At 50.5% G+C, this 127,814-nt stretch overlaps 1 protein-coding gene across 3 annotated transcripts; it reads right to left on the bottom strand.

Moving 5' to 3' along the window:
- Window positions 1–6,338: 6,338 nt before the first annotated feature.
- Window positions 6,339–124,498, bottom strand: AGPAT4 (1-acylglycerol-3-phosphate O-acyltransferase 4). 3 transcript variants are annotated; one of them, XM_032338544.1, is made up of 9 exons: window positions 124,241–124,498; window positions 89,750–90,014; window positions 33,454–33,623; window positions 19,479–19,640; window positions 18,854–19,007; window positions 15,443–15,545; window positions 13,014–13,089; window positions 8,199–8,397; window positions 6,339–6,928 (listed from the first exon to the last, which is right to left on the bottom strand). In XM_032338544.1, exons 2-9 carry the CDS (start codon window positions 89,925–89,927, stop codon window positions 6,834–6,836), a joined length of 1,137 nt encoding a protein of 378 aa, XP_032194435.1. In that variant the 5' UTR covers window positions 89,928–90,014; window positions 124,241–124,498; the 3' UTR covers window positions 6,339–6,833. The 3 variants fall into 3 exon arrangements, with proteins under 3 accessions (XP_032194435.1, XP_032194434.1, XP_032194436.1); XM_032338543.1 differs by having other exon boundaries at window positions 124,361–124,498; XM_032338545.1 differs by lacking the exon at window positions 124,241–124,498 and adding an exon at window positions 116,937–117,023.
- Window positions 124,499–127,814: the final 3,316 nt, after the last annotated feature.

Here is a 127,814-nt window from a genome sequence, read left to right as displayed (position 1 = left end):
TTCACAATTACATTTTTAAAAGATTGACCTTCCTAACCTCTTCTGAGAAGAAGCTTCTGAGAAGCTCCCAGCCTCACTCCTGACCCCTAGCAGCCACTTCAAGGCAAGGAATCTCTTGGGCATGACACGCTCACCCGCCCTCCAGGATACTAGATCCTCTCCAAGAGGTGAAGAATTGTGTAGACGCTGAGAATATGGTTAAGGTCTCTGTCCTTTCCAGGTGTGATGCGCACGGTCTTGGACACGTGCAGTTCAGTGATTGTCCGCGTAGCTGTGCAGCGGTGCTTTCTGGTCTGCCTGAGAGCATCCCGCCAGAGGGAAGCCCCGTTTTCATCTGCAGTCAGTTCCCACCCCTGCCCCTGGCCTCAGGCAACCCCTGAGCCACATCTGTCTCTCTAGATTCGGCTGTTCTGCACATTTCATCTAAGTAGAATTTTACCGTATGTGGTCTCTGCTCTCCGGCATCTTTCACGCCGCGCGGGGTTTCTGAGGTCTGTCCGCCTAGGAGCACGCGTCCTTATTGATTCTTTTGTGTTGCCCACCGCGCCGGCGTGCAGAGATGCTACGTATTTTATTTCTTCATTTCCTAGTTCTGTTTTTGTTTATGACTAATTGTGCTACTCTGATCATTCTTATGCAAGGCCTGCAGACAGACATTTCGTCTCTCTCGGGAGTGGGGCTTCTGGGTCACAGGGCAAATCCACGTTCAGTATTTTAAGAACCTGCCAAATGGTTTCCAGTGGCTGCGCAGTCCTGCATTCCCAGCAGCGCCATGTGAGGGCTCTTACCTTTGTGTGGTCGCCCCCGGGACGTACTTCTGCCTTTTTGATGACGGCCACCCTATGGGTAACGGTAGTTCTCTGTGGTTCTGGTCTGCCTTTCACGTGATGGTTAGCATCGTATCTTGTGTGTGTTGGCCATTCTTTTTTTGGTGAGATGTCTGTTCCAGTCTGTTACTCATCTTTTAATTGGGTTATTTGTCTTCTTATTGAATTATGAGAGACTTTTATATGTTTTGGGTACAAGTCCTTTACCAGAGATACGAGCTACAGCAGTTTTGTCTCTCAGTCTGTGTTTTGTCCTTTCACTTTCTTAAGGGTATCTCTCGAAGCACAGAAAGTTTTTAATTTTGAAGTCTTGCTTATTAACTTTTTCTTTACCGCATATGCTCTTGAGATCGTATCTAAGAAGTCATTACCAGACCCAAGGTCATGAAGATTTACACTTGGTTTCCTTATCAGCTCTTACATTTAGATTCATCGTCTATTTTTAGTTAACTTTTGTGTATGAGCTCAATAGGGTTCACTGTGCACTTCAAGTAACTCATTCCCTAATTTCAGCTGTGAACAAGACAAAAAAAATGTGAGTTGCTGCCCCAACCCCAACTGTCCCGGTCATCCACAGGCGGCTTTTGGAGCCTTTGCCTTTTTGCCTCAGATGCGCTTAGCTAGTGCATTATTGATGCTGGCCCACTCTGGCAGGGAATGGGGTTCTGCAGTTTTGTGATGTTATTTTGTAGAGACTTTTAAAAGTCTGCGCCACCCTGTGCTAGTTCATCAACCATGTCAGTCTTCTCCACCGCTTTCCTTCCTCCTCACTTGCAGACACAGAGATGGAATGGCACTCTGAAACTCCATTGGTGACTTTTCCTAATTCCCTGAAATGTTTGGGAACGATCTGGCTAAAGACTACAGACTTTAAGAAAGAGTGCAATTGGTGTCATTTAATTTACTTTTCAAATTCAAAGGGATCATTACTCAGGAATCCTAACTGTGTATTTGTACTGCTTTTTCCCTTAAAATTCAACTGAACAGAGATGCCAGAAATTTCAAAAATACCTAGTTCCTTCAACATGTAAGTCAAGACTATGCTTTTGTTTAAAAAAAAAAAAAAGGTAAAAATTATATGAGTCTTCCTCAGTGTAACACTTTACTCACATAGGCCTAGGAAATTTTTCTAGATACTGAAAAGATCTAGGGTGCTTAGTAAATGCTTTTCAAACAATTCAGAACCTTCCTATTAAAACAGGACAAGCTCTGCAGGGGCTGTGGACTGCCTGGTTTGGAACTGCTTATCCTTCCCTGGAAAAAAGCTTTGCTTTTGTCACGGCTAACTCTGGAACGTGGACGTACTGACCGTGTACAACGTTCTGACCAGCCGCCAACGTTCAGTGCTTCATTGCACTTGAGAAAGGGTCTTATTTGTACTTTAGGAAAGGGCATCAAGAGAAGACAGGGGCAGCCCAGTTACTAAAGCAGCCGAGTTGGTGCTCGGTACCCCCTGCCAGCCTCCCCCAGTGCCCGGTGCCCAGCCCTGCCCTGTGGCCACGCCAGTCAGAGGAGGAGACACTGACCACAGAGAAGTTTCTGATACTCTTCGCTGATGCAGTACCTGTCAGAGACAACGGCTGCGAATGGTTTAGCATGTCATGGTCGGGGGAAATGGAGTAAGTGCTTGGTCCTCCCCCATCCCCTTGAGTCCGCAGCGCCTCTGTGTGAGGACCGTGAGCCTTGACACATCGGAAGGGGTTGCTTTCGTGTATGTTGTGGGAACTCTGGAGGCAGGGCTGTGGGAGCGCGTTAGAGATTGGGATACTCGTTCGTGCCCGGGTGACAGGTCCGGCTCGGGGCCAACCCAGCCTTCCCCCGGGTGCCTCTCGGAGGACAGAGGGGCTGGCCCTGAACAGGGGCTTGCCCTTGGGTCTACCATGTTGATCAGGGAAGTGAGTTGAGTCTCATTCATCCTGGCCAAAAAAAAAAAAAAAATTGTATTAAAAACGTTTTCTGATGAAATCTCTGAAGACAGTTTTAGGAAATCACCTGACTCCGACGCGGCCAGCTGGGTATCTGCACAGCCACCAGATCTCTCTGCAGCCGGGAAAGAGTCCGCACATGAGGGACCTTCCGCAGCCGGCGTTCCCGAGGGACTCCCTGGCTAAGGCCGCACAGACTGTGAGTCGCCGGGGGAAGGGGCTGTTCCGCAGGCCGTCGTGTCAAGGCGGACTCCCTTGTCCGGAGAGCCGCCGACCCGTCTCCCCGTTTCACAAAGGCAGCAGCTGCCGACCGTGTCGCACAGGCGGAGAGAAAGGGCGGCCTCGTGTCACGGCGCTGAGCCCACGGGGAAGAGCCGGCCCTCGCCGCCCAACCTCGGCGTCCTTTCCCCGCCCAGGCAGCCCCCGTGTCTCGTTCCAGCTGGAGACTTTTGAGCCGTGTCGTTCAGGGGAAGAGCGTTTATGAGAACGAGAGTAGGACTGTGAACCCGCCGGTGCTGGGCTGTCCGACGTGGGCAGCGCCTGTCAGCGTCGCACTGGACTCCTCACGTCATTCTCCACGAGCAGAGTGTCAGCCCTGCTTCAGCGAAGGCCGAGACGTGCTTGCCGAAGGGGGAGGCACGGCCGCCTACCGGGGCGGCCTGCGGGCCCGTGAACCGAGACTCACCCTGCCCAGCCTGCCACAGCCGGCCGCAGACATGGGCCGCAGACACGGTCCCGGGCCCTGTGGTCTTTCCGACAGAAGCCACGCTCACGCGGCACCAATACTCCGCCCGTGCTGGCTTGGGAAACCGGCGGGCCCTGGGCTATTTGTTCCACGCTTGAGCCCAGCAGATACGTGGACGGTCTGCCCAGTGCTCTGGGGCAAGCTGGATGCAGCCTTGTTGAGCAGAGAACAGGTACCCTGCAGTATTTTCACGTTGGTCGGTGTTTACGAGTAAGTTCTAAAGCCTCTGTCAAGCCCAGTCTGTCCTGCACAGGGCCAGCCGGACCACAGTTTGGCTCCACCAGGAGGGAACCCAGAAGCCGACAGGGTCCCTTCTGGTGACGGGCACGCCGTCCCTTCCTTCGTCACCCTTCCCGGCTGGTTATGGTTGGATTTTACATCTGAATCACTGTTGATCAGGTCCACTTACAGGTCTGTTAGAAAAAGATGGATTGTTTAACTTTTAAACGCCAGCAGCTACTTGTACAGACTTTTGCATGCGTTTATGTAGAGAACAGAGCAGTCGAGAGATAACTGCAGTCCTACTGTGCGATCACAGGAGAAAGGTGGTGTTCTCTCGGGAAAAAAGTCGGCAACATGCGAGACCAACTGACAGAGCGCGTTAGTTGGTCCTCCGCGGTCACTCCTGCGCGCTCAGCAGTCACCGAATCGGTCTGCTTCCCCAGCTGCCAGCTGCATTTCAGATGCCTGGTGTTTTTAGTAAAGAAGTCACGCTGGGGGTTTGGTTTCCTGGAAGTGCCTCAGACATCCTGTATCAAAGCTGCAGGGAAGTCTGGAGAGTGGCCATCGCTGTCCAGAGTGCAAGAAAACTACTTTTCCCTGCTACGTTGGAGCTCAGAGCGGGCTCTGAGCAGGGCTGCCCCAAGCTACCATGAGATGACAGTGTGAGGACACGAAGCTCTCTGTCCATGACGCACTGCTAGGGACTAGCACTCACTACAGGTGGCTTAACCTCCGGGGGTTTTAACGCTCTGCGACCTGCGCCCACGTTCGGGGATCCAGGGCTGAGACTTTCTGGGGCACCATGCTCTCTGCCACTAGAGCAGCAGGGCAGAAGGAAAGCCAGCTCCCTGTGACTCCTAACAAAAGGCTTCTTCGTGGGAAGGCCAAGTAGCTGAGAAGATGACCGGATCTGTCCCCAGACTAGCACATTCTCCTGCTGCCCGAGGCCCGGGTGAAAAGGAGTGCAGAGGAGTTCTTTCCCAGGGCAGTACTTTGCTGGCCTTCCTCGGACCGGCCCCCCAGCGCCGGTCAGCGGCCTGCCTCTGCTCACATGTTCTGTTCGAGGGCGAAGGCAGTATACGTTACTAGAACTCACTCAGTCTGTTCATGGGGCGAGGACAGAAGAAGGACATGTTTTTGGACACCACAAGGTCATTTCTGAGCATTTTGCAAAGTAGAAGCACGGAGGCAGCTTTCTAATCTCTCCTCCCTTAGTGCTTTCGGATTCTTAACGTGTGTTTACATATATGGCCTCGTTTTCACCCTTCAAACAACCTAGGAGGCAGGTATGATCTCCCTCACTTATGGGGAAACTGGAACTCGAGGTAGGATGGCTCACCCAAGGTCGGGTGCCAGGAGGGGGTCACACAGCTGCGGGCAGGACTGACCCCTGACCGCCTTACGCAGCTCTGCTGTGGAGCTAGGAGTCCCCACGTAGAGCGGCCCCCACCGCCGGGTGCAGGTGGGCACGCGGGGACGTGAATACAGACATCTGAGCTGCGCCCGCAGCCTGACGCAGGGTGAGCAAATGCAGGGGCTCATCACCCTGCTCTCGAGGGGCTTGCAGATGTCAGCTCGGCTCTGGCCTCACGGGAACTCCCTTCTAAAGGGAGAATCTCAGCCCGAATGCATTTCTCTCTCTGTTTCTGCAGCTCCTGACAACGAGGGTGCTTCTCTTGGGCGCTCTCCTAACTCCTTGGCTCACCTAGTTCCGTTGTGCTTGGTAAACACTTGGTGAGTAAAGGAGTAAACCTTGAACAACAGGATTTGGAATAGATTATGCCCACCTTTTGGGTGGAACCGTCTCTCCCTTCTTCTGTGAGCGCAGCAAGCAAGAGCTCTCTTCCAGCCGTGTGCGGCTGTGCAAGGGCAGAGCCTTCTGCTTACCTTGTGCTCCGAAATCCCCACCTTTGTGAGCACCATCAGCGCGTGGCCTAGGAGGACAGTGTCCCATGGCTAAAGGCTCTTCGCCGGAGATGTCACCGCTGGTCCTGCACGTTGTGCATGTGGCCTCTGAGGACCGGCAGCAGTTCACGGAGGTTGTGCGTGTGGCTGTGACTCCAGAGAACGCCTGGCATGTCAAGGGGCAGCCCTCCCTCGTGGTGTGAGAGTCTGGGCTTCCGGAAGAAAAGCAGACGCCCAGGGGAGCCACGTACCCCAGTGTTTGCTGCAGTCGACCCTTGGCTCCTGCACGGTGTTTTCAAAAAGTGCTCCTGGACTGGTTTCTGCCTGCTGATGGAGATGAGCTGTGCACGTGAAGTCATTTCTCAAATGGCTGCCAGAGGCCCTTGCTCTGTTTTTCCGCTCAGCTTCTTCAGAATCGGGCCAGAGAGACTCCGTTGAAGGCAGATCGGAAAACCCAGGGCTGCCTCATGGCCTCTCACTGTGTCCCCCAGATGTCTCAGCTCGTCCCCCAGCACCTGCTGTCCCCTTTAACCACCTCCCTGCCTGGTTCCTGCACCTGTGTCGGTGGCCAGGAGGGCCCCCTCCAGCTGCCCCCTGCATGCTGAGTCCATCCCGCTACCCCCCAGGCAGTGCTGTTGGGTCATTGCCATCTGGAACCCCAGAACCACGGCAGAGCGTGGAGTGTGGGCACGGAGCAGTCTGTGGAAACACATAGCACAGGGAGCCAAACACTTTAATGGTTTTTTGGAGGCATAATTTAGTCATCTTACCTAAAGCGCCTTTTACTCTTTTGCAATCCAGTACAGAAAACTCAGCACCGAAGAATGAAGGAGAACCCTCCGTTCCCCGTCCCTGCCCTCCCCCTGTGCCTCACATCCCCTCTGAATGATGACAGAATAAGGCTCACACTCAGCCGCACACCATTCTCACTTATATATATCCTCTCCCTTACACTCACTCACCTACACTCACACACACACACCCACACACACACACACACACGCTCACACGAAAAGAAAATCAAAACCCACTAAAGCATTATGGGGGGACAAAAGATTTAAGAACATCTTCCTCCCCATCTGGCATTGAGACAAAACGCCCTGCCTTCCCAGCAGGGGCTCACCCCGCTTCGTCCCCGGGTCCCACTAAGGATGGCTGGCAGCGTCCACCAGTCCCCAAGGGCCCCTCCGGGCGCTAACGTGTCTGGGGTCAGTCGCTCCGTTTCTGCTTGCTGTCGATGTTGCCGTAGGCAGAGCCCTTGTCGATTTCGGTCACACCAATCATCCATCGAACCCCCATAGAAGCTGCGGAAATGGGAAGAAATGGGAAGCACAGAGGTTAGGAGGAGCCCACGGGGGACCCCAGAGTGATCTGCGGGAAGAATGCTGAGATGCCAGCTGTCTGCAGACCCCAAGCAGCAGCTGAGATCTTGCCGGCTAATTTGGGGCCCTGCATGATCCCACTGTAGTTCTCCTGGAGCACGGGTGTCGGACTAAGTGACATTAAAACAGAGTGAGGCTGTTCTGCTGGTGGGTTAATCTCTCCACGCATCAAGGATGCTAAGCCTCCAGGGCATCAAAGCTTACTGAATTCCTCTGCCATGCTGGCCTCCAAGACAAAGGATTCTTTTGCGAATGCAGGGCAGGAACTTACAAAACACCCTGCAGTGAAGCTGAGTAACTGACCAGGAGCATGGAGAGCGCAAGAGCCCAGACGTCTCCTTAGTGCTCGGCTCTGCTCTCGGGATAAGAATCAGCGCAGTGAATGGGGAAAGACCCCTGCCTTCAGGTGCGATCGGCCCAAACACAGAGCACGAAAGACCCTCCTGAGTCCTGAGTGCCCAGCGAAGCTGGACAGCAGGGCCGCGGTCACACGCTGCAGTCAGAGATGGCAGACTTGGTGAGCTCCTTCAGTGCACGGAGTACATCTGAGCCCCCTGAGGAGCCTGGCACCAAGCACGTATCACACATTCAGAAGGCGTACATGGCTGAGATGGGGCCATTCCAGCGGGGCTGGCAGTGGAATGGGCTGCTTCTCCCAGGGGGTCCTACCACGTTTGCCTCTGGCTGCCGCACCTCAAAGACCAGCGACAGCGTGCAGGGAACCCTGGGGCCATGAAGAAATCAGAGCAGTCTGAGACCCCTGGCCAATGAAGCCAGTATGGGTTCACGCAAAAGTGCTCCCAGGCCGCTCTATTTGATGTTGTTGCGTGTGGCAGCCAACTTCTAGAAGCACACGCTCTTCCCCAAGGGGCCGGCACCTGCTCTGAATGGCCAGGGCCCTTTGCCCGTTGCTGCTGGGCTCCAGGAAGGTTTTCCTGGGGAGGAGGAAGGAATGAGGACCGTGAGCAGTGCTGTCCGCAGAGCTCGCGTTCGGGGAGGGGCTCTGCGTGTGTTTGACCGTGAGGCCTGCAAGCTAGTTTTCCCGGTGCATCTGCAGGCTGTCCCTTCTGTTCCTAGGGGCTGCGACAGCTAGGGTGAGTTTAGCCCCCGTTCTGCCTCCAGCTGTAACCCCCCCCCATCAGATGCTCCTTTCGGCAGCATGGCTGGCGCGGGTCTCCTGCTCTTTACGCACCCACAAAGAAGACGAGGACGAAGCTGGCCAGGGTGACGGAGGACCCGCTGCTGATCATGTTGATGAGAAACCGGAAGAAAGGGTAGAGCAGGAGGGAGGCCCAGAACAACCAGTTGACGAGCGTCCAGGGCCGCCGGGGGGGCACCATGGCTGTCTCCGGGAAGGTGCCCGTCCTGTAGTACTCCTCCTGGAAGGCATCCTGCGGACAGAGAGGCGACTCTGAGGCACTTTGCTCACACATGACCCCGCGTTCGTGCAGGCCCTTCCCGAGGCACCGGGGCGGGGGGAGGCCATGTGAGCTGAGCAGAACCAGGGGCTCCATCACAGGCGCCTGATGAGCCTTCCCGATACCGAACTTGGCAGTCCCCTCCCCACAGTGACACGGCCCTGTCACTAGCCCTGGCGTGGCAGCTTGAGCTTCGGTGCCAGGCCAGCCCAGTTCCATCCTGGTCTGCTGCTCGGTGCTCCCCTGCCTCCAGTTGGGTGGCCGGCCTCTGAGGCCCAGCTCTGGTCGCCCAGATGCAGTACTGCCTGCTGCCCGCAACGGCCGGTGGAGAACGAATGGAGACACGGAGTCGGCCTTCAGTGAACGCCCACAGAACACGCTAGAACCCGGAGCCTCGGGCAGAGCCACGGGCTCACCTCTTGCACCTAAGCTACTGCCCAGCGGCTCTGTGCAGTACTGCCGAGACCCCCGTCCCGTCTCCTCTGCTGCCCGACCTGAGGCAGAATACAGGAGCCCCCTTGGCGGTGGGCTCCGGGGACACCCGCGCCTGCGATGACCACATGCGAGGTTTCATTCCTCGATGAGGTGCGGCAAGAGCCGAGCACGGACACGGCGGAGCTAACAAAATACCGTGACCGAGGGCGTGTGAGCGAGGCCCCCTTCCCAACGATGCGATGGAGGAGTGAGGGGAGGGGTCTCGGCGCCCCGAGGCTGCCTGTGACCTGATACCTGGACCGCCCGTGGCCGCAGCTAAGCCCACGGATGAGGGCACCATCGGTCCCCAAGTGTGTGTGTGTCTGTGTGTGTGTGTGTGTGTGTGTGAGACCGACGAACCTGCGGGAGTCTCAGGCGGGCACGGCGTGCACCAGGGACCCCCAAGGCCAGGCCTATGTACTGAGCACTGTCCAGCTGCTCTCGGGAGACCCCAGGCGCTGCTTGGCGGCCGTGGGAGAGACGGACACTGCGGGGCCAGGCGGCAGGCAACGGGGGCAGAGGGACCCATCCCCGGGCACCGTGTGGACACGAGGGCCAGCGACTGGCAGCCACGGGGAGTCTGCCCGCTTCTAAATAACAGCAACGGACTGAAATATCCTGACAGCATCCTGGGAGCTGGTGGCGTGCGTGCGGAGCAAGACCCGTCTCCGGGTCATGCGGGGCCCCCGTCGGAGCCTGCTGATGTCCCGGCTGTCCCCAGAGTTGAGTTTCCTGGAAAAGGAGCTTCTGTCTACCTGGAACTTACACCCAAGGTGCCGAACTCCCTTTAACACCCGAGAGCGATCTCGAAAATGCACCATACTTCCCCCTTCCCCCGGTCAGCAGGAACTGAGAAAGACGCGTTTTTCTCCACTGAGGGTCATTATTAAAATGAGTCCCAGAGCCTGTGGCCGAAGCAGACAACCTCAGGGGAAGCGACAATGACTTGTCCGAGGCCCAGAGCGAGGGCCCTAACTCTGTCGAGGCCTCCCGTTTTTACCTCCCTGCCATGAACCGGGGTGATTTTTCTCATCCCAGGCGGGGGCCGCAGGAGCCCGATAACTCGATGGCAGGGACGCTTTGGACTCCCGGATTCTCCATGCAGAAGCCTAATCTCCGTGGGCTGGGCTCGGAGGTGGGGCCTCTCACGAGGACGGAGCCCTCATGATTGGGGGTCGTGCCCTTGTCACAGGGACTTCAGGGAGCCCCCTTGCCCCGTCCACCACAGCAGCCCTGGTGGGGGCCCCCCTTCAGGCCCCTGATCGTCTGGCCTCTGGAGTGGTGAGAAGGAAATGCCCTCGGTATTGTGCCGAAGCCATCGCGAGCTTGGAAAACCCTTCGTTCTTGTGCTTGAAGAATGTCCTGCTGGCTGCGGCATCCCCCCCAGAGCAGCGCCCAGCCGTGGCCCCCGTGGGCCCCACACACCCACAAGATAGCTTGGCCACTGCTTCCTTCACCAGGTTTTCCGTGGGTACCATTAATGGCGAATTCCCCATCCCTTCGGCAGACTTCAGACTGCCCGCCGGAGGGGAAGTACGTAACTTGAATCGGGGATGAAATTCAGACTTGGTTCAAACCACGCGATGGGGTAACCGTGATGGCTCTGGGAAAAAGTGACGGGGGCACCGCCGTTGTCCCCAAGGGATCACACGAGGACATGGACGGTTTCCCACACCAACAGCCAGCAGCCGTCCCGGGTGCCGACAAGTCATCAACGTTGTGCCTTTTCCAGACGCTATGTTTGTTCTACTTCAACGTTGGCCCGGTTGTCGGAGCTGATGCCCTTCCTGTCTGAGACTGTCAAAATGGCCGTGGTCGATAGTGGATCTCTTTCTATGTCCCTGCCTGAACAGAATGAAACGTTGCTATGTCCCTGTTGGGGCGCCCAGCACCCCTCCTGCATTTTGCTGACACTTGTCCGTGGAAGCAACACCGGGGAATCAGTGCCTTGAAGTCCCCAGCTCAACGTCGGCAGAACCGTCTTCCCACACCATGCGTCTGAAAGACGCCGCCCTACCCAGAACTCCACTGTGGCAAGCGCGGTGGGGCCGCGGGATTTCCGGTACGTAAAGCCCCAGACCCATCGAGGCTCCTGAGGGGACAGGGCTGCCCCAGGAACAACAGGATGCTGGAGTTTCTTCCTGTCTATCCACAGTTCCTCTGGGAGGCACCGCTGCCCCTTCCCGGGAGCTGCTCCGGGGTGGTCCCTCCGGGGAAAAGGTCAGCCTCCCGGGTCTGCTCACAGACACAGCCCTCAGAAGCGAGACAGGGCCTGTCCTCCGGCACCTGGCTTTAGCTGCAAGCTGGGCAAACCACGTCATTCTCTGGGCCTCGGTTTCCCCCTCACTAGCATAAGGGCTCTGCCCCAGATGGTCGTTTCGGGAAGCCCTTCCAAGCTGAACCCTATCATTTTAGTGCGTACATAGTTTAGAGGGAAACCTCTGGGGAGATTTTATCAGGAAGAAATGCCTCTTCACTGAACGCCCGAGTGGTTCAGGTCACACGACGGACACACTCTCCCGCCTGAACCCAGCAGAGAACGGGCCCACGGAGAAGAACCTGCTTTGCTTTGGTAGGTTTGAGGCCCGCGTTTGTCAGATTTGTTCGTGGGCTTCTTTACGCAGCCTTTCCTTTCTGAGGCCTTAGTGCAATTTTCTGCTTGCTAATAGTGTGACATGTCGTATGCCGCCCAGACGATTAAACCAGAGAACGGCACAAGAGAAAATGCCGCCTCGTGCGTGAAACCAGAAGAAAATATATATCGTTTGCGCGTTTCCTCCAGACCCAGGCCTGCAGCAGCACAGAAGCTTCCTAACTGGGAACCTGGTTTAAAAGCAGCTGCCGTGCATTTCCAAGCCTGCAGGCCATGGGTCAGAGGCGGCCTCCTAGGAATACGCATTTCTAGGCCTCCTCAGACCTACGGGGTGAACCTGTGAGGCTGAGGGACCTGCATGGTCCCCTCTCGGTGACAGATGGGCGGTCCCTGTGTACTCATTGAAAGAGGAGCCTGGATGCCTGTCCCTACCTATCCCTGCAACCCATCTGGAAAAGGCCCCCCAATGGCCAGTTATTCGAATGGGCTTTTACAGGAACCATTGGAAAACCACCTCCTCGGGAGCACGGGAGCCACTTCCTGCTACAAGAGTGTCAGGATCTTGATCCCCCAAACCGAGCACAGTTGTGAGAAGTCTCTACTTCGTCCGATGGGGGGTCATCTGGAAGTCTCTGGGGCCAAGACACGTTCTCAAAGGAAGGATTAAAATGCTTCTCCGACTGGAGCAGACGCCCGTAGAGCTCTAGTGACGATCTTCTCTAGGGGAGTGGGGAGAGGCAGACCCCCTCGTCCATACCGATGGAATTCGGCAACAGGAAATCTGCATCCCACTCAACGTGCTCGATTCGAGGCCGGTTTGGCCTCAAAACATAGGATGAATCAGAAATAAGTCTCTGTGGGCAGAGATGCAGTCATAAAACGCCTTCCTCACTAGCTGGACACTGACCTTTTCTCCTTCCTGAGACGAAGCAGTGAGAGCCATAAGCATGTGAGCCCCTCTGCCCCTGCCCCTGCCCGTGCCGCTGAGGAGAGGAGCCAGTGGAGATAGGGCCCTGCTCAGAGGAAGGAAAGGTGGGGTGGGGACTGACCCCAGCCGAGGCGGAGTCTTGCAAGCCTCCGTCTTGCCTGTGTGGACGGTTTTGAGACCTTCCGTCTTGCCTGGGTTGGGGGGCGTTTGAGACCCTACAGGCAGCCACCTTGTAGGCCCAGCAGCCATCGGGATCATACACGTTTCCTGAAAAGAACCCTCCAGACCCCCAGAACCAGAGGCTACTTTTCCTACGTAGACACGGGCTGTTAGGGGGCCTCGCTTCCTTTTCTGTCCACTACACTCTCCTTTCTTGCCATGAAGCCCCCTTAAACCCATTTTGCTCTATTCTTTTCCCTGCTTGCCAAGCAGAGTGTCAGCCCCAGGGCAGTAACTAACCGGAGTGTGGGGTCTCACACGGACGGAGAAAGGCTCGTCGCCACTACCAGCTCCCAGAGGCCCCCATGGTGCACCCACGAAACAGGTCCTTGGATCCCGCAGAGCCTCCCCACCCCCCAACCTCGCTGCACTGACCTTCTCCTGGTAGAGCTTGTGGAGCCAGGCTGAACACTCGTCCTCGTCTTCTGGGACTTCTTCTAGAGGGATCCGCCTGCAAAGCAGAGAACAGCCAGCAGGGAGGAGACTGGTGCCAGACGCCCAACCAGGGCTTCAAAATAACAATACTTGGGGGGCGCCTGGGGGGCTCAGTGGGTTAAAGCCTCTGCCTTCGGTTCGGATCATGATCCCAGGGTGCTGGGATCGAGCCCCGCATCTGGGCTCTCTGCTCCTTGGGGAGCCTGCTTCCCCCTCTCTCTCCGCCTGCCTCTCTGCCTACTTGGGATCTGTCAAATAAATAAATAAAATCTTAAAAAACAAAAAACAAAAAACAAAAAACCAATACTTGACACCTCCGGGCTCTGTTTCAGGAGCCTAGGTCACGCGGGGGGGCGGGGGGCAATTCATTCGGCAGACGGGGAAATCCAGACCGTGGTGGGGAGCTCCGGACCCGGGTGCAGTGCGGATCTCTGAAGGGTCAGCCTGCCCCTTTGCTCACCTTTGCTTTCTGCTCACCAGAGGGGGGGGTGTGAGGGTGGCTCTAGGGCTGGGGGCCCAGCACTTGCCAACAGCCCCTCTGAGCAAGGGGGAGTCACTGGTTCCCTGTTCCTGTTCCCTGTTGCAGATCTAGTTGTGTGTGTCCGCCCGCGGGGTGCTGGCTTTCATGAGCTCTAGGCCTTTTTATTCACCCTGATGCTGTGCGCAGGAAATCCCGTGTCCCCCGTGACTGCCAGGGCCGGCTTCATGCCCGTCTCTGGCTCGGGACTACCTTAGCAACAAGGTCCATTTCTAGAACCTATCCATCACACCATGGCCTGTGGAGCGAATGTGGGATTCCATCTTGTAACAGACGCGGTATCGTATGGGGCTAAGTTTTCATACGATGAAGTATTAGCCCGTCAACTCCCACAGATCTCCCACAAACGCCCAACTCCTTCGCTCTTTTTGGCTCACTGGGGAAACCAGATCTCTAACTGTGTTTCTTGAAAAAGGATAGGGAGCCTGCCCACCCTTTATCTGGATGGTGGGTGTTTACAGCACTTTTGCTCTTTTCAAGAACTTCCTTGACAGTCCTGCCCTTCCCGTTTTCATGCTTTGCATTGAGGCAAAGCTCGAGAAAGCCTGTAGTGCTCTGCAAGGGAACCTGCACTGCGAGGAGAAGCCGTGAGGGCACCGGCTTCCGTGGCCCCCGTGCTGTGGCTTTGGCTCTTCACGCCCCATTCCTGTGTGTGCTCTGGGGAAGAAGTTACCGGAGAGGCGGCCCCGTGGGTACGAGACCTCCCACGCTCCAGGCTTCCCCCAGATACCTGGGGCCCAGCTGGCCGCTGAGTAGAGCTCCTGCCGGGTGTCTAAGTGCTCAGGGGGCAAAGCCTCCTCTACCTCTGGGAGAAGGCCTCCCTCGGGAAGGCTGGTTTTCCGGCGCTCAAGTGCCTTCAACTGCAGAGTAAGGCAGACTGCCGACCGCAGCTTCAGGACACAGGCATGATTAGGACACTTCTTTCCTATTCAAAAGGGGGGATTCGGGTCCTCTCCGGCTAGAAGGCTGTTTAATCCAGGCTGTCAGTCCACCGAAACCTCTCTCCAGCCCCATGGTGACGACCAGCCCCTGAATTGACATCGTCCTGTGTTGCACTTCAGTATCTGTGAAGTCTTTTGAAAAAATAATCAGAATGTTCTAGAACACTTGGCTGGTTCCCCAAGAGCAGCCATGTCAGATCATCTTTGTTAGCCTTCTGGGAAGACAACCTAGTGCACAGGAAACCAGTACCGTCCCTCAGCCCCGACGCGCGGGGTTTTATGCTCGAGTCCCCGCTGCGTTTGGCGGATGGCAGCATCTTTCGGTCGCTTCCCACTCGTCTCGATGGCATTGCAGAAGCCCAGGGTGAGGCCCGTTCTGTAAGCTGATGCAACGGGCCAAGAGAACGGGTGTGTCTAATACCATGGGAAGTCTTTGCAGTAATGGCTTGGGATATAACACAGAAGTAAGATACCGCTGAAACGCTCTCCATTTGTTCCTAGACCTCCCTATAAATTACACATGCTCTTGTCTGTGTACATCTGTATATCGTAGACACATCCTCCAAGAAGAGGGGTCAGTATAATCATCTCTTCATACTCAGTCTCAAAGTAACTATAAAATGCTGTCTTCTGTCTGTCCAACCTGAGCTCTGTGATGAGTATGAATTGGTCTGAGGGAATCAGAAATTAGAGGCTTCCCTGATTACTGACATGAGCGCTGTGTGTCTTGAGCTCCTAATATAAATACAGTCTGTGAAGTTCACTTCATGACAGATGACAGACAAGAAAACACTAAACAGACTTCCCTGGAAAGAGGTCTGTAGGCCATTTGTGATTTAATTACTTTGATGGGCTCTCTCTGTTTTGGAAAGGAAATGGAACCAACTTACCTGACATATAAATCGGCGTGATATTTCTTCCCATTTAGGACCCCCAACAGTGTTGGATTTTCATTATTTCTGAAATTGAGTGTACAGTCATATACAGCTGAAACTATAAAAAAATAAAACAAATACAAAGCAGTATATAGCGTGTGAACCCAATTTTGTTTCGCAGATACACATTGGAAAACAACAATGAGATGTGCTAACTGGCTATCTCAGGACGGTGGGGTGACGGGGTTCTGTCCTTTTTCATGCTTTTCTATACTGTCCAAATGCCCTACATTGAACACATATCACCTTTTGTAACCAGAAAAACACTGTAACTCAGTAACTGAGAAAAGAGTTATTACTGAGGTCGGAACAGCTTAAAGCAATCCTGCGGTGTCCCGTCTAGAAGTTCTCCAACAAGTACCGACATTTAGACAGAGTCAGACATGAGATCGGCCAGTCTAGAGCCTACTACCTGAGAATGTGTCTGAGTGGATGGTGGCATAAGCATTTTATAAGCAATTTCTCCCCCTAGAGAAGTAAGATAGCTACAAAATTAGAATAAGACGCTGGAGACATCTTAAGGACTTGAACCACAGTCCACGGAACCGGAGCTGAGAAGCAAAGCAGAACACGTGAGGTCAGTGCCTCTGCCCAAGGGTGAGCTGACCTGGTGGCCCGAGTTATGTCGGCGTGTCCCGCGGGGCCGCGGGGCCTGGCCCGGGCTCCAGTGCGCGGAGGGTGGGAGTGTGTGAATGACCATGAGGGGACAGAAGTACAGCGTGGACACAGGATGACAGGACGGGACAGTGGAAAGAGCACGAGTTAGGAAGTCAGCCTGGTGCCTGTGGGATCCTCCCTTGGACGTGCCGCTCAGCCGCCCTGAGCCCAGCTCCCCTGGAGAAGGGGACCCACGATGCCGTCCTTGCACGCCGGCTGAGCTGAGCTGGCAGGAGTCTGCGTGTCCCCCGGGGCCTGGCCCTCCGTGATAATAGATTATGAGCCCCATACTTCACGGAGAGCTCGGCCTACGGGTGGTTACTATTCACAGAGCGGGAGGGAAGGTGACAGCAGGGTCCTCTTGGTCTAGTTGGGGATATGAAGAACCAGATTCAAAAATCAGCCAGAAAACCACCATCCATTATCTTCAACCTGCTGCCTGGCCCTGGTGGGGTCTGCAGGAGGCCCACTGCCAGCTCGTTCGTCCTAGCTGAGGAGAGGCCGGGGTCTCCCTTGCTGGCTCGCAGGAATGCTGGGGGGTGGCTCCCAACCCCCGGCAAGCCAGACGACGGCCCCTTCCTCTCCTGGGACTGGAGGCTGGCTGTCTCCCGGTGGAGGCGGCGACACTCTCCACGGACAGAGTGGGGCTGCTGGAGAGCACCCTCGGTGTTCACCACGTTCTGTGGGCATTATAGGAAAAGGCACTTAGGCTGTATGCAGGTGGCCGTGGGGTCACAGGTCTGAGAGTAAGAAAGGGACATGGAGCTGATGCGGTTCAGTGGGTTTCCAACGCCTCCCTCCAGACTGGCTCTTACACAGGAGCCTGATGTACACTATGGAAGGGGCCTACTTGGTCAATCAAGGACGGGTTGGGGGGCAGCCACAAGGGGTCCCCAGACGACTGCCTAGCAACTAATGATTTGCACTATTTCCTCCTTTGCCAGAGGGGCAAGCTCAAGAGGGGAGATAAAATAGCCCATCGATAAATCCACCTGCCTGCAAAGCCCTTGAGGAGGGGAGCCAGAGCCCCCGCCTCTGAGCCCCAGACTCTGTGTCCTAGCCGAGCCACTCGGAACAAGCTCCTTAAATTCTCTCCAAGCCCCAACTTCCTCGTCTGTATACTGGAAATAAACAGTTTCCTTCATTAGATCTGGCCAGTACACTCTCGCCAGGCCCTATGGGGTGAGCTTGCGTTGGGGGAGAATGCGAAGTGCCCTTGGAGGACAGCTCTTTATTTCGGGGCAGGGGGACACAGCCTACCCTGCTGCCTGGACTGCTGCAGCCTCGGGCCAAGCTCAGCCAGGGCCCGAAGCCAATGGGAAAAGCCGGACCCAGTAGCTGGGCACCCCCAGCAGGGCGCGCAGGTGAGGCGAGCAGGCTCCGTGGGGGCTCCGACCCACAGCCCACATCTGACCGTTACAGGCCAGGCCTCAGGCTGGGTCCTCTGCCCGTTTTCTCACTGAACCCTCCCTGCAGCTCTTACAAGCGTCCGAGGTGGTGCGCCCAGGGTCCTGCAGCCCGCGGAGTGGGGAGCCAGCTCGGACCTGCTGGGCGGTGCAGGATGCAAGCGGCTGGAGGAGGGACAGGCGACAGGCGACCTCCCCCCGGGTTGCTGGGACCACAGGGAGCTCAGTGACCGGCAGGTTCTATCTTTGGGGTGAATCCAGAGGGTGCATCCGGGGCTCCGCAGACAGACAGCTGGGAGGCCGAGCGGAGGGAGCGAGCGGCCTCACTGCCGCAAGCCCCGGCGAGGGGTGTGCGCGGGTGCGGAGGACTAGCAGGGTGATGTCTGGGCAGGAGACAACCGGGTCAGCTCCGGGATGGTGGGGCGGGGCTGGGCTGTGGACCGCGGGCGGGAGGGCGGGGCGGGGGTGTCTCGGCGCACCTGCCCTGCTACCCAGCAGCTTCACGGCCACGGGGGTGGATTTGCACGTGGTCGCCCAGCCGGACAGCGCCGCAGGAGACCCCTCGCCCGCCACTCCGATCCCTTGGCTCACAAGAGGGAGAGGAGACCTGGGGGCCCGAAGACAGACGACCGTGCGCAAAGAGAGGCTGCTTGACCATCCCGGGACTCCCGCCAAGGTGGCGCCTGGCCCAGCGGGGGGTGGGGGGGGATATGACATGGGGACACCCGTGTGACCTCGGAGCTGCCTCCAACCCAAGGCCCGCCGCCCTGCCGGCCTCGCCTCGCAGGGTCAGAGGAGGAGGGGCAAAGCAGGTGCGGCCAGAGGGAAGAGCCCGCTTTCTGACTCTCTCCCAGGGTGACTCGGGGTCAGCCGGCGCAGATGGTAAGGTCATAGAGTTCGTCAGCTGGAGGCAGCCGGTGCCAAGAGATGGGCAAGAAATGCCAGACAAAGCAAAAGGACGCCAAAACCCTGGGCTAACGAGGTGTGGGGTCAGGCTGAACCCATGCCCCGGTGAAGAGGGACCTAGGGATTCCCCAAGGTCACCACAGCCTTGCAGTTCCAGTGCTGAGCAGTAGAGGGCAGTGTTTGCTCAGCGTGCTTGGGTGGGGGGTGTGTGCCCCGGAGAGAGTGTGTGAGCCAGAGACAGAGACAGACAGAGAGAGCAGGCAGCAGCCTGGATCCTGGCTAGCCATCCTCCATCCCCCGTCTAGCTACCGGCCACCATCATGGGGACGCGCTGCCCGAGGTGCTGGGGTTGGGGCTCCTCGCTGCGGGGGGCGGGGGACACCGGCATCTTCCTTACCTACATTTCTCAAACTCCTCACGGTGATGGCGAAGCCTTTGGTGCGAGGCAGCAGGTGGTACTTGAGGCTGGGCAGTCCCTTGGCTTGGGCCACCTGCATGCTGATCTGGTGCTTCTTCTCCGTGAACCGAGTGCCCTCACAGTGAATCAGGAACTGGAAGGAACAGCGCAAAGGTCACGCACGGCCCTCGGTCCCCGCCGCGGCCCTGGGTCACGCTCCGTCCATCGTCCACCCCAGTCACACGCGGTCCCACGGAGCCCTTATGGCCAGAGCAGGGCTGGGCCCCGCAGCTACGGCCGCCCCCGACCTCGGGGTGGGGCCTGGAGGCTGGGCCTCCTCCTACAGGAGCTGACCGTGGAGGATGGTAGAGGAGTGCGTGCGGCTGTGCGTGAGCAGGACAAGAGCCTCTGAGTGTGAGTGTGACAGGAGCATCCTGAGTGCGTGTGCAACAAGCGTGTTCTGAGGACTGTTTCTGCCCCCGTTAGTTCAAAGAGCCGGACGGGGTAGCGTGGGACGGTGCGGCGGGCCAGCCGGGCAGGTCACAGGACGGGTGTGGGGCCCGCCCGGCTGCTCACGCGGGACTGCTTCGGGGCCGGGGGCGTGGCTGCTCGGGGTGTGACGTACAAAATACTTCTCGGGGTAATCCCGGAGGTGCAGCAAGCTCTGTGAGACGGTCTTGCGGTCCTGCTCCCACTTGCGCGTGCAGAAGACCATCTCCGTGAAGTACCACATCCAGCCTATGATCGGGACGTAGGCCAGCTCCTTCTTGGCCAGGACTTTGGAGCCCTGAAACAGAGATGGGGGCCCACGGTGATTCATGGAGATGTTACTAGAAAAAGAGCAGCGGACATGCTGTCCAGAGGCCTAGCGGGATGGTTCCAGAGCACAGGGAAGCAAGAAGCCACTGACCCTGGAGCCTCTGCCCCGTCAACCAGAGGCCAAGGTTGTGCGAAGTCTGCACAGCGGGGGGGAGGGGAGAGGGCCTTTGTGGGGGGGGTGGGGCGGGTAGGCATCGGGGCGGCGTTGGGAACAACTAAGGACACTGAAGGATCTCAGAGATGCTCAGGTCATTTTCCAAGCCGGTCTGGCAGTTTTAACACCGAACCCTCTCCGGCCCTCAGTCCTCGGCCACACCGGATCCCGCCGGCCGGGCGGACATCATTCTCCTTTTACAGACTAGCGAATGGGGTCTGGAGGGTTCTCTGGGTCGTGGCGCTGCAAAATGGGGGAGCCTGGTTGAGCTGAGGCCCCCAGATCATGGTGGGGGGGTCTCCACCAGGAGCCTCCCTGACTCATCTCCAAGGCTGGCAGTGGGGCTGGGACGTCCACCTGAGACTGCCGAGGCTGACTCACGATGCAAGGACCTGGCCCACCCACAGGCTGGCCCCTGGGGCTGCTTGGCGCAGGCCGCCACCCAGCTGGGCCAGGCTTCACGGTCTGCACCGGCCTGGAGGAGTCCAGGGATCGGGGTGTCGGGGGGTGGGGCGCAGTGGGGAGACAGAAAAACCGCTTTTCATCTAGTGGGTTGGGTTCTATATTTTTCACCCTTAATTTTGGAATTGGCCAAGATACTCTCTGAGATGACTGTCCTTGATCGACGGCACAGGCGACAGGGGCAGTGATCTGGACGGTCAGGCAGGCTTAGCGGTGCTCTTGGTGACAACTGTCTAGTTTTGCCCTGAACCTAGGAGGCCTGTCACGTCCGCAACCACGACGCAGCTGCAGCTCGGTGAAGAGCGATGGGCCGTAGCCGCCCACCCACCTGCGCAGGCTGGGGAAGCCATGAACAGCCGCTCGCTCCCTCTACGTTACAAACCCAACAGTAAACCTCTTCCCCCGTGGCGGGAAAGACAGCTTTCAGTTAGTGTCTCCGAGTCTGGATGGGTTTTGTTTTTGTTAGTCCCACAGACCCAACATGCAAGTCCTCTCGCGAAGAGAACCAAGCCGTCAAAGCCGGGGTCTGCCCCCAGAGGACCTCGAGGCCAGTCCCCAAGGGTCCGAGAACTCACTGGCGGTACCGGTGCGGGGAGGGCTTCCTGTGTGCCAGGCACGGGCGATGCACGTATATAAATCCTATTCCATTTGATATCCAAAGGCATAGACACCCCCCCCCCCATTTTATAGAAAATCAAACCGAAGCTCAGAGACATTCATTAACTTGCCCGGAACCACAGAGCCGACAGCTGGGGAAGCAGAGACTTTAGGCCACAAGGCCTGCCGCAGGGCACAGTCTGTGAGAAACGTTCTGCCCACCAAAGCGCGGGGCCAGACACGCAGAGCCGCCTACCCCACAGCCACTGTCCCCTCCTCTTTCGCTTACAACCTCAGTTCTGTTCCAAAGGCAACATGTTCAGGCTGTGGGTGTGACCATGAGGGACGTCACCTCAGCCTGGTGTCCCCCGGGCCCCTTAGCTGAGTGTGGGCCTCTGACCCAGTGCTCCTGAGGTGGCTCAGGGCTCTGCTACGGTGCAGGTGTTCTGGGGCTTCTGGGAAGACTTTGCTCTGTGACAGAAAGAGAGACGGCCAGGAGGCCCGGCCATTTTTTCTGTCATGAACATGGTGGCGGAGTGTGTCACGGCTTTGACATCACATGGTGACCCTGGGATAACAGGCTAGAAATGCCGAGGCCATTGGAGCTGCTGCGCCAACCCAGGATGCGTCTGGCTACAGCCCGGCGATGGGTCGAATGGCTTCATGGCCAAACCATGGGGTTTCTGCACATCTTGAGCGGACGAGGGCCTGTGACAGAGATCAGTCACTTCACGGGTAAAAATCTCTCCTACAGTTGGCTTTTTCCTTCTCAACATGCAGTTACTTTAAATCCTAAAAGCATGAACTAATTATCCTGACCGGTGCTTTCTTGCGCTATAAATGAGAAGGAAGTGCCTGTCACTCAGAGCACAAAACCAAACTGCCTTGGGAATCCCCAGTCTGCCCAGAGGAGCATTTAAAAGCCGATCAGCGTGTGTCCACTGCCAGGTTTCAGGTCGTGGGAGGCCCCGGAGGCCTTCCCTCGCCCCCTCCTCTTGTCGGCGGGGATGTTCTCAGGCTCTCTGCTTCCACACCTCCATGAACTCCCTACTCTCGGCCTGTGAGATGAAAACAAGATAGAAAATCCTCACCGGTGAACTAAACTTACCTCCTTGGCTGGTTAGGACTGTGTACAAAAATTACATATTCCTGAACTCGTTCCAAAAATACTTTGCAATGACATGAAGGGATTCTAAAAGATGATCTGTTCTATAACCAAGAAGGAAATCAGATCCTGTAAGGTCACAGCCACGGGTCTAGGAAGGTGAGTAGCCCCGTGTGGTCCATCCTAGCTGTCTGGTGGGGAAAGCACTCTCAGGGGGTATTTCCTATTAATGGAACAATCCCACCAGCCCCCAGTGGGTCTTAGCGGTTAGTCTTTGATAACTCACTGCTAAGAGGAAATGGAACTTTGACAGTGATGTGGGATCTATGTGTAGACCAAAAGAGATGAGCTCGGAGCCTACATGTCCATCGCTGTTGAACTGTGTGGGAGAGAGCACTGCAGATCACCCAAGCGCCCCACAGTAGAAGAGCTCACTGAGTTATGTACAGTCTGAATGACAGACTGTATGCACAGTGCATATGCGATATTACAGAGCGGTTACTGTGCCCTGTGAGCCAAAGCAGCTTCCCCACCTGTTTTTATAAATAAAGTTTCATTGGAACACAACCCCACTCTCTCTTGCGTACCCACTGCCCATGGCTGCTTTCACGGCGCAACAGCTGAGTCGAACAGTTGTGACAGAGGCAATATGGCCCACCAAGCCGAAAATATTCACTACCCTACTGGTTACAAAGTTTGTTAACCTTTGATTTAGAGCCACCAAAATTTATTTCCAACGAATATTTAATCACTGGGGAAAATGCTTATTATATAATACTAAATTTTTAAAAGTTCTGGAATCAAAGCTCAGTCTAGAGTCTGATTATGACTACAGGAAAACAGGAAAATAACAGTAGCTATAGGTGAGCAGTCAAATCAGAAGGGATTTTTTTGTTGTTTTATTAGATTTTCCTGTTTTTTATCATCAAAATGTTTTGCAGTGTTCCTCTAACAATGCCCTTTTAAGAAGTGGTTGACATCAGCACATTTCAACCATTTGCTTCTGGAACATAAGTGAGACTAGATCAAAATAGCCCATTCGACGATGATCAAAAGGAACAGAGGAGATATTTCTGTTTCTATGTTGAATTAATACATCTTTCAACCTTAAAGTTTGGGATGTTCTCATTAGGCCTAACCCTTGATGTCAACTATGGTTATTTGTTTTAAGATATATTTTAAAATATTAAGGTAGAAACTTTTGCCTTTCAAATCAAAGGTCATTTATTTGATCTCCTTCCCTCAGCAGGGATAACAGGATTTGGAAAGCTTTGGAATCAGTCCTTACTTTGATCAGGCTCTACCATGGCCCAGCTGTGTGACTTTGGTCCAGAGACTTAACCTTCCTGGGCCTCAATTTTCCACAGCTGTATTATGAGGAAAGGAATACTTACCTCAAAGAGTTGCTTGAAGATTTAATAACATATGGAAACGTATACAAAGGTGTTGAGTTGAGGACCTGACAACAGGTGTTCGATGTATAGCTGTTATTACCACCACAGAGTAAGAACAGAGGCTAAACGTCCCTCTCAATTCAACTCATTTCCTAACCTATGCTTTAGCATATGGTAGCAATCTGCAGGAATTCCAGCACTGCCTGATAGCGGTGTGCTGAGAGAGTCACAGGGGTTCCCTCATTTAAGACCAAGAGACTAGAAACTTACTACTCCAATATGCTTACATTCCTCCAGGAAATATGCCATCGATAGCATGACCATCCCAGGCTAAGCAAAGGTTTCTATGTGTGGACGGTAATGCCTTCAGGAAATAATGTATAAAAACAATTATCAGTTTCATTTATTCTGGATTTCTTTTGAGGGTAGATCTGAGAGGATTTACTGGGAAGATTTGTTTTCATTAGTCCCACAGACCCAAAATGCAAATTCTGGATTTATTCTGAGGGTAGATCTGAGAGAGTTTGATTTACCACAGGCCCATCTAGACATTAGCACGTCTGGAAAATAAAAAATGTTCATAGGAAATACAGCTTCCTCTGAGGAATCCACAACAGCAAGAGCTTGGCCATTTCTGGTAGTTGAAGGGCATCACTGACATGATTCACATTAGTCTGTGTGTGTGGTGTGTTTGTGAGAGAGGGAGTGGGTGTGTATAAGAGATTGTGTGAGAGAACGAGTATGTGTGGGTGAGAGGGGTGTGTGTATGAGAGAGATTGTGAGAAAGAGTGAGTGTGTGTGAGAGACTGTGCGAGAGAGTATGTGGGAGAGAGTGTGTATAAGTAGGTGTGTGAGAGAGAGACTATGTGTTTGTAGAGCATGTGTGAGTGCTTATGTGAGAGAGTGTGTGTGTGAGGGAGAGTATGTGTGTGTGAGAGACTGTGGAGAGGGTGTGTGTGAGAGAGTATGTGTGAAAGAGATTGTGTGTGTGGAGAGAGAGACTATGTGAGAGTGTGTGTGAGATAGTGTGTGGGGGGGAGTGTGTATGTGTGAGACTGTGTGTGTAGAAAGACCATGTGTGTAGAGAGACTGCGTGTGTATAGAGACACTGTGTGTGTGAGAGTGAGTATGTGTGTGTGAGAGAGAGAGAGGGGGAGAGCAGTCTTACACAGCTGCCCAGTCAATCTAGCTGAGTAGCCCATAAGTGCAGTTGGGACCACCCAGTTGCTCAGGGAAACAGCAAACCCTGTGACCCCTCCGACACCCCATGAACCTCTTCAACGCCTCCAGCCAACTGGTCAACCCCTGTGCAGAGACCACGTGGTGCTAGAAAGAACTGTTCTGAAGATGCATTGAGATCCAGTAATTCCGACCCTGAGATGATGTGGCTCTCGCCTCACTTGTGTCAGCTCCACAGCCTCCGTGATGAAAAATGAGCAGAACTGGGACTTTCTAGTTAAGGTTTTTCTCTAATAGGCCCCCTGCCAGCTACTAAGATGAAAATGTTTAGCGTTAATGCTGAGTTCGTAGGACGGTTGGAGCTGGTAGGGCATCCTGCGCAGCCACCTTTGCGTGACGCTCCCGCCTCCTCTGACCGCTCCGGAGGTGCCGGCAGAAAACACAGTTAGGGACTAACATTCACCAGTAGGATGGTCCCTGGTCAACATGCTACTGGCACAAATACCTCCTTCTGGCTTCCGAACACCTGGCCATTCCTGAAGGTTTATTGGTACGGTCACAGTGCATCATTTGGATTCACCCAAGGTCATTGATTTCTACTAAATATAAAATGCCTGCATGGGGTCTTTTCGTGGCACTTGGAAAGCAGATTAAAACATCCATATTTAACCCTTTGAATTTTTCTCCCCCATGAGCTGGGCCCCATCACTGCAGAGGACTAGCCAGTCAGCCAACAGTTCAGCCTGTTTTTTGATGTGTGACATGCGAACTTTAACCTCAAAACTGTTCTGCCCGTGCAACAAGTGTTTGTTAAATACCTCCTTTGTGCCAGGCCCTGGTTCGGGTGGGGACGCCACGATGAAGGTGAATATTCATAGCCTTGGGATGCTCAACGTCTAGCGGGAGGAGAGAAACAGAAAGCTACCAATGCCGTGTTACTTCTGCCCCTGAAACCTGTAAGCTGTTGAACAGACATGGTCTGTGGCCAAGGAGGTGGATCCAAGTCTGGAAAAGACGGGGCCGGAGTGTGTCTCTGAAGTGGAGTCCCTCACCACAGTAAAAGGCAGGGGTAAGACGGAGCTCAGAATCACGAGCCATGTGTGCGCACGCCATCTGTGCCCACGAGAGTAACATACAGGTGGCCTAATTCTGCTTGCGTCACTCTCTCACTGTCTGTCTCCCTTCTCTGATGCCCAAAAAGAAAATGCTGGGGACCTTATGCTCCCAGAAAAACCTCCAGAGTATCAGAAAACAAAACGAGCGCGGTGCCACAATTAGTCATGGCCACAGGGGAAATGCTTAAGACAAGCATGAAACAAAACCACTCTCCGAGGAGTCATCTCTCTCCGCCTGGGAACGAACGTGGACCATTTATCGAGGTGGAGCAGAGCCCTCCCAGCTCCCCGGCCCTGATCGCCACTTCCCCCACCCAAGTCTCCATCCCCTGACCAAACCCAAACACCTCTTAATTTGCCTGGTGTGCAGATCTGGAGTGGGGAAAGGGCATCTGGGGACAAAGGAAACTCTTAAACATTGGGACCTTGTCACACTTGACTCTGCTCAGCACGGTCAGAGCTCCTGATAAAACAGATGAGAAAGGAGGCAATGTCCACTTCCCCCTTCCTGAGCACAGATCCTGGCGTCCCCTTCCCAACTTCTGTCCGAATGGCCAGCCTGAGTCCTTCCCGGGGTGACCTTAGGCCTGGGCAGAGGGAGAGACAGAGCAGAAGGAATTCCAGGGGCGGAGCTGGGAGACCAGGGCCCTGCAAGGGCAGAAGGTAACAGAGCTACTGCCAGCACCTTGTGGCCAGCGGGTGTTTGCTAAGCAGTGGAAGGAAGCCCAGGGAGACAGGGAAATGGGAGCGCCCTGGGCATGTTAGCAGATGGGTTGTGACAAAGAGGGAGCAGTTACTGGGGACCCTGCGGAGTCAGAGCTGGTTCCAGGCTCTGAAGGTCTGCTGCGGCCTGCAGGGAGAGTAGGGAGGAAGCCCGATGCTGTTGCTGCTTTAAGCAAGTCTGGATTTACAATCCTTTGGTGTAATCCAACCCTGGCTTGTTAAAGACATTGCCAGAAGATCCTGCTTCGTGAAAAAGACCAGGGCGCCTGGGCAGCTTCGTCAGTTAAGCGTCCAGCTCCTGATTTCAGCTCAGGTTGGGAACTCACGGTCCTGGGACGGAGCCCCACACTGGGAGGGAGTCTGATGGTTCCTTTCCCTCTGCTCCTTCTTGCACACGCGCTCTCTCAAATAAATAAATAAAAGCTTACAAAAAATTAAAAACACCTTGGTGTGTCTAACTCAGCACTACACTTTAAAACTAGGGCGGACACCAGCATCTCCAGGGATCTGTTCGGTTACGAACTCAGGACGCCGCTGTACTTCCATTGAGCTACTGACCCCTTTCCTCGGCCGGTGCTGCACCTGGCTGCCGGGTCTGTAAGGCGTCTCACGCCCTCACCCTTCTCTCGGCTTCCTTATCGGCCTCACGCCAGGTCCCAGCACACCTGGTGGGTGACTACTTGGCGGCCCACAGTGGCGTCCCCGCCCACTCTCAGTGCAGTGGGTGGTGCCCGAGTGCAATACAGATGCTGCTGGTTAAGCCACGGAGGGTGGGGTGGGGACCAGGTTTCCACGCACTCATAGGATCCTGGCATCGAGGGTGAGGCAAACCCACCGTAATGGAGCCGAGTAACCAGAGCCGCAGGTGTATGTGATGGAAAAGAAAACATAAGACATTTCCCCACATCTAGGAGTGCCTGGGGGCTCAGTTCATTAAGCATCTGCCTTCTGCTCAGGTTGTGAGCCCAGGGTGATGGGATCGAGCCCCACATCAGGGCTCCCTGCCCGGCGGGGAGTCTGCTTCTCCCTCTGCCTCTGCCCCTCCCACTCCCCATGCTTGCTCTCTCTCTCTCTCAAATAAGTAAATAAAATCTTTAAAAAGGAAAAACACGTCTCCACATCTAAAAACTTCCCATCTCTCTGTGGCCAACAGGAACTTGACAAACGCGTGAAGGAACGGCGACAGAACGAGCGTAAGCTCACTTTGCTTTGCATAAGAAGGATGTTGGATGTCAGCCGCGCGGGCATCTAGCTGCGGGGAAATGGTTAAATCCCGTTTCGTAAAACCTTTGCTCTCTCTTCGGTCTTCCGCACTTTGTCCTCTTTTTCACTGCAAGAAAGGACTCAGGGAAGGGGAGCTCATGAGGTCAAGGAAACCAAGCACTATTGCACACCTACTTGTGCAAGGCACCTGAGCTAGGATCATATTCATTAAACAAGGACATATATGCAGTAAGCCCTGTCTATTCACTAAGCCCTACAACAGCGCAATGGGAATTATTAACTGAGGTTCAGAAAAGTCAGATAACCTCCCCAAGGTCACACAATGCAGGAGCCAGGGTTCAAGTCCACATCTGTGGGACGCTAAGACATTGTGCACAGTTTTTTGCCTACACATCTCTCCCTCCCCTGCCACCCTCAGGAGAGAATTGTTCTGGAGTGAGCAGAGGGGAAAAGAAAAGAATTGCTCTCGATATCTGAGCCGGAACGCAGTTTCATCTTTCAGACTGTCTGCTTTTCTGCTAAGTTTTACGTGTTCGGAAAACAAGACAAAGGAAACCCACTGTTTGGGAGGATGTTAAAACTGGCGGAAGTTTATAGGAAATCACATTCGTGTAGCCTTTCTAAACAATTCTGCGTTGACATTTTTCCTGGGAAAAACCTTTAGGGAGAAAAGCGATCCTTCCACAATCAAACTTGAAGAAATGCTGGTTTTTGGAAACGCATCACCTTTCACAGAAAGCATCATATTTAACGTCAAGGACCGGAAGCGTCTTGGCAAAATTAACTCGGAACCCCAGCGGCTGGGGTTCTGTTCTAGTTTCAGCTCCTGGGAGCTTTTCTGGGGTGTTAGGGTATCTGCAGGTCATTTTACCGAGAAGCCAGGAGAGTTCGGCAAAACAGCAGCAGCCCACACCCCTCAGTAAGTCTGAAACCAGCCCACAGGGACCTTGCGCGGGGGCCAGTGAAGTGAGCGGGACCGCTAACGTGCATGCTTGGCCGGGCCCAGAGCGGAGGAGCCCGTCCGTGCGGCCCAGGAACATGGCGCCCGCCTGCTTGCTCAGGATGGGCCATGCCACCCACGGTCTCCCCACCTCCGTCCGCTGCCTCGTAATCATCCCTTCACATCAGTCTTCCACTGATTCTAATAGCATGCCCTCAAGGACTTGTTCCAATGTTATCACCTTCTGGAAGTTTCCTGTGTCCCTGGCGGCCAAAAGTCCATGGGCTCCTAAGCACCAGAACAGGACACCAGTTGTGAAACTATCGAACTTCCTCCCCACAGTTTGGTAAACAGAGCTGCCCCCAACACCAAAACTTGCCCCCGCCATCTTCCACCTTTACCACAGTGACCCCAGCTCGTCCCGCAGCCCTCCAGGCCCTCCTCACCTAACAAAGAGGGGGGCACTGGGAATGACGGGGCCCCCAGAATGGTGCTGGTCTGTGGTTAAGTATGCTGGTGTCGCTGGTAAGCAGAGTCAACCCAATGTCATTGCTCCCTCCAACCCCGTGTCCTGTGACAGGCGCTCATGTCTCTTCTTCACTTCTCCTCGGATATTAGAAAGTCACTGAAGGCAAGGACTGTATTTTCACACCCATCTTTGTATCTTACAGTGCCTCGCAGTGTTTTCTACAGAAAACACACACACACACGCACACACACACACACACACACACACTCAGGGCTCTGGCAACAAACACAGGGATGGGTGTGGAGGCAGGTGGCCGGCCCGGTAAGCCTTCTGAGGAGACCACCACCCTGGCCGGCAGCACGAGGGTGACCTCAGGAGGGACCCTTGCCAGGACCCGCCGCGGAGCTCCCAGACTCCACAACCTGCGGTAAGACCCGCTGCCTTCGGCGGCTCTGTTTGGTGGCTTGTCACGCTGCCATAGATGTAACATATCCGGCCTCTTGAACGATCTGAAGAGAAATATTGCAAGGGGCCTCCAGGTCGACCTCCGGGCCACACCGCCCTCACCCGCCGGTGACCACTGACCGTAGGGGCCGCTGTGTGCCAAGCGCCCACCGGGGGCCAGTGCCGCTGGAGGACCCCACAAACGCGATCGTGGGGAGCCTACTGTAAGCCGCAACCGCAGTGAAGCGACGCAGATGTGTTTCATCTACCGCGGTACACCGACACACTAGAAGCTTCGGAAACCCCAAGGCTCAGCACCGCACACCACAGTTTGTGAGAAACGGACTCTCAACTGTCCGCAGGCCGTGCTCCTCCCCAGGGAGGAAAGAGTCGGCGTGTTCTGTGAAGCTCACAGCCAGAGCCTTTGGCGCCGGGGCCAGGAAAGCCAGTTCCGAGGAGAACCAGGGCCTCTGGGAATGACCGTGTGGGGCCTCAGATGCTTATAAAATTTCTAAAGACCTTTTTCTCCTTTTTAAGAAAATCCTATCATTTTTCCCCTTAAAAGCAATTTCATATTACCCCGTTCTCGAGAATTTTGGCAAAATTTCACTTGTTTCAATTTAAACTTACTTCCTCTTGGGCTGTTAGGTGTGTGGGCAGAAACTGCCCCGTGAGGAACCTTCTCCCCTGAGAAGCAAGCTCCCCAGAGTCCAGAAAGATCTCAATGTCATGCACTATTTTTAAAAAGGGATCAATCAGGTGCCTTTTCTTAGAAGGTGATTTAAGACCAAGGGTACCGCTGAACGACGACTACAACAAGCTGCTGTTCCGTGTCCTCCTAAGAGCGGCGGGAATCAACGGGCCACCTTGGAAAGGGCCAGAGCAGCTCACCCGGCATCATGGCCCGTCACTGGACCGCGGCTGCTTCAGCAGCGTGCAGGCATGGAAACTGTTCCCTGCCACGGGGACAGGGCATTCCCCTGGCAGGAGGGTCTGGCAGCTTTCCCCTGACTTGGCCCAGCCCCTGACCCAGAAAGAGGTCATCGATGACTCCCTGGTCCCGTACGGGCAGCCTCTCCTTGGCCAGCGTGGAGTGTCCTCAGAATGTGTAGCTACCGCTCGGCCTGGTGCACGGAGCTTGGCAGAAAGGGGAAGGTGGCCGCCTCCTGCCCCTGTCTAGACCCTCCCTCCAGTCCTGGCGGGGACTCCCGGGCTCCAAGAAGCACATTAGCAAGAACCCAGAAAACCAGAAGCCCCACGGGGTAGGGTTCCCCAGGGGAACACCTGTCACCCCCATCTGAGGCTTCAACCTGTCTACCTCACAGCCTGGTGCTCTCCTAAACCTCCAAACTTCTAGAACAGTCTCAGACGACAGTGCTCACACCCCTCCACCGGCAAACCTGGCTGCTCAGTTTTCAATAGTAAGAAAGGCAGCCCGGTGACTGTGTTGTTCACTTACGGAATCACAGAAGGGAAACGTCTCTGTGCTGTTGGCGGTATGGCTGTCCCACTAACCACCATGTGGCCCTCCACAGTCTCAGCGCTGTGCTCAAGCTGTGACTCCATCAAGGACTCCAAAGTCTATGACCTGAGACCCTAAGTGACATGGAGGTAGAGTTCCCGCTCCCTGAAAGCATCTCCATCTCTGGGCCTGTGTCCCCTCTCCTGGCCTGGGACCTTCTCTCAGACCTGGGTCCCCTCTCCTGGCCTGGGTCCCCTCTCCTGGTCTGCGACCCTCTCTCAGACCTGGGTCCCCTCTCCTAGCCTGGGTCCCCTCTCCACGTTACTCCTCCCTGAGCATAAGGCAAGAGGGCACCCTTTCCATCTTTTTGTGCCTGTCTCCCCAAGGCCGCGGGCATCTGTGAGCCGCTGCTCCGCCTTCACTCTGTTAGTTCCTGCCAGGTCCTTCCCTGACCCAGCGAGGGTACCGACAGCTCCCACTCCTCTGAACGAGCCTGTGACGACCACAGGCCAGGAGGCAACTGGAAGCCTGGTCCTTGTCCCAGGTGGCCCTGGTCATTTTCGGATGTAAAGGCCCCCGGGCCCCTGAGGCTCCCACAGTTTTTCCTCCTGACCCCCCCTGGGGTAAGAAGCAGAGCTCTGAAATCAGACTTACTCGTTACTATCCTGGAACCAGTGCTTTAGGAGTTTATTGATGAAGTGTAAACAGTAATAACGTGACAAGAATTAGGAATGGGGTAAACGCAGCGAACGGCGCCCAGCTCGTGGTCATCGAGCTGCCAAGGCAACGTGGACAGGCCGGTGCCTGCAGGTCCAGTACGCCTGCTGTGCCCCAGCCTCCTGCCCTGGGCCGGGTGCGCGTTCACACTCGGAGCCCGGGCACCTCTCAAAGCCACGTGGGCAGCCCGGGAAACACCACCCGTCGCTCAAGCACCCAGGGAGAACCAGGGCTGTGGGACACCAGCACGCCGGGAAGTCCAGCTCTAAGGCAGGAGAACCGACGAGCTGGCAGTCAGGCTGCAAAGCCGCGAGGTGCCCAGTCACAGTCACCCGCATCCACGGTGGGGTTCGGGTAGTGACATTTTAGGGGGATGTCTCCTCTGGCACAGAATAAAACCACAAAACTCTACTTGAGCTCTCTGCCCAGGGTCTCTAAAATGGAGAAAGGCAGATGCTAGAATGTTCCATCTTGTTCCTGAAAATACACGTAGCGCGCACGCGCACACAGACACCGAGTTGGAACTGGGAGAATAAATAGGAAACAAAGAACGCTGTCGGCAGGAGGGCCCGTTGCTTTCCTAGAGATCCTTCCAGGGATTCAGCCACAGGCCGTGCAGCTTTCTAGAAGTCTCAAGGCAGCAACAGTGATGGAACTCACTGCTTCCGTTTTTTGAAAAACGGCTAAAGACCTCCCCCTGGCCTTTTGATAGTTTAACGGCATCATAAGGACTATCCTTGGTCCCAGAGATGTGAAGGGGACTCGGTTCTAAGCACGTTTTCTTCTCTCTCCTTTTGCCCCCAATTTAAAAGTGCATCAGTGTTTAAAAGCCGATACGAAATGTGCCCCAAGCTACATGTCCTCCTTCACCAAGGGTCTCCTTGGCCGAGTCAAAGGGGCCCCCCATGGGGACTGAGCCCACGGAGCCTCCCCTCCGGGTCAGACCCGGGACTCCGTCACCCCAGCTCCTCTGCGGGTCTTCTACCTCCTCCACTCTGAACACCCGACGTGTCCCACCTGCTCTGCCAAAAACAACGTGACGTGAGCAGACACCACGGCTGTCCGCAGGGGTGGCTCCCCGTGCAAAACATGAACCCCAAGTTCAGGTGCAAACTGTCCCCACCCCACAGTGTAAGCCCCATTGCAAGAGCTCCCCACTGAGACAGCTTCGGTTTGGCTATCTGATCCAGGTGTGACCAGGACACACCTCGACGTTTCCGAGGTGACAAAAGTCCGCTAAGGGAGCCTAGTCCCAAAGGCATGCAAGAAGTCCAACTAGTTGGAGGACACAGAATTTCATATTTATTCTGAATTCTGCCATTGAAACTCTGTGGCTTGGGGGTTCCACGTTCTTAAGCCCACACAGAGGGAAAGGCAGGGGTGAGCACTGTCCCTTAGCAGAGATGAAGGACACGGAGTGGCCTCGAACCATGAATCCAGTCCAAACCCACGTCTACCGTGGGACCTCGAGCAGATGGTTTAAACCCTCTATAATTGGATTTTTTAAAAAAGGGGATCTATATAGCATCTATTCATAAAGGTCTCTGCAAGGAGTCAATAAACAAATTGCGTGTAACTGTATCTAGCACGTGATAATCGCCGAATCAGTATCATTATTGCTCATTAGAAGACGTTCATCTTGATTCCAAGCGGGAATGCAAAGCAATTGGTGAAGAGCATTCCGTCAGGTAGAAACCGCGAATGCCTCTGTGATCCTGAATGATGGAGAGCAAAAAGGCAAGTCATAGCGGTGAACAGGGGAAATGCGCGAGGGGGGAAACGGGAATCCGACTTACCCCTAACACCCCAAAGCGTTCGGCCAGGCTCCAACCACAGAGAAAGTCAATCTCAAACTTGTGGTTCAGAACCACGATGGCATTTTCCTTTCCATACTTGGGGTAGGCCTGGGGGTCTGTGTGGATGACGCACTCCGTGCCCGACCACCACTCCAGCAACATCACCAGCTCTGGAACAAACCACAACAACAGACAAACGTTTATTTCGCGCATGCGTGGTGAGCAAGGCTCGGTTCTGCGGGGCGGGGCTGGAGTCAGGTTCTCCCCTCCCGGCTGGGGCAGAAAGCAACTTGTAAGGGTCAAGGTCTGCATCACTGCCGCCCAGGCCCCCATCCTTGACATGGTTTAGAAGCAGAAGCGGAATGAGAAAGACTCCCCTGCAGGATCCAAGGAAGGAGAGGAAGCTTGGAGAAGCCAAACGACTTGCATTCCTTGATTAAGTGCCTTGGGGAGAAGTCAGTGAGGAAACCCGACGTCATCAGGAACGCAGGCCCTCGTGTTTACCGCGCTCTGAGAGGCAGCATGAGGTGATGCCCAGAATTCTGAAGATCCTGGGAAATGACTAATCAGGATACTTACAAACTCCATCAGAGAACTGAATACCTCATTTCTCTCTCCTGTTCATGAGGCTCGTGTGCACCCCAAATAATGAAGACCCAGGGTGTGGGGAAGTGAGGCTCCATTAGAGCCGTTACACTGCGGGCCTGAGTGAAACTTAAAAGACTCTGTGTAGGAACTTGGAAAACAGCTTCCTGCAGGCGATAAGGACCCGCTGGACTTCATTCTTCAGGGAGGGCTTGTAGTCCTGGTGACCCCTTCCCAGCCTGGTTGCTTCAGGAAATGCCTATCTATATGGTACAAATTGCCCAGAGAAAGAGTTGTACATTGGGTAAAAACTGTTATCTACGTAGAAGCTTTAAGGAGAATTTGGAAAGCTGAAGGTGTTCAACAGGGGGATGGGTGGGTGTGAGTTCTCTGCCAAGTCCGTAGCCCTGTTGATCCCCGGTTAGTGGGGTACACATTTAGCAGGGGACTCACTCACCCCCCACCCCGTCCACACATGCGCACACACGCACACACATGCACAGGCACACACACGCACAGGCACACACACGCAGACAAGCAGGTGCAATCCTGACTCCAGGCAAACCTATGTTTTAAAACCTTTCTCCTTGAGGTTGGAGACAGATGCTTTCTAACAGGTGCACTAGAACTCTCTAGAAGGCATCACGGGCTAGTTTCTAGGCAGTGCGAATCTTTAGAATGAGTCACTTCACGGGTTCTGCAAGGATTCAGGCAGAGGACACAGTGGGGGCAGAACACACAAAGCTCAGAGGAAAGTCCCAGCAAGTCAGCCACTCGGGATCCAGCATCATCATTCAAAACGAACCAACATCCTCCCCTTACTGGACCATAAAGTAAGTGTCTGCGTATTCCTCGGAGAAAACGCCAAGTCTGCAGTCAGTTGTCCACCAGGTGGTGACATCAGTGGGACCTCATGTGGCAAGTCCGGGAAGGAGAAGGTAGGTGCATGGGGGGAGGGGGCGGGGGGGGGGCAGGCAGCAGCGCTGGCCAGGACTAAGGGGCAATTTGTTACCACCTGGTAGAAGGACGCTAATATTGCTGCACTGATTTCCTCTAAGAGACAGGATAGGCTGGACCAATCTACTCCAGGATAGCCACAGAGCACTGATAAACCCCAAAAGCAGAACACGGAAGTCTGCCAGGTAAGGGTGGCCATCCCTGTGAATCACATCCCACTGTCGTTCTGCAAGTAGCTCCCGGATGCCTCTCTGGGCCCCGCCGCTCCCCACCAGCGGCGAGGCGGGGGCGATGAACACCGGCCGCAGCACCATCCCCGGGACCTCAAGCAGCTTGTGACCCAGTGTGAGAGCAGCTCCCCGACGATGAAGCACAGCCCTGGGTGCAAGGACTGCATCGTCCGGTTCTTCTGACGCTGGCCTGAGTCTAGAGCCCAGCACGGCGCCGGTGTATCGATGCTCGTAACGAACCCCAGTGACCCACTGTGTGCAAGCACCATGCCAGGTGGAGGTGTGGCCTGGATGCCTACCCTCCTGGAGCCGACCGCCTGGGGGTTGGGGGGGCAGTTTTCCATTCACAAGGCGGTGGGGCAGGGAAGGAAAGACTTGTTCACAGGACGGGGGGCTGCTGAATGTCCTATTCATGCATATGGGGGTCAGACACACCAGGCTCCGATCCTGGGGCGTCCCACTCACCACTGGCTCATTTCTCAATGTCCCCTAAGCCTCCCTCTCCTTGTCTGCAAAACAGGGATATGAAAAGCATTTAGACTTTCTGCCAAGCTGAGGTTATTAAATCAGATGACGCCGCCGTCAAGGCAGCCAGCATAATGCTGCACATAGTAGGGGATCGGTAAGTGGCCAGCCTTCTATTACCAGGATACGCAAGGCTTGAAACCATGAAAGGCGAGAGGGAAGGGGTGGGGGGAGGAGAGCCAGCCGGAGCCGGACCGAGGGAGAGACGGAGGGAGAACGTTCCAGCGGCTTCTGGACTGGAGTGGGGAGCGATGGTTTATGGCTTCATAATGAAGGCAACGGGAAGCCACTGGAGCATTTTTAAATAGGCACACAGCAGCATCTCATTTGCATTTTGAAAAGCTCGCTCTGGCTGAAGTGGGAACAGACTGAAGAGCCGGGCAGAAGCAGGGCGGGTGGGTGCCGGGGCCCAGGGATGGTGCTGAGGCCCCCCAGCTAACAGCGGAGAAATCGGTTCTCAGGGCACTATTAGCTGTATAACTAAGCACTAAACCTCACCGGGAAGAAGACTTTTCTTTCCTTTGACCAAAGGCTTTCAATTTCTTTGTTATTCACAATAAATACATTTATAGAGTCACATTGTGAAAGAATGTGAACATCCCAGATATATAGAGGAAAAGGTGAAATTCCCTTTGATGGCTTTGTGACGTGTCCATTAGGTTAGGCTGGACTACATTTCCCAGACTCCTTTTTGGTCTGTTTGTTTGTTTCCAGTTGGGGGGGGGGCACGAGGGACAATCCTGGGAGGTCTGACAGGTGGAAGGAAAGTGTAAGTCACTCACGTTGCTGCTGATTGGCTGATTCACCTCCTCAACTCAAAGAGGCAGCCGAGGGGGGCCCTGCAATGTGCCCTCCCCCTCCTAACACCCCCCTCCTGCAGCTTCCCTGACTCCTGGGCCAGGTGTGTGTCTGCTGGCCCATGCAGGGCCCTCATGCCATCAACACCAGATGCAATGACAACTGACCTGGGATTCAGTCTGTCCTCGTAGGGCTACAGACGGTGCTTGGGGTTCCAACCTCTTGATCTCCCCATCTTACATCCATCACACCTTCCCGCCTGCCTTCCCCGGGCCTTCAGGAGGCTCCAACATGAGCTGCAGAGACCACACCCCCACCTGCCCACGCAGCCTGGCCAGCCCTGTGGTTGAACAAGGACCAGTCCCTGCAACCTGTCGCTGCACAGGCGGCCACGGAGCTCCCAGCATTTCCGCCTCCCATGGAACCCTGATGAGGCACGTCCTCCCCCCTGCCCCCAACCTGCTCCCTTGTCCAGCGTTAACCATTAGAAAGAGTCTGGAAGGAAGCCTCCTAGTCCTGCTCCTAGGCATTTACACAAAGATACACACACACACACACACACACACACACACACACACGCACTCATGTGTTTCCCACCCACAAATGGGTTCATACTTTATCGACCTTTGTAAAAATATACATACAGTGATTTTCTCCAAATGGTATATTCTGGATCTTTCCCTGCTGACACATATTCATGGTGATGTTAGCAAATACTGGCTGCGCTCCAGCCGTGTGCTGGGGACGGCTCCAAGGGCTTTGCACGTCATATTGTGTGAAATCCTCACGTTAACCCTCTGAGGCTGGGAGGCACTATTATTATCCCCATTTTAATATATGTTCAATATATGAAACTGTTGTTTTGGGTTTTTTTTTTTTTTTTTGCTTTTTTGTTCTTTTTAGGTCAAAAAGAGCCAGAATGACAGCATCCTAAAGAGTAACACATGGGCTGCAATGCTGTTCGTGCGGCGGACATAGATGATTTATTTGGCCATTCTACCACTGATAAGGATTTCCCCCTTGCTTTTATACTGTTATAAACACTGCGATAAACACCCTTGAAAATGCACATTTTAGACAAAAATATCTGTGAAAGTATTTCTCCAGCACAGATATACACAAAAAGTAGAATTATGGATTGAAGAGTACACATATTTAAAAATTGTACAGGTATTTCCAGATCACCCTCTGAAAAGATCTACCGATCTGCGCTTGAACCAACAGAGCAGGAGAGGGTGTGTGTGCTGCCGCCTGGACCGATACTAAGCTCCTTGCAGGCTGGGGCCACGCGTGTCCTTCGATAACTATTCCCCGTGGATTAGGCAGTAATGCCAATGACCTTGTGACATCCTGCAGGCAGCACCGGGTCTCCTCCTTTCGAATCCCCGGCACCCTGGTCCCAACACCCAACATGGTAGATACAGAGAAAGCTTTTATCTTTAGTTGAATGACTTCCCCGCTGATGTTTTCATTGGATGTTCTTATATAGGGAATGACACACGACTTATAAATACCACCATGAATTAAGGTTTTCTTTACCCTGTGGTATGGCTGCTCCCATTTTCCTAGCTGAAGGGCACCTGCGTGGTAAGGCTGGTCCCATGTGAGGGGGGACATCTGTCATTTGAGTGAGATGCACCCCGCACCATGGCGCCCGGGCTCGGGGCAGGCAAGGCACCCCTGGTCCTCACGCACGGGGTTCTGGGGGGGTCTGCCAGTGGCAGCGTCGACAGCCCACCTTGCCTGCTCCCACCACCTGCCCAGGGTGGCAGCAGATCCTGGGAGGGCTCCAACCCTCTCCCTCCTCATCTCCTTGCACTCAGGAACCTCCGACTCAACTGAGGAAGTTGCCAAAGGGCACCGTGCAGACGATTCTGATCAGGACTTTGGGCAGGTGATTGTCGCCAAGAACGCCCGTGAGGAAGCAGCGTCCTTCCCTTGTGGTTCGGGGGAAAATCGCTTGCCAGCCGCCGTGGATTGCACACGTCTCAGCTGGCATTACGATGCTGGGAGTCAATGACAAACACTACCAGAGCAAACAGGAGAGAAGCGAAATAAGGTCTTTGCCCCCAAAGCATTTACCATCTCGTCTGTGTACCCAAACCAACCCTCGTGAAGCAACCAGGAAAAAGCAATAGGAGCTCTGAGCTAACAAGAACGGGGGCCAGTCGTTGAGCAGTTAATTAAAAGATGGTACAGCTAGGAATGAAAACAATGCACCCGAGCAAAACGCAAGCAGAAGCAGGGGGGCGGGGGGCTCCTTCTGACAGCGGCCGACAAGGGCCCGGAGGCTAACATGAGGGGTTTCTCCGTGAGCTGGCGACGTTCGCGGGGGCTCCCCAGGCCCGGCTCAGACCACCGTGGTGTGTCAGTCCTACCTGGGCTATTAGGGTGAGCGAGTGCAGGGTCTCTTGGTGGACACGGCCCCTCAGGGTCCTGCCCCTCATGTCCCCAAGCACGGAGAGGACATTCTGTCCGGGCCCTGGAACCCCAGACTGTAGGAAGCCACAAGGAGACGGGAGAGCTGAGGCCCCTGCCCAGGAAGACCGCTCAGGAGAGGCTGGGATTTGACTCTTCAGATCAGGTGCTGTCAGGTTAAGAAAACATGCAGACCTCCAGGTTCCCAGGCCTGGCCCTACTGTGTGCGGTGACTGTTTGGTGAGCCAAGGAGCCTGTCATCGTGAGGCTGAGTTGCCGTTGGGGAACTAATGGCCATGAGACAGAAAAGGCAAAGAACGGCAGAAAATTCTGGAGTGTGAAGAAGCCATGCTTGCCCCTCAGGGATGTCCTCATTACCGAGAGCATCCGGGGGATGCCTCCCATTTCTCCTTGATCAGACTGTTCCTGCCCTCCGAGAAAGCGAGTGGTGACTGGTCCACATAGGATGGATGACGGTTGCAAGGGCGTCATGCACAGACAAGGCATCCCCACCTGGCATCCTCAGACCCTGGAGTCCCCCTCACCTGCTCGCTGGTTGGGCACACGTGGCTACAGGTTAGAATCGGCCTTCACTGGTGGCAATGAAAAAACTTTGGTCCCTGACCTCAGAAGGGACCCGGGAGGTGCCCTTCCTTCTTCTTCTCTGCCTCTCTCCCAGCCAAGAGTCCTTTCCATTCTGACCTGCAAATCCCTTTATCCAGGGCCACTGCCTCAGGTTAGAGACGTGGCGGGCTTTTTGCAGGCCTCTGCAGTGGCCCAGACGCCATGGCGACAGCGGGCTCTGCACTCCTGGGGCCTCTGGTGGCTCTGCAGTGGCCCAGCCAGGAGCCCCCACTGGGCCCGGAGCCCCCTCAGCTTCCTCACCTCGCTGGCCGAGTGGGGCGACACCCAGGAGTTCAGTCACTTCCGGACTCACATTCTGTCCGGGTCCTCGAGAACATTCCCATATCACCATGGTCACAGACAGGGCTGCCCCAGCCCTCAAGCCCTTTTACTTTGACCTCAGAATAGATCTAGATGGAAAGATACGTTATTTGTTTAAAGATGGGGGAGATGCACGGGACACAGGAGAAAGGGAGGCATCCCCCTCACAGCGTGAAACCCTGTTTCTAAAGCTAGGAGAGGGCGCCTGGGTGGCTCCGTTGGTTGAGCGTCTGCCTTCATGATCCCTTGAGCGCCCGCTTCGGGATGCTTGCTCAGCGGGGAGCTTGTTTCTCCCTCTGACTGCTGCTCCCCCTGCTTGTGTGCGCTCTCTCTCTCTCTCTCTCTCTCTCTCTCTCTCTGTGTCAAATCAATAGGTGGCATCTTAAAAACAAAACAAAAAACCAAAAAACAGTAGGCAGGGAAGCTGGTTTCCTCCGGTCCCCAGCGGGGACCTTATCAGTACCTTATCGCTAAAACTGGTTTCCGAACGCTCGTCCCTCCCTTCCCCTCCCCTCCAGTCCCCGCATCACAGACACCTGACTTTTCCCCTCCTTCCCCCCCCCAGCCTCCGCGTGCGCGTTTCTTCCCGGCAGGAGGGCAAGGGACGCCCCATTCTCTGGTCCTCCAGGGATGCCAAGTGAGCCAGCAGGGCCTTCGGGGCAGTCACAAACTCTCCACAGACAGGATTAACCACCAAGCTTTCTACAATACGATGCAGCACTTTTTGATATTTTTTTTTTTTTTTTAAAGATTTTATTTATTTATTTGACAGAGAGAAATCACAAGTAGATGGAGAGGCAGGCAGAGAGAGAGAGAGGGAAGCAGGCTCCCTGCTGAGCAGAGAGCCCGATGCGGGACTCGATCCCAGGACCCTGAGATCATGACCTGAGCCGAAGGCAGCGGCTTAACCCACTGAGCCACCCAGGTGCCCCACTTTTTGATATTTTTGCCCCATTTAAAAACTTTCAGATCACCCAGTTCTGCGGGCTTCATTTTTCCTGTAGTGACTCCCTGCGGGCTCAGCCAGCCCGGAATTCTACACCGGGGGCCACACCCGGCTCGGCCCCTGGTGCCGACTCCGCCTGGGGGAGGGGTGTGTGGTGCGGAAAGTGACCTGCGCTGCCCACGCCCAATCTGTGGCCTTGATTTCTGGGGCCCGCGAGACGACCAGAGCTGGGTGGACGGCTGTAGGGGTACTGGGTCTGGAGCGCAGAGTTGTTTCTGTTGTCTCTGTTCAGCTTATTCACGGATCGGAAGCGAGAAGTGCACGGACGAGAGGGCGAGTGAGGAGGAGGCAGAGGCACCCGTGTGGCTGCTTATAAGAACGGGGAAGAGGAGGAAATGGGGGGTCTGGGAGGGGACATGCTCCTTTTCACCTGTCCTGCACCTCTCACCTGGGGGACATCCGTCAAGTCACAGGCACCCACCCGGCACTCTCTAGGCCCTGGGCAAAAACTGGAATAAAAATATGAAACCAAATAATTCGGGGAGCTGAGAAAACAGGAAGGTCTGGTCTCAGCTGCGGATCCCGGGGGGTCTTGCCACAGGCACGGAGCAGACACACGCTATAAAAAGGAACAGACTTAAGTGACCGAACGCACCTTTCATGTTACGGGGCCTGAGGCCGAGGCTGGGATTTCTGATCTGAGACCAGATCTAGGTACTGGTCCCCGTCTGTCCACCTCCAGACCCTACTGGGCAGCTACCTACTCCCCACGCCCCACTCACCGTGTCCCCAACCAACTGCAGATGTGGCTGGAGCCGGTTCCTCCTGCTTCACACTTCTTTCTTCCCCACTTCCTGTCTTCCCACCACTTCTTTTTTTTTTAATTTATTATTTATTTTCAGCATAACAGTATTCATTATTTTTGCACCACACCCAGTGCTCCATGCAATCCATGCCCTCTCTAATACCCACCACCTGGTACCCCGACCTCCCACCCCCCGCCCCTTCAAAACCCTCAGATTGTTTTTCAGAGTCCATAGTCTCTCATGGTTCACCTCCCCTTCCAATTTCCCTCAACTCCCTTCTCCTCTCCATCTCCCCTTGTCCTCCATGCTATTTGTTATGCTCCACAAATAAGTGAAACCATATGATAATTGACTCTCTCTGCTTGACTTATTTCACTCAGCATAATCTCTTCCAGTCCCGTCCATGTTGCTACCAAAGTTGGGTATTCATCCTTTCTGATGGAGGCAGAATACTCCATAGTGTATATGGACCACATCTTCCTTATCCATTCGTCCGTTGAAGGGCATCTTGGTTCTTTCCACAGTTTGGTGACTGTGGCCATTGCTGCTATAAACATTGGGGTACAGATGGCCCTTCTTTTCACTACAAATGTATCTCTGGGGTAAATACCCAGGAGTGCAATGGCAGGGTCATAGGGAAGCTCTATTTTTAATTTCTTGAGGAATCTCCACACTGTTCTCCAAAGAGGCTGCACCAACTTGCATTCCCACCAACAGTGGAAGAGGGTTCCCCTTTCTCCACATCCTCTCCAACACATGTTGTTTCCTGTCTTATTGATTTTGGCCATTCTAACTGGTGTAAGGTGGTATCTCAATGTAGTTTTAATTTGAATCTCCCTGAGGGCTAGTGATGATGAACATTTTTTCATGTGTCTTCTTATCCAGCCTTCCAAGGCTCAGCACAGGTCCCCATTTCCAAGAAATCTCAGATCCCAGGCCACAGACCCGGGTCTTCCAAACTTCCTGATGCTAAGTGCGCTCCACTCATTGGGGCACCTGCTTGGACGTCCTTCTATCTGCACCATTTCCAGGGAGTGTGCCACCATGTGCCTTCCTGCCACAGGCAGCTCTGGGGGCTCCCCGCAGGCCACACCAGACAGGGAGCCTGGTGTGCTCGCTCCGCTTCAGTCCACAACCTGGGGGCATTCCAGCTTTCCCCACTTCCACGCCCAGACCATCGGAGGATGCTGAAGCAAGACGCCCATACGCAGACACACAGTACACCTGTTAACGTTCATGGAAAACAATGTCTATAAAGGCTCTGCAGAATGGGGGAGGAGGAGGGAAAGGTTGGGGAGCCAGGCCGCAGGGCTCTGATGGAAACTCATCTGTTCGGAGAAAGCATCGTGCAAAGCCATCTCTCATCCCTGTGCCCCTCCCGGCCCCCATGAAGTGCCTGTTTCTAGGCAGGCTTTGCCCTTAGCGGGGTACAGAGGGAATGGACTTGAAGCTCAAATTGTAAAAAGGTAACTTTCCCCTGAAGCCTTGAGCACGTGGCATCAAGGGGCCACGAAAACAGATGCCTGAAGGAGGCAGGGCGAGGGTTGGGGGGCTGCCGCCCCTGCCTTCCCCATCATACACACATCCTTCCAAATGAAGGCAAGGGGAATTGGGCAGCAGATTTTGAGCCAGGGGTGGGCGGGGAACAGGCAGTAAAGCGCTCCAAGACTTTAAAGTATGAACAATGGAGTGATAATGTCAGGGGTGGAAAATCAGCTTTCTACCAAGCGGAGTCAGGCTCTGCTTCCAACTGGGTCCATCTTTCAGCAAGTCCAAACGTCAAGAAATATGACCATCTCGAGTGAGGAATATAAAAGCCAGGAGAAGCCCTATGCTTGCCACCCCCAATCAAAACCTTCAGGGGGAGGAGAGGGGAAGGAAGGGTCTAGACCCCAAGTCCCACTGCTCCACTCTGATGCCCTGATGCCTGGCTCCTTGAAACTCCCTTTGGGTGAGCTGCTCAGAGATTCCTGAGCTGAGGCACTGGTGTCACCTGATTCCCCAGTCCTGGAAATGTGACTGACCGTACTTATCCAGTCTTCAAATCCCGAGCCCACTGGGTGCCCAGAACAGTTGGAGGTGCTTGAATGGGGCAGGGAGCAAGCAAATTCCAGCAGGAGAGACAAACACGCAGGTACAGAAACATTTAACCTGGAAGATGGCTGTCAGGCCTGTCGGCAGCAGGAGGGCAAGGGGGCCAGAGGGGGCGGGAAGCCGATCTCTCAGGAGGGCTCCGAGGAGGACTTTCGGGCTGTCACAGCAGTTTAGCGCCATCATGCTGTGATGGAACTACATATGGCCTGTGCCAGACAAGGGCTGCTTTTGTACATGGGGATGTTTCCAGTGCCTGGGACTAGGAACACACTTAAGAGGTGACTGGCAGCCTCAGAGGGAATAATGTCAGCGGGTTCAGGTTGGGGACCAGGGACAGCGAGTGGGCTGTGTGATTAGCCAGGGAGAGGGTAGAGAGTGTGGGCACTTGGAGGGTGAGTTGGGTCTGGCAGGTGGAACAGACAGGGCGTGCGGTAGGCTGGATGGGTACCGGGGAAGAGAAGGTTAGGGAGAGATTCTAAGGCTCCTGCCCTGAGCGGCTGGTCTGGACCTCCGGGGGAGAGAGCGGAGAAACACAGGTCAGGGAGGGAGGGGCCGGTGGTGGGGACACAGGGGCTGGGGTTGGGACACCTCAGTCAAGCGAGGGGTCCTGCAGTCCTGGCTAGGACTGGTGTAGTGGTAACAGGGCTATCCTACCCTGGCCTTCGGGCCTCCCCCTGGCAGGGCACACCCTTGGGGCGCTCCGTCGTCATTCCCTGCCCCAACTCTTCTCTCCCAAACCTGCCTGTCATCCCCTTCAAACGCTTTCCCACTCAGTCACCAGAGGAGGTTCCGACCCCTTCCAGGTGCTGGGCAAGATGAGAAATCGAACTTCGGCAGGTTGGGAAGCAGCGTTAGCTCGGGTTCAGCACCCATCATTAGCAACCAGTTTGGTTCTCTAAAAACCACGCTCCGCTGTGAGGAGGCCCGCGGCCCGCAGTGACGAACGGCGCTGCTGCGGGGACTCCTCTTGGAGAACCACCGAGTCCGATCTATCCAGCATTCACGTCTAACCCCAGGCTCCCGTGGAGGGAGGGAGGAGCCGGTGAAACCGCACCCTGTGAGCCCTCACGCAGCCAGAATGCGGGACCTTCCGCGGGACAGAGGCAAGAAGGGGGAAAAAGAAAAAAAGAAAAAAGAAAAAGACATAACAAGGGGGAGGACCCTATTTAAATCCTGACTTGAACACTCCAAATGTTAAAAACAAGACAGCTGGGAAATCACTGGAGAAATCTGAATCTGGATGGTATCGCACGATGCCGAGGTATTAATTTTGCCAGTGGGGATAATGCTGAGTTTGTTTTACAGTGTCCTTATTCTTTAGAAAACACACCTTGTGGTAATTCGGAGTGGCATTTCAGGACACACCATGTCCGGGATTCTCCTGAAAAACCACAGCCTCTAAGACGAAATACTTACAGTCACATCGAGGTGCCGTGAATCTGGGGTTTCCTCCCGTTCCTCTCTACCCATGTTTATTTCTGTGTTCTGTCATTTTTAAAAAAGCGAAAGGAAACACGTTCCCTCTCCCACACAAGCATACGTGGAGGAGGCAATGAGTGCAGGGTCAAGGGCGTTCCCCAAACCACGCTAGTCCCGCCTCAAGCGTTCACTGCCACTTCTCTCGAGGCAGCGAGGAGAAAGAAACAAACATCTTAGCGAGACATCCACGTGTGAGATGCAGAGTAAGCCCGCAAGTGGATTTCCATTTTCTCATTGTAATTTCGGAGAGGGAAGAAAAGTAAAATACAAGCTGAGAATGCTTTGCACTGCAACTCCGTTCTATTAAGCGACTTAAAGGAAGGTCTAATGTTCTCTGAGTGAAAGCCTCCATCTCTCCCCCTTTGCTCCCGCTATGGAGTAGAAACGAGCTCTCATAATATGCTGCTCCTCCCCTGTCCATGCGGTCACCTCGTCAAGTCCAGGCCACAGACGCTGGGCCCCCAAGCCTCACCCTGTCCCGCAGAGTGACTCTTGGGAGCTTCAGTCCCCCATCTCACTCTCCTGATGTCTAAAGTGGGGACAATGGCACCACTAGCTTGTGGTGACGCTCCTGTGTCCGTGCTTGGTAAATAAAAGCCAGGTGACTGCTTGGTGATTTATTGGCTGTGGACCATGTTTCTGACCTTGATTGAGTGACTCCGTACTTGCTAAGTGTTTTTTCTGCCAGGTCGCCATAAGTCATGGGGAGGAACGGGCAGAAATCTTCCAAATTCTCTTACTGAAGGGAGGTCAGTAACACCCAGGCGAAATGGGGATTTACCAACACTTTTCGAAGGGTCTGGCTGACAGCCAACTCTTAAGGGAAAAGACCCTTACCCCTCTGCTTCCTCCAACCCCTCACACTCTGACCCCTCCCTGTTTCTCTGATTCAAGCCCTAGTGCCCTGCAAGAGCAGACCAAATCCCCGTGACCCCAAATTCTGAAGCGCCCTTGACTCATGAAGGGGTCTCTGTGTCTTCTGCTTCGTGACGGCAAGTTCATGGGCTTCTGGTCTCTTCTGCCTCCTTGAGCTACGACCAAAATGGGCTATTTATGTTTCCAGAGGTTTCTGGAAGCTTAGACTTCTACTACCTGTTCCTAAGGTCTCCATCACAATGGTTCTCCCAGAATTATTTCCTAAGTTGTTTTAAGGAAAGAAGGCTTTCATAAAACCAAAAACTTTGAAGGCTGTGGTCATACTGAAGTGTTTACCTACCCATACACACAAAGATGTTTTACCCTCGTTAAGCCTCAGGACCAGATGTTCTCCTTGAAAACAAGGGGCCTTTCCCTCTAACCTTGAATGGAAGTCACAATTCATAAGCTGGGTGTACACTATGTGCGCGTGGGCAAAACCCACATTCCACACTGAGTTTCTGCCAAAGAACCAGGAAATAAGGCACAAGATGGCATTCTCCGCATAGACCTATAAGACAAATGTTAACGACAGTGCAGAGATGAACAGAAGTCACCTTAAAGAGAACAAAGGGTCTTCTGGCCAACACGCAGACCCCAGCTTCAGGTAAAGAAATGGACACAGCTGCAGAAAGAGTGAATCAACCAGAAGGCATGCTGGTCACGCAGAAGCCAGGCCTGCCCACGGGGCTGATACCCCCCTACCATTGCATAACCATTGAGTCCCTTTGCTGAGATGGCAGATGTACCCATCTGCCTCCTGAATGTGATCTGAATTCCAGTGTACATCAGCCTTCAGGGCAAAAACGTCTTGATCAGCAAACGTGAGCATTCACTTCATCTTACTGTCTCCACTAAGAAATAGACTATGAGCTGCATTCTTATTTTCATACATAAGTGTAGCATAAGATGGCTTAATATTAGTTCATTGGAGCCTGATTAAAATAATAATAAATCAAATGTCATAGCCTGAAACGCTGAGGATCAGACTCTGGAATGTGGTAAGTCTTCCACGTACAACCAGCCTAGGGGGAGGTCCATCCCTCCTCCTGCTATCTCTAGGGCTCCTCTGCAAACAAACATTTATTTGTGGCAGGAATTTTAACCTACGGCGCACTCATGGGTCATCGGGTCAACCCACGACATCCTCCCTGCCATCCACTGTCATCGCCCTGGTCCCCAGCCCTACCGCACCTGTGTCTGCTGCTATCCAACCTCTTTTCCATTCTCAGTGGTGCCCTGTCTCTTCCGATGGCCTTCTATCTGGTTTGTCTGCCTCCAGCGTCACAGTCTCCTCTCGTCCAGTCTGTGCCCAATGCCCGCTTAACCATGTCAACACGCTTGTTGGGTCCCCCCCATCCACAGAGGCGGTGAGACTCCTTAGCTGGGTCCTACTGCTTAGCCTACCCTGGCTCTTCCTCTTCATCCTACCACACACCTTGAGCTAAAGTCAAGTTCCTGGAACCACCTAGAACTCTTTACCTACCCCCAAGGTCTGGCCTCTTCCTCAAGCTCATCTCTTGGCCCAAAAGCCCTTCCTTTCCATGGCACGTCAAAAGCTTCTCTGTTGACCGGGCCTCAGCTCAAAGGAGATCTACCTGGGAAGTTTCTCTTGATGCCCCCCAGCCCCTTCCATTACAAGTAACTTGTCTCTTCCAAATTCCCCGGTTTAGAGACTCGGTTCTGCAGTACACTGAAGTCCCACAGACCTGCCTTGAAATCTCATTCCATGGCTCTCCAGCTTTGTAACATCTGCCTCTTACTCAACCTCTCTGGCTTTCAGATTTCTCTGTGAAAAAGGAATGATATACTGTCAGTCGAAAATTGCAGTGAACATTAAGTAAGACGAATGTTTGCAAAAGAACCTCCAGGTAGTCGTGGTGATGGTCAGCTCGATTCTCTTCTTTCTCACGTTCCGGAGGCTTCCCTGGTAGGTATTCACCCCCCCAGAGAGCACATGTTCCCTTCCCAAATGGGCAAGGGTGGAGCCTTGCCCATTTGGTTGCTTTGCTGCCTGAAGCACACAGAACAGGGCTTGTGCAGACAAATATTTGTCACACCGGGGTAAGGTGTGAGTTTCAGGTAAGAGGAAACTCACGAAGATCCAGATTATGTCAAAAAATCAGTGGAGGGTGGTAGGGTCCTCTAGCCCAGAACATTTTTTTTTTTTAAAGTAACATTAAGAAATTGCTAATCACATTAAGAGCATTTAAAGCGAATTTTAGAATCTACTTAAGATAAATTCCTGCTCTTAAGTTCATCTATTTGCTGCCTCCACTCACCGGCCCTCACTGAGATATAATCAGGCCTATTTTCATAACTCCGATTCATCATCCACAGAAAAATACATAAATCGTAATTTTGAAAAGGATACAAAAAAATTAAGATGCTAAAATATACACAATTCTCAAAATAATTCGTAGGGCCATATGAGGAAGAAACCATTCTGGAATTGTTTTTTAAAACACCTTCTTTTGGGGCACCTGGCTGGCTCCGTGGGAGGGGCATGCGACTCTTGATCTTGGGGTATTGAGTTTGAGCCCCACTTTCGGTGCAGAGATTAAACAAAACAAAAACAAAAACAAAAACCTTTCTTTGCATGAGACATTCCTCTCAGCCTAGGAGGCCACAGGGTACTTAACTTTGCCTTTCCTAGTACAGGACCAACTACAGTAGGGCAAACTTTAATTATCGAGAATAACGTATAAATTGGGTATTCTTCTCTCAAAAGGGATAAATGAGGCTAACAGTTACTTCGGAATCTGTCCTAACATCAGCCGTTTCAAGTGAAACATCTCACCGTGTTTTCAACAAGGTAAGTCTGTCCCTGTTAAGTTGTCGGACAGAACACAAAGTGCCCAGCGCAACTGAATTTCAGATAAACTACAAGTTATTTTTCGGCATAAGTAGGTCTCATGTAATAGTAAAGCAAAGATACACTTCTAGTCAGGTATGAGCCATGAATATCTGGGGCGTACTCATGTGAGAAAATTCTGTGTTGTTTATCTGAAATTCAAATTTCACTGGGCAGCCTGAATTTTTGTTTGCGAAATCTGACAGTCTGAGTCCTTACCACCGTCGCCATGGCAACGAGCACTGAGGAGGGTCTGGGAAGGCAGCTCTGGATGGACTAGAAGTTGTCAGGGCTGACCGGCCTCCAGGGTCCCACAGGCTCTCGTGAACCTCACCTCGTGGGACCCCGACAGCCATCTGGGAGATGGGCCCGACTCCCTCATCTACAGATGACGAGACAGAAGGGAGACAGGGCTCCCCAAGTTCATGACTCTGGGGGAGCAGGAGTCCTGCTGCCACCGGGGATTCCCGGCAGTTGGTGGCAGCGTTTTCTCACCTGTCTGGCCTCATGAATATGCAGAACACGTGTTTCGGAGAATCTTAGCAGTTGTTAAATAATAAATTTGTGCTTCAATTATATCCCAATATTTCAAAGGTCCCTGAGAAATCATTTTACTGGGGTTTGGTTGAGCTTTACCTAATCAAGGTTTGAAGCCAGTGAGTGGGCACAACGACCCCTTACTGAGCCCTAATTGCCCAACAGCCCTGGGAACATCAAGGCCAAGTAGTAAGAGGCTTCGCCATCTGTGAGCGTCCCCCGTGACCCCCAGCAGCTCGGCTGTGACGGCTGATTGGTGCAGCCGCCAGAGCGCAAGGCCAAGTGAGGCAGGGGCTCCAGCATCCTGGACTCAGGAGAACGGAGATGAGGTAACCCCAGCCCAGGCTGACTTGGGGGGTGGTGTGTGGGGACTGGGGGGACAGAGGAAGGACATGAGGGACGGCGCAGGCGGTAAGAGGGCAGCCAAGGAAGGAGGGAGCAGGGGAGCGCGCGCGCGGGTGCGGCAGTGAGCTGGGCTTGGCACATACTCGACCTTGTTACCCAGCCCCAGGCCACCTGCCAGGGTTAGTATCCGCCGCAGGGTGCGGAGACTGAGGCTCCCATCTGTAACCTGCCCGGGGTCTCTGTTTTGTTCACTTCCAGGACCAAGGCCGGGGGGCTGGTGGGCACAGCCTGGGGCTCCCTCCCTCGGCTCCTCCCGCCCACAAGCCCCTGCCCACCCATTCCATGTCCCCTCAGCAGAGGCCTAATGGCAACCTTGGCACTGGCCTCCAGAGTCTCATACGCGGGCAGGCCTGGGCTCTGTGTCCCATTTTGTCATTTGATCCGTGCTGAGATGCGTGTTTGCCCTCATCGTAGCACGTCTGGGAACAGCGCCTGGAAACAGGCAGCAGGGCGGGGGGAGGGTGCACAGTGGAACACAGGGGAGTTAGGGCAGTGGAACTGTTGTGTATGAGAGTGTCTTGTACACACTAATGCGAGATGCTAATGGTCGGGGAACTCTGTGTGTGGTGTGTGTGCGTGTGTGTGGCAGGTGGCATGGGGTTACATAGGAGCTAACTGTACTTTCTGTTTTCCCATAAACCTAAACCACTCTTAAAACATTAAAAAATTTGGGGGCGCCTGGGTGGCTCAGTGGGTTAAAGCCTCTGCCTTCGGGTCAGGTCATGATCTCAGGGTCCCGGGATCGAGTCCCGCATCGGGCTCTCTGCCCAGCAGGGAGCCTGCTTCCCCTCCTCTCTCTGCCTGACTCTCTGCCTACCTGTGATCTGTCTGTCAAATAAATAAATAAATAAATATCTTTTTTAAAAAATTAAAAAATTTTAAAAAGGGCAGGGTGTATTGATCCTTTTCTATTTCTTGTGTAAAAGAATGTTCTGGAAGACACATAAGCTACCGTTTGTGTTTCTGCCCTTGGCATGTTCTCTCCTGCCTTTCAGCTGGTGTCAGTCCTGGACGGCCCATCCACAGAGTCACTGAGACACTTTGCCAGGAAGAAAGCAAACTGAGGCGCTGTCAGACGCCTGGTCTTACGGTGCTGACCAGGACGGCAGAAGGAATCCCACGCCACTCCAAACACCTCAAATCTCACTGCAGTTGTGGGGGCGAGAAGGGAAGATCAGCAGCTGCCAAGCCCTAGTAGGTCCAGCAGGAAAAGGAATGGGATCAACACGACCTGAAATACCCATCTCTAGGGGAAAGGCAGGCAGAAAGAAAGCCATTATTAGGAGAGTCCATGGCATTGGCTCTTGAGCCATAATTTGATCTGTTTTATCCAACAGACTCTAATCTAAGGCTGTAATGGTAGTCAAGGCTTGTTCTTTGTTCTTGACAAATATATTCAGAGGCAAACAGTCTTTCCAATCTAGATTCCCCACAAATAGAACTCAGTTAGACGCGCTGCTACTCTTGGGTTCAAAACTCCCCCGCATCACTACCTTGATTTCTGAATCCTTGAAGGACACATAACATTAACAAGGCTAATGCCTGGTTTCCAGGTATCATAGCGTATTGACTAAGTGCTCGTTTTGGGCTATGCATAGCGACAATGTTTACAAACATTATCCTATTGAAAGAGGCAGTTATAGTAGACCCTTTTTACATATGAGAACACCAAAGTGTAGAGGACTTGAGTAGACAGCTAAGGTCACAGAGCCAGACTCAACCTAGGCCCAGTGGACCCAAACCCCACACTCTTAACCACTTTGCTGTATGCAAATTAAGGGGAAGAAATAGGTAGAACAGTAGAAATTTGGTACTTAGGAACTGAACAAAACTGGGACAATTATACCATCACAGTATAAACTCGAGTGTAGAGAAGCAAGACTCTGATCAAGGGGGCCAAGCCTCCAGACCACAGAAGTTAGGATGCCAAGTGGCAGAGAGAGAAGGCGAAAAACATCTCAGGTACGCGTGGAGAGGTTTTCCACTCCCAGCAGCTCTGAAGGCTGGTGAAACTAGAGCCAGACAAGATTATAGATGTCTATATACATTTCCCACCTGTCACAGTCCTGGAGACATCAATTGAGTCATTAGGGTAAGGACACAGTCAAGGTTAAATTGCATTTGGCTTTTGCCGACTGACGTTTAAAATATCAATAACCGAGATTTCGTCCGATACAGGTTACATGAGGTGACAGATTGCATCTGCGTCATCCCAGAGGGTAAAGATGTTGTTGCAGAAGAGAGTTTCAGTTAATGTGGACACAGTTAGGCCCCAAGGAGGTTACTGTTCCCTCAGTAAGTTCAAACTCTGGAGTTAGCACAGACTGGGCTGGAGCACTGACTCGACCTCTTCTAGGGGATGGCTTTGGCAAGCCTTTTCTTCAGTCTTGAAGGCAGAAATGGTGCTTCCACCTTGAGGCCCAAAGCCTACGCCATTGGGACCAGAGCTGTACCGTGTATGGGGTGGCACACTGCTCTCCTTCCCGGACTTCTAGTGACCATCCTGTTTTATGCACTCTGCTGGCCCCACGTTTCCAAGGTGACTTTCTTCTCTCTCCTTTCTCACCTTCAAAGTTACCAGAACTCTCTTGGCTCCTTTCTTCCTTTAGATGTTGCCTGGTATGTCCTGCTACCTTGACAGCATTTTGCTACTTTGAAGAAGATTTTCAAAAATACTTTTTTTTTTTTTAAAGATTTTATTTATTTATTTGACAGAGAGAAATCACAAGTAGATGGAGAGGCAGGCAGAGAGAGAGAGAGAGAGGGAAGCAGGCTCCCTGCTGAGCAGAGAGCCCGATGCGGGACTCGATCCCAGGACCCTGAGATCATGACCTGAGCCGAAGGCAGCTGCTTAACCCACTGAGCCACCCAGGCGCCCCACAAAAATACTTTTTATTCAGTGTTTTTAGTTGGTTTTAATTTTTAGTTTTATTTTTCATTTTAGTTTAATCTTTATTCTCACAGAGCAAGAGTGGGCAAAGTAACCTTAGCAGCCATATTGAAAACGGGTCTGTTCCCTTCAAGGTGGTTCAAGGTCTCCATATGTAAAATGGGGTTAATAATTGGTGTCTATAGCTGTGCCATCCAGTGTTTTATATGGTAACATTTTGAAATGATCATTTGAATGTATTATGGTAATAAAATATATTATTAAAATGAATTTCACTGTTTCTTTTAGTTTTTCAATGTGGCTACCAGAGAATTAAAGACTGCATATGTGGTTCTCATTATACTTCTAACGGACAGCACTAATCTGAAAGATAAAGTTAGAGCTCCTTAGCGTGTTATAAAGAACCTACATGAGTGGTTCCCATGTCCTAGATCAGCCTCACTCCCAAACTTTTTCACCATTCCTGTGTGTGTGTGTGTGTATGTGAGAGAGAGAGAGAGAGAGAGAGAGTTCTCCACAAGACTATTATTATTTGAGGAAAGAAACATTTTTTCATCTTTAAGTCATCAGACTTGGTGCCTATTACAGAGTAAAGGTCCAGTGAACATTTGAGGAAGGAATGAATGAAAGACCTTCCACGGTAAGTGATCTGATACTCTCGCCTTTCAGATGGGAGCCTCTCTTCACTTCTGGTTTCTCTACGCAAACTCCCGCCCTCCTAAAACCTGTTTACTCACCTGACCTAGGAGAAGTGCGGTAATCCCTGACCGGTGAGTTTAGGGAGGTTAAGCAGGAATTCTTGACTTGGCTCTACACTCCCCCCTCAAGTGAGCATTCCAACACTCTCTGGGCACTGCTGTCTTTGATCTTAGGAGGCTGCCCTGGGCCAGCACTGCCTGCCCAATTCTGGGACTCGGTCAGCGGGCCCATTTGGATTTTACAAAGCTATAGCTTCCAACAGGCTCCATCAGGGACATAGGAAACATTCTGGCTACCATCCTCTCCATGTCTTTGCTCAAGTTCTCAAATTATTCAGGAAAAGAACTGAGAAGGATACTATGTATTGGGGCCTCTTGGAGATCTCAACATTATCTATGTCCAAAATGACCTAAATTCTTTTCTTCACAAGAATAAAATATAGTTTAATTTGACCATGCTGGAAACATTTGGAATTTGAAGCAAACTTCCCATTTAACTCCAAATCAAGTTGAAGAGTAACTCAGGATGAGAAGCTGGCTACTGTTTTCAGGGTAGGATTCTAGCTCTTTCCAGTGGCCGTCTTCCCCCTGAAAGGGGAAAAAGTCATTATCCAGAGACGACAAGCATCCCAGGACAACAACTGGGCTGGACAGCAAATTGGAACAGACACTTTCCAAACAAACATTCATTGTGGTATGTCCCGCAATGAATACATAGTCATTCCTACTTCTAGAGCCATCTAGAATTACAGGGATTTCATGATCGTTAGAATTAGTATCTCGTCCAGTAACCCGTCATCTTTAAAAGGCCAAAGGAGGTTTGTAGACGCACTTGACGTCAGTTCCCTCAGTATATTCCTGGTCTATGCAGCGGAAACATACTTGCTAGAACCGCATGAAGTAGTTAGAGACCCAGAGGAAGACAAGAAACGCTGGGATATCTAATGTATCCGGCTGTGCCATGCCTCGGTTGTCTTTGACTGTTGTGAATGAGCAGTAATTCTAGGAAAGCCACCCTCTATCTCTCAGATCTGAAACTTCACATGCGTAGAAACTTTAGACCTAGGGAGGGTCACCACTCCCGACAGGCTCATTCAACACTTGCGATCGCCCCCAACTGCCTTCTCATGGCAGGTGCAGTGGGCAGTGAGCGGGTCAAGTCTCTCCCATCAGGCATCAAGGCAAGTCTTGAATGTGATGCTGCTCAAGGTTGAGTCCAATCGCATTTACCCCAAAGCATTTTGATCATGGTAAGGCTCTGCCCACTCTTGCATGGGGACCCGGGCACCCCTCCCTCTCTTAAAAGGTTTCATAATTCCTACGCTGCGACATGTCCTAATAACCAAGACTGCCTCCAGGTATCAGAGTTTTAGGACTAGCACAGCTTAACTGGTCTCAAGGAAACCACAGTCACAGAACAGAAGGAAAGTCCTGACTTCCTTCCTGAATGATTGCGTTCACCATCTTCAAACACTCTCTTTCGAGGAGATGGAGAAATGCACCAGGGAGGGCATGGTCAGGTTCACTGTGGACACCAAGAGGGGCATGGTCAGGTTCACTGTGGACACCGAGAGGGGCATGGTAAGGTACACTGTGGACACCGAGCACTGAATATTTAAAGCAACATTAAGAAAAATCCAGGAGCTGCTGCATCTGGGAGGTTGGAGGGAAATCGGGAGAAGTAAGAGAAGGGAAAGTCTGAAAAGGTGGAAGAAAAGGGTCTGTGCCAAGTGTAGCAGGAAAACACATCACATGTCACACAGTGATTGTGTGGGGGACACCGGCTCTGAGCAGCTGGACTTGGGGTGCAGGACCCGCGTCCCCAGGCAGGTCTGAAGCAGCCGGGGTAGAGCAGAATACCAGAGCAGAGCGTCAGAGTTCAACTTCATGTGTGAAATCCTAGAAGCCAGGAGAGGAGACACTGGAAAGGTGACGGGCAGGGAGAGTTCCACCGGGACACAGTCCCTGGGCAACATTGGAGGGGCACTCCCCGGGCGGCCAGCCGGGCTCCAGGCCCTCGGAAATTCCTCCGTGAACAAGAAAAACAAATAACCGTCCTCTTAGAGCTTGTCCAGCGGGGAGGAAACACTGCGGGAGCAGGAGTGGTGTGCACAGTCCGGGAAAATACGGTAGGCAGAGGGGGTGGGGCGGAGGGCAGCAGCGAGTGGCCAGGGGAGGCATCAGGAGGCATCGGGACGTAGCCGGGGAAGGGTCTACCGCAGAGTGGGCCAAAAAGGCGAATATTGCCGGGGTCGGGGTGGGGTTTGAAGGGGGCGGGGGGTGCCCGATGCGTCCAGGTCCCAGCAGGAGGGCACAGAGCCCGGAGCACAAGGTGTGCGACGGGAGCGGCAGGAGGCGAGTCAGCGGACGCGGGCCGGGCCGGGCCCGCCTCGGAAACCACAAGAACTCTGCGTCTTATTGTAAATGAAATGGGAAGCCCCTGGAGGGTTTCAGCCCAGGAAGGACTTAAGCGGACATGATTTTAAAGACGGTGTGAGGTTGGGAAGGAGGAAATGGAGAGGTTGAGCTTTGGAGAAGAAAATGACTCCGTGTTTCTTCAAATGGAAGAGACAAAGAGCCAAAGTTGGGGCGGGGCGGTGCGGGGTTGTCTGTGGGACGCAGCCCTCTGGGCAGTCCTGGCACACGGCCGGCCTGTGTGGTCACGAGCCTCTTCCAGAAAAGCTAATCACTGGGCCCACATGTGCAGACTTTACCTACACCCAAAAGCACGTTCCCATACTCTGCTCCATGGAACCCCAATTCAGTAACACTAGGGGGTGACATTAACCAACGTTTGGGGAGATGAGTCATTCGGGAAAAAATGAGACACATCGGTGTCTTCACCACAGCCTTGTCAGGACAGCACACTTACTGTGCTGATGAGACCTTTCAGAGAGGGCTCTCGGCACCCAACTCCTGTCCATGCTCGAGAGGGCTGCAAAGGAACACGTGTTCCCGGGCATCATGAGTAATTCCTGATGAAGGTAAGTACACCTGCTAATCTCGATTTCCTCATGTTTTATTCCATGTAATCTTGGTAAAAATTCCCAAGGTCTAAACCCGGTTGCCCTCTCTGGAAAAATCCCTCAGAGCACCAGGCCTGCTCCCTCCTGCCGCGGGGGGCCGGCCTGAGGAGGGGGTCCGGACCTTGACTGGCACCTGCTCCTGTTTTTATCTCGAAACCAGATCTGGAGTTTCCCTGCTCCTCTTAACTGAGAGGGGTCATCTTGCTGAAGCTCCTGGAAAGACAGGGCGAGTGGAGGGGGCAGGGCAAGGAGAGTCTGATGACCCGGCTCTTCCTCCCGGTGGAGGGTCCCGGCAGAAGGCGCCCGCCAGATGGTTAAAGCCTGCAGGCATCAAGTTCTGGGAATACAGTGACTTTCCTGGGCTCACCGTCATCAATATTCATTAGTGATTGACTGAAATCTGGTCCTAGCCTCACTGTCAACAAGTGAACAACCCGGCAGGGTTCACTGAAATTCAGGCGAGGGCCTTGTTCCCTCCATTTTAATGTTTTCTCTGTCCGGGGGAGGATGTCTTCTCCACTTCTGTTTTTACTGTTGCTCTTGCTGAGGGAAGAGTTTGTGTTCCTTATTCTTCATTTTAAAGGCGGCTCAGTTAGTTGACAGTCCGACCCTTGATTTGGGCTCAGGTCATGATCTCTGGGTTGTGGGATCGAGCCTCGCTTAGGGCCCCTTGCTCAGCATGGAGTCTGCTCAAGAACTTGGGACAGCCCCTAGAACACTGACTCCCTCTTGCTTTCTCCCTCTCCTTTGGCAGAGTGTGTGTGTGTTAACAGGAGAAATGAGCCAGAGCTCCTAGACGTCTTCAAAGGAATAGGGATGACACAGCTTGTTAAGGGAAAGATAACTTGTAGTGTCCAAGAGTCTACATTCTGAACTCCAGAAGATTCTCAGACTCAGATATTCCAGAATTACAGCTAACATTAATTCATGCTCTGCAGTCCTGAAAGTTGTTTTTGAAATCCACAGGGCAGTAGGCCTCGGGAACAGATTGTCTACATTTTCAACATGGTTCACTGGCTTAGTACAGAACATCTGGACATGGCAAGCCTAACAATGCAGGTTTTAAAAAGATTCCAGTTTGGTAATTGCAGAGAAATTACAAAAAAACATTAATTGGTGTCTCTTCTGCATAAATAACACGTTACAAGACTAGGCATCAGACTTGCAGAAACACATCAGGCCCTTTCTATCGGACGGCAAACAGCTTCAGCAGGCATTCGGCTGCATTTCCTCCACGCGTCTTCTTGGCATGCCCAGCCCTCCGGTGGTTCTCGCCCTGCTCGGGGCACAGGGCTGCAGAGGTCAAAGTGAAGGCCCGTAGCCCCACGCAGACACCGTGTCTTGAGGTTCTAGCCGTGGTTGTTGCGAGAGCAGGTTTATGTGTTCACTTGTCCTTGGCTGTACCCAGTTCTGGAATCAAACCCTCCTCTAAAGTTAGGTGCTTCTGTGGAGGTTCTTTGTTGATGTGGACACTGATGATTTCTTTTCAAGGGAACCTGACTGGTACAGCTGAACACAGTGGCCCCTTACTGACTGGCCAAGAGCAGCGGAGGGACGGCCATGCTCGTCACCACCGCGGCAGAAACTGCTTGGGGTTAGGCCCCCCGGCACCATGCGAATTCTTGCATGAAGAATTTATGCCTCTTGGCCTCCGAGAACACCAGCTTGCCCCTTCAAATCTTGGAGAGCCACCAGCCTTGAACACTGGCCGAGTGATACGGGGATGGAGAAAAAGGCAAACACAAAGAGTGTTTCTGGGAAACCCAACCTTGAACTGGGATGAATCTAGGCATAAGGGGAGGAAGAGGAAGGAAGGGAGGGCGGAGGGAAGGAGAGAGAGAGAGAGAAGGAACAAGAGAGACAAGGAGAGAAAGAACAAAAGAAAGCAAGATCGGAAGGAGAAGACAATCAATCTTCAGCTCGAATTAGAACCTGGCAAGGAGACTGTGGAACTGTGCTTCATTTCCATGAGAAAATCGCAGTCGAATAATGCTACTAATATTAGAGTTAACTAAATTTACCACTCCTATAGAAGATATTCAATAAGTATTATTAAATTTTTAATTAAGCTCTGTATACTAAGCACTATAGTAAAGCTTTTACAGGCCAGTAAAGAATGGGGTGGCTGGCTGATCCAGAGAGTCGTATCTTCAATAAGATGCCATCTCATCCCCCAAATAACTGTAGTAAAATCCTAATTATCTGAGAAGACTTGCATTCTCTTCCTCTCTTCCCATCTCTGCCCAGTGTCTTATCACACCGGGACTGGACAAGGACAGAAAAGAAAATGTGTGTCTTTAAGCATATGTCACAGTGCAGCATAATCTCATTCTTTGATTGCTCAAGAATACTCTGAATTTATCTGTGCCTCTCGTCCTCCTCAGGAATCACGTTTATTACGCTGACTGAGTATACAAGAGGTCGCACCTTTCCGAGCAAGGGATCAGGGACAAATTCTTCCAAAAAACACAAGAGGAAGGAACTCCTCCAAAATCATTTTATGAGGCCAGCATTACTCTGATAGCAAAACCAGACAAGGATGTTGCATGGAAAAAAAATTATAGACCAATATCCCTGATAAATAGATGTAAAAATTCTCAACAAAATATTAGCAAACCAATTCAGTGATACATTAAAAGGATCATACACCATGAATTGAGTGGGATTTACTTCAGGGATGCAAGCTTGGTCCAACATTACCAAATCAATCAATGCGATACACCACATTAACAAAATGAAATATAAAAATCATATGATCATCTCAGTAGATGCAAAAAAAAAAAAAAAAAAGCACCTGACGTAATTCAGTATCTATTTATGATTAAAAACTCTCAAGAAAGTAGGCATAAAAGGAAAAGAGCTCAACAAAATAAAGGCCATATATGACAAGCCTATCGCTAACATTATACTCGATGCTGAGAAGCTAAAAGCTTTCCTCTGAGATCAGGAACAAGACACTCTCACCACTTTTATTCAATAGTGTTGGAAGTGCTAGACAGAGTAATTAGGTAAGAATTAAAAAGGATCCAATTGGAATGGAAGAAGTAAAATTGTCAGTATTTGCAGGTGACATGATATTATATTTAAAAAACCCTAAAGACTCCATCAAAAAACTGTTAGAACTAATAAACGAATTCGGTAAAGTTAAGACTACAAAATCAATACACAACTCTGATGCATTTCCTTATACTAATATTGAACTATCAGAAAGAGAAATTATGAAAATCTTAGTTACAATTGTATCAAAAAGAATTAAAAAACCTAGGAATAAATTTAACCAAGGAAGTGGGAAACTTGTATATTGAAAACTATAAGACAATAATGAAAGAAATTGAAGAAGACACATATAAATAGAAAGCTATTCCATGTTCATGGATTGGAAGAATTAATATTGTTAAAAATGTCCATACTACGCCCAACCAATCTACAGAGTCAATGAATCCCTACCAAAATTCCAATGACATTTTCTTCACAGAACTAGAACAAACGATCCTAAAATGTGTGTGGAGCCACAAAAGACCCTAAATAGCCAAAGAAATCTTGAAAAAGAAGAACAAAGGATCATGTTCCCTTTTTCAAACTATATCACAAAGCTATAATAATTACAACAGTATAGGACTGGCAAACAGACATAGGTCAGCAGAGCAGAACAGACAGAGCCCAGAAGTAAACCCACACAGATACAGTCAATTAATCCAGGACAAAGGAGCCAAGACTACACAATGTGGGAAAGGGCAGTCTCTTCAGTAAATAGTATTGGGAAAACTGGGCAGCCAGATGCAAAAAGTGAAACTGGACCATTTTCTTACACAACACATAAATTACTCAGTATGGATTAAAGACTTTTGAAAGTGAGACCTGAAATCTGTACCCCAATGTTCATAGCAGCAATGTGCATGGTTGCCAAACTGTGGAAAGAACCAAGATGCCCTTCAGGGGACGAATGGATAAGGAAGATGTGGTCCATATACACTATGGAGTATTATGCCTCCATCAGAAAGGATGAATACCCAACTTTTGTAGCAACATGGACAGGACTGGAAGAGATGATGCTGAGTGAAATAAGTCAAGCAGAGACAGTCAATTATCATATGGTTTCACTTACTTGTGGAGCATAACAAATATCATGGAGGACATTGAGAGAAGGAGAGGAGAAGGGATTTGGGGGAAATCGGTGTGGGGGGGAGACAAACCATGAGAGACTGTGGACTCTGAGAAACAAACTGAGTGTTTTGGAAGGGAGGGGGGGTAAGGGGGGTGGTGAGCCTGGTGGTGGGTATTAAGAAGGGCACGTACTGCATGGAGCACTGCGTGTGGTGCATAAACAATGAATCCTGGAACACTGAAGAGAAATTTTTAAAAATGTAAAAAAAAAAAAATCCTAGAGGAAAACATAGGTGTAAGCTTCTTGACATTGGTTTTGGCAATGATACTTTGACACCAAAAGTGAAAAAAACAACAAAAGCATAAACAACCAAGCAGGACTACATCAAACTAAAAAGCTTCTGCCCAGCAAAGGAAACCATCAATAAAATGAAAAGGCAGCCCATCGACTGAGAGACAGTATTTCAATAAATAATTTATATATCTGATAGGGTCTATCTAAATATACAAAGAACTCCTGCATCTCAAGAGCAAAAGAAGCAAACAAAATCTGACTTAAAAATGGGCAGAAGAGGGTGCCTGGGTGGCTCAGCTGGCTGAGCAACAGCCTTCCCACAATTCATGATCCTGGAGTCCCAGGATCGAATCCCGCATTGGGCTCCCTGCTTGGTGGGGAAACTGCTTCTCCCTCAGACCCTCCCCCCTCTCATGCTCATTCTCTCTCTCTCAAATAAATAAATAAAATCTAAAAAAAATAATAAAAAATAAATAAAAATGGGCAGAAGATCTGAATAGACATTTTCCCAAAAAAGACGTACAGAGGACTGACGGGGACATGAAATGATGCTCTCCATCATTCATCATCGGGAAGCTGCAAATCAAAACCGCGGGGAGCTACCACCTCACACCTGTTAGAATGGCTACTTTCAAAAAGACTAGATGTAGCAGGTGTTGGCGAGGATGGGGAGAAAAGGAAATTCTTGGGCGCTGTTGGTGGGAATGTAAATTGGTGCCGCCAACTTGGGAAAACAGTATGGAGGATCCTCAAAAAATTGAAAATAGACCTACCGTATGATCTAGCAATTTCACTTCTGGGTATTTACCCAAAAGAAAAGGAAAGCACTATATGTACACTCATGTCCAGTGCAGCATTATTTACAGTAGCCAAGACAGGGAAACAACCTAAGTGTCCATTAATAGGTGAATGGGTGAAGAAGACGTGAGGTGTGTGTATGTATATATTTTTTATAATTTACATATATTTACGGTAGATATTGTAAATATACATATATTTACATATTTACAATACAATCACATATGCATATTTACAATACATACTGTAAAATATTACTCGCCAATAGCAGAGCACGAACTCTTACATTTGCAACAACACAGATGGACCTCAAGGTCATATGCTAAGTGAACTAAGACAGAGAAAGGCAAATATCATGTAGAATCTAAAAATAAATAAATATAAGCTCATAAGTACAGAGAACAGACTGGTGGTGGCCAGAAGTGGAGGGTCAGAAGTAGGAAAAACAGGTGAACGGTTTGAGTTTGCTTGTTTTTTAGTTTAAATATCCTGAATTTTAAAAATGAGTAAAAGAAGAAGAAGAAGAGTCCGGGACAAACAAATGACATGTGTGAATTCCAAGGGGGATCCATCTGTTCCCGGACTGTTTGGTGCGTGGCCATCCCGTGGCTCTTCTCTCCGAGAAGGCCATTCCGTTCGGCCACCCTTTCTGATTCATCCAGATTCATCCACATGGAGATCACTGACCGCCTTGCTGGAGAATAACGAGTCCCTGTCACAGCTGGGATGACACATCCAGCCCGCAGACTGGTGAGCCCAAGGTGAGACAACCTCCCAAAAGCAGAGACCCGAGAGCGGCAGCGCCCTGCAGAACCTGTCCCCTGCCGCCTGCCGCCTGCCGCCAGGGGACCGGCTGGGCGGAGGAAGTCATCAGACACAGAGCAGCGACACAAAGGAAACCTTGTCCCACGATCAGCCCGGCCTCCTCCACACTATTGATCCTCCAGGTCTTCCTGGAGAAAATCAGCCGCCGGAGACGTGGGTCCTGGGGGCATTTCAAGGCAGACTTAATTCGACGCCTAATCAGATAAGGCGAAGGTTAGGAAGTCATTAAGGAAAAATGACATTTTGCCTTGGGACTAGATTAATGAGCGCTGCGGTCCTAAGGGAGATGTCAAAGTACCAAAAGAAGAGGAAATTACAGAAACTAATTTCCTTTTTTTTTTAAAGTTTTATTTTTATTCAAAGAGGACCTCAGGTTAAAAATAGAACATAGAAGTAAGAAAGTCGTATGTCACCACCAGGCAACATGGTTTTCTGTTCCTTTTATGAGTCCCTGGTTCCCCAGGCTGCTGTCTCTATCTCCCCTGCCATGAGTTCTTCCTATGAGGTGCCGGGGGCCCTGCAGCGGGGACCCCACGTCTGTCCCCTGCAGGGGGGCTTCTCAAACTTTCACAGGCCATTGGTACCATCTACAGGTGGTGACCTGACCTCGAGTCTTAGGTCTAGGGCACGGGCAGGCTTGGAGCTGCCCTTCTACCAACTCCAGGGGAGAGTGATGCTAAGGCTGACTGGGGGAGACGGGTGGGGAAACACTGCACCCCAACTAAGCCCAGGTCCTGGTCTGCCCCTTAGAATATATTAGCTCTCTTCAGTCTCCGAGTGGTCCATGAGGAAGGCCCCATCTGACAGACAATTAGTTAGACTTGGGTCACTGTCCCCCATAACTCTTCCCCTATTTCCATTGTTCCTCGGTGGTATATCCAGGTTCCTATGCCTTAGCCTGCTGTTCCCAGCCTGAGCCTTTGAAGACTCAGCCCATATGCTTCCTCCACCAGGAAGCCTTCCTGGTCCAGCAAGCCTAGACAAGGTGGCTCTCCTATAAACACCCAAACATACTCACTCCTCTAGATGCACTGGTTATCTACTGTTTGGGAACAAGTGTACCTCCAAACCGAATGGCTCGGAACAAGAAACATTAATTACGTCCTACAGCTTCTGGAGTCAGGAATCTAGGGCTGACAAGACTGAGGGATTTGGGCTTGGAGTCTCTGGGGAGGTTGGAGACAAGATGTCAGCTGTGGCTTGACTAGGGCCGAAGGAAATGGCTGCTCACGCGTCTGACAGCAGCAGTCGTCCCGATTCCTTTCACGGGCCTGTCTCAGGACAGCTTGCATGTCCTCAAGATACGGTGTCTGGCCTCCCCGGAATGGGAGTGGGAGTTGGGGTGGGGGTGGGAGGGGGTTGGTGGGAGTTGGGGGAGAGGGAGAAATGGAAAGAGGGTACTGGCAGAAGATATACTTTTTTTAGGACTTCAAAGTCACAGAACATCATTTCCACCACTCTGTTTGCTAGAAGAGAGTCACTAAGACCAGCCCACACTGGAGAGTTGAAAATTGAGTTCTACTTCCTACAGAAAGGATTGTCAAAGACATATTACTAGCCTGCAACCAGTTGAGTTTTCCACAGAGAGCTGTACCAATGTCTCCTATGCCCCATGCTCTTCTAGTGCGGGGTCATTCCACCACTGAGAGGGAGAGTCAAATCCCCCCGGCCCCCAGTTCTGAGAGGGCTGCTAGCGTGCCTGTGCCCAACAGAATGTGGTGGAAGTCAGGGAGGACTCTCAAGGCTGGGTCATAAAAGGCAGAGCACCTTGTTCCCTGGGAGCTACGACACACATTCTGGAGCCTTGAATGACCAGCTCAGAAATCCTACCACCTTGAGGCTGCTTTGCCACAAGGAAGGCCAGATGACCTGGAGAGAGCGCTCAACGGACAGCCCCAGCTGAGGTCTTGGCCAACAGCCAACGTAAACCCTAGATGAGTGAGTAGGACACCACCAGCTTACTCTAGCCCCCAGCTCTGGAGTCTTCTCACCGAGAGCCAGACTCCCTGGACCAGAGTACGGCCATTCCCACGGAGTGTTGTGCAGAGGCATGGCCTGTAGCATCAGCAGGCGTTAATGGAATGGTGGTTTTAAACAGCTGCATTTTGGGGTTCTGTGTTATACAGCGTCTAGTAACCGGAACATGTTTTGCCTTGTAACTGTCAATGCTCTCTCCCTCTCCCCTGATGAGACTGTTAGACTGAAAGCTTTTCTAGGGCACAGAGCTGAGTCTTACTCTTTCTTATAAAGCACCCAGCATAGTGCTTGGCATGTCATAGACACTCAACAAATGTTTGTTAAATGAATAACGAAAGGCTGGAAGTTCATGGAACTGTGCTGGCTGGAATCCAGGGGACCCACGGCCCCATGTCCTGTAGGAGACGTCCCACGACCTGCCTGTCCAGCGCGCTGCCTAGCTCCCGCTCCCGTGGAGGTGGCGTTCTTCTGTTGTATTTTCTTCCCACCCTTCTTCTGACCTTCGAAATTCACCACAAAATTATTTAATCAAGTCCTCCTTTGATGGCTGTGCAAAGACTTGCATACCATTAACATAAATAAGCAGTAATCTGGGCTCATAAAAGCGGTTGTGGCCTCCAAGTCAAAAGATATTTCTATTTAATTTTGATTCTAGGTTCCATGATTGGGAAACAATTTTGGACTTTTAATTCTCAATTCCAAATATATGGGCTGGGACGACGTGTTTTGAAAAATTAAATTTTTCCTCAGTTGTATTCAGGAGTTGAACGCATTTAATCTCCATATTAATAAATTTATACAAAAGGGATTGTGTGTTTATTAACATTTGTTAATATGTATTATGTAATACATAATGTATGTAATATGTATTTTGTATAGTATGGAATAGTATGTAATATGTAATAGTATGTAATATGTATTATGTAATATATAATGTATGTAATATGTATTATGTATAGAATGTTTATTAACATTCTACACATACATGTATATATATTCTATATTGATCTTTCTACATCAGTATAGAATATGTATATACATATATGTATAGAATATATATGTATAGAATATATAGACGTCTATATATATATATTTGTTAAAGATTTTATTTATTTATTTGAAAGAGAGAGAGAGAGCGCTCATGCCGCAGGGGCGGGGGCAGAGGGAGAAGGAGACAAGCAGCTTCTCTGCTGAGCACAGAGCCCCACGCAAGGCTTCAGCCCGCAACCCTCCGATCATGACCTGAGCAGAAACCAAGAGTCAGAAGCTTAACAGACTGAGCCGCCCAGCGTCTCTCGAATATATTTTAAACATGCCTGGTAGTTGAGAAAATCCTCTTTAAGTTGGCCTTGGGGAGAAGTCTCGATTATTGTGTTCTTCGTTGACCCACTGCCTTTATTTATCATCTACTGGATTTGATAACAACGGATGCCTTCAATCTGACGCTCACACAACCACGTTTGCAAGTGGCTCCAGGCTGGAAGGTAAACCCTTCAGCTACTTCCTCACCCCCACCCAAACTTTCCTTTTCCTTCTGTATTTACAGCGGCTGTCAAAGACAATCACCTAGGGACAGCACTCGGTTCTCATTATCCCATTATGGTGGGATTAAGTTTAACTCTCCTCAATTTTACAAATGCTAATTCAATCCAAAAAAGCAAACAAAATGTCAGTCAAAACTGATCTACAGTTGTTTGTTACCAGCCGCTGTTTTAAGAAAAAAAAGTAGTTCCCTCAAATTCAAAGAATTTGTGTGCTATGCTGTAAAGTATAGTAGACACACACACACACACACACACACACACACACACATATATTCTGATATAGTTAATAGAAGAAGCAAGACTTTTCCTCCAGAATTAAGCTCATACTTGCAGTAAAACGAAGCTGTGAAGAACTTCTCATTCCTTCCCTCTCCCCGGCCCTTGACTATGTGTGACTACTACAGAATCAGCTACAGAAATGAGTGTGTGACTACTACAGAATCAGCTATAGAAATGAGTGTGTGACTACTACAGAATCAGCTATAGAAATGAGTGTGTGACTACTACAGAATCAGCTACAGAAATGAGTGTGTGACTACTACAGAATCAGCTACAGAAATGAGTGAGTTGTAGTTACAAGGAAAAAAGAAAACAGGATCCACCCCCCCCCCATACTTAAAAGATTATCAACTTTACAAGTCTAGCCAGTTTGAATGCCTACACAGCACTATCAATTAGAAAGTGCTGGAGGGAGACCAAAGATGGCACTGGCCCTGACCTCAGCCTGTCGACTGAGCAAGAAGAATCTGACACGGGGGCAGAAAAAGGATGACAGCTCTTCGCGGAAGGGTGCGTGCAGAAAAGTTTTAGCTGTGGACACTCTGTATTGTGAGGCAAGTGTGAACGGCACAGCAGGGCAGACTTGCCCAGGGTCAAACAAGTCATGATCCACGGGCATGACGGTTCCTAAAACATACACCTTCCACCCGCCTCCCTCCAGGCTGCCCAACCTCAGACAGTGGGCACCTATGTGCCATTGACCTCTAGGTCCCGGACCAAGTTGCTCTCCAGGCTCAGCCAGAGAAACTGAGGCAGTGAGGCCAAAAGGCCAGAGCGGCCAAAAGAGGAAGCAAGGGCAGGTCTGTGTCTCCTGGAGCAAGAGCAGTCATGAGCTTCCTTCCAGTTTCCTGATGCTGATGTGACAGCATCCTCTTCCTGCATCCGCTGTCGTCAGGCAGGCACTCTCGAAAATAGCCAAAAGGGACACATGAAAGTCAGAAACTTGAAAGAGCAAACACGCCCCAGAGAGAGGAACAGAGGCCTTGAAGTTCATCCTATCAATGGCAATGAACCAGGCATCCAGCTTATTTCTACTCAAGACATCCGACTTACATGGAAGATCAGTTAGACGGGTCCCTAGCGTCTGAAGCAGGCAGCAGTAACATTTTCAGGGGAGGGAAGAGGCAGCATGAATCTTCCTATTGGCAGATCACAAAAATAAATAAATAAATAAATAAATAAATAAATAAATAAATAAATAAAACAAAAACAGAGAAAGTCAAATCAATTCTGAAGAATAGCCTGGGGGCGGGCACTGTAAGAGTTAAAATTACGACAACAACAAGCACGCCAGTGTGAAACTCTCTATTCTTTGCTGGTCTCCTTTTCAAAGTTGTTTCTCCGAAGACAGGGCATGAAAGCAGTCCTTCCGGACTTGCACCTGGGGCCAGTGGAGGAGACACACTTCTTCCCGTTGGGCTACCTGCGGTCATCACACAGAGGCTCCGAAAGCTGGAGAGAAAGAGGCAGGCGCCTTCTTGGGATCGGAGGGAGAACACGATGGTCAGTTCCCTGGTGTTTATATGGTTTTTTCACATGTCCCAGACTGGGTGCTGTAGCTGTTGGCGACGTGGAAAAGCTAATGGGATGTCGGTGAAAAAAGCACCCACCCCAGCCTCCTCTTTCTAGCTAAGGGCCAGGGAATAGGCAGCCGGTAAGGCAGAAAACGTCCCAAGCAAACATGGAAAAACCACTGCCCCACCCTGATTCACATCAGCAAAGACCCCGGTGGGGGTGGGGGTGGGGGTGGGGGTGGGGGACCACTTTGTGGCTACAACAGAGTTTTCCTCCCTACCTCCCCCGCCCGCGGGGTGGTGTCTGGGAAGGCTGACTGGGGAGCCGGGGCGTTCACCAGCCTCCCTCGGGAATGAGCCTCTGAGTCCCCCATGCGCCCAGGTGCTGTCAGGGGAGACCTGGTGGGAAGTCTGACCCTCCTCTGCTCCGCACCAGCAAGGCACCCTTCCGGCCTTCAGGGTGTCAGTGGGAGTACGGGAGGCCCCGGCACTTACCCTCGCGGGCAGTTGCAAGATGGCAGCCCTTCCCCCAGTGACGCGGTGTCAGAGGACACCTGCTGAAACGGGTCTAAAATAAGATGCAGGGGTGTGCCTGGGTGGCTCAGTGGGTTAAAGCCTCTGCCTTCAGCTCAGGTCATGATCCCAGGGTCCTGGGATCGAGCCCCACGTCAGGCTCTCTGCTCAGCAGGGAGCCTGCTTCCTCCTCTCTCTCTGCCTGCCTCTCTGCCTGCTTGTGATCTCTGTCAAATAAATAAATAAAATATTAAAAAAAAAAAAAAAAGATGCAGGGGCTCCGGGGTGGCTCAGTGGGTTAAAGCCTCTGCCTTCAGCTCGGGTCATGATCCCAGGATCCCAGAGTCCTGGGATCGAGCCCCAAGAGTCAGACTCTGCTCAGCAGGGAGCCTGCTTCCTCTTCTCTCTCTCTGCCTGCCTCTCTGCCTGCTTGTGATCTCTGTCAAATAAATAAATAAAATCTTAAAAAATAAATAAATAAATAGAATAAAATAAGATGCAGAGTCTAAAACATGATGCCCCAAATGTGCAGGATACAACTAGAAATCACTACATGTTCCAAGAACCCAGAGCGTCTCGGCTTTCATGAGGAAGGACAAGCAACACCCGTGAGCACTGTGAGCACCGAGATGCCACAGGCGTTCGGCTTCTCCGACCTGAGTTTTAAAATGGCCATCCTGAACCAGGGTCCTGAGTAAGGATTCCGAGCAACACCCGCAACAAGGAACCGTCAACACACTCGAAGGAATGAAGAGCAGAGTCTCGACAAGTAAATAAAAAGACGCAAAGAAGAATCAGATAAAAATTCTGGAACTGAAAAAGCAGCAACAAAATAACAAAGTCAGTGGGTGGGCCGAGCGGAACAGAAGCAGAGGAAAAGAACCCACGAGGTCAAAGACAGAACAACTGAAATTCCACTCAGAACAAGAGAGAGAAAATGGGCTTTGAAAGGTAGTCCTTCTAGTTACGCAGTGGAACATTCCAAGGAAATCCCGGGTCCCTAGAAAGTATAAAGCTATTATCCAGACACTGTTTCCAACGCAGACGCGAATTAGTCTCATGTTTCCACAAAATCTATGCAGACTGAGTTGATCTGATCTCTCTTCTGCAAAGAAAAGCGAGCAATCCATTAGTGATCCTAGAAATCTCCTGGAGGTAAAATGGCTCAAATGTCTTTGGCTGCTTAGCAATGTCAATGGAATCAGTCCCAGAAGAGATAAAAGCCCCTCTTGCTCCTGGTGCCCTGGCTTATGCCCATTTGTTCTCCAGTGGGTACCAGGACCCTGCCGAACTCGGGGGCAGATCTGAGCGAGAAAACAAAACAGCACAGAACAGAGCAGAAAAGAACAGAGCCTCCCAGGTCACGTGATCAGCCTCCAGGCTGTTTTGGTACCAACTGTCATTCAGGACACTGGGCTTTGCTCTGGGCTGTGAAGCTGGATAAACACATTCTCTAAGAAGATAGCACAAGTATAATGCCATGAATCGTTTCTTTCAACAAGTATTTATCAGTGCTGCTAGGTGCAAAGCACTGCTCTGTGCGGCTGGAACATGTGCCCGGACGCCAGACAGAGGTCCCTGTGAGGAGCTCCGATGCTAGAGACGTGAGGGGCAGGCTGGGTGCAGACGGACGCCATCAGCCATCGACATAAAAAATAAATTAGTATATCAGAAAGTTGTATTCCTCTGGTTAAAAAGAAAGAAAGAAATGGTAGACTAGGATAAGGGAATGGAGAGGGAGCGGAGCGGAAGCTGGACTTGGGCAGGCAGGTGGGAAGTCACTGGGAACAAAAATGGTGGCCAGGGGCAGAACAAGAAAAGCCAAGGGCGGGGGGATTCTGAGCAGCACAGGGAGCCCGAGGTGACAGTGCTGCCGCCAGCCGGGAGGGGGAGTGCAGTCTGGGCTTGTGTAGGAGCTGGCCCCTGAGAGACAGGGGTTTAGAATCAGCCAAGGGATGCCCTGAGCTATTTGACTTTACATATGCTAACAAGAGGGAGAAGCAGGAGAACCAAAAGCCCTGTCAGCCATCGCTTCTTCGCCTCTCAATTCCCCTACACACAGCCCTGGTCGGCTCGTTCAAACCCAGGGGAGGCTGAGTTCCCACCCTCATAAGGCAGGAGCTGTCAGTGGAAAAAACAGGTGTTCTGGAAGCCAAGCGCCCATGTTCCATCTCAGTCTTTCTTGTTTGATATGAACATCAGCCGCCAAGGAAAACACCGCGGGACTGGAAAGGAAGCGGGCCCACGACCGCACACACCGCTCTGCATGTTTCCTGCGTGGCCTTCCCTCCCGGGCGCAGGGAGGGCGCGCCACGCTCGTGCATCTCTCCGTCTCTGCAACTGGGGTGACGCTCCTCCTTCCTCCCACCTCGGCCTCCCTCACTGTCCACAGGGGGGTGTGCCACATGCACTCTGGTCTACAGGGGCACACACACACACACACACACACACGCACACACACACACTCACGCCAGACAGCGCCGACACCACTGAGCTGAGCTGGTTTTTCTGTTCCGCAGCGCGCGCGGGATCTAAGATGCAACCCGGTAAGGGCGCAGGCAATCCCTCTCCGCAGACCGCGTCAGCGCTCACCCAGACCCACCGACGCCCACCCTGAGCTACTGGGGTGCAAAGGAACTATTGCTCGTCGCGTAGACTTCAAGAGTCGTAGCTATAGGAAAAAAATGAGAAGAAATGGAAAATAATGATACGGACTCAAGGGAAACTCTTTGTGGTTGGTTGGCTTAAATAAAGGATTCTCCTCCAGGTAGTTATATCGGGTGCAAAAGTCAATATGAAGTCCACGAATTTGGAATTTGGAACCATCAGACAGCGGCCAGGGCGAAGTGGGGAGCTTCTCACAGCCCGACAGGAAGGAGCAGGTCACAAGCAGACACGACGCATGATGGACCCCACCTCCGGGAATGTCATCGATGTGGGGGGGCCGCGCTAAAGGGTTCCCCGCAAAGAAGGGACAGTGTGTCCCTTACTGGGAGCGTGTGCGCGCATCCCACGGGGAAGGCTGCCTCCGCCAAGAAAACAGAAACGCGAGCCGGATGGAAAAATTTCGGCTGCCCCTAAATCAGGCGGAAGCCTGGGGGTAAGAGGTCAGAGCGGTGCTTTCCCGAGGTGCGACCCCGGTGGGGGGGGGTGACGGAGGGGGGGCGGTGACGGGCGGGGGGGGGGGGACCTGCGGTGTAGACAGCGCTCGCTCTCCACGGAAAGGCACGAGCAGAAATCCCGAGTCGGCCCCGGAGCCCGGCCCAGAGGGGATCGTCCGCTTCCTCCTTCGCTGCCTGACTTGAATTCATCCAAGAGCCACATCCATCTCTACACCTGGGGAGCAAAGGGTTTAGAGACCGCTCATTGGCGAGGAAGATGTCACTAAGCCCCTAGAAAAAGTCTTCACAAATTCAGCAATAAAATACGCTAACCATGTTAACAAAGGCAAGAGGAGGGAATCATTCTTTTCGTTTGCTTTAGTGCCCATCTTGAGAGTCTGCGCTCGGTCCAACAAGGGGAGTCTGAGAGCACAGGCTGCGGGAGACCTGGGACTAGACCCACGTGCGGACGGGGCAGGGTGCGGTCAGAGAGGCGGCTCAGGTCCGGGGGCCACTCAGGCAGCAAGAGGCTGTCGTCAGAGGCTAGGTGACTCCTGGAGGGTCAGCAGCCCTGCCCTCGGCAGGGGTTGGGAGGGAGCTCCAAGGGAGAGGGAAGGTGTCCTCCGTCGTCTGCCCCGCGCCTAGGCCACGGAGCAAGCACTCAGCACATGTTTGTTGAGTGAATCAATGAGGCCAGTTGAGGCCCAGATACAGAGGAGGGATTGGAGACCCACGAGGATGTGCTGACGAACAGAAACGCCAGAGGCAGAATAGGCTGAGTGGCGTGTTCAAATCCTAAGGTGGCCGTTGGGATGGAAGGACACAGGCAGAAGCCTGGAGACGAGCTGAGGCAAGGGCTGTGGAGGGTCTGGGGTCATTCAGCCCTGGGGCTTCGAGCAGTCTTCTGGCTGCAGAAACTGAACCAGCCGGGCTGGCCTGGGTCCTGAAGGTCAGCGGTGCACCTGCCCTTGGGGAGCGGGGTGTGGGGGGACGTCACTTCTCCGGTCTGCTCTATGTGACCCTCCTTAGGCCCCATTTCTGGCTGACCACACCCCAGAGGAGCTGCCAGACTGCTCGGTCCTGGGGCCAGCAGTGTGAGCCTGGGGCCTGCCCTGGGCCACCAGAATCCTCGCTGGGGAAGGACTCTTAAAAGTACATTTCGAACTGTGCTGGACCGGATTGCAAGCTGGAGTCTTCCAAAACTAGGCTTTTGGAGACTCCCAGACCTGTTCTGCTACCTTCCTCAGGTAGGACTCAGATAAAGGCAACAGGACCAGCTAACTGCAGCCTCAAAAAAATCCAAAAATCGCTTCACATTCAGCTTCCCAGGGACAATCGGTCCTTTAGGGAGGCTACAACCATGGCCTTTATATAGGATTTTAAATACTGACTTAAATCCCCAAAAGGGAATATCTAAAAGACACTTCTCATTTCTACAGACCTAAATACAATTTAATACTGATAAGGAAGGCATCTTCACAGTTCTGCATGACACACTAATCCTATTTAACTTAGGAGCCCTCCCTTGCATACCCCCGAGCGTGGTGCTTCAAATCTGTTGCTTTGTTTGTAAATGACTTCCCAGAGCTGAGTTTCTGTATATCTAGGGGTTGGAATGTGTGTCCGACCAAGTGGGCAGATACGTGCTGGATCTCAGGCTCCTGGAGGTCACAGCTCATTCCTTCTCTGCTACTTTGCACATTCCTGGATCTACACAATATTCATAAAACCCCAGTGACTCTGGTTCAGCCCAGGCCCTCCTGGGAATCACACAGAAATATCCCGGTGCCTCAGCATGAGTGCACTCTCAGGTCTGGCCTTCTGGCACAGATTGCTATGAACGGCAACCGGATTCCAACCCACAGTAAGTTCTTTCTGAGCCTTCAACGTGCTTGTCTTTTATGTCCTGGTGTCAAGCACACACACGCAGTACAGAGACGTTTGCCAGAGGAAAAGGCCCACTCTCTTGAACCACCGGGTAGAGCCGTTTCTCCCACCTCAACCACAATAAAAATCCCAAGGGTCCTCCTGGTGGCTCAAACTCTCCAAGTCTCCATATACAGTCCCCTGCCCACTACGATGTCCCTGGTGTATGTACCCAGTCTATGTACCCGTTTTTTTCTATGGATACAGCATTACCGCTGAATATACGCATCAGAGCAGAGGGAGGAGACAAAATCAGTTCATGTGTGTCCGCAGGAAAACCTCGGTGCACAACCTTGCATGAAGGGCTGTCAACCCTTCTCTGCCCCCAGAGCTGCGAAGCTGATCCGGCTCAGACAAGCTGCCTCTCTCCGCAGCTCCTCGCCCTGTTGACAGGGATTACAGAAAACAAGCAGACAATGACATTCAACCAGAGCCAAATCCGTGAGGCTGCCAAGAGCGCGCTTGCCTCCCGATCGGACAAGGATCCTTCGCAGCCCGACGACGGAGACCGTAACATGCTTGCCCCAAAGCCTAGACGGCGATCCGGGTTTCAAAGTCTTCCGGCCCCATGTCAGGGCCATGGGCTTGGGTGAGAATAAACTAACACACAAGGGAAGCAAAGCGCGATGCTTTCAGGGCTCTTGGAAGAAAGCCATGATCCGGAGAGGCCACCCTGAGCCCGTCTCTCTGTCCTTGGGGGACCGTGTGAAGCACACAGCCCTCTTGCCCCAGGAGGGCAGACAACCCCTGCCCGCCTGAGAGAATGCTCCGGTTTCTACGCACACAGTCTAACGGCTTTCACCCAAGCCCTCGTTCCCCATGTACCCGCCTAGCTCCACTCAAGAAAGCTCCAGAAATGCTCGGGCAGCGTCTGGGACCCCAGTGCTTTTTTTTTTTTTTTTAAAGAGTTTATTTATTTATTTAGCAGAGAAAGAGAGATCACAAGTAGGTAGAGAGTCAGGAGGAAGCAGGATCCCTGTCTAGCTGAGAGCCCGATACGGGGCTCGATCTCAAGACCCTGAGATCATGACCTGAGCCGAACGCAGCAGCTTAATCCACTGAGCCACCCAAGCGCCCCTCCAGCGCTCTCTTTTAAGGTGATTTCTTCAGTGACGGCACCTCCTGCCTTAAGCAGCGTGGGCTCCCCTCCCGCACCTGCTTGGCTTCATGTCCACCTGCCGCACCATCCATAGGATGCGCTGTGCCGGGCTCCCTGGCGTTCCCCTCAGCCTGGCTCTGGCCTGACTCTCAACATTTCTGAACAACGAGCAGATGGAACAAGGAGGCATGGCAGGGGCCAGAGTACAGCAAGCACAGGTGTGGAGACGTGCAAAGACACAAGTGCCCAGGAAAACGCGGTCCTCCTGTTGGGAAGCCACTAGGGCGGGGAGGGGTGGGGGTGGCGTGCAGCAGAGGACAGAGATGGGGCACAAGGCACCTTGGGTCAGAACCTGGGTCTCGGTCCTCTCTGCGTGCCCAGCACCTAGAGCACAATGCCTGGGAGTTGCTAACAGTAGGTACTCAATAGATGTTTACCAGATTGACTCGGAGGGCCTTCCATTGTTTGCACGTTTGCTTTTCAAAGATGTATGGGGTGTCAGGTGGGGTATGTTCTGCTGGGGGCTGAGACGGAGGCCTGGGCTCAAGGCTCACTGCAACGGTGCCGACATAGCCCAGCCAGGATGAAAGCCTTTCCCTCGTCTACACAAAGGGCCGCGCGTGGGTGCGGCACCCAACGGGAGGGTGCCTCACTGTGTCTCACCTCTTCTCCACCGATCCTGCCTCTCGCCAGAGATATGGGACTAGCATCTGCCCCGTCTACCTGAAGCTACGCATTGCACATGAACAGTCACATGTTTATGAGCATCCAACCACCCTGGGGAAAGCGACGGCCTGGCAGGGACACCTGCTCCATTTGGCCCCGGAAGATTTCCAGTGAGAAACGACCCACAGTCTTGGAACAGAGTAAAATCCAGCCGGCAGCTTCGGTCCCTCTGCCTGGCTGGGGGCTACCCCAGCCCCCTTGGCACAGCCCTCCCTGTCTGGGCGTGGCCAGCACTGCCCACTCCCTGCCCCACCCCGGGCCACCCCAGCATGGGTCGTCCGGGGTCCCTGGTGCAGAGACCTCTCTCCCTGCGAGGTTGCACCTGGCTTTCAGGGTGAGTCCCTTTGTCATCTTGGCTCCCCCTCCCTGCTCACCCCTGGGCCTGTGCTATGACGACCCCTGGCAAGGCCCTCTGTCAACTCGTCCACCCCTAGATGCCCGCTGTGATGGCTGGTGTCTTTGACCAGGTGGGTCCTTCTTTCTTTGAGTAACAGAAGCCCACGCTCACTGGGGGGCATGTGACCTGCACAAGGTCACTTCCGTACTCCTCCCAGTCCAGAGCGACGGTGCAGACAGTGGCGTGCTGGAAAATGTTTCCCAGCCAGCTCTCCAGGGGAAAGACAAGAGCCCAATGTACAGATTTGCTGCCTCCATGGTGTAAATCACCACCAGAAGAGACGTAATAGTAAAATGCAAAACACTAATTAGGGAGAGGCGAGATTTGAGTAGTTATTACCTTTGTCTCATAATATGATACACTGTAAGTTTGTGCTGCTGTGGTCGTAACTGACTTGGAGTATCTTAGCAGCTGGCACTGGGGACTGTCGGCTCTACTGTTACAGAGATGGGCTTGTGACTCAGATTGGGCCAGGCCTGGAGCTGGGGTTGGGGGGGTTCTCTCCTCCTCGGTAGCAGAAGCAATTAGAATGAGAGTTTGAAGCTCCTGGCAGCCATGCTGGGGGAAGAAAACCCATCTACCAAGAATCAGGGCGCCCAGCACAGAGGAGCTAAGGGAGCTGAGTCCGGTGGCTGGTGGACGCCAATGCCAGCCCCCTCCCTGCAGCTGGGCACCATGAGCTAGTCGAGTCCAGACAGCTGCTTCGGCCCCACGCAAGTGGGAGTCTGGGCACACGTGCCTTCTGCCTCTCTCCTCACCCCAGGTTTCTGTTCTCTGAGGTCTGGCTGATGTCATTCCCTTTCTAGAGCCTTCCCCAACTCGTCCAGACGAGAGTAACTGAAATCCTACAATACTCAGGTCTCTCCCGTATTATTCAAGAGTGAGTCACATGGTCTTCTGTTCCCTCCTGTGTGTTACACGAGATCAGTACTCCAGAGACAGGTTTGGGCTCCCTCAGTAATTATGACTTAGAAACAGTGAAATGCAACGAGTCCAGCTGGGTCCTCCCGTCCCCACCCCTGCAGGTGACACGAACATATTTTTAGGATCAAGCGGGGCGTTCCATGTGCACAGTGGCTCACTCCAGGCCAGGGCGGTCCCCCAACTGATGTGACGACCGTCACAGGGAGGGCTCTTGCTCTGTGCCAGGAGAGGGCCAGCCACTGGGACGACTCCCAATCAAACTTCACTGTCCCTGGGGAGCTCACATTCCCGACAGCAATAAGGTAAGTCAAGACTGAGACAAGGGCCAGGGAGTCCCACGGAAGGAAGTGACTCATCTTCCCAGGGTTTGAGGGAAGAGCCAGCGCGGGCTTCACAGATGGTGGGACTGAGACAGAGCTTCCTGATGAAGACCCGAGGTCCTTAGTCACACACTAACCAGTGCTCTGCGCCCTGCACCTGCCCAGTGCCTTTGCTGGAAGGCATCACCTTATTCTTCAAATGTGGCATTCCCCACTTTTGTCCCAAGAAAACAGTCCTGAGCTCCACACCCATTAGTTTGGTGAAAATGACATGAAAGATGGCTTTCCACTTGCCCATCTCAGCCAGGAGCTGCCCCATCCAGTCAAGCCCTGGCTTAAATGATCACGAGAAGAGTAAGAAAAGGACCTCCCGCTGCAACATTGGCCTGACACAGTCAACCTCGAAACGGAAGTCTCCCGTTAAAATAATTCCTGTTGAACGCACACAGCTCCTTCACCCCCACTGAGAAAGGACCACTCGGTGAAGCAGGGTACACGAAGACCCATGTTTACAAAACCCAGGACGATCAGCCGCGGTGTTTGCACAGAGGATGTGCAAACTAAAATGTCACGGTAGGGGGTCTGTCACAAGATAGCCCTTTTGCAACGAGAGGTGGCGAATTCACAAGATAAAAGTCAGGTTAAGTAAAAAATTAGTGCCTGGGAGTGCACACAGCCATAGTGTTTCTTGTCTTAGGCCTAAGATCACCCACAAGGAGCAGACGGTGAACATTAGCTCATTTCTTAGTTCTGGAGACAGGTTTCGGTCCAGGTTCCTGCCCTTGACCAAAGTTACAGAGATTAACTTGTCAATTTGCCTGGGGTTGTCCTGATTATAAAACTGGAAGTCCTAGAGCCTGGGGACCCTGCCAGTTGGAGGCAAACTTGAAAGGCTGGTCACCTTCAAGACCCTCAGGGCAGATAAGGACCCGCACGGGGGAGAAGGAGGCAGAGGCGGAAGCCCTCCACTCCGCACCCGTCATGTCCCTCCTGGGAGCCATTGTCAGGCACAGCGGTCACCCAAGTAGGCCTCCTTTTTGAGGATGTTCCTCCTCCTGCCCAGGGAACGGATGCCACCCCAGCCTCCCCTCCTTTAGAGGTAAACATGCCGTGAACGTCCAGCATATCTCCATCTGGTCCGCTTTCTCTGAAACAGGGCCCCGTCCGCCCGTGTTAAACTCAGAGGGCTGCCTCATTAGAAAGCCTTCGACGCCTCTCTCAGCCCCCAGGCCTAGGCAGGCGCCCTGCAGCCCTGTCTACGGGATAAATGTTCCTGACTGAGGTTCTTAACGCTGGGAGGAACTCGAAAGGTCATCGGAACAACTCCTCCGTGCGCACACTGCCCTGCGACACATTGTCCCCTGAAGGGAAGCTCTCCCAGGCTCCTCGGGGTTCACGGGAGGGGCTCAGCGTTTCCCACCTGCCTTGCTGCTCCCAGACAGCTCCTGTCCCCACAGGCCTTTGACCGTGTTGAGGGCGCCTTTCTGCACATGCCCGACTCCTTCCTCCCAAGGCCGTGGGCCCCATCCATCCCTCCTCCACACAGTGTCCTGCAAGAAATGACACAGCTATGGCGCCTCCCAGGCGGGTCTTCCTCGGCCCCTAGCGTGATCCTCCCAATCCCTCCACCCCCCAACCACGTCGTCCTCCTCCCCCAGCCCAGGGTATCAGAGCTCTTTGGAGGACACACTCCGCACCGTCTGGCCCACGCCTGCTGACTAAGTGCGTCCTAACCGCAAGAATGCCTTCACCCTACGTTTTTATAGCGTGTGAAATTCTCTTTCTCTCTTTTACAAGTGGAAAAACAAAGGACCTGTCACCAAGGGGGTTAGGCCGGCACACAGGAATCCAGGACACACAGTTCCCAGCACAGCTTCCTTTCGGGAACACCAGAGCAGGGCACTCCTGCCCCCACCCCTTCCCATGGCCCCAGACACAAGTCATGCAAATAAATCGACCCAAAAACAGCTACATGCGGACCGCGAAGGCAGCCTGAGAACGGGAGAGAAAACACTCGACTCAATGGTTTCCACGGGATGGCCTCTCTGCACTGCGACAGATGGCGGTTTCGTATGTATTTTATGAATTATGATAAAACACCAAGGCATTTCTAGGAATTTTTATTCCTTTGAAACAAAACGTGGAGGTGGGCCAATACTTTTAATTCCTTTCTGAAGACCTTGGAGAGACTGGGCTGAGCAGGGATGCCTCGAACTGTTTGGAAATGCTTCCTCTCCCCTCTGGACCCAAGATCAACTGAAGTAGAGGAAATGAGAGGCTTTGCCACTCATCTTCCCTCTGCTTTGGAACTTGTGTCTATGCAGCCCGTTTCTCCCTGGCCTCAAACTCTGTGATACTTAAATTTTATCTCCAGAATGCTGGGACCGAAACCCGTAGGCTCAGGCAGTGGTCTTCAAATGCTTTGTGATTATTTAAGTAAAAAATTAAATATGCACTATTAGCACGTGCAAATTTTATGTTTTATAAAATTCATTACATATTTTAAGTGTCTTTTATCTTATCCCTGTATAATGATAAAGGAAACATAAATCAGAAACATGAATTTCTCTCTATACCCTAACGGCCTATCTTGTTTACCTCCTAGGGAATACCCACCCCACTTTGGAGACCGCACACCATCGCCTTATGAAGTGACAAGACACCAAAGTCAAACTTATAACCTAATTTGAAAGCTGTAACTTAAGTCACAAGTGAAATTTAATGCTTATGAAAACAAATGGGAACCTTGGCTAAGGAGTAATTTATTTATAAACCTCATCAACAGCTAAGATGCCTTGCTCAAAGACAAACATCTGCTCAGACAATTCAGGATCACATGTGTATTACCAAATTTGCTGTTTCTTTACTACCCTCACTTGAAATTTGCGCTCTACGTAAAATATAAAGTAATTTATTATACAAAGGATTATATATGTATGTGGGTGTGCGTATATTTATATATCCCTCTACAATGCATAAAACATATATGCACACACGTAACCAAACATACACTTAAGATAACAGAAATGATGCTACTCAAGTTAAACACGGCATCCACTAACACAGTGACATTACTCTTAGATACTTTAAGGAAACAGTCAACAAAACCAAAGACAACCGACAGAATGGGAGAAGATATTTGCGAATGACATATCAGATAAAGGGCTAGGATCCAAAATCTATAAAGAACTCATCAAACTCAACATCCAAAGAACAAAGAATCCAATCAAGAAATGGGCAGAGGACATGAACAGACATTTCTGCCAAGAAGACACAAAAATGACCAACAGACACATGAAAAAGTGCTCAACATCACTCAGCATCAGGGAAATAATAAATCAAAAACACAATGAGATATCACCCCACACCAGTCAAAATGGCTAAAATTAACACGTCAGATGTTAATTTTACAACAGATGTTGGCGAGGATGTGGAGAAAGGGGGACCCTCCTACACTCTTGGTGGGAATGCAAGCTGGTGCAGCCACTCTGGAAAACGGCATGGAGGTTCCTCAAAAAGTTGAAAATAGAGCTACCCTATGACTCGGCAATTGCACTACTGGGTATTTACCCTAAAGATACAAATGTTGCCATCCAAAGGGGCACGTGCACCCGAATGTTTATAGCAGCAATGTCTACAATAGCCAAACTACAGAAAGAACCTAGATGTCCATCAACAGATCAATGGATAAAGAAGATGTGATATATATATATATATATATATATATATATATATATATATATATCTCCTATGCAGCCATCAAAAAACCCCAAATTTGCCATTTGCACCACCATGGATGAAATAGAGGGTATTATGCTAAGCGAGATAAGTCAATCAGAGAAAGACATTTATCACATGATCTCTCTGATATGAAGAATTTGAAAGGCAGGGCAGGGGGTCGTGAGGGAAAAGGAGGGGAAAATGAAACAAGAAGGGACTGGGGAGGGAGACAAACCATAAGAGACTCTTAATCTCAAGAAACAAACCGAGGCGTGGGGGGGGGGGGGTAGGGAGAGGGTCGTTGGGTTATGGACACTGGGGAGGGTATGTGCTATGGTAAGTGCTGTGAAATGTGTAAGCCTGATGGTTCACAGACCTGTGCCCCTGAAACAAATAATACATTACATGTTCATTTAAAAAAAAAAAAAAAAAGTCCAGTGTTGCCTATCATACTCCATTTCCTGAATCCCTTATGCGAGGTAAGACCACTGGGATAATGGATGCGCTCCCTGACTCCAGGAGCACCGACCAGACAGCCGTGCTATTTCTTGACGAATGGAGTGGATAATAGGCCGCTGTGGTCAGATCGCAGACCCAATCCTTTTCCCCCTAAATAAACACAATGGTGCTGGTACAAAGAGCTACTTTGGCAACAAGCTTTGCGTGGGAAAGGTCCGCAAAGTAAAAGCCCAGTTCTCAGCAAGATGGTTTCTGCAGCAGTGGCTGGCTGTCGGGGAGCATCGCACCCATCAGGAGGAGAAGACACTGAATCTGAAGGAAGCTGGGCGGGCACCGTCCTTGAACCCTAACCCTGACACTACAAAAGCCAGGCACATGGGAGCGAGGACAGAATGCCTCCCTGAGATTGTTTCATTTGCTATGACTTCTTTATGCAAGGCGAAGAGCAGGAAGAGACGATGGATTGCCCCCTTTAATAGCCAGAGAGATGGTTACTCACACAGACCCAAGTATTGCATTATGTGTAAGCAATTCCCTTTCCCTGACTTCTGAGACCTTTCTCCAGGTTTGAAGGGCCGTTTAATCCTATTTTTCCCAGGCAGGTGGCTTTGGTGGTTAGCCAAAGCGGTTCTGGACCTGAATAGTGTACTCAAAGTGATAAAAATAAACGCCAGTTGGAAATACAAGACAGACAGGCTCAGAGAAGAGAGCAGCCCCCATCTCCATTCATTGGAAGACCCGCATGTCAATCATGGCCGGATACGCGAGGGCCCACCCCCTCCCGGTGAGCTTGTCGGGGTCCTCCTCATCTGCTGTTACCAGCCCCTCCAGACTCATGGCAGGTCCCTGACTTTGAGAGGCGGGAAGAGGGATTCCTGGGACTGGTCCATGAATGAGAGCAGGCCAGTGCATCTGCATGCTCTCTGTTTCCTGCGCTACCGGTAAAGCAAGGCCGGGTGGGTGAGCAGAAGCCCGGTGAAGGTGAGGGGGGCGAGGGGGGCGGGGAGGACGAGGAAAAATCCCAGGGTCCGCCTGTACTGGCGCGACAGTTTCCCTCTACCGCTAAGCGCAAAGTAATGCCCGACTGCAAGAGACTTAGAGAAGGAAAGTGTACTGGGTTTCCCAGGCTGTTGCAACAAAGTATCCCAAACTGGGGTGCTTCCCACCCACAACACTGCCTCCCAGTTCTGGAGGCCAGAAGCCAGAGATCACGGTGTAGACAGGTCGGCTCCCCGCGGGGCTGCCGCGCACAATCGGCCCCAGACTGCCCCCTCGGGTCCTCTCCCCGTGTCTTCACATCGTTTTGCTCTGTGCACGACTGTCGCTGTGACCCAATTTCCCCTTTTGTAAAGACACAGTCCTAGTGGATTAACGCCCACCCCACTGATCGCATCTTAAGTTTTTTGTCTTCAAAGACCCTGTTTCTAAATCCAGCCACTTTGCCAGGCACGTGGGTGACAATTCAATCCATAACCCCAGCATGTGGCTCTTACTTCCTTTCTATGGACTCACTACTGTTTTTGCTGAGGGGTTCATTGTGTTGTACGCAGGTCTGAAAAATAGGAAAGCAGAGCGTGAAAATCGTCACCTTGGTCCCCAGGACTCCGGCCACACCCCACCTTTATTGCAAAGGCTCCTTAATCTCTCCCCCCTCTACTCCTTCCCATAAGCCCTTCTCTATTTACTTCTTTTGGGTGTTTGGGTTTTTCTTGTTTTTGTTTCTTTGTAAGGCATGCTCATTGTATGAAATACAAAACATTCAGAAAATATAAATGCAATAAAAAAAAAATCATCCTTAATTATGATTCCTAAAAATGGCACTCCGATAAACTGATTTCCCATCTATATTTGTAAGGTTGGTATTTTACTCTATACTTTGGCATCATGCTATTTTTACTTCATATTATATCCTTGGGGTGTAACATGGTTCAAAGAAATAATGACCCAGCTGGGTATCTGTCTATAGAAGATTATGTGTGAACAGATTTTTCAAAAGGAACAAATTAACAATTTCTCAAGGCACATTTTGAACAATGCCGCTCAGAGCAAGACAAAAATAAATCCTGATATAAACTAATGTTCACAGTGCTTGGAATCCCCAAGCACGAGTACGTGGGAGTTCGTCTCTGGTACTGGGGGCTTCAAGCCCACTGCTCACCCGTCCTCCTGTCCTCCTGGCCTCCTGGCCCTGTGAGGCGGCTGTGGCCTTGTCCATCTGGGCCCGTCTGCAGACACAGGTTGGTCTCAACATTTGGTAGTGCCTCTCCTTTCAATGCGGGATGGCCTGAATAAACCAGCTTCCTCCCTTGGTGATGCTAAAACATGCTTTTCCCTCAGGCTAGACCTCCTTTCCTCTTCTTGCCAAGATACTGCAAAACCTCCACCTTCCGTCACCCCTGGCCTGTGACGTCGCTTCAGTAGAACATGGACCCTTTCACAGGATGGACTGTCTCTTCCTCTGTGTTCCCTGTGTACCTCTGTCCTAGCTTTTATCTCCTGCTCCACGATGGTTTGGGTCCCACATCTTCCCCACGAGGCTGGACTCCTCTGAGGGCAGCCGTTGGGTCCCCTTCATTCCTCCTGGGGACGCGTAGGACCCCTAGAATGAATGCCAACGCGCGTGTATGGAAGAACACTTGGCAGAGCGCGACAGGTGCCCGAGTGGTCACCTGGGACCAAGACAGTGATCGCATGCCCAGGCGTGATCCTAGCAGATGTTTGCTGGACGTTAGCCGTGGGTGTTAAAAAATCTTGTCACGTACTCTCTTTGCTGCAGAATACAGTAGAAACAAATGCATTTGGGGACCTCAGCTCTCCTAATTACTAGCTGTATTTATGACCTTAGACCAGTCACCTGACCTCTCTGAGCTTCGGTTAATTGAGCCACAAAATGGGGGATCGCCTGCTCACAGGGATTATGGGCTTAACCCGTGTAATGGATACAGAAGATTTAGCGTGATGCCTAATACATCATCAACACCAGAGACTGCAGTGATTGCAATGATTAGGAATGAAAATAACTTCCTCCTATGACTGCATTTCTCTTTTCCTTTCTCCGTAGTGCCAGGGAATGTCACTTACTATAGTCCCCAGGGGGACATCTGGCCTCAGCTCAGGACCCAGGCCATGCCAGGTAGCACTGCTCTTAGGGGTCCCAGATTGAACCACAGCCCCTCTACCTCCTGTGTTATCCTGGGCCAGGAGCCTCTCCGCCCTGCACGTGGTCGGGGCTCCAAACTTGGAAAAATTGCCGGGGGCAGGGGGAGCTACTGAGCAGAGGATCTCTGTTGCTTGATCCTTCTCCTCTTATGGATCCAGTCTTGGACTCCGTGGTCATCTCCTGGGTTGACAAGGAGGTTATCGTCCTTACAAACAGAAATTAGGAGGACAAGATGCTCTTTGCCCGTTCCCCAAAGCACTCGACAAACATCACTGCGGAGGTTGTGAAACCTGCGGGTCAGGCCGTCAGAGGGTGACTGCAGGCGAAGCCAGCCGTGTTTTCGCTCGTGCGAGCTGGGGGTGGGGAGACCAGCACATTTCGGGTGACGGTGAGGAGAGGAAGAGCTCTCCTGAGAGAAATGTGGGCGCCCCTCCCTCCGCCCCCGCTCTATTCAGGGATCTGGGCTTTGCCTTCGGGTCCGATTGCTAACCTCCAAGGCAGCGCTGCGACACTCGTCACCGGTCTTCAGAAGCCCTTCCCTCTGACCGTTCACCAAAGCCACTGACGGATCACTCTGAAGGACAGAGCCCCCGCTGGAGGCTTTTCCGCTTATGTGGCCCTATACAGCCAGTTACCTGTAAGCTCCGGGAGCCACCCACCCCCTGCGACCTGCTAAGGCCGCACCAGAAGACCTTTGATGATGACATCCAGATTTCTGGCCGTGGCTCCCAGCAGAGCTATCAGCAGCTCCTACCCGGACCCTCCTGTCAGTGGGAGCCCAGATTGCATGAGCGGGAGCAGGACGAGGGGCTTTGGGATTATCTAACCAAGACGCTCGCTGATGTCCCGGAGGAGAAACTATTGTAGCAAGTGAAGGAGTCAAACCTCTCCACGAAGAAAGACTGACAAATCAGTTTGGATTAAATGAGAAAGGCAGCCTTGCCATTAATCAGGCTGGGAAGAGAGACATGCCGGCTGAGCTCTGGCCAGCTGCCAAGGACAGGACACAATGTTTCTTCCAAGGTCCTGTTGGAAAAGGTCACAGCGACCCTTTTTCTGATGGATCAGTCTCCTACCAATGACACTTGCTGGCTGGGTCAAGAATCCTCTTTGACTTAGGAGGACGGAGCTGCCTCCCTGTCTCCAGGATCTTCAACTCCACCCACGTCCCGGGAATTCTGTGCCTTGGGACACATAGTTCCTTGGGCATCTCGTACCTTCCAACCTGCCTGCATGCACGTCCCTTTGCTGAGGCTGTTCTGGCAAGTTACTGAGCTCAGATCCTTCCAGAGAGGCTCACAGACCGACTTCTGCCCAGCTCACCATACTGCTGAGCCCCACTTCTCGAGTCACAGCTCCAACGTGGCTCAGATATCCCAGAGTCCACTGCTAATGCCTATTATTATTACAGCAGGAAAACCAATGTCTGTTTCAAGGTAGGACACACAGTGGTGGTACAGGCTGTAAGGACAAGCTCGCTTCTCTCTTCCTGCTTGAATACTGGCAACTATTATTAAAGTGGCCGATAACCAAGTCAGGGGGAGAGCCAGGGGTGTTGAAGACGGAGGAAACATCTTCCCAAGTGCAAAAACAAAACATCTAGACCCAGTATCAGAAAAACCTTGGCATCCTGGGCCATTCCACCCCATCCTGTTTATTCAAATACAGTTCATGTTTTGAAGTTACCTATCCAAGGAGTTACCTGCCCTAATGGGAAGAAAGAAGAGGCAGGCTGTAAGCAGGAAGGCAGATGTTTTCTTTTGCGTCTTGGCACGCCACATGTCCGCTGGCCCCTCGCCACCAGGCAGTCTTGCCCCTGGAGCTGTGCATCGGACACACACTGAAAACCATGAGTGTCGCAGCCCGGAGGATTCAACAGGGCAGCTCAGCCACACAGCGCGTCAGCAGCAACAGGGAACTTGGCAGCAAGGCACCGGGGTTGGGGTGGGGACGGCGGGGGGTCTTTGTGTTAGCAGCAGCCCTTTCCTGGCTGGATCTCTAAGGTCATCGGCAGTCCTCCCTGACCTCCACCCCGGCCCCTTTTAAAAACTCTGCCGTTAATAGGTTCTTTTCATCTTTCTGGTTTGTTTTTTAACCTGCAGTGTCAGAGGGGAAGAAAAACAAGCCAGCCAGTCCTGGCCATCTCTTACTAAAAGGCACATCCTGTGCAAAGGAAACGTAATTCAATTCTGCTCCTTGCTGGGCTTCCCGATGTCCCTTTCTTCCGGCTCCTCCCCTTGCCAGGCTGGCTCCGCCCTGCCCGTCCTCACCCAGCTGTCCTGCTGTCTTTGCCTTTCCTGCCTCCAAATCTATGCGGCAGTAAACTAAAGCAACCATCCCCAACCCAGCCATCCAGATTAAATACGCTTTCCAAGTGGGATGCCTGATGTTAGTCCCGGTGTCCAGAATGAAATGCTCGGTGCTGTGTGTCTTGCTGGTAATAAAGGAGCTGTCTTGGCTGCATTTTGTCTCTACGTGTCACTCACATCAGCGTGGCCTTTCCCAGGCCGGCTTCACCACAGCAGGGCTGCTGACTCCTTCGGATTTAGCTGGTACAACACCAAGCTCTTAACAAACATCGGAAGAGAACGGGATGAGGATAGAGCCCTATTAGTAATGATGGCTGCTGCTGGTTTTCTAAGCTTTGGAGTGATTCATACACCAGAACACACAATTCAACCCCACGAACAGTTTCCATCTCAAGTGAGAGAGAGGAGGAGGGAGAAGCCATAGAAGGAACCTGGCCATCTCTTCGTCCAGGCTGCCGAGGAGCCCGCGACCCACAGCCTGTGACCATCACCGGCCAGCAGCCTGTCTGTTACATGTCCTCTGTCGTCGTCGCGAAGCACTCAGGTCTAAAGAAATCGACCAACCACAGACGGCACGTGAAAGGGGAAAGAGGAGCAGCTTTGCTGTGCAGCACGTGTTAGGGCAACAGGTAAAGAGAAGCTGGGAATAGGATGAGCCCCGACTTTGCACGGGACTCACTACAGTGAGGTGCCCACAAGCCGAGCCCAGGCGGCATCAGCTGCCCTTCCACCACCTGCTCACTTCCCGGGAGCCGGGACTGCTCCTTCCCTTTTCTGGTCCCACGGCTATAGAACGGCTCCGTGGCTGCTCAGATGGCCCGTGGGAGCTCTGCTCTGGGGCCGTGGGCACAGACCACCGCGGGTGTACCTGAGGGAGCTGCCCGCGGGTGGACGTGCTGCCGGCCCTTCCCATGAGGCTGCCCATGTGGGCACGTGCTGCCAGTCTTGGATGCTTAGTTCCCAAGTTTCATTTGGAATTATTTTAAAATAACTTGATCAGTTTGTGATGGATAAAAATCCGTTTTGCTTTCTGACTCTGTTGCCCATCTGAATTTCCACCAGAAGCAGCCTCAGAAGAACTTGACATGATCCTGCTCGTAACCTTGGTGTGTCCTCACTCTCCACTACAAGCAAAATTCTTGGGAACTCTGATCCCGAATTCTACCTCTCCCTCTTACTCCTGGACTCCAAATGAGAAACCCAGTTCTGAACCACCTGGTTGAAACTTGGCTGGGGTTAGGACAGAGCTAACAGACTTGATTTCAAATTGCAAACTGACAGAATTTGGAATCTCATAGGTGTGTACAAATCACATAATTACGGTTTTCAGTGAAAAGCGCAATCAGCTTTGCTTTGTTAAATGTTGTTTAAGCAGATACCTATTTGCTAGAGTATAAAAAGCCACTCGAAATTGAAAGGTATGGGACACCTGGGGGGCTCAGTGGGTTAAGCCTCTGCCTTTAGCTCAGGTCATGATCCCAGGGTCCTGGGATCGAGTCCCACCTGGGGCTCCTTGCTCAGCAGGGAGCCTGCTTCTGCCTCTGCCCCTGCCGCCCACCCCTGCTTGTGCTCTCTCTGTCTCTCTGTCTCTGGCAAATAAATAAATGAAATATTTTTTAAACATAGGAAGGTAAATGTAAGACAATCAGCACCTTCCCTTGACTATGCAAACTCTTCTTTCTTCACACAGCTACAATTTAGGCCCAGGCCAGCTCCTACAGCCTCTGCCCTGCTCTGACAATTGTCTCTTTTCCAGATGCCTAAGTATGGCAGACCCATGTGAGAGTACGGTGTATGACAAAGAAACTTGCATTACGTACTCTTGCCTTGAATGGCTGTGCACCCGACATGCATAGACACATGTGAGAAAGATTCCTGTTTCAGTTATAACTTGCCTCGATGATCTTAGGAATATTTTCAAGACATATTTGTGTAAAACACACTAACATAGAGGGTCAGCACTGATACCACATCAGAAAGAGCATCAGACGTATGTGCGAGTTCTGGGTTGGTGAGAGAAATCATGAGTAAGGATGTTTCTATCATTTTCTTTTCTCACAAGTTAGTATCTCGAAGTTTAAAAAATAATTGATTGGATCAGTAGCAATCCATTTGGATAATCGTTTGCAGCTTGTATTGTTGTGATTCAAATTCAAATTTGATTGTTTCATTTAAAGGGCTTCAGAAAGATACCAATAATTTCGGACTCTTGGCATAATGTCACAGAGCTGAGATTTTTAAATTGCTTGATTTGAAAGATCTCCTATTTTTTATTACACTCATACCTACATCTGTAATTGGTAATGACCTACTGCATTCTCTACTGTTGAGACTAGGGGAAAGTTAAGGCCAATCCACCACAAAATCCATCTCTGGACATTCCCAATATTCTGATTTATTCCTTTTCATTTCAGTTTTAAAATTCAGTCCAGGAGAATGAGTCATGTTTAAAGTAGTTTAGCGTAATCACACACACACACACACACACACACACACACACACACATCCATGTATATAAAAATGGACACATCTAACTCGGGCTGGTGGATTGTGTCAGTGTCGGTTTTCTTGTTGGGACGTCATCCTGGCGGGATGCAAGGGGTTCCCTCCCACTGGGGACAGCTGGCCCGACGGTAGACGGCAGCAATCTGTGCTATGTCTTACAATCCCACATCCATCTACAGTTCTCTCAAAATAAAGAGGTAAAGAAAAGATGCAAGAAAGAGAACGCTATGTTATATTGTCATTTCGTTTTAAAGGATACGAGTATGTATCATGGGTCTAGACAGACACTCAGAGACCCGCCTGCGTTCGTGTCCACACGTAAGAGCCACACATACGTAGCCATCCCCTTACACACACGGATGCTGTTTCCGAGAGAGTAACCAAGGAGCTGTTCACGCTGATTGCTTCGGAGGGGGAAGACTACCAACCCAGAGACAGAACGCCCGTGTACCTGCCACGGGAGATCACCCCTCCGGGCCTGAACCGAATGGTGGGCTACGGACATGACACGCTGAGAAAATAATTTGGCTCAGAGTGAGGACGACACAGTCATCTCAAACCCGAAACAAATGAGAAAAGAACGAGAAACGGCTGAGGACACAGGGCAAGCCCGGGGGGGGGGGGGCCCTCGAAGCCCCACGTCTGACCCCGCACCAGGGAGGGCACAAACAGAGAACGCGCGGAAGCTCTTACGGCTGGAGACGCAGTAGGACAGTCTGCAGTTGATCTTCCTGAAGAGCTGCTTGTTGACGGGCCAGAGGAGGAGAGTGAAGAGCTGGATGGTGTTGACTATGAGCCCCGAGGCGATGAACACGTAACAGAAGACGAGGTGGCACAGGAACTGAGACTTCAGCACCCCGATGAGGTCCATGGCGCGTGGTTGCTTTTATCCCGACAAATAAATACTCGCAGCGGAATCCTTCCAGAGGGGAAAAAGGCCCAGCACTCGGGACAGCGTCTAGAACACAAACCAATGATACATGTTACAAAAAACTGTCTGTGCTTTTAGAGTCAGGGAAAAAAAAAAGTAACTCTTAAAAAGATGCTCTGAAGCTTCAACATCTTGTACGTGAGCTGGTTTATTTGTATTCAGGATTTACATGGAGCTCACTCAGGTCAGGCCCAGTGTCAGCCCGTAAAAATGAATAGTTCCTTTAATCGTCCAAGGCCCTGTGAGGTAGTTGCTGCTATTAGAGGGGGGAACCGAGACCCTAGAGGTCAAGCCACTTGGCCAGGGTTCCACAGCTTCTCCGGAGCCCTCCGGCTCCACCACTGGGCCGGCCCCTGTCCCTGGGGCTCACAGCAGCGGCTGTGTTTCTGGGCCTTCCCTCCTGCTGCCATGGCTGCTTGAACACCCTCCGCCACCCGCTTCCACTTCCCATCCTCCAGATCCCGCGCCCACCACGTCTCTTCTCCTGGCAAGCCTGGCCTGCGTGAGATGGGGGTGGTCGCTGGCGTGGGCGCTCCCTCCCGAAGTCCCTGCACTAGCATGCCACAGGGTGTCCTCTCCGGGTGCTCGTCCAGTTGTTTGCCTTCCCGCACTGCACGTCACTTCTCCCGGGGACACAATTACCTTGAAAATCATCATTTTCTTCCCAACCATTGGAACAGTCATTGGCACATAGTTGGCGCTTAATTTGAAAAAATGTATCTATACAGGTGGAACACTTTAACGAAGGTGGGCAAGGAAGGGACTCTGAGATACGGGCAAACACAAATAACCAACGATGAAGGCAAGAGAACCACCCCCAACCACCCCACCCCCTGACACACACATGCACACACACACACATACACACACACTCTCACACAGGCGTGTGAACACACACACGTGTACATATTCTAAAATCAGAAAGAAACTCGAAACACGCATAGCAACCAGACTCAGTCTCCAACCCCAAAATGGCATAATGATATGACTTCATGGTGTGGCGAATCGAGCCTGGGGAAAAAGTGTAAAGGCAGGAGGTGCAGATACTCTGGTGGGAAAATAAATAAAGCTGAGTGGTCAGGCATCACAGCTTCATGCCCCTATAAGCAGAATCGCACTGCAAACTTGCCCAGAAACGAGCTCAAGCTTTAGGATGAACTCTGTACGATCATAGCTGGAAGACCCTGGACTTCCCTGCAGTCTTTATTAATAACACAAAAGAATCTATGTAATAGTTTCACATCTACTTTACCACTTTAAGCCTCCCATTAATCCCGTGAATGATGAGTATTATTATTATCCCATTTTTCAGAATAAGAATCTGAGATGACTCATGGGTTGGGTGATTTGCCTATAGTTGTCACAGACCATAACTAATCGTAGCTCTCAGTTTTACTCCTGAGTTCTTTCTTGTGCACCTGCTTGGGCTGCTTTGCTCCTGGGGTGTGAACCGGGGGTGGGGGGTGTCCTCTTGGGCTGTACAGAGCAGCCCAGAGATGACCCCAAACACAAAAATTAGCACAGCCTTCACTGAAGTTCAGAATCACAAGTGAGGCTCCAAGTGCAGAATGGGGCTTGTGTCTGGCCATCCAGACTGGTTTTGAAGATAGTCTTGGGCAGGAGAACAGACATAAGGTATGTTCTTCCAGAACATTTACACTTGCTTAGATAGTCTGGAAGGTACACAGTACTCATGCGTAGTTTCCATACATTTCTGATGGGGGGAAATGAAAACTAACCTTAGGCCTGCCTCCACTGAGACACCCCACTCTCCCAGAAGGCCTGCTCTCGGGCACAAAGCCAGGCCCCTGCAGAGACTGATGCACCACATCTCTGACCTTTCCCAGGTGGCACGTCCCACAGACATCTCCAGGTTGCCCAGCTCTTTCAGACACACCCTGTTCTAACACACCCTGCCTCTCGCGAATGAGTAGGCATTAAGCCGGCAGCCCACTCTCCATGCACTTGACTTCGAGGAGCCACAGAAAGAGGAGTGATGCACATTGCTTTACAGTTCGGCAGCAGCGATAGGATGATGTTGAATATTCATGTGCTTTATTCACTGTCCCTACATTAGCTACTAAAAGCTTCCATACAATCTGGCCAGAAGAAGGATGGTTCTTCACTAGGATTCTGGGCTCTAGGATTGGTGGAGTATTCGGCAAATCCTCTGTGTGCTGACTTAACACCAAGAAAAGGAAGTCAACTGGCATTGGAAAGGCAGGGGATAAAATGCAGTCTTCCTCGGTGTCCAGACAGGAGTAGGGTGTTAAAAAGGAAATGTAAGATTTTTTTTTCCTTGTAAAAGACAAGGGACCACCATGCCCCTGAGTAACACCCTCACTAGCATTGCATGGAGGGGGACTCTAATGCCATACCCGTGAAGGTTCAGGGGAATCACAGGCAGGTGGGTTTGGGTGGTTTGGTTCTGCCCGCACTTCCTCAAACCCCCTTCCTAGATTGGTGTGGTGGCGGCTAAGTGTGGGTTCAGCTGTCTGGGTTTGAAGTTCTGCCATCCCTCTTACTGGTCATGGATCTTCGGGTAAATTCACTCTTCTGAGTCTCTCTTTCTCTATCGATAAAGAGGGATCAAGGTTCCAGGGAGGTGGGACCCTGGTGGGCTCAGTCAGGTAACATCTGCCTTCAGCTTAGGTCATGATCTTAGGGTCCTGGGATTGAGTCCCACATCAGGCCCCTGGCTCAGTGGGGAGCCTGCTTCTCCCTCTGCCCCTCCCCCTGCTTATGCACACTCCCTCTCTCGCTGACAAATAAATAAAAACTTAAAAAAAAAAAAAGGATTCCATGGAAACTATTGCTTTTCTTTCTTTCTTTTTTTTTTTTTTTATCTTAAACTGATTCTCAATTGTATAGGCGAGAGCAAAATATAGGACTAGCCAAGGAATTGCCTAAACAAGGAAAGATCAGCAGTGCCATGAGGTTATTAAACAATTTTACTGACTTCGTCCTAGGACTGATTAGCAAAAGAGACACGAGGCTAAATTATTTAAGGAGGCGTCTGCTGGGTGAATATGTGTCGTAGTCTTGAGTTCATTCCAGATGGAAGTCTGGGGGAATCACTCTACTTGCATTGAATAAAAGAACCTTTTCTGGAATGTGGTCATCAGCCAATTTAGTGCCATATGGAGAAAAGATGGTATAAAGATTTTTCCAGGGGCGAACGCAGGTAGACTGAAAATATTTTAAAATAGTTCGCCTCTTTCCCTCTTGGATTGGTAACTACCGGGAATGTTAGGGGGAGAACCTTCCCGGCCAAGTCACTTCCGTCGTTGATGTGAAGCAAGGAAGTGACAGAGTTTTATTTTTCAGGCGATGAGACCAATGATCGACGGAGTTTACAAACCAACAAATAACCACGCAGCTGTTGCCCTGTCCTGTTTCTGTGAGCAGAGATATTTCTTATCATCAAGGGCAGCCGTGAGGAAGCCAAGTGCCCGTTATCTGTCGTGGCTTCTTACACAATGAAGAGTCCGACGCGGCCCGCCCGGCACTCGCCCGCCGGCCCTGAGCGCCGGCTCCAGGCACGGCAGGTGCAGACTTCAAGCCCAACACTACCGGCTTGTGCACGAGTGAAATCCGGCCGCAAGAGACCAACACAGGTCAGGTGTGAGGAGGGGACAGAGGGAAGAAATGACGTGATCAGGGCTTGAAGCACAAGTTGGTTGTGGGTGAGAACAGAAGCGGGGAGCACTTGCCAGATATTAAAGCTCAAGCCAATCACAGTCTGGGGCGTGAGGGGGACATTGAGGAGGAACTGCTGACACACGTCATTTTAAAGGAAAGCACAGAGAACAGGAAAAAAAAAAAATGCCAGGAAACCAATCTGTATACATTATTTGAATTTTTCCGAAGGTCAAGTCTGACCCATGAGCTTAATACACATCATCTGAAAATTACTGAACCAGCGTTTTAAATATAGATGAAAAGCTCCTGTTACCAGGGTTTGTAATGGGTTCAAGGAGAATAGGTCACTCCAAATTACCGTTACTTCCCAGCCACGGAGGGTTTAGCAGATTTGGAATTTAAATCATCATTTGACAAAGTCTCTGGCAGTCCTTCAGGGCACATGGTTACCCCTGAGTCTATGTTAAATTGGTTCCCAGCTGCTTGAAACATCTGTCATTAATGTTGGAGGAGGCTCCTTATTCAGTGGAAGGAGCCTCCTTGTGTACCACCAGGACCTAAAACCTAAAAAGGTCGTTCATACGAGGACGGGAGAGACCTAGGGGTTACACACGGGGGATGCCGAGTGACCGTGAACCAACTATGCGACAGACACATTAAACCAGCGAGTCCAGGCCTTTGAAGAATGTAATATACTGAGTGAAAACGGCTAACAGAGAAGCCTGATTCCGGTCTGTAAAATAATAATGTGTATATTTATATCATTCACATCTCCATCTATTTCTATAGTCATAGCCATCTATTAATAGTGGCTAGTTTCTGGCAGAAGAATTATGGTGGTTTCTTTTTTCTCCTCTACCGATTACTCTTTTCACTAATGAGAAGGAGATCTTCCCCTTCCCGGGGCAGAGAGGTGGATGGACCCCCTTCCCGGCCTGCCTTGCGGTTAGATGCGGTCAGATGATGGACACAGGTGGTGCACGAGGGGAGAAACCACAGGTGGCTGGTGGAGAACAAGCATATCATTCGCAGACTTGAGGAGAAAGAACAGGAGTGTTGGCGGCCCCCGGCAGGGGAGGGCAGAGGTGATAATCCAGTCCAAGAGCCAGTCCAAGAGAAATTCTGCAACGTGGAGGCCACCGGAGGCCACCCTGCATGCAGGCACAGGTGCTTGGGAAAGGCCACCCAGCACAACCATTAGAGACCAGGAAAGGCTCAGGGGACCTTTCGAGTCAGGCAGCTCCGGCTGGAAATCCAGAAATCACTCCCTTGTTGGTGAAATCAACTCGAGGTTGCTGTGACGATCAAGGCTCATCCAGAAATGTAAATACTGAGCAAAAAACCAAGACCTGTTTTTTACATTCCAAACGAACGTCAAACCCTTAGCAGAGCGCCTGAACACAGGGAGCACCCAAATAATGGGAGCATTTCTCCATGGTTGCAAGAAAATGAGGAGGCCGGGGGGGCCGCTACGATGTATTACTCTGGCATTTCTGGGAAAGCAGGGAGAGAGAAATCGACTTAGTTTTTCTCTCACTACATTTCCAGAGCCTGACATTTTCTTTCATTTACCTTCAAGTGTGTTAAAACATTTCCTCCCCCAGCTGTTTTAATTCTAACCTCTCCTTTTCCGCGAGTGACTCAGACACGGGAAACGATGCGTTCACAAAAGCTCCCGTAGTCTTTACCTTCTTAACTCTGGAGCAATCCTTGCAGGCATGAAGAAGTGGCCCTCAGAATGAGAGAAAGTGCAAGCCACAGAGTGCTCGGGGCTGTCTCTCGCTGGGAAGTGAGCGGATGCAGAGCCGCAGCCCTGCCCACAGCTGCCTAGCTCCGCTCCCAGGGACTCCCGAAGCGAGTTCTGTGTGGTCAAGCAGATGGTGCCATTGGCCGCTGACCTCCTCCAGTGGAAACATAAGCAAATAAAGAAAGCTCGGAATGTCCCCACGAGAGAATTCAAACTGCATCGTCCTCCAAATAGACACAGAGAACCTCCACCTAAAGCACTCAATCAGGCGACAAACAGGAGACCCTTAGTTAAGACTGACAGAGTCGGCCTTCGCCCCTATTCCGAAACTATGAAATAAACAGGACCTTCAGTTACACTCGGGAAGAGAGAAAGGGGATTAGCTCCTGCGCTCGCGTGTGTCTGAAGGGCTGGCTTGTTTGCTGCATGTACATACGGCACTGAACCAGGTCGGGGTTTTAGAAGAAGCAGGACTTTCTTCCAAAGAAATCAGTCCAAGTGAATTGCTAAAATAATAGCCACGACCAACTTAGCATCATCGCCGAAATCAAAACAACCCCTTATTTAGGCTCTTTTAACTCCAAACTCCAGAACAGGTCACGAAACAGAAAAGAGAGAAAAGATTTTGGAAATACTAAGACAACAAACCAAAACCTATTTTTTACATTCCAAAGGAAAATACTAAGACCCCATGCTGAAAGAGACAAGGTCACGCGGGGCTCCTAGCCTCAGTGTGAGAACCACCACGCGGGCTTTTTAGAGCGACCTTACACATCTTCACACCGCTTCATCTGATAACGCGGCTTCTGAGAAAACTCTCTTAAGAACAAAATTAACTTTTAGAAAAATTCTCTCTGCCCGAAGATCTTCAGCAAGCATGATTTATAAGCACCTAAAATTAGAAACTGCTTATATTTCCAACATGAGGAAACAATAAAGTGAATGATGGGAAACCCACACGGTTGAATAAGTATCACTATAATAGGTTTGTAGTAAAACGAGTGTATTTTCAATATGCTATTACGAGATAAAGGACCCCAAATTTATATATATACATATATATATATATATGTATATATATATATACAACTTTAAAGTTGTATATATATATATACAACTTTAAAATCAAGTATAGAAAAAGTACTGGAAGCAAAGAAAGCCTTAGGAAAACACTAACAGCAGTGGTTTTATGTATACGCCCCCTCCCCCACAACCCACACCCCCCCACACACACACACTCAGACAAGTCAGCCAACCTGGAGTCTGGGCTTGGCCTGACTCTTTCAACATCTTCCTCCTTAGGAAGAAATTGAGTAGGTGACCTCTGAGATCCTTTACAGATAGAACCATCTCTGGTTCTCATACAGAAAACCGATGCCCTTACCCACCCGAGTTTCCTGTTATTTCAATGGGGTCTCCTCATTCAGGGGATCTGGCTCCTTCCCTCTTCCTGAGCTCCTGCACAGAGGGGCTCTCAAAGGGGCTCGACTGACCAGATGAAAAGAAAAGGAAAACCACGGGGACGGCAGAGAGCAGCGTGGACTAAGCAAACATGGGGTCAGCTGGTGACTTCGACTCTGCACCAGTACTTTCGGTTGGCAAGGCAGAGAATGCCCAGGGCCGCCGGCGGCCCCGGAGGAGAGGGACACGGATGCAGTCCCAGGGAAAATGAGTGAGGCGTGTTCTGCTCTTGGAACGGTCAGATCCCACCTTCTCCGTGAGGCTGAACGAATTTCGTAGAGATCTCCAAGAGGGCAGCGACTAACTTGTGGAAGCCTGAGGCAGACACTTAGCACTTGGTCCTGACAAACAAGGATAAATTTAGTTTTTGGATTCCTGAGACTTAGATTGGCTCAAGTCCCAAAACAAGACAGGAGAGAAAGTGTTCTAGACCAAATGTAACTGTCTCTGGGACCATCTCTAACTGAAATAGCGCTCAGCTAAAGAAATCATCCTCATCACATGGTTTGGCAGAAGCCGATTACAATTAGCTTCTGTTAAAATTTGATGGCCCAGTCCTCTGTCCAACATCCCTGGCCCGTACAGGATGTCCATTAAACCAAACCAAGCTCCGAAGAAGTCGTCAATCACGCTCAGCGCTTTCCTTCCATCCTCTGAGTGATAACCCAAAGCCTCTGGCCCCGAAGTCTAATTTTAGGATGACAAAAATTTAAGTCTATAGGAAATCGAGGCGTCTAAGTTTATATTTCATAGTTGGTTCTGAGTAGCTTCTATGAGAAAAAGACATTCTGAAGAGGTTTTCTAACTAATTCAAGAAGACCAAGACTCAGAGGCAAACACCTAGGCAACTTTTTCTGTCTGGAGAACAGAGATGGAAGGAAATTAAATCAGATACTCTCTAAGGCCTTTTGTAGCTGTAACAAGTATGAGGTGAAAACGTCCAAAGGCAAACAGGAGATTTTCTGAGTAGTAACCGGTGCAACGGAACCCGCACACCAATGTTCTACACACATTATGTCATTCCCTGTGACAAAAGCCCACAGGGGAGTCACTGTTCCCCCATTTTACAGAAGAGGAAATGGGGTTAGTTAGACTACGGAGCATGTAAAGTTCAAAGAGTAAGTAAATGTCTGAGACTCAAGCTCAGGCTCTGACCGCTACGATGCTGCTTTGGACCCAGGAAGCCCGAGGTAGCGAGGCTTCCCATGAACTTGGGCCTTCAGAAAACCGTGTCATATTTCAATTCACGGTCCCATTCTGGACGTTGGGGTGACCCTGAGGTGCGAGCGACCTCCCAGCCGGTCGGTCCCCCCACAGCCTCAGTCACACCCTCTTTCCAGAGCCATGTCGGACCTTTCTAAACCCCAGTCCAGCTTTCCCGCAGTCACAGGGCCGCGGGGGGCTCTGACCTCACGGCGCGCGTGCCGTCTCAGGGAGCCCCCCGGCCGGCCACCTTCGTGACAGCCCAGAGTGTGCGAACTATTTTGCTGGGGACTCCGTGGAAAATGCCTTGTTACATGATGTTCAATTTCTGGAAGTTTCCCGAAAGTCCAGTACCAGGAAACCAAAAACGGAGGTGAAATGAAGGCAACTAATCTTCCCAACGGGGAAGCATCGACATTCCTGCTTTAAGTAAGAATATTCCAGTTAATAAGGAAAGCTTATTAATCCCGTATTAAATATGGAAGGGAGGCAGGATGGATCCGTTTGCATGGAAATTGGTGTCTCTCTTCCACGGCTGCCGCTGCAGGGTGGTGGCTGCTGGTCAGTGACACACCTATGGAGGGGACACGTGTGGAAATATGTGGAAGCTGAGGCTCTCCTGGGCACGTATCCCCTCAGGCCTCTCCGAGTGGGGAAATGGCCCGGGACCAGCTCCGGGCCTACAGAAGCAGGCGTGAGGCAGATGCAGCACCAGCTGGCACCAAAACACAAAAAAGAGAGCTTTATTCAGTATATAAACCACCTCCTACTCTAGTCCTCCCGTCACCAAGGCAACGTGGTCAGGCCTGCGGTCTCCCGGTGCCCACTTCTCTCCTTCCCACGCGGGCCGTGACAAGCGGCGTGGCCAAGCCAGCCACGGAGCCGCTCTGTGGGCAGACGCTGGGTTTAAATCCCCACTTTCTGACTGCGTGACCTTGGGCTTCTCACCTCGCCTCAGTTGGTGTGTCTGTGTGATGGAGGTAACCATCCCCGCCTTCCGGGAGTGGGCCACGCTTACACGCAGATCGCACAGAAGAGCGCACCCAGCTCCGCCGGCGGGAAGGAGCTCCTTAGTTCAAGCCGGCCGGTGCGCCCAGGCTGCCTGGCGCGTCTCCTTCCCCTTCAGCTGCTTTGCCCATGACCCCAAAGCATCTACCGTCTTGTCTTACTAATCTTTCCACTGTGGTTCTCGAAGTTTCTTCTGTTAGTTTTAAGCAATCTCTACACCCAACATGGGGCTTGAACTTACACGCCCCGAGATCGAGAGTTGCCCGCTCTACCACTGAGCCAGCCAGTCCCCCCCCTTCTGTTTGCTTTAATGAGTCCTTTAATGAGTCCTTTAATGAGTCCTGGTCTGGACCTTTTCTGTCATCCGCACAATCCAGGATGGCCCTGAGGTGAAGTGAGTTGTAAGACGCCCCCCAAAGTCGACTCACGAGTTTTAATGGATTTTGTCCCCATTCCTGTCCTCAGGTAAGATCGTTCAAAACCACTGATTCTGAGGCCCTCTTTAGTTCCTTAGCTCTCTCAACTGTATGGGAGAAAGAAGTTGAACTCATGATACGGACTTTTGCCTTTATGTCGCTGAAGAGAAATGAAAAGCAGTGTTAATAAGATCAAGACCACGATCGTCCTGGTGCCCTCTGAACATGCCAGTACTTTCCTGGAGATATGGAATAAGTTAAGAATAAGCAGATAAAAGGTATGTCTGTATCCACCAGGAAGCAGTTTTCAGGGGGCTGACTTCTGAGCAAGGTGAGGTTGGGGCCAACTTACGGTGCAACTTAGGTCACCAGCGAATCACGGTGCCTAACTTTTTTTCATAAAATCTGATCTTTAATATTTCAAAAATCAATCAAAAACAAATAACGAAAAGCCTTTAAAAGAAGACTTACAGCCCAACCTAAAACTTCATTGGAAATTTCCTGACACGTATTTTATAATTTAATGTTTTCATTCTCAATACCCATCGGGGGAGGGGGTTCAACCCTAATCTTGTCAGTATTTAGGAGCTCTCACCTTTAAGCAGGCTCCAGTTTGGCCAAACAACCCCACATGGTCTGGAAGTGGCCAGGCCAGGAGTCCGTGGGGATAGGGGTACTGACCCACCAGAGATAGCCAAGCCCATTGTCTGGCATTGATTTTCCAGTAAAGTTGCTCCAAGCATTAGATATGAAGTGATAAGGCGGAGAAGATGTGCCGCGGTAGTCGCCGAAGCCTGAAGGCTATGGAACAAAACCACATGGACGTAGGATTCTCTTCCACACAACAGCTCACCTAGTGTGTTTGCACCCAGACGAGGGGGTGCTACGATGATTGGGAGCTTCTCCTGCATCGGCTTGTATCAGCTGGATTAGAGCCCTCATGAGTTCAGCGACTGTCAAAGACGGAAGTAGAGAGAGGGAAGCACCAGTGTTGACTTGGTCTGCGTTAGACTCCGGACCACCTACGTGTCCGCCTCGGCTTGGCCGCTGGGCCTCCCACAGTGCCAGCTTCCCCATCTGTCCGTGGGATATGACCACGGACCATAGATAAGGGCGGTGGGAGAGTTCAGTGAGGTAAGGCGTGTGCACGGGCTCTGTCGCACTCAAGTTTGTGGCTCAGAAAATGGGAAGTGGGGCTGCTTCTCCCCACTGCATCCACGACGGTGCTTGGGATTCGTAGAAATGGCCACGGCGTTAATACCCTGGGGTTTCGACCAGGGAGTAGGGCTTAGAGGAGGCAGTCCGCTGGCTCTGTCATTATCACTGGAGTTCGTCGTGTGTATCGGGGGAGGGCTCCAGGAGGGTCCACTTGGGGGAACCAATTTTGGGTGAAATAAGCAAGTGGCCTTTTTCTTCTGTGCCTCGGGCACCAGTGAGTGGGCTCCTTACTCTGCTGGATCCCTCTCTGTCCTCCTCACTGGTCTTTAAGCATCCTTGACCCTTGGGTTCTGGGAGGTCCTGTTGCTGCCCATTCTTCCTTTCCTGGTAAAGAGTATGTGGAAGGTGGGAGATCAATAAGGCTAGATTTTAAATCTTTCATCCTTTGATTTTCATAAAGGGATGCCAATGAGCCCAGGCAATTTCCCTGACTTGATTCATGCATAATGGACCTGAAGAGAGACTTATTAGAAAAGAAATGCACTCAAATGCTTTCCTGACATGAATCATTTATCGAAGACAGAACTGCTGGCTGTGAGGGCCCAAAATAAGTTGACTTACAGTATCCTTGTTGCTAGAGAGGTCTGAAATACGACCACAGAATATTGAAGTGTTCAGACAGGAACAGCGTTTTTGGGGTCATTACGGACGGACTATTCCTCGAAAAGTTTCATTAAATAACAGCAGCGATCAACCGCGAAACACAGCCTCTTCTCTGTCTTTTTCTTCTTCTGCTTGGTGAGAGCAGTGATGTTCTTTTCAACTTCCATGAGGTAGAATCCGGGACAGGTATTCTTGGATCTAAGCAAACATTCATTAACCCACTGATGGCTTTATTCATTCATTAGGTTGCCCATGAAGCTACTGGTTCATCCATTCAGTTAAAGATTCATTAATTCATATGTCTTGTTCTAACTTTATACCATTGCGTTAGGCTTCTGAAGGTAAGGGCAGGGGATTCTCTCTGGCCCTCAATCTGTGTCTTTTTTTTTTTAATAAAGATTTTTGTTTATTTATTTGACAGACAGAGATCACAAGCAGGCAGAGAGAGAGGAAGGAAGAAGGAGGCTCCCTGCTGAGCAGAGAGCCCGATGCAGGCCTCGATTCCAGGACCCTGGGATCATGATCTGAGCCGAAGGCAGAGGTTTTAACCCACTGAGCCACCCAGGCACGCACCCCACCTCTCTGTGTCTTATGTGGGTCAGAACTATGCTCGACAAACTACAGCACATACGTGGGTCAGAACTATGCTTGACAAACTACAGCACATACTGAGTAAGATTTCCCAGCCCAGGATGAACCCCCACCCCATTCATTTCTTACAGGAATAAATAGATGCTCAATAAATGTTGGTCCAGTCTGCACCTCTAGATGACCTAATATAATTTGATCTTCATAGCAATAACTCTGGATCGTCAAAAGCAAAATGCAAAAGCGACAGTATGAACTGACACTGTCCTAGGTTTCTTTCCCATTACAGAAAGCACAGGGCAGGTGACCTAACAATTTATTCTCCTTGCAAAAGTCATGCAGATAACCCCCATGATTCCTCCCTAAGTCATCACATTGTGTAATGAGCACGGAATCCCCATCTACAAATGCTAAAATTGCATGAAGCCATATATCAAACTGACATGAAAACAACTAAAATGAAAGCAAATTACCTGCTTAAACCTCCTCAGGGGAGCTCAGATATTGGTTGGGACCAGAGTGGACTGGTTTTTTGTTTGTTTGGTTAGGTTTGGTTTTAAACAAAGACTCTTTTATTAAAATACGAATCTAAAAAAAAAATAAGAATACAAATATAAAATAAAACACAAACCTGGTAAAAGTAAAGAAAATTATACTATGTAAGTCACTGAGTCATAGTCTTGGAATATTTTTATAAAGATAATCTCTCCCCTCTCCCTGATCATAACAGTAATTCACATTCATTATAGAAAATTTGTAAAATTCTAAAATATAGAAATTTTAGCACCTATAACCATCAAAGACAGTATCTTTGGTGAATGCATAGACTTTTTATGTTTTTTTTTCTTTTCTAGGTACAACCATTGCAGAAGGCTTTTTGTTTTTAAATACAGTTGAGCTCTTAGGCTGAATCAACTTCATATGTCCTTTTCTTCCGCTTCAGTGAGATAATTTTCGACGTCCATTTATCACAAAATAACTCTTCAGTTATTTATTATCTTACTGCCTCACTGTTATCTGTTTAGACTTCTTTTTGCCTTTTTAATAATAAATAAAGCAATGATTAATAATTTGGGGAGTAACTTTTCTTCTGTTTTTTTTTCCGTTATTTCCTTAGCCTGGGTAGGATTTCTGGGTTCAAGGAGCAGTTTAAGGGGTATCGGGTAAGTATTACCAAATCCATTTCCCAAAGGTCTGTAGCTACTTACATTCTTCCAGCAAAATACAAAAATACTCATTTCCTCACATGTCTGTCAAAAAGAAGAATTCTCTCTTAAGAACAAGGAAAACAAGACTCACTCTTCATTAAAGGTATGTCTCATTGTTTTAATTTGCATTTTTCAGGGTGACAAGTAAAGTTAGATATTTTTATTAAACTATTGCTTTTTCTTCCTGACTTTCCTTTTTATCTACTGCCCATTTATCTCTTGCATATTGATTTTCATGAGCTCTTCATATATTAAATAGAATAACATCTTTGCTAGTCCATTTAGAATGACCATTTTTCTCAGTTTGCCTGCTCTTATTTTTAGCTCATTGGAGCTTTAGATTATTATGAAGAACTGTGATTTCTTTCATGAAGTTCGAGTTAGAAAATGCATCCTTCTATCCTTAGTTTCTACCCTGCAGAAAACATAGGTCATTCTTTTTCCATAACTAATTTTTATTCTTAACTATTTGATCTGACATTTATTTTTGGCTGTGATAATCCATGAAGATCTAAACAGACTTGTTTCCAAATACTGAACCGGTTGTATCCAAGGCATTTAGTGAAAGATCCTCCTTATTCCTTTAGCTCACACTGTAACTCCAACCCTTAAATACCAACCAACAGAGAAGAAATGTACTACAGGGGCCAACTCCAGCGGCTCGTCATAGAGGTGAAACACGGGCCATCGAGAGAGTCAGGTGACTGGCCCCATCACGCCGTGTAGGGACAAACCTCGGAGCGCTCCTTCTTCCCTGGCCCTCGACCAGATGCTGTTTTCTCTCTCAGAGGCAGCAAATCTTACAGCCTATCACAGACCAGCCTTTACCAATCCCTCGTTACGATTCCATAGGAAACCGGGAAGCTCTACTGTGGAGCTACATCCATGCCAACATAATCTCAGACAGGGATGAGGGAAACCAAGACAGAGGCCGAAGTCACTGCCTGGGCCATACTTCTCCAATTCCAGGATCCCAGAATTCCTCTCAGTGCTTGTAAGGGTCCTGCTAGCTCAGTATTGTGCTTATCTATCTAGGGGATGTTTCTGCAACAAGGAAACTAGTTCAAGTTTGTAAAAGGACACGTTACCCACTAGAGATCAGGGAATGGAAATCCTAGCCCAGCGCGGAGCTTTAATTGTCTTAACTGGTGCATCTCAAGAACCCAGAACAGGAATGCATCCAAGACCAGAGGGGACAGCAAAGCCTCACAAGACCCCTGGGCCACTTTCAGCTGAAGCACCAACAGCCTCAGGCACAGGGAACACTAAAGGGAGTCCAGGGACATGGGGAACCGCAGGGCCTCCTGGGACATAGGCAAAGAACTCCAGGGCCTCCTGGGACACAGGCAAACCACAGAGCATCCTGGGACACAGGTAAACTGCAGGGCCTCCTGGGACACAGGCAAACCACAGAGCATCCTGGGACACAGAGAACCACAGGGCCTCCTGGGACACAGGCAAAGCTCAGGGCATCCTGGGACACAGAGAACCACAGGGCCTCCTGGGACACAGGCAAAGCTCAGGGCATCCTAGGGCACAGGAAAAATTGAAGGGAGTCATGGACAGCAGCCGGGGACTGAATGAGGTCCACCAGGATGGGAGAATTTTCTTTCCAACTGACACTTGTTTGATGGTTATTTTTGGAAATAGTAGGTTAAAGTTCCACATTGTGAATGCCCAGTTTTGAGGAATTGCTTAAGAAACTCAATGGATTCTTTGTGCCCTGATTAAACCAGACTTTAATTTTACCTCTGCTTTTAGGTTATGAGCTCCTTCAGTGTCAGGAACCAAATATATCGGAAGAGAATGAGAAATCACTTTGAATTACAAATGAGTAAATGGAAAATAATTGTAAAATATTAAGAGGAAGCACAAGCCATTTTGTTTCCTCTAAAAATTCTTCTCTGAGCAAGTAATTACACTGTAACAGAAAGACTTAGGAGGGCCAGGAAGAACACCGAGAAAGTATATTGAGTGACAAAAAGATGTTTATAATATGCACAATCAACCAAAATATGTATGGCAGGAAACAAATTGTGTAAGACAAGAGGAGTATAACTCTATGCTTAGGAAATAGTCTGGATGATAAGCCACCAAACTTTTTAAAATTTCTGAAATATTTTAAATACACAAAACATGCAAAGTATTTTACCTCATTGGTGTTTAGTCATGTTTGTTTTGTGGGTTTTTTTAAAAAGATTTTATTTATTTATTTGACAAAGAGAGTGAACCAGATGGCAAGTCAGAGGAATGGCAGAGGGAGAGGGAGAAGCAGGTTCTCCACTGAGCAGGTAGCCCGATGTAGGGCTCAATCCCAGGACCCTGAGATCATGACCTGAGCCAAAGGCAGATGCTTAACTGACTGAGCCATCCAGGTGCCCCGCTGTGTGTGTGTGTGTGTGTGTGTGTGTGTGTGTGTGTGTGTGTGCGTTTTAAGGAATAACCTATTTTAGATATTGAAGTCACTTCTCTAATCTGAGGTTGAAATTCGTGTGTTTTCTTCTGTCTCTTATTTTTCTAGTTTATGTATCTGTATTCAGAGACAATATGTAAGTCTCTAGTTGTAAAGATGTATATAAATAATATTTGAGTCCTTTTATTATTTCCTTTCTACACTCACTATTTTTTGAAATTTTATGCATCCAGTTGTTCTAAGTGCAGAAAAGAATTCTTTTGTATGACTTAAAGAGCATTAATGACCACTGGCATTGGAATTGCTACATTAGTCTAACAGCACACCTTTAGCTTTCCCAGATATTAACAAATTGCTTTTCAAAATGGTCAATTAACACCCCAGAGGATGTTCTCAGTTAGAGATAATGGAAAACAGTAATTTCTTCTTTATGCTGGTAAATACTCCTGGTAGAAGAGTGTTGGGGTAAATCAGTACTGTACTTGGTATTGTATTTTCGTTTAAAACAAAACAAAGCAAAACAAACAAAAAACTCAAACTTTTGCATCATACTTTTCAGACTTAAGTATGTTGCACATTAGTTGGTATTGGCAACGCTCTCTGATTTATCAGTGTACCCATTTTATAGAAAAGGAAATGAAGGCTCAAGGAAGTTCTAGGATTTGTCTAGTTTGGGCTTCCGGTTTCCTTTTCTATCATTCCCAGCAATCTACTCCACAAAACTACTGGGGGTGAAAAATAAGACAACTGGTTTTAAATTCTACAAAATATTAAAAGGTAATTTATGTATATGAAAATCCATTGGTTATCCTTTTTCATGGTTATGTTCCCTCCTCTGTGCAGAGTAATAAATAATTAAATATCAGGGAATATGGGGGAAAATACATTCTTACAAAACTTCAAGGTACCATTTCAACAGGCCCTTCCCATAGACAGAAGTTTAGTTTAGCAATGGTTTATTGCTGGAGACTTCCTCCTTTGATCCTTGATCTAAGCTTTATTCAAACAGTAATTTAATTCTTAAAGATCGGTAAATACTGACTCAAATGAGAGAACAAAAAATGGATTCAATACAGAAAGCAAGTGCTTCTTGGTTTTAGATAACGCTCTTCACAGGACTTCCTACTTTCTAAGAAAGGAAATCCTGGCAGAGTGGAGAGTTCTGGAAATACAATCCCTGAACTCAAAAAAGCGGGTGTCTTAAAACTGTTCAGAGAAAGGCACACACTGGGGCACCTGGCTGGCTCAGTACACAGAGCTACTCTTAATCTCAGGGTCATGAGTTCAAACCCCATGCTGGGTGTGGAGCTGACTTGAAATTAAAAAAAAAAAAAAAAGAAAAAGAAAGGAAAGAAAGAAAAAGAAAAGTAAATAAAAGTAAAATAAAAAAGAAAGAAAAAGAAAAAGGCACACACTGCTGAACACACCCAGCAATTTTTACTATCCTGAGGGCAGTACAGAAGCACATCAGGTTGGACAGGACACAGCCTGGTTTCCCATCATAAAACCTCACGTAATCACCACTACCTGAGCTGTACCAACAGCCCTTCTGACAGTTTCTTCTTCATTCCTTCTCTGTGGTATCTCATGCATAACATTCTCCTGCACCATGTCTCTGATAACATTTTGAGATAGGCCTGAATACCAAAGGAACTTGGCTTTGAAGGTGTGAGACATCTATGCAAAATACCCTTGTTTCCTTAGGCTCCCAAAGATTTTAGGAAGTGAATGAAAAGCACCGGCTCTGGTTTCCCAGATGTTCAGTGGAGTTCCCACATGATCCCCAAATTCCAGTCCTAGTATGTACCCCAAAGAAATGAAAACATGAAGTCTACCCAAAACCTGTATGTGAATGTTCATAGCGGTATTGTTCATAATAGTGAAAAGATGGAAACAGCTCTAATGTCTGTCCACTGTGGCATGGACAAACAAAATGGTTGTATCCACACAATGGAACATTACTCAGCCACGAAAAGGAGTGAATGACTGATACATGCGATAATATGGGTGAACCTCAAAAACATTATAGCAGGTGAAAAAACCAGTCACAGAAGACCACATACTGTATGGTGCTGTGTATGAGAGATCCAGAATAGGCAAAATCACAGAGACAGAAGGTGCCCTAGTGGCTGTCCTGGGCTGGAAAAGAGGGGATTGGGGAGTGACTGCCCCTGGTTTCTTTACTTTTTAATTTTTTAATTTTTTTGAGGTGATGAAATGTTCTAAAAGTAGATCGTGGTGATGATTGCACAACTCAGAAGAGATCACAAACCACTGAGTTGTCCACTTGAATGGGTGAGCTTTATCGTAAGAATTCTATCTCATACAGTTGTTTTAAAAAGCAAAACAAACTAGGGTTCCTGAGTGGCTCAGTGGGTTAAAGCCTCTGCCTTCAGCTCAGTCATGATCCCAGGATCCTGGGATCGAGCCCCGCATCAGGCTCTTTGCTCAGTGGGGAGCCTGCTTCCTCCTCTCTCTCTGCCTGCCTCTCTGCCTACTTGTGATCTCTGTCTGTCAAATAAATAAATAAAATCTTTTAAAAAAAAAAAAAAAAAGGGAAAACAAACTCCTGGCCCTACAGATGACAAAACATAAACATAGTCAGTTTCACTCTACTTGTGATATAATCACACATGTCCTGACATTGTGGGGGAAAAAAGGAATGGGTAAGTCCTTAGAGGGGAATTTCAGCCTGCAAAAAAAAAAGGCACCCTCCCCTCCCCCAGGGAACAGAGCAAGATGGCAGTGGCCATGTCTGTGGGCATGATGGGAGTGCTCACCAGAACGCTGCAAGGATGTAGGTTGTATCTTCCTAAGCTGGATGATATCTGTGACCCTAGACCATAAATAAAAGTCGGATGGGACTTCACCTTCGATCCTAAGAGAAGCCTGTGGGCAAAGGCTTTAAGGATATTTACTCCCCCTAAGTCTTCCAGTCAGTCTCAGAGAGCAGAGGCAATCAACCGTAGGCATGCAGGCCAAGAGAAGCTATTGCCACCACATAGCGTAATTAGGCTCTATGCTTAAGATTCGGAGAAAACCTTCAGTAGGTCAAGGATTCTAAATACCCGACATTGAAAACTCTGCTTATGTTCCTTACTATCAATGCGACCCACTAAAGTACATAATAGGCTATATTTCCTAGGGCAGACTCACTGTGATTAAATTCTGATGAAATTTCAGGGCTCGAATATATGAAAGAGATTTTACTGGAGCTATAAAGTCAGATGCCCTTCAACAGCCAAACGGAGCAGAAGCAGACGATGCTTCCCAGGAGCAGCACTCCCTGAGGCAGGGCCGGTGTCTGGTGGCTTACCCCATCCCCCAGGAGCCAGCACAGGGCTGTGCGTGGTAGACGCTTACAGAAAGAGCTTGTGAACGAAATCTGGTGAGTTGCCAAAAGTTTCACTTAGTTAGAGAAACCAGTGGAGAGATAAGTAATTGAGTAGAAAAAATGGGCTCATTAATGGGCAACATTGAAATTTTTACATTTTTTTGGCTGGAAGACAAATGAGTCGGGACGGAAGTCAGGAATGTATGTTCCCTATTGTCTAGTTTTAGGTGGGAGGGACTTGCTGTTTCCCCAGAGTCAGAGCTGTTAACTCGATTGAACTACAGCGTCCAATTCCAAACACCTGCTGCGCTGATCTGAGAGAGAGAGAGGCTCAAGGCCGGGGACGGCTGGCTGGAGGCAGCTTGCCTCTTGCTTCCTCCAAGCCCTTCCTATGCATGTTCGTGTTTCTCAAGTGGGATTCTGGGGGTAGGGATGATGTAGTGAGGAAAAAGTGACTTATTTCTAACCCGTCCTTTGGATCAGGAATAAAAGTGGTAAACTTAACCTGGATGGATGCTGAAAACCACGTATCCCTCACCGGGTGAGTGAATAAATGAGACGTGGTCTAGCCGCACGATGGAGTAATGCTCAGCAAAACCAAGGAACAGACTACAGGGCCGTGCAACACATGGACAGGCCTCAGAAAACCCTGCTCGATGACAGAAGCCAGACAGAAAACACTAGACAGTGAATTATTCCATCGACATGAAGCTCCCGTTGAAGGAGAAACTACAGAAACAGCAAATGGGTTGCTGATCACACGGGGCTAAGGGAACAAGTGAGAAGCACACGCAAAGGGATGGGAACTCGCTGGAGGTAATCAAAGTCTCTATGCTGGATTCTGGTGGCCATTGCACAATTGTATGTATAAGTTGCTGGATAAATGTCCCAACTCATTGAACCGTGCACTTAAAATGGGTGAATTTTATGATATGTAAAGGAGATCTCAAAAGGTCATCCAAAAATTAGATGAATGAATGGAAAAAAGAAATTTTTTAAAAAATGGTTGAATTCCCAACAATGAAAAAAAATGACAGGCCAATCCTTTGAATATGAGGAACTGATTCAAATTAATTTTCTTCATGAAAATTAAAAAGGAATGTGGGCAGGAATGAATGAGAAGGAGATATAAAATAGAAAAAAAGAAAGACAGCATGAGTTCCGTCTTCTATTTCACAGTGGAAATAAAAACAAGCCTGTTTTGTTGTCCCATTAGTTTTTGAGTCCAGCTGGTCTCCCAAACCCCAGTTTCACTATCATATGCACAAAGATGTTAGCATACACTCTGTTATAGTTTTACTTAAATAAAAATAAGGCCTTTGCACCACCTTTCCCAACTGACTCACCCAATAATGGTACCGACAAAATGAGTTAAGTCAACTCAGCATGATATAGCTTCAGTGGCGGCAGGCTGGCTCCTGTGATTACTTATTAGTTACTAAATTGCAACATTCGGGACAAGTGCTGCATACCAGAATAAAGGCTCAGTACTTACATCTCCCCACTTATGGAAACAGGAACTTTACTTGTCTCCAGTCTTATGATACTTTTCCAATTTCCCCGCAAGATCGCCAAGATCGAGACTGACAATTCAGAGAGGGAAACCATAAATTCACTGCATTCCTTAAAAAGTGATGTGTCTTGACAGAGATAACTGAACTAACGTGGCAGCAATGTCACCATTGTATTTCTCTATGCTTCCCCATTGGAAAACAAACTTCTACAAACAGGGTTGGCAGAATGTCCACAAATACCTCAAAGTGTCCAAGTATCAATTTTTAGAATTTTGTTACTTAAAAAGCTACCTTCTACTGAATATAAAATTGATGTTTTTGATAGAAAACATGAAATATCCATTTTCTTCATGTCTTGAGTCAGAAAGGCAAACCAACATATAGAAAACATATACACACACTTCAACGGAAACAGCAGAGCAAGAATCTCTCACGATCACCAGAAATGATTTCCCTTATTTGAGGCAACTTTAGTCTTTGACTTGGGCATCTTCCTATGTTGGAAGGTAGTTCTATTTTGCTCCCAAAAAACCATGGAAACACCGTCCACAGAGAGCCATTCTTCAGACTGGGTCTTAGTAAGATTCAGTTTAAGGCTTAGTCACATGGCCAATGGTCAAGAACTTGGGGACAGTATCACCACAAGCTTTGCTGAGCAACAACCATCCATCCTATACCGAGATGACCTGACATGACAGTGGCGATAGCCGTAGCCCCTCCGCTCTGGGCTGCTGGTGATCACGGATTTATTTTTTTGTGGCCATCTTGTCTCACAGGGTCCTGCCTTTGAAAAGCTGCCCAGATTTAGGGCAGGACTATCATTTTGCCATTCTACCTGGCATTCACCAACATCCAATACACCTCCCTAGACTCAAAGCCACATGGACGGGATAATTCGGGGGCCCAGGGCAAAATGAGAATGGAGAGCCCCTTGTTCAAAACATACTAAGAATTTCAAGACATGACCGCAGAATCTCACACCAAGTGCAAGTCCCTGTGTGACCTGGGCGGTCCCACACCCACGAGGCCACGCCCACTCGGTGGTCCCCTGCCATCCCAATGGCAGCTCCTCAAATCCGCCCAACTCAGGAAGGCATTTAAGAGTTGCCAGAAAGTAAACAAAAATCTCCAGGGAAGGGGTTCATTTAAAAAAAAAAAATACGTCAGTAGCTGACTCCATAACTTCTAGCTACGAGCTGCCAGCCAGAGCCGAGCACCTGAGCTCGCAGAGCCGTCACACGGGACTCTCACCTGTTCTCCCAACTGCACCGGCGGGTGCGCCACCGTCAAAAACACCCGCAGCCACCTGACCCCGCACGCGTGTGGGACTGGTACTGAACCACATGCACGCTAGCAGAAACCTCTCCTGGGGATGGAGGGTCAGTGTCTTCTTTTACAAAAGCCCCACCGGCTTGGCGGCTTGCAGCTGGGATGCTGTTCAGGATCAGGGTGACAGTCCCTCCCACTGGAAGGGCCCCCTCCTCAGAGGATGCCTTTTGTTCCTCCAACAGCTATTTACCGAGGCACCACCCCTGGACAGAGGCCTCAAGGAGCCTGCTACAGGATCGGGCACAATGAGGAGAGAATTTCAAACGCTAACAGCCGGTCTCCCGGAATTGCCCTCCCGGAATTGCCGTGTGTTTTTAGAAGGGAAAGTGAGGCCAGGCGGTGAGGTCAGCACAGTCTTCCCTGAGGGCACACCTTCCCTCCCCTCTCTTCTGTCCCCTCCACCGATGCCCTCCCCTGCCCCTCCTCCCAGCCTGTGTCCGCCCTTCCAAACCCTGCCCGAGACTACCATCCCGCTGCTTCCCCTTAAACTCGAGACACCTTTCTCCCTGCCTTCTCATGGCCCCTTCTATCTTCACTGTGAAGTCCACAGTTAAAGGACTTAACCACTTCATGGTAATCGTCCCTTACCACATGAGTAAGTGATGTAAAAGATTCAGCACAGTACCAAGGCCACGGAACATCGGTAAATGTTTTCCTGTGCGTATCTCTCTGCCTTCCTACAAGCCTGAGTGCCTTAGGAGCTTGTGTTTTCATCTGGGATCCACAGTGTCCACATGTGGACCTGGCCGTGGCAGGGGAGTAATCAATATTCATAACACGAGTGACCTGAATGGCCAGTCACACCCACCACACCGTTACAGACAAACACCCAGCTCACGGTGTATTAATAAGTTCACCATAGAGTCAGGGGAACGTAGCTGCCACACCACACCCAGATTAAGGCATCATCATTAACAAAGTGGCATCCCCTACAGTCAGGTGGGATATTTTACTTGCCCAAAATCCAGCTAAAGATGGAATACTACCAAGTTGTATTTGATGTGGGACACCTCAATAATTTATCTCGACCTCTGTAGCAATCTGTGTTGATCAGAGATAACAGAACCTACCAGACTCTCGTTACTCTAGTTACACACAGACCGTTTGCCCCTTGCTACACTCCTCTAGCACGTGACAATCTGAGGATCTGAAGAGGCTGTACTGAGGATCTGTACTGAGGATCTGAAGAGGCTGAGTCCTGCCAAGTGTCAACCTTCACACCCTAGCAGGGACTCAAGAGCCAAAGAGTTGGTTTGCCTTTATGGGCTATGCGACCCTGGGCAAATGACTTAACCTCAGTCTCCTCATCTGTAAAATGGAGATGAAAGGTCCTACTTCATGGGGTCATGGTAAGGATTCATCGTTTCTGGAACTCTGCCTGGCACATGAGTCCTTTATACGTAGCTAGCTAGCATCATCATCCTCATCGCCTTTGTCCTGGCTCTGGATTTCTGTTCCTCCAGAGTCACTGTCTTCCTAGCCACCATTTTCTTGGTCAGATGGTTCCAATTCTCCCAGCCCATCAGAATCACCTAAAGAACATTTTTTAAAAATCAAGGAACCAGAGACTCAATCCGCAGGTCCAAGGTGGGCAATTCTAACAGACAGGCAAGGTTGAGAACATGGGTGAGACTCTGCCACAGAGACCCTGAGACCAGACTGAAGTGAGGGAGACACAGCCCCTTGGTCACAGCAGCGTGACACTCCTCCGCACCCTCGGCACCGCGTGCCCAGCTCTGCATCCGAGACTGAGGACGCGTGCTAGCTCAGGATGCCCTCCCCCAGCCAGCTCCATGGTGGCTTGCTCCTTCCTTTGATTTACCTCCCCTTTCCTTCTGTCATAGCCTGGGGTAAGAACCAAACAGGATACTCCATCTGGTACCTGGAGCCCAGAGCCCGGCTCCCTGGGGGAGGGCTGTGGCCAGGAGCAAGCAGCTGGCCACCTCAATGTTATCTTTCGTCATTTCCTTCCTCACCCATCTCAGCCAGGGGACAACTTGTTCTGAATGAAATAATTTTCTGGAAAGTTAAAATTTAGAATGAAATTGCCCGAAAAGAAAGTGGACAAAACCATTCTTTGTTTCTGGTGGCCATCTTTCCAGCGTCCTCTGGCTTGTCCTGCTTTCGTAAACGGAGGACGTCGGACGCCACACCAAGGGCTCAGGACCCCGTGTCTACCAGACACGAGTGACTCTCAACCACTGACAGTTTTTTTAGCTGAGTCTTCTTTCGTTTCCTACCCTGCTATCGATTAGTTCTTTGTCACCATTTGCCCAGGTCAACAGGTAACCGAGCCTGTCAAGCCAGTCACTTCAGGATTACACTTGCTCTGTGAGTAGGTTCAGGGGAAAATCAGATTAAGCCTCACAAAGTACACAGGTTTTCAGTCAGAATTTTTCCCACCATACACTGCAGATGTGGGGCTATCCGCCACATGGTCCAATCTGTCACCAACTAGAAATTCTGCCATCTCTTAAATGCAGTGTGCTTTGGCAGACTTGCTGGTTTAGGCTTCATTAGACAATAAACTCCCCGTGATCACAGAGTACATTTTCCCTTTCAGCCCTGCCCCGCGTCACACGAATATTCAAATGGGAATTTCACCGGAATATGCTGCAATGCTCCTTACGCGCACACGCCATGGGACCCTGAGACTCTGACGGCACGATTTTCATTTTCAGTGAAACACTGGGTCAAGTGATACAGCATAGCCACACTTGATAACATGGTTTTATTTGTCCAAGTAATCTCTAGACCCAGCATGGGGCTTGAACTCCTAACCTCGTGCTCTCTTGATTGAGCCGGCCAGGTGGCCCAAAAACGTGGTTTTAAAAAGAGCATGCGCGTACGCGTACGCGTGCACACACACCACACACCACACACACACACACACACACACACACACACACACACAGGAGAAGCCTACCCTTCTTCCTTATTATTCTCAAAAATATCTAATAAAACTTGGTTTGCTTGTGCCTGGGCAAAGTACACAGTTCAGATTTTTTTTCCTCCACCAACGTCTTATTGTAAAGAGAAATAAAGTGGTTTATTGGGGGTAGTTAGATACTGGGCTCTCCTCTTTCCCTCTATTATAACAAGGTCTGCCTACACCCGGGCTTCTTATTTAAGGCAAGAGGTTTGGGTTGGCTTATTCTTCAACCCCTAAAAGGCGTGGGACCCTTAAAGTGATGGGAAGCTTGAGGACAGCTTGGGAACATTTGAATCAGCAAATTTCACAGGCCTGACTATTCTGTTCAAATTTCAGAAAATAACCCCAGTGAGAGAAATCCTTATGAGAACAGGAGGTAATGTATCATAAACTGGTGATAAGACAAAAGATATCTATAAGCAGTAGGAGTTAAAGCAACTCCTTAGAGAGACTGTCAACGCAATGGGAGAGAAAGAGAGATTAAAAAGAACAGAATGGGTGTTGCGCTAATCCAGAGAGGGGTTTATTCCAGTAAAAGGGAAGAAAGTCCAGAAGGGTGGGTGACCACAGGCCAAAAAGAGAGGGACTCAAGCAACCCTCCATCGATGATACCATCAGGAACAGAAAGACAAGGAAGAGTCAAGGCCAGCCACTCCCCACGGATGACTCATAGCCTGCCCCCTCCCCCTTCCCATCCCCAAGACTCTGTTTAGTGACAACAGTACAGAGGAGAGGGGTGGAAGCGGCAGCCTGATAAACCGACGACTCCTTCCCACAAGGATCACTTAGAGATCATCCAGGAGGATCACTTAGAGATCATCCAGCTCCGTTTTCCTCTAAAAACTTTCCGCGGGAATGTTCCCGTCAGCCGAGGAAGCTAACTGAAGAATCTGGAGGGATGGCCTACAGTCATACAAACCTCCAAGCGTGTTTCGTCCTCAAAGTTCATGTAAATGTTTTGTGTTATAACATGGCATATTCACGTTCATTTTTTTTTTAATTAAAATATATCTTGGATCTTTCGGCAGAACAGACGCTTGGGTGACATGGGCCCGATTTATCCTGCGGCTCTGCACATGTGTTCACACACCCCCAAAACGGCCCCACCATGCTGGTGGTTGAAGATGTTGGCCTCTACCCCAGCCTCCTCCCCGACCCGTTTGGGAAGTGAGGACAGAAAGGCCATGCACGGCTACCTCCTGGTGTTGGGGCCAGTACAGACCCAGACACAGCCCCTGATCTCAAGGAGGCCAAGGTCCCACAGAAAGTAAGCAGGTGGACAGGGTTGGGGACCCAACCCAGGCTTTGCCAGCCCACACTGGTCCTCCCTTCTGCCATGCTGCTTCTCATGGCCCCTGAGAAGGCCCCTGTCTCTGTGGCCCAGCAGAAAGTTTCTAGAAAGGGAGGCCTGGCCATCTCCAGATTCTGGCTAATGCAATGCTCCTGTGGCCTTTGATAATAGAAGGCCACCTTGATGGCCAGTCTGCAAGTCCTCTCCCCGCCCAGAGAGGCAGGCAGGGTCGAGTCACATGGTGTACCCATTCTTAGGAAACTGCAGCTCACTGCTTGCCCAACACCCAAAGGACACAACGAGATCCCAGCCTGGCAGAGCACATGTTCCAGAAAGGCACATCTTCTCTGGGGAGCCAAGCCAGAGCAAAGCTGTTAAGACCAGACTGTCTTAAAGACAAATCACAGTTCAGTCATTTGAGAGGACAGAAGGAGTGGGGTGGGAGGGATGAAGTCCCAATTTGGCTAAAATTGGACCCAATATAAATAATTAAAACAATCAGGCACATTTAAAATATCTCTGCGGTCCTCCCCCCCGTCTCCCCTACTTAAACTTGAACCCCACTCTCCCACCAGAAATGGAGGCCAAAGGAGGAATTCAGTGACACCACAATACTTTCATTGTATCACTGGGTCTTCAGCAGCTTCTTAAATTTCCACACGATGCTGGGGTTCAGGGTAGAATTTCTGCTCATTTATGTGAAGCTACGGAAGGTCCTTTAACCCTGAAAGAAGGTTCAGGGAAGTGGCGGGAAAGAATGCATCATGCGAGTATATGCACTGTTTTTTAAATTCCTGTCTTATCCTGTAGGCAGCCCTCCTGTCAGGTTGATGTTTATACCCATAGCACTTGGCCCACGGAAGGTTCGGTAAGAAATGCCCTAGAGGGCTCTGGAGTTGCATGTAAGTCTGGAACGGCAGACTCACGTGCGCCGTGACCACCCTCCCTCCCCAAGCCCATCTTTTGGGTCCTGAAAGGGCGACAAAGGAAGGGAGAGGGGCCCAGCGTTTCCAGGCACTGGGCCGGGGAGCCAGGGCCTTACCTGAAGCAGAGGCCGGTTCCACACACGCTGGGAAAGGGCCCTCTGGCCTAAGTGAGAAGGCGGGGGAGACTTGAAATGCCTTCACAGTTGGGAGGGGAGGGTGTTAAGAGGCAAATAAATAACCAGTGAGACTGGGGTGTGGAGCTCCCTGGTTGGCTCAGAAACCGGAATGAATCAGGAATCCCGGCAGACGACCAGAAGCCCAGAAGCTGGTTAAAGGAAGCACTCTCCAATTCTTTCTGGAGATATGTTAATCCAACCTGCCCAGGGGGTTGCCCTGCCCGCTGGGGAGTTGAGGCCCCCCAGGCTGAGAGGGGCTGGGACCACAGGAGCAGAAGGCCGTGGACTGGGCCAGATTGGAGTACTTCATGGTTACACGTCTGCCCCTCATTAATTTTCTTAGTTGTCAGTTTAAATGAACAAATTGCCCCTTTGGTGGGGGCCGTCCTTGTGAACCTGGTGAGTGCAAGTCAGTCCGGAGAGATGTGCTTGCTTGGACCCTGGAGCCCGCTGACCCGGTTTCTAAAGGTCAGATGTCCAGAGTTCCCCCAAGTTCTCAAGGGCAGGTATCTGCCCCACCAGGGAACGTCTGGCAATGTCTGAAATGCTTCTGGCTGTCACTCCTGGCGTGAGGGGTTGGGGGGTGGTTTCCACTGATAGACTCAGAGATATGGGCAAACACCCTGCAGGGCCCAGCATGGCCCCACAACAAAGCATTACTTGGCCCCAAATGTCAACAGCGCCCAGATCAAGAATGTGTCCTAAGGAATGTCAGCCTGGGAGGACCTGGCCGGGGTGGGGGTGGGGCTCAGATGAGGCAAATCTGACCCCTGGCTCCCTGTCCCACCTTTCCGGAGGCTCATCACCCGTTCCGTGCCAGGTACTCCGTTCCGTTCCGTGCTAGTAATGGTGCAGTTGGGATGCCCCCGCCACCAATAAGCACCCAGACCGTCCTTAGGATCGAACCAGAAAGAGCAAACTGCCGTTTAAGGTCACAGTGGCTGGAGTGACGCTTCATGACGAATGTCGTGAAAACAGAGGCCAGAGGCTGGGAGGCAGGCACAAAAGGTGGTGCACGTCTGGGGAAGGAAGCCGCTCACCACCTTAGGTCTGTGCAACCTGCCCTTCCTCAGAGAGCAGAAGAGAGAAAAAAGGGGCCCAGAGCTGGGCCCAGGAGGAAGGCGCAGATGGCGCTGATGGTGTGTGATGGCCGCAGCATCGTGGGAAGAAGCGCCTGGGATGCACAGGCTCTCGAAACTTTCATCAGCCCGGGTCAACCCTTGCCCACAGCGAGGTGACAGCTCACAAGGGGGCCGACGGAGATGGGGAAAAGACCAGATTTTGCTCCCAGTCCATTCATTTCGCCCGTGCTCAGTTCACAGCTTGCCCGAGAGAAGCACAGGCAGTGTCTTTCCAGATCAAACTCAGCCTTTACAGGCAAAGATAGATTTGTGGACAAGCAACAACAGAAAAGAAAGTCTGCCTCTCCACTCACGGCCGTCCGAGCCATTCAAGCCGCCAGTGCAGTTGTCCTCCGGAGCAAGTGCTCAGCAGGGCTCAGTCCGTGGCTAAAAATTCGTTTTGAGGGGCACCTGGGTGGCCCAATTGGTTAAGCATCTGACTCTTGGTTTTGGCTCAGGATCTCAGGATCATGAGATCAAGCCCCACACCTCGCTCAGTGCAATGTGGCCTTAAGACGCTCTCTCCCTCTCCCTCTGCCCCTCCCGCTCGTGCTCTCTCTCTGGCAAACAAACAGATGAATCTTAAAAGCAACTCGTTTTGAGAACAGTTCATATTTAATTTGATGCTATGTCCTGCGCGGTCATTCAGCTCTGAACCACAGGGTCCTAGCCCTTCCCCACCAGACCCCACCTTCCCTTCCCCACCAGACCCCCTCTCTGGCTAAACCGGAACAACCAAGCTCCCTGAAAAACCACAGCAGCTGGTCTTCCAGGCTCTGCTCCCAGCTGTTCCCCAGGTTCAAACCACTACTGAGACCTTTCAGTCTTTCTGCAGCTCCCAAACACTAGGTTGAAAGGGATACCGGGGAAGGTCTGCGTAGTAGAGATCCGATCGGGAGGTCAGGAATGAGGGCCGCACGTCGTGCTGGCCCTGGGCACAGACGGACGAATACAGCACCAACAGCATGGAGGGCGCAGTGGTACACCGCTGAGCAGTCTTGGTTCAAATCTCACCTCTGCTCCTTAGTGGGAAACAGGTGAATATCTCACTAATCCTTACTTTCTGCATCCATAAAATGAAAAGTGGTAATCGTTCTACCTGCTTGATTTGTTATGAGGCTAATGTGAATTGAGATGGGAGGTCTCTGGACTAGAGGAGCACACGGAAGTCCTCGTTAAAGAGGGCTGTTACCATTCTCAGAGGACCTACAAATTGGCTGTGTTCCCCTGAGCATCTCCGATGGCTTCTGCAGGTGACCTGCCATCCCCCCAGCCCGAGGACTGATCTTCTGCAGGAATTTCAGGGGTCAGCTTCAGACTCCCATGAAGCCCAAAATGTACCTCTTTTCCTAGCGGAGCCAACATAGAAATACCCATGGTATAGCGGCTCAGTATAACCCAAATTCGGAAGGGAGAGATGTGTGCCAGCCAGAGTTATCTGGAACGGCTTCCTGCTGGGGGGAGAAGCTGACCTCATCAGAGATCAAACTACCGAACAAGAAGGGAGACTTGCTAAAAGTTTTCTCTGAAGCTCCGACAAGCAGCGGGGGTGAACTTGGAGATATTGGCCATATGATTTCCATGCTGAAGGCAGAAATCAAGTGAGAGCAGAGCGTCACGACACCAGGAAATACGAAGAGGATAAATACTCCAACGAGGTTTTAACATTCTTTATTTTGGCTATTTCGATTTGAGGTGTTGAAACCTACTTGGCTTTGTCATAAGAAGACAAGGACTTGCAATGCACGATGGGAAATCTAGCTCTAAATGACAAGAGGCTGTCTAGCAAAACCATGGGCATGTAATTTTGAGGACAGTGGGAGTTTCTCTTTTAAAAATGTTGCTCCAGGGACGCCTGGGTGGCTCAGTGGGTTAGGCCGCTGCCTTCGGCTCAGGTCATGATCTCAGGGTCCTGGGATCGAGTCCCGCATCGGGCTCTCTGCTCAGCGGGGAGCCTGCTTCCTCCTCTCTCTCTCTGCCTGCCTCTCTGTCTACTTGTGATCTCTGTCAAATAAATAAATAAAATCTAAAAAAAAAAAATGCTGCTCCATCTTGAGGGAGCTACGGTCCCATGGAAGTCGATAAGTAAGTCGCTATGAGGGAACTTTGAGAGATTAAGGCTCAAGTTATGTTTCCAGAAAGACAACGGGTAAGTCTTCTGGACTCTCTTCCCTAAAGCTCCAAGGTGAGAAATCCCACCTCTTCCCGTCTCATTAATCGACAAACATGTCCTGACACCAGCCATAAACTCAACCAGTGCGAAAGATACAAGAAAGTCATAAAATGGACCATGGTCAAACAACTAACCACTCTTTCCTTCTCCGCCCAGCACAATCTATATATAAAATTGTTCAATGAAAGAAGCATGCAGGGCCATTAGCCAAAAAATGCCTCTCTCAAAAATAACTGTCCCCGGTTTGAGGGATGGTTTCCGCATTTGTCTCCCTGTTTGTTCCTCGGCTTCTTTAGGAAAGAACTGGTTTCCTATTTATTGCTATATCCGTCATTTATAGTGTCTGACACAGGATAGTCAATATCATTTGTTAAGTGAATGAACAAAGGGACGGATGATGTACGTGCGTGTATATATGAATGAATGAAGGGTGACTGGAAAGTAGGATTTAGGATCACAGGACAAAGTAGAACAAACCAGACTAGAATAACAAAGTGAAGACAAAATCGAAAACAGGTAGAAAATCTTTGGTGGGGCAAGAGTACATCTTGGAAAATAGAGGAGACAGGTTAGATAGATCGTTCCATGATAATGTTCACTAAAAATTGCTTTTACAATCTTTCTCCTTACTCCGTCATTAGAAGCATCTCCCTAAAAAACCCTTTAGACATTTGAAAACTGTAGCTATTTACTCTGTTTGCCAGTTTTGCTCGTAGTTGTGTCCATGGCCCTTGGCAGATACAAGAACACAGCAATACAATGATACAATGAATACCTTTAAAAGACTACAAGATACAATGAATGTTGTAAATAATGAGTTCCTGATGTGAGCTTGCTTTCCACAGCCTTAGCTGTGGCTGTCCCTCGTCCACACCAGGAAGCCAAATTTCATTGTCCTAACTAACACTTGCTTTCCAAACGGATCCTGTCTTGGACAAAGTCTATGGAATTCGAGTTGCCCAGGCTCTGGGTGGTGTTGGGTGATTATTAAGCCAGGCTTGATCACATAGGTTTCCCAAAACACATAAGCCTCAAAAACCATTTAGAGCTGTGACTGCAGTCTTCACATACCTGTTAGACCTCCTTTTGAGAATAGAGCAGATTGCACAAAATGTCATAAACTGGCCGCATGTTCATCTGAGCCGCCGTAATTCAAAGTGATGGCAACCGTAGGTATCATCAGGATGATGTTGTAGGGGCAGGTGGGGTTCCCTCTCCTGGATTTCTTACTTGTTTGGCCTTCCCCTCAAAGATGACTGGATCGGGTAGGATTCTACCACTGACTCACAACTTCTTTCTTCTTCTGGTTTAAACAAAATTCTGTCCCCGAATCTATATTCAGCAGCACCGAGTACACCGGCCCTATTTCCACACTAAAGACACATTTCTTCCCACTTCGGACAAGAGCGGAGAACCCTGCTCCGTCTCTCAGCCCCCACCCCCGTTAGCTGGGACAACTCTGCCTTCTCCCCTTTGACTTGTCCATTTCCTCCCCTCCCAACAGTTACGCCCTCGTCCCGGTCCTGTTCTTCTCAGACCCACCGCGTCTGCTCTCCCGTCTCCCTCCTACCGGGCCTCCTGCTCTCCAGCACCTGTCATCACCCCGGTTTGGTGGCTCTTCAACCTGGGGACCCAATCCAGAGCCTTGCAGACCGTGAGGTCCCAGCCCCACGGCAACTGACTCCACCTTCACAAGTCCCTTCTTTGGCGTCACATCTACTTAGCCTCCTTCCTGGGACCCTGAATTTGCCTTGCGTCTCTAGCTCCACTGACCTTCCCCACGTCAAGGCTGCCGGTTATGTTCTTAACCTCCGCTCAGGGTCCATTGACAGGGCAGCATTTATTTATTTATTTCTAGCCGCGCTTCCAAACGAGTCTTGCCCTTTGAACGCCATTCCATAAGGCTTTTTTGTTCTGAAATTGCAAGGTCTAGAAACTCCATCCCACACTTTGACCTCCACACTGGCTACCTGCTCTGCAGGGTCATGGGGTAAATCTACAACCTCGAGGACCCTTTTCAAGCCAGAAAAACAGTAAGTTAGTAAGACAGCTTTCCAAGCTCTTTGCAAACATCGAAAGCCTACTGTTCATGAAAGCCGACAATGCCATGTGTACTGGCAATGCATTTTCAAAGCGAGAGTCATATGCTTTTTAAGGACCCTTCTCTACACTTTATCTCCTTTAACTAGTTCTCTGGGCTTTAGCTCTGTTTGGTTCCCGGTAGTCTCCTGCCATGCTGGGCAGTCCCCTTCTTCAGATAAGCTTGGTATCTGTAATACTTGAGATCTCTTGCACTGTAGTAAGTTTGGTAAGTCCTAGATAATAGCATGTTTAGGTAAGGATCTCTGCCCAGAACCTCATTAAAACCACCCTTTCTTCCTGTTTCCATGCTGAGGGGTGACTCTGAGGTTTCTAAGTAATGCTTTTGGCTCCAGTAGCAGGAAGGCACTACGAGGGCTGAGCGACCTTCACAAATCTTTATTCAAAATTAGAGAGAATTTTAAGAATCGAGCTGAGATGACTATCGATCTGTCTCATAAAGGCTCATTTGTAACTCGGGAGCCCGAATCAGGGCAATGGTGTCCATTATTAAATATTTCCTCAGATACACTGAATAAAAGCCTCGGTTCGACTCCAACCTGTTAACAGGCCCATCTGGAGTGTGTCTTTCTAGCAGATGTGTCACTGATTCCAATCCTGTTTCACTTTGCTCCTTCCTGGGTAGATGGTACTCTTCTCTCTTGCTGATATTCTTCCTGAAAACCAATTCTTTCTCTCCCCACAGAGGAAAGTAAGATTGGGTACTTTTAACTTGGGACTTTGACTTGTCCCTATTGTCCCTGCCCACCTACACACACACACACACACACACACACACACACTCCTTCTCAGGATACTCTTTCCTAACTGCAGACCCCTGAGGAATAATCACAGCTGGGTTAATGGTTTCCTAATTTTGAAAAAGAGAAGGTCTACAGACCCTCCCCTTCCTGAGAGCCGGTCGCATAGGGGACCGTATCTGAGCACGGACGCACAAGCCACCGAGAATCCTGCTGTTGGTTACCTTTGGTTACTCACTCATACTTGTTGAACTTAGATTTTTGTGCCCAGTAAGTGCCTGCTAGAGCAAAGAACCCTCTTGAATATTTAGACCACGAGGCAAACCTGTGAGGCAGATAACCATGCGTCTATCAGTGCCGAGGGCCAGACACCCTCTGAAACTTTTTTCAAGGATCTCAGCTCTTAAGTGAGTGCTCCGCCCGGCTTAGTCTGGTTACAGCATTCAAATCGCATCTAGAGAACTGTCCTGGTTTTCTAAAACAGACCAGAATTGAGGACTCGCGCAAACACCGAATCATTCCTTCTCTAATTCCTAGAGAGGATGGAGAAATTCAGAGGCCAAAAATTAAGTAAATAAAGAGGTAATTACAAATGCCCGTTTCCTTGACAACACCCCTCCCCCAGCCCTCCTGCCATAGGGAAAAACCAAAATGAAAGTGACGAGGGGTCGCCGCACAGCCACGCTGGGTTTCAGCAAAGCCCGGGCGACCGGCAGCCGGAGAGCAGCAGGCTCCGACCGAAATACAAATAAATCAATTTCTATCGGGGCTGCCTTTTGTGTAGTATTATTTTTGTGGTTGCCATAGAAACGCCAGGGACGGAAGAACGTGTTGCATGACACAGGAGACCGATCTGGAACAGGAACCCTTCTCCCCGGCTTCTTCTATGGCAGAGAAAACGCTCTCCCCCAGGGGAGGGGGCCGCAGGGGTTGGGGCGGGGGGGACTCAGCCCGGAACAGCAGCTCGAAATCACAACAGGGAAAGGCACGCTGGCCCCGCGGAGCACAAAGAAAGGGCGCGAACCCCTCTGCCTCTCGGGCTCTGCGCCCTCCACGTCCCCAGGTCGCCTCACTTCTTTCACCTTCCACTCGGCCTCGCTCTGTACCTACCCCTTCCAGAGGTTTAGTGAGGTCCAGCCGAGCAGAGGAGAGCAGGGAGACAGAAAGAGACACAGACATCCGCCACGCCCAGAGGTGAAGTCGCCTGCAAACAGCACGAACAGCACATACCTCCTTTCTGGCGGCCCCTGGCACATGGGCTTAGAAATCAGAAACTGAAAGGGAGCAGGCTGGGGTGCAGAAATTGCCACTAGTTTATAGGAGCTGTAAGTCAGCCAACACTGGAAAGAAAAAGCGAGACTCCACCCATGGGGTGGACCCTTCAGGGGAAAAAAAAAAAAAAAAAAAAAGTGGTCCTCAGCTGACGTCTCTCCCCACCCCATGTCACTTCCTTTTAAAGCTACAATTTAGCAGTTGCGGGGAGGGAAGATACGAGCTGGTGTAACATGAGTCACTGCCTTCCCCTTCCAATTAGTGCGAGGAAGGGCTCCGGCTGGCTCCGCGTTTGAAATCTGTGGCTCGGGAACCTGCCCGAACCAGAAACAAAGCCCGCTAGGTGGCCCTTTCTCTTCCTGCCCGCGGCTCCCCAAATCCTGTTGCATCCCCCGGGCCCAAATGGCTTCTCCAGCCTCCGCGCGGACGGACTCAGGCCCCGGCTGCGCGGCGACCTGGAAATCGTCCTCAGCTGGCTCGGTTTTAATTCAGCAAGTCTGCGACCGCTTTGTTTTGGACGATGCCCGCACTCTGCAACCCCCCCTCACCTCTGGCCGCCGCGCTGTGCTGGGAAGGAGGTGGCTCTCCACCCAGGAGAGCCCCGGAGCACCTTCAAGGAAATAATGCTGAAGACTCCAGGGATCGGAGAGACGTTAAGAACCGGCAGAAAGAAGCTCTGAGGTCCATGTAGTCTCTCCCTGCAGAGCAGCCCCCCAGGATCGATCACCCCTCCACACAGGCTCAGGCTCGGGCGCGCGCACACACACACACACACACACAGGCACACTCAGGCACACTCGGGCGTGCACGTGCGCGTGGCATTTACATGTAGTGTGTTGGAGAGGGTCTGGGCAGACCTTGATGAGGAAACAGTGTCATCCCAACTTTAAAAGAGGGCGGGCTGTTCAGACTCCAGAAATGCCAGGTCTCTAACCTTCCCACAACATTATTTCAACCTCCAAATAGTGAAAAGGTATGCCCTTCAAATGTTCACCGTTGGAACCGTAGTCGCCAATAACATTTGAGTTTTTAGGTATGACTCTCCCGTTCATTCCCAGTCTTTGGATGACAGGGAAAACTCAAATGCTCATGTATAATGAGACCACACTGCAGAATTACTCAGACCTACCAATTGCTAAAAGCAAAACAAAGCAGTATGCCACGAGAACAGAGAAGATGGAAAAGTTTTTCAGTTACGGTGGTGGCGGGGGGAGAGGGCATTCATGATTGAGGAAAGGGGGTTTGGCCTGGGTCCTATAGGGTGTGTGGGGTGTTGATGGTGTGTGGTGGGCGGGAGGGAGATGGGTCGTGGTTGAGGCAGAGGATGAAGGGCATCAAAGACATTACAAAGGAGTCTGAAAGCAGATGGAGGAGAAAACCCATTTGTGAAAATGGTTTATTTTAATATCCAAGTGAAAATTAATTTGGCCATAGAGAAATGCTTATAAAAGATGTTTGCAAGAGCTTTCTTACAGCCAATGCAATTTTAAAGAGTTCTCATAACTTTTCAAATTATTTTTTCAAACCCATTTATTTCGGGGCACCTGCGTGGTTTAGTCGGTTAAGCAGCGACTCTTGATTTTGGCTCAGGTCTTGATCTCAGGGTCCTGGGGTGGAGCCCTGAGTCCAGGTCCATGCTCAGCAGAAAGTCTGCTTGAGGATTCTTAGGGCACTGCAAACGTAAGGGGTGAGAGCAAGAGGCAAGTTCAATCAGCAAGACTGTAAGAAATTAATGCTGATCAGTGGAGAAACTTAAAAAGGCATAAACTGGGACGCCTGGGTGGCTCAGTTGGTTAAATGTCTAACTCTTGATCTCAGCTCAGGTCTCCATCTCAGCTTTGCAAGTTCAAACCCCAGGCGGGGCTCCATGCTGGGCGTGGAACCTACTTTAAACAAACAAACAAATAAAAGGACATAAAAGATATAAATTATAACAGACCAAAAAAAGATACACAAATAGCCAAGAACCATCAACAACGACAAATACGCAACCTCGCATGAAAATATAAGAAGTGCTGTCATTTCTTGGCCTTTCCACTTGTCAAGCATTCAAAAAATTGCCCTACAAGTGAAGAGGATGCCATATGATGGGCTCTCTCCTCTCTCTCGCTGGTGACAGTGAGTTGGTACATTCTCTTTGGAATTCAATAAACAAGATCTATCATGAGCCTTTAAAATGGTCAGACTCTTTATTCAATAATTAAACTCACAGGAATTTATGCTAAGGAAATAAGCAGAAATGACCTCAAAGATTTAGACACATGTAGATCCATCAGAGCCATTTATGATAGTGAAGACTGGGAACCATTTGAATGTCTGAAGTAGCAAGTTAGGGACATAAATGATGTGACATCCATGTACTAGAACATACTACCTAAATTCAAAATGCTGCATTTGAGAGACATGAGGAAACTTTCTCAACATGTTACGTGAAGAGGGAACTAAGCTATATATAAAACATAAACTCTTCTTTATAATTACACAAATATCTATTGCATGGCCTATAATGGATCAGATAGTGCCCCCCACCCAAATTCATGTCCATCCAGAACCTCAGAAGGTGATTTTATTTGAAACAGGGTCTTTGAGAATGTAATTAGTCAAGATGAGCTCATACCGGATTAGGACAAGCCCTAAATCCAAGGACTGGTGTTCCTGTAAGAAGAGACAAGGAAGGAGAAAAAGATACCCAGAGAATGAGGTCACGGGATGGCTTGGACGCAGAGCTTGGAGCAGTGTGGCTGCAAGGCAGTGAATGCCAAGGCTTGTGTTCGAGCAACTGCTAGAAGCTGGGAGAAAGACGTGGGACAGATTCTCCCTCAAGCCTCTAGAAGGAACTAACCCTGCTGCCACTTTTGTTTCAGACTCCTGGCCTCCTGAATTGTGGAGAACAAATTTCTGTTCAGTATGTGGTTACTTGTCATGCAAGTCCGTGGAGGCTCATGGGGTGTACAAAAAAGTCATTAAACTGTTAATGATTATTTCTCAAACTGTGAGGTTTAGGGTGATTATTATTGTTTCTTTATATTTTATTGCATTTTGAAAAAAATGTCAACAATGAATATTTATAACTTTTTTAGAAGAAAATGATTATGAGTAAAAACCCAATGATTCAAGGTTTCCAAAGCCATAGTGTTAGAACAAGACTATTCTCATTAGTCTTAATTATTATCATAAGAATAGACGACTTAGAACAGAAGCAAAGGATCATTGATGATAATTTCACGTATTGTAGCCCAAAGATTAAAGTATTTTCAGAATGCTCTGTTAAAGAGGGAATGCTATGTGTTTCAGAAAAGTTTTTTTTAACCTAAATTTTGGTACTTAAGATGATGAAGATCATTTATCTAAAATGCTAACTTACATACTGTATATTTAACAGCCAAACTACACGGTTGAGTTATTAATGAGT

Source organism: Mustela erminea, chromosome 4 (genome assembly GCF_009829155.1).
Source record: "Mustela erminea isolate mMusErm1 chromosome 4, mMusErm1.Pri, whole genome shotgun sequence".
Lineage (NCBI taxonomy): Eukaryota > Metazoa > Chordata > Mammalia > Carnivora > Mustelidae > Mustela > Mustela erminea.
The sequence above is the reverse complement of the archived record's forward strand: the minus strand, read 5'-3'. Positions and strand labels throughout refer to the sequence as shown.

Bases quoted from the DNA above. Each gene is read 5' to 3' on its own strand.
- AGPAT4 (XM_032338544.1), bottom strand. From the start codon at position 89,927: ATGGACCTCATCGGGGTGCTGAAGTCTCAGTTCCTGTGCCACCTCGTC. The intron at 19,008-19,478 runs GTACGTCACACC...TGTTCCTTCCAG, and splicing joins ATTACCCCGAGAAGTATTTT to TTCCTGATTCACTGTGAGGG. The intron at 15,546-18,853 runs GTAAGGAAGATG...ATTTTTTTATAG, and splicing joins GAGGAGTTTGAGAAATGTAG to TTTCAGCTGTATATGACTGT.